Source organism: Eleutherodactylus coqui, chromosome 7, assembly GCF_035609145.1.
Source record: "Eleutherodactylus coqui strain aEleCoq1 chromosome 7, aEleCoq1.hap1, whole genome shotgun sequence".
Taxonomy (NCBI): Eukaryota; Metazoa; Chordata; class Amphibia; order Anura; family Eleutherodactylidae; genus Eleutherodactylus; species Eleutherodactylus coqui.
Genome location: NC_089843.1, coordinates 47,968,829 through 48,104,165, shown reverse-complemented (window position 1 = coordinate 48,104,165; position 135,337 = coordinate 47,968,829). Strand labels below are relative to the sequence as shown.

Genomic DNA, 135,337 nt, shown 5'->3' with positions numbered 1-135,337 from the left:
CAATCTGACGTGTTCGCTCCTCTGACTTTCGGCACACAGAGATTATAGAAGGTTTATATTATAATCTGACCAAATTAAAATAGAACTGCATGCAACTTGTTAAATCAGGAGAGGCGGGTGGAGGTCACAGTCCATTGTAGGATAAGAAGGTTGTTTTATAACATCCTTGAACAGCATTAAATGCGCCATCCATGTCAGAGGATGGGCGAATGAAAGTGCAGACCAGCGGGGGTAATTGGCTGGCCAGGAGTAGGAGGACACACATAGCTGAGTCCAGCTCTGAACAGTGCAGACCAGTGAGGGTAATTGGCTGGCCAGGAGTAGGAGGACACACATAGCTGAGTCTAGCTCTGAACAGTGCAGACCAGCGGGGGTAATTAGCTGTCCAGGAGTAGGAGGACACACATAGCTGAGTCCAGCTCTGAACAGTGCAGACCAGCGGGGGTAATTAGCTGTCCAGGAGTAGGAGGACACACATAGCTGAGTCTAGCTCTGAACAGTGCAGACCAGCGGGGGTAATTAGCTGTCCAGGAGTAGGAGGACACACATAGCTGAGTCTAGCTCTGAACAGTGCAGACCAGCGGGGGTAATTAGCTGGCCAGGAGTAGGAGGACACACATAGCTGAGTGTAGCTCTGAACAGTGCAGACCAGCGGGGGTAATTAGCTGGCCAGGAGTAGGAGGACACACATAGCTGAGTCCAGCTCTGAACAGTGCAGACCAGCGGGGGTAATTAGCTGGCCAGAAGTAGGAGGACACACATAGCTGAGTCCAGCTCTGAACAGTGCAGACCAGCGGGGGTAATTAGCTGGCCAGAAGTAGGAGGACACACATAGCTGAGTCCAGCTCTGAACAGTGCAGACCAGCGGGGGTAATTAGCTGGCCAGGAGTAGGAGGACACACATAGCTGAGTCCAGCTCTGAACTCTGCAGCATTAGTCTCTGCCCTACAGCACCCGTACCCATTGTTTCCTTACCCTGGTGTGCCCATGCATTACCCTTTCCTAGGATGTAGGATAAGAAGATTGTTTTATAATATATAAGGTCTTTACTAACAACTAAACAACGCATATTACACCACTAAGCAATACTACATAAGGGGCACTAAACTTTAAAGGGGTTGTCCTTAAACAGCATTAAATGGCCCCATCTATGTCCTATGATAGGAGAATCAAAGTGCAGTCCTAGGATGGGTTTCCATAGGCTGCATTGATGGCAGACATTTAGTGGTACTCCTTTACAATCCTTTGAAATTGACCCTCCTGTGTTGGCATGGGACAACATTCTGTCCTGTGACTGCAGGGGGAGGCTATATTACCTGCAGCTGTTCTTCTCTGATTGTCCATTGAATCTGGCGGTTTGGTGTCCTATTTTCAGCCATCCATGTTGGCCATTGAAATGTTCCCATTACCTAATGTATGCTGGGCATTACTTTCTGATTGGCTAACACTGATGATATGAGCAGTGTTGGTCAATCAGAAAACAGATATAGTGCATTGGTAGTCTAACATTATCAATGCACCGTATGGATTAGTCAGAAGATTGTGTCGGCCATCTTGCCAGCTGAAAATGGAACACAGCAAAGACTTCCAACAGCAGATAATAAAACTGCCCCCTCCAATCCTGGGACAACATTTTGTCCCAAACCTGTAGGGTCACTTAAAGTCCATTGGCTTCAATGGTAGGGCCTGTTCACATCTCGTTTTACACTACGCTTTGTCGAGGGTTAATTTGTTCAAACAGACTGGTCAGTTATGTTGTCGGTTCCAAATTGACCTAAGCAGGAGGAGCGCTCCTTCGAGAGTCAAAGTACTGACCATACAAACGGTATATGGTGAAGTAATGAACTCTATTTTATTGTCTGTATCTCTTGGCTTTTATAGCCAGCCCCTTCTCGCAGGACGGGACGTGTGGCTAAACAGGGAATAACCTCGTGATTTCCATACATCTTAAACTCATGACTTTTACATCTTACAATAAACTTATGACATAATCATTCAATAAACTTTAGACGTGTGATATATGACTCAGACAAACACATCTTTAAGAAATTGCTGATAATTCTACTATAGTTATGAACATCTGCTCTTGTGACTTAATCCTTGTGATATATGACATTAAGAAATAGCTGATTTCACATGTAAGAGCTAGCAACTTCTTTGCGGTTAGGCTATGTCTTCCGAGACATCTGGCCTTAGAACTTCCTGATTCCACTTAGATCAGACGTTTGGCCTATTACTCAATAGTCATGAGTCCTTCAGAGCAGAATAGAATATTTGCAGTATTCAACCTTCTTGATTCAAATAGATTACTAAGCAAAATATATTAACTCCTTTTTGATTAGCGACATTTATTAATTTCTTTACAGCCCCTATTGGCCCTTATCATTCCCCCATTTTGGACATCAGGAAGTCACACACAGGAATGACAATTATGGGGAATTTTGAGGCTGAGTTGATCCAGAGGAAGGCGAAAACCCTTTTAGGAAAAAGCCAATTATCCTTGTATAAAAAGGGAAAAATTCCTTCCTGACCCCAAATATGGCGATCGGAACAAGTCCCAAGATCACAGCCGACATCTGACTTTTTAAAATGTATTATTGTTTTCATGAATCTAAACAAATCTCTTATCATTTGTGTGAAACATAAAGTGTATGTTTGACCGCATCACAATAGGAACAATATTCATATACATTAAGAAAGGTATTTTCCTGGAAAACATTGCCCTCCTCTACATCACTATCGTTATGCACTATTGAATATATATCGCGAAGTGTCTTTATTGGAGTGGGGATAGACAGTAAGCAAGTCCGTAAAATATCTTCCCCACTCCGCAGGTTGGGCATGCACATGTGGGAAATATTCAGTACGTCTTTTGCAAAGTATTCCCACATGTTGGGGTGTCCTTCCGCCCAAACAGTCCATCTTCTTCTTACATCGACAGTTGATGAGGAATTGTCCCGAAAAGAGAGTAGTCCAAGAAAACAAAGGGTAAATAATACACCTATCCAGACTATAAATGCTGGTGTCCAGGTTGCCATCCTCCTCCCCCACCCTGGGTTGGGCTTACTCTCCACCCCCCTCGTGGTGCTGAGGCGTTGGAACTTTCTTGCAGTGTGAGGCATGGATCCAAGTGGGTTTGCCTTCTAGCTTGACCGAGGTGGGAGTGGTTAACAACACTTGGTATGGTCCGTCAAAGCGAGGTTCCAAAGTCTTTCTGACGTGTCTCTTTACCACCACCCAATCTCCGGGATTCAGAGAGTGGGATCCTTCCAAACTATCAGGGTCTGAAATAGAAGAGAAGACTAGGTCGTGCGTTATTTTTAGCTTTTGGCATAAGTCCTGCACAAAGGAAGTAACTTTATCATGACCCAGGGATAGAGCTTGGGGGTGATACAGTCCTAACCTGGGCACGGAGCCAAAGAGAATCTCATAAGGAGACAGTCCTGTTTTCCTATTTGGTGTGGTTCGTACTGAGTAGAGGGCCAGAGGTAGGCACTCGGGCCAAGGTTTTCCTGTTTCAACCATGGCTTTCTGTATCTTAAGTTTGAGGGTGCCATTGAGCCTTTCTACTTTTCCGGAGCTCTGCGGATGATAGGGGGTGTGAAAGGCCTGTTCTACTCCTAAGGCGGACATGACTTCCTTCATTACCTCACCAGTGAAGTGAGTACCACGGTCGCTCTCAATGGTCTCTGGTACCCCAAATCTGCACACTAACTCTGACACAAGTTTTTTTGCAGTGGCCTGGGCAGTGGCCTTCGTGACCGGGTAGGCCTCAGCCCACCCAGAAAAGAGGTCAATGCATACCAGGACATACTCATACCTTCCTGACCTGGGCAGCTGGATGTAATCTATCTGTAGTCTCTGGAAGGGGTACAAAGGTCGCGGAGTGCACTTCCGAGGGGTCTTTACTACTTGACCGGGGTTGTGTAGTGCACAGATTTCACAAGCCTTGACGTATGCCTTTGCCATCCTGTCAAATCCCGGAGCGTACCACATTTTCTCCACCAGGGCTACCATGGCATTACGAGAAGCGTGCACCTTTCCATGAGCCAAAAGGGCCATACTAGGATAGGCAGCCGCAGGTAAACACATACGGGAACCCATCATCCAACCTTCATTTCCTTTTACTGCCCCTGCACTTGCCCAGCGCTCCTGCTCTTGCCCTGAGGGGAGTAGGTCCACCTCCTTCTGTGGTGGGACAGAGAGGGTCTGGTCCTTGGCAGGGGGATCAGGATCCTCCTCCGCTGGGCAGGACCTGGTCTGAACTCTGCACACGGGTGCCCTCCAGTCCAGCAGGGCTGCAGCCTTAGCTGCTCCGTCTGCCTTCTCGTTGCCTCTGCTTTCCAAGGAGTCCCCTTGGGTGTGTGCCTTTACCTTTATTATGGCTACCTGCTTCGGGAGCATGATAGCTGACATTAAACTACTTACTGCCTCACCATTCTTTATCGGTCTGCCTTGAGCTGTTAGGAAGCTCCGCGCGCGCCAAATCGGCCCATAGTCATGCGCAACGCCAAACGCGTACCTGGAGTCCGTGTAGATATTAGCAGTGACTCCCTGGGCTAACTTGCAGGCCTCGGTCAGAGCGCACAGCTCCGCTTCCTGTGCTGACATATGTGGGGGCCTATCAGTACTTCATTCATTGATACTACAGCAAACCCTGTCACAAATCTGCCCATCTCATTCTGGTATCGTGATCCATCCACAAACATTTCAAGGTGGGGGTTCAGGAGAGGCTTGTCTGTGACATGAGGAAATCCAGCTGTCTCCTGCTCCATCAGAGCAGCACAGTCATGCTGGTGCTCGGTGTCAAAAGCTTCCTCTTCGCCTAGGGAATTGACAAAAAGTTGATCCCCTGTGCTTACTCCCCCTTTTGAATCAGTGTCACCTAATGGCAGTAAGGTGGCCGGATTCAAAGTTGTGCAACGTTGAAATGAGACATTGGATGAAGAGTGTACTGCAAGTTCCATTTTGACCTGTCTAGCAAGAGAAAGATGTCTACGGCTCACCTGTGTCAGAATTCCATGTACGTCATGGGGCGTGAGGACCACAAGAGGGTAGTCTAAGACCACCTCAGAAGCTTTCTCAAGCAGTGCTTGTACAGCCAGAACTGCTCTTACACAGGAGGGTGAACCCCTGGCTACTGCATCAAGATGTGCACTGTAGTATGCTACAGGGCGCTTTTTGTCACCATGCTCTGGTGTGAGGACGGCAGTAGCATGTCCCGCCATCTCAGTCACGAACATCTGGAAGGGTTTATCATAGTCAGGCAGACCCAGTGCTGGAGCACTGGTAATCTGTATTTTCAGCTGATGGAAAGCTGACTCGGCTTCCGGAGACAAAGCAAATGGCTTTGAACTCAGGCAGTCGTACAGAGGCTGCATGGTCATGGAGGCAGAGCGAATCCACGGCCGACAATATGAAACTAACCCCAGAAATGTCCGCAACTGAGCATGGGAGGTAGGGAGTGGCATGTCCTCCACCACCTTGGTACGTTCTGGCGTGAGGTGTTTTGTACCAGGACCTAGGCAGTGACCAAGAAACACAACATGAGATTTGCAAAACTGTAATTTGTCTTTACTGGCTTTACACCCGCTGTCTGCAAGAAAACAAAGGAGGCTGAGTGAGGCCGCAACGCAGGTGGGTCTGTCCGGTGCACAGAGTAGGAGATCATCAACATACTGAAGCAGGGCCACACCTGGTGGGACCGTCCATGCATCAAGTACAAGCCTCATACATCGGGTGAATTGATTTGGGCTGTTTTGTGCCCCTTGTGGTAGGACAGTCCAGCAGTACTGTTTTCCTCGGAACGTGAAGGCGAACAGGTACTGGCAATCGGGGTGGATCGGGACGGACATAAATGCATTGGCGAGATCGATCAAGGTGTACCAACAGGTTCCGGAAGGTATGGTGGACAACAGAGTGTAAGGGTTGGGGACCAAAGGTGTTTCTAGGATGGTCACCTTATTGATTTCTCTTAGATCGTGAACCATCCGGTAGGTATCAGGTTCGCCTTTCTTCCCTTTCTTTTTAACCGGGAAGAGTGGCGTGTTAGCGGGTGAGACGCAAGGTTTTAAAGCATTCAAGGCACATAACTCTGTAATAGTGGAGGCTATTGCGTCTTCCTGTGCCATGGCTAGGGGATATTGGCGGATCATGGGGGCTTTTTCCCCATCTTTGAGATATACCATGACTGGGGGTACGTGGAGATGGCCCAAGTCTGTCTTCCCTTTTGCCCAAAGGGTCTCTGGCACTGCTGAGAGAACCTGTGTATCTTCTGGGGTCAACACATATACAGTACAAGAAGGAGGCGGAGTAACCAAGTCTGCTGCCATGAGACAGAATACTTGGTGGTCGGCCGCAGAGGTACTGACATGAGCCTCACCGGAAGGATGGAGCTGAATACAGCACCCCAGGGGTCCCATCACATCGGTTCCCATGATGCAATCCCCAGCGGGTGACACCAGGAAGCGAGTGAGGACTCGTGACCCTTGAAAAGAGACTTCTATGGGCTCGGTCTCACGCATGGGTGTTGGTTCACCGGACACTCCAACGGCTATGGCTATGGAGTCTGAGAGGGGAATACTAAGGTCATTGACTTGTGAGGTACTGACACATGATTTAGTAGCCCCTGTGTCAATTAAAAAGGGCACCTCCTTCCCCTGGATTTTTAGAGGCTGAAAAATTTGTGGCCCACGTGCGTCAGTAACTATAAGGGACACGGGGGAAGGAGTGCCAGACCTTCATTGGTAATTGGTATACCCGTTATTTCCCTGTGGGCGGGATGATGTGGTATTGGCCGTACTTCCCTGTTGCCCCCTTTCGTCTGACGTGTTCTGTCTAGGGCGTTTAGGGGCTCTACAATTACGGGCCAAGTGTCCAGTCTTCCCGCAGTTATAACACTTACGGGTCTCCCGCCTGGGGTCGTTAAGTCGGACTGTGTCCCCCTCCATGGTGTAATGTTTAATCATAACACACTTTGCGTGGTCTTCTGTGTCCATGACAAATCCTACAGCTTTCTTATATAGATCACGCGGTCTGGCCTGTCGCCAATCGGGAGTACATGCTTTAACGCGTTCAGACAGGCGCTTATCTATTCCTTGCATAAAGGCTTCACAAAAAGCAGCATTACGTATTGCTTTTGGACAGTCATATAAACCCAGATCTCTGCCAACTTCCTCTAAACGGCCAAAGTAACATTCAATAGACTCGCCCTTGTTCTGTCTACACTGGGTTAGGGCTGTACGTCTCTCTTGGGCTTTGTCCTTAAACCAGGTTTTAACCTTGTCCACATATTGAGTACCACTAGGTAATGTCTGGGGGTCATCTGGGCGATCTTCAAGACCACAAAATTGAGCAATACTATTGTAAAGGCCCAGAGGACATTTTACATTCATAAGACATTCCATATCTGTCCAAGTGGCAGAGTAGTTTTTCTGTATGACTTCCAACTTTCTATGGAAAGCTGCTGGCTCTGTCTGGGGATCGGGCAGTTGCTGACACAGTGCCATCTGGTCTGTGGCGCTCCAGGGTCGCCATGTAGTGACTGTAGACCCGGGAGTTGGTCTATGTGCGTCCGTAGGTCTGTCATTAGAAGACGATGGTCTGTCAGTGTCCTCTTGTCTGACCGTGCCCAATGGTGGACTCGGTCTGTTTGGTTCTCTATAATGGGTAGTGGAGGTTGTAACTGGGAATAAGGGAATCGGTTGTCTACACTGATCCCTGGGACGTGGAGTCCCACATACTGTACAGAGTTCTTTAAAACAGGCATTCTGTTGACCACAACGTGGACAATCCCAAGCCGGACCTCTATTTACTTCAGGGCCCGGGGATCCTGATTGAGGGCTGTATGGAGGTGTATCCATCTGGGCAGTAGCCTGTGGATACGTAGGAGGCAAGGGTGGCAAATTGGGATACAGAGAATTAAAGGGATTATTAGGAGACATTGGTGGAACGGCCGGGACGACAGGAGAGACTAATGGAACTGTAGGGGTTTCCATGGGAACGTCTATTGGTGGCCGGGGCATAGGACAATAAACTAAAATGCCCTCGCCTCGGGACTCGGAGTCCCAGTGTTCGTCTTCTGCTGTTTTAGAGCAGTCCAGAATAGCCTTCATGCCTTTTTCCAAACCCTTTTTTCTTATTTCCTTTCTATGCTTATCCTCATATTGTGACCAAAATTCATAATTGAATGTTCCCGCCTTCTTGAGGCCTATACGTTTGTAAACTTTATAGGCTTGTCTGCAAATGTCCTCCCCTTCTCTATCTTTAATTATCTCAATAGGAGTCTGATATATCTTAGATTGTTCAGACCCCATCTTGACCACTTCCGACTATTCTTCACTAAGTATACAGGACATATATTTCGCACAGTAAACTAAGATATTCACTGAGACTATCTGGGAACACACAGTTCCCTGTCCCGGAATAGATTTACAGAACTAAAACGTGGTCAACTTCAAACACTAGGATTCAGGGGAGACCAGACTTCGCCTCTTAGGGAACTTTTAGTAATATTATAACAGATCCAGAGTAACAATATGACTGCCAGAAATGAGACTATAACAATAACAATTATTTCAATCTCCAATACAGACAACATGACTCTTTAAGTCCCAATGAGTGAGTTCTTCCGTCTAGGACAGTTAAATGAACTTATTCACTCTAAAATATGGACGGGGCAGAAAATATAGGAAACAGGCAACAACATACCTCTAGTCCGTTAGAGACACACAGATCAAAAGAATCCAGACTGTATAATAGTAAGATAAGCTCTTACCTGTACACCGGTGTTTTAGTCTGGGGTCTCCGAATCCAGTATCCACGTCAACGGGCCAGGAGTTTGTTTCAGTCTACTGGTTGCGATGTCCCGTAAAGGTAAGCCCCGCCCCACGTTGGGCGCCAAGAACTGTCGAGGGTTAATTTGTTCAAACAGACTGGTCAGTTATGTTGTCGGTTCCAAATTGACCTAAGCAGGAGGAGCGCTCCTTCGAGAGTCAAAGTACTGACCATACAAACGGTATATGGTGAAGTAATGAACTCTATTTTATTGTCTGTATCTCTTGGCTTTTATAGCCAGCCCCTTCTCGCAGGACGGGACGTGTGGCTAAACAGGGAATAACCTCGTGATTTCCATACATCTTAAACTCATGACTTTTACATCTTACAATAAACTTATGACATAATCATTCAATAAACTTTAGACGTGTGATATATGACTCAGACAAACACATCTTTAAGAAATTGCTGATAATTCTACTATAGTTATGAACATCTGCTCTTGTGACTTAATCCTTGTGATATATGACATTAAGAAATAGCTGATTTCACATGTAAGAGCTAGCAACTTCTTTGCGGTTAGGCTATGTCTTCCGAGACATCTGGCCTTAGAACTTCCTGATTCCACTTAGATCAGACGTTTGGCCTATTACTCAATAGTCATGAGTCCTTCAGAGCAGAATAGAATATTTGCAGTATTCAACCTTCTTGATTCAAATAGATTACTAAGCAAAATATATTAACTCCTTTTTGATTAGCGACATTTATTAATTTCTTTACAGCCCCTATTGGCCCTTATCAGCTTCTTGGTTTCCGGCACAGGTAGTCCACTACTATGTTAGCACACATAGTGGAAAGGAACAGAACCCTGCTGAGGTGTAGAACTTTTTGGTCTCCATTTGAGCAGGAGGCGAAAAATGGAAGCCTATGGTTCAGTCCAGTTTCCATGTGGATGCTGTTTTTGGCAATACAGATGGGAACATGTAACAGAACCAAGTGGTGCAGTGTAAAACAAACTGTGAGCAGGCCCTTTACTGTACAAATGTGTATGTAGTGAACAAACCCATGTAAAGATATATATTAATAAATAAATCAGCTAATATTTTAATTAGGTGTATAATATGTCAGTACTACTTATGTGTACTGTATGGCAGTACAATCTAAATATACTGTGAGATAACACTATTTACAATGAGGCCACTAATTGTGTCAGTCAAACTTGTAAATGTATGTTCCCTATATATGCCTAACTATCACCGCTGCCCCCCCCCCCTCCTCGACAAAGTCATACGTACACCCCTGAAGCAATACATCATTCAGTAAATTGGTCCTTTACGACAGCATTAATAATAACAGCTCCAGAATTCAATATTTCTTTATTTTAGTGCCCTAGAACGTCACACATCCTTCTAATAAGCCGTTGTTATTTCTTTCACTTTCTCTTACTGATTCTCTTGTAGACAATGTCATTCAGAGTCAAAACCTGAAAAATATAAAACAGGCCAAGACTGAAGCTCAGGGTGAAATTTCAAGGAAAACGTCACGTTTGAACAACTTTTCACAGTTTAACCCTTTCATGATCATTGATGCTTCTGTTTCCAGGACAAATTCAGCAATTTTTTTTTAATTATTCGGGTGACATATCTACATGAGGGCTTGTTTTTTTGCAGAATGAGTTGTATTTTTCAATGGTGCCAGTTAATGTACCATATAATATATTGGAAGAGTATTAAATATTTCAAAGTGCTGGCAAATGGGAGAAAAAAAAACAAATGCACCATTTGGGGGTCATTGATGCTTCTATTTCCAGGGCAGATTCTGCAGTTCTTTTTTTTTTATTATTAGGGCAACATATCTACATGGGGGCTTGTTTTTGCAAAGCGAGTTGTATTTTTCAACGGTACCATTTATTGTATTGGAAGAGTATTAAATATTTGTAAGTGGTGCCAAGCATGAAAAAAAAAACAAATGCACCATGTGGGGGGGGGGGGGGGGGGGGGGGTCATTTTACAGTGTTCATGATACAATTAAAATGAAATGTTTTTACTGTGAGGGTCAGTAAGATTACAGTCATACCAACGTTATGTATGTTTTATATAGTAATACTTTACAAAACATTAGATACCCATATTGTGACTAGAGTTGAGCGAACGGACCCTGCCGAGCTTGATGCTCGTTCGAGTATTAGCATACTCGATGGTGCTCGCTACTCTAGTGAGCATCACACCATGCTCGACCCCGCCCAGTTTTGGCCCCTCCCCGCCGCTAACGTGTCATATTTCACCCCTCCCCGCTGCGACGTTGCGCACATCAACGGTAGTTTGTGGATGGCTAGTTTGGCGGAGGAGAGAGAACGAACGCAGGAAGAAGAAAAAAAGCCGGGCAACCGGCTAGTCCTATACAAAAAAGCTCGAGTCTCCCATTAAAGTCAATGAGGTTCGTTACTCGAAAAGAGCTCTTGAATTTTACGAAAAGCTCGACTCAAATAACGAGGACCCGAGCATTTTGGTGCTCACTCATCTCTAATTGTGACCCGTTATAACGCTTTTACTTTCCATGGACAGGGCTGTGGGAGTGCTTGTTTTTGCATGGTGACCTCTAGATTGTATTGGTCTCATTTTAGGGAACATACAACTTTTTGATCACTTTTTATTAAATTTTTTATAGAGACAGAGTGACCAACAAAGCACAATTCTGCCATTAAACTTTTTTTCCTTTGACAGGATTAATAATATGATATTATACTAATGTTGACCTCTATGGATAAAGTGATAGCAAGCTTTAGTTTTTTTGTTATTTTTGTGATGCAATGACTGGGAGATGAATTTTTTAAAACTTTCAATATGTTTGATTTTTCTAATAACTAACTTTATTAGTACCTTAATGGGAGCTGAACTTGTGATTGTTTGATCGCTTATACAATATAACGCAGTACTATGGTATTGCATTATGCTGTATTTTAATAGGTTGCCTATTAAAGACATGCCACATTTTAATAGGGAAATGATCATGGCAACCCTGGGGACCTTCGGAAGGCCCCAGGCTACCATGACACCTGGACAGTGGAAGCTCCCACCAATCACTAGAATAAAGCAGCTGAAAGACTAATTCAAGCACTGCCAATGCTCGCTAGCGGAAGACAGACTCAATAGAATGTCTATAGGCGCATTTTCAGCTAGCAAGCAATGATAGCACTCGGGTGAGCACTTCACCTGCTACATTTTAGTAATTGGCGGGGTCTCAGCACTTGGACCACTAGCAATCAGTAGGTGTGACACAGTAAAAAAAACAAAACTCATAATTAGCTGTAGCAGGTACATTTGTGTGAGTCTTCTTCCTTCAGTAGCTTCCTTCCCCCCTCCCTCGTCATAGACTTCTATACTAGGTGCTCTCCCCAAGGTGGATCTTTACTCCTCCTGACCAATGCAGAATTTGTTTGCGCTATTTAGAGATTATTGCTATTATTCTTAACTAGAGATGAGCGAGCACCAAAATGCTCGGGTGCTCGTTACTCGGGACGAACTTTTCGCAATGCTCGAGGGTTCGTTTCGAGTAACGAACCCCATTGAAGTCAATGGGCGACCCGAGCATTTTTGTATTTCGCCGATGCTCGCTAAGGTTTCCTTGTGTGAAAATCTGGGCAATTCAAGAAAGTGATGGGAACGACACAGCAACGGATAGGGCAGGCGAGGGGCTACATGTTGGGCTGCATCTCAAGTTCACAGGTCCCACTATTAAGCCACAATAGCGGCAAGAGTGGGCCCCCCCCCCTCCCAAAAACTTTTACTTCTGAAAAGCCCTCATTAGCATGGCATACCTTTGCTAAGCACCACACTACCTCCAACAAAGCACAATCACTGCCTGCATGACACTCCACTGCCACTTCTCCAGGGTTACAAGCTGCCCAACCGCCCCCCCTCCCCCCCACAGCACACACCAAAGTGTCCCTGCACAGCCTTCAGCTGCCCTCATGCCACACCACCCTCATGTCTATTTAGAAGTGAGTCTGCCATGAGGAGGAACCGCAGGCACACACTGCAGAGGGTTGGCACGGCTAGGCAGCGACCCTCTTTTAAAGGGGCGGGGCGATAGCCCACAATGCTGTACAGAAGCAATGAGAAATAGAATCCTGTGCCACCGCCATCAGGAGCTGCACACGTGGGCATAGCAATGGGGAACCTATGTGCCACACACTATTCATTCTGTCAAGGTGTCTCTGCATGCCCCAGTCAGACCGGGCTTTTTAATTCATAGACACAGGCAGGTACAACTCCCTATTGTGAAGTCCCTGTGGACCGACAGCATGGGTGGCTCCCTGGAACCCACCGGCGATACACAAAAATATCCCATTGCATTGCCCAACACAGCTGAGGTAGTAATGTCGTGCTTAATGCAGGTGGGCTTCGGCCCACACTGCATGCCCCAGTCAGACTGGGGTTCTTTACAAGTGGAAACAGATGCATTTATAATTCCCTGTGGACCCACGGCATGGGTGGCTCCCTGGAACCCACCGGCGATACACAGAAATATCCCATTGCATTGCCCAACACAGCTGATGTAACGTCAGCTGTAATGCAGGTGGGCAAAAAATTAATTGGATTACACTGTAGGCGAGGGCCCACAAAAATTGGTGTACCAACAGTACTAATGTACCTCAGAAAAATTGCCCATGCCCAACCAAGAGGGCAGGTGAAACCTATTAATCGCTTTGGTTAATGTGGCTTAAGTGGTAACTAGGCCTGGAGGCAGCCCAGTTTAACGAAAAATTGGTTCAAGTTAAAGTTTCAACGCTTTTAAGAGCATTGAAACGTATAAAAATTGTTTAGAAAAATTATATGAGTGAGCCTTGTGGCCCTAAGAAAAATTGCCCGTTCGGCGTGATTACGTGAGGTTTCAGGAGGAGGAGCAGGAGGAGGAGGAGGAGGAATATTATACACAGATTGATGAAGCAGAAATGTCCCCGTTTTGGATGGTGAGAGAGAACGATGCTTCCATCTGCGGGTGCATAATACGTATTGCTTACGTATCGCTGCTGTCCGCTGGTGCAGAAGAGAAGTCTGGGGAAATCCAGGCTTTGTTCATCTTGATGAGTGTAAGCCTGTCGGCACTGTCGGTTGACAGGTGGGTACGCTTATCCGTGATGATTCCCCCAGCCACACTAAACACACTCTCTGACAAGACGCTAGCCGCAGGACAAGCAAGCACCTCCAGGGCATACAGCGCGAGTTCAGGCCACGTGTCCAGCTTCGACACCCAGTAGTTGTAGGGGGCAGAGGCGTCACCGAGGACGGTCGTGCGATCGGCTACGTACTCCCTCACCATCCTTTTACAGTGCTCCCGCCGACTCAGCCGTGACTGGGGAGCGGTGACACAGTCTTGCTGGGGAGCCATAAAGCTGGCAAAGGCCTTGGAGAATGTTCCCCTGCCTGCGCTGTACATGCTGCATGATCTCTGCGCCTCCCCTGCTACCTGGCCCTCGGAACTGCGCCTTCTGCCACTAGCGCTGTCGGATGGGAAGTTTACCATCAGTTTGTCCACCAGCGCCCTGTGGTATTGCATCATTCTCGAACCCCTTTCCTCTTCAGGAATGAGAGTGCAAAGGCTCTCCTTATACCGTGGGTCGAGCAGTGTGTACACGTAGTAATCCGTAGTGGCCAGAATGCGTGTAACGCGAGGGTCACGAGAAAGGCATCCTAACATGAAGTCAGCCATGTGTGCCAGGGTACCTGTACGCAACACATGGCTGTCTTCACTAGGAAGATCACTTTCAGGATCCTCCTCCTCCTCCTCTTCCTCCTCCTCAGCGCATACACGCTGAAAGGATGACAGGCAAGCAGCATGGGTACCATCAGCAGTGGGCCAAGCTGTCTCTTCCCCCTCCTCCTCATCCTCCTCATGCTCCTCCTCCTCCTGAACGCGCTGAGATATAGACAGGAGGGTGCTCTGACTATCCAGCGACATACTGTCTTCCCCCGGCTCTGTTTCCGAGCGCAAAGCGTCTGCCTTTATGCTTTGCAGGGAACTTCTCAAGATGCATAGCAGAGGAATGGTGACGCTAATGATTGCAGCATCGCCGCTCACCACCTGGGTAGATTCCTCAAATTTTCCAAGGACCTGGCAGATGGCTGCCAACCAGGGCCACTCTTCTGTAAATAATTGAGGAGGCTGACTCACACTGCGCCGCGCAAGTTGGAGTTGGTATTCCACTATAGCTCTACGCTGCTCATAGAGTCTGGCCAACATGTGGAGCGTAGAGTTCCACTGTGTGGGCACATCGCACAGCAGTCGGTGCACTGGCAGATTAAACCGATGTTGCAGTGTCCGCAGGGTGGCAGCGTGCGTGTGGGATTTGCGGAAATGTGCGCAGAGCTGGCGCACCTTTCCGAGCAGGTATGACAAGTGGGGGTAGCTTTTCAGAAAGCGCTGAACCACCAAATTAAACACATGGGCCAGGCATGGCACGTGCGTGAGGCTGCCGAGCTGCAGAGCCGCCACCAGCTTACGGCCGTTGTCACACACAACCATGCCCGGTTGGAGGCTCAGCGGCGCAAGCCAGCGGTCGGTCTGCTCTGTCAGAGCCTGCAGCAGTTCGTGGGCCGTGTGCCTCTTCTCTCCTAAGCTGAGTAGTTTCAGCACGGCCTGCTGACGCTTGCCCACCGCTGTGCTGCCACGCCGCGTTACACCGACTGCTGGCAACGTGCTGCTGACACATCTTGATTGCGAGACAGAGGTTGCGTTGGAGGAGGAGGAGGAAGGTGCTTTAGTGGAGGAAGCATACACCGCCGCAGATACCACCACCGAGCTGTGGCCTGCAATTCTGGGGGTGGGTAGGACGTGAGCGGTCCCAGGCTCTGACTCTGTCCCAGCCTCCACTAAATTCACCCAATGTGCCGTCAGGGAGATATAGTGGCCCTGCCCGCCTGTGCTTGTCCACGTGTCTGTTGTTAAGTGGACCTTGGCAGTAACCGCGTTGGTGAGGGCGTGTACAATGTTGCGGGAGACGTGGTCGTGCAGGCCTGGGACGGCACATCGGGAAAAGTAGTGGCGACTGGGAACTGAGTAGCGCGGGGCCGCCGCCGCCATCATGCTTTTGAAAGCCTCCGTTTCCACAAGCCTATACGGCAGCATCTCTAGGCTGATCAATTTTGCAATGTGCACGTTTAACGCTTGAGCGTGCGGGTGCGTGGCGTCGTACTTGCGCTTGCGCTCAAACTGTGGCGCTACGCTGAGAGACATTGCTGGATGGGGCCGAGGACAGCGGAGGTGAGGGTGTGGGTGCAGGCCAGGAGACGGTAGTGCCTGTGTCCTCAGAGGGGGGTTGGATCTCAGTGGCAGGTTGGGGCACAGGGGGAGAGGCAGTGGTGCAAACCGGAGGCGGTGAACGGGCATCGTCCCACCTTGTGGGGTGCTTGGCCATCATATGCCTGCGCATGCTGTTGGTGGTGCCTCCCCAGCTGATCTTGGCGCGACAAAGGTTGCACACCACTGTTCGTCGGTCGTCAGGCGTCTCTGTGAAAAACTGCCACACCGTAGAGCACCTTGACCTGTGCAGGGTGGCATGGCGCGAGGGGGCGCTTTGGGAAACAGTTGGTGGATTATTCGGTCTGGCCCTGCCTCTACCCCTGGCCACCACACTGGCTCGGCCTGTGCCCACACCCTGACTTGGGCCTCCGCGTCCTCGCCCGCGTCCACGTCCTATAGGCCTACCCCTACCCCTCAGCATGGTGTATTACCAGTGATTTGATTTCCCAGGCAGGAAAGAAAGTGGCGCAAGCCTGCAGCCAAAATACAATTTTTTCCCTTGTTTTTCAAAAGACAAGCCACACTGCGTGTATTCAATGAATACTACTAAGTTTAATAACTGTGTTGTGGCCCTGCAAATGTGTCAGAGAACTGCAGTGATGCAAAGTTATTGGCTCCAGCAGATCAGGGATTTCCCATCCAGGAAAAAAATTGGCGCAAGCCTGCAGTAAAACGTAGCTAGCTGCGTCTGATTTTTTTTAACGTTCTGCACGCAGCACACACGTACCCAGTGCCCTGAGGACTGTCAGAGGCAGGCGAAATACAATTTTTTCCCTTGTTTTTCAAAGGACAAGCCACACTGCGTCTATTCAATGAATACTACTAAGTTTAATAACTGTGTTGTGGCCCTGCAAATGTGTCAGAGATCTGCAGTGATGCAAAGTTATTGGCTCCAGCAGATCAGGGATTTCCCATGCAGGAAAAAAATTGGCGCAAGCCTGTAGTAAAACGTGGCTGGCTGCGTCTGATTTTTTTTAACGTTCTGCACGCAGCACACACGTACCCAGAGCCCTGAGGACTGTCAGAGGCAGGCGAAATACAATTTTTCCCCTTGTTTTTCAAAGGACAAGCCACACTGCGTCTATTCAATGAATAATGTATGTCTTCTGGCCCTGCCTACACAATTCTATCCCTGTAGTATTAATGCCGGGTGCAATGGTCTGCACAGCCGGTTTTGAGAAAAAAAAAAAAAAATGCAACACTGCTAACAGCAGCCTGGACAGTACTGCACACGGATAGATGTGGCCCTAGAAAGGACCGTTGGGGTTCTTGAAGCCTACACTCACTGCTAACACTCTCCCTGCCTAACCACCACTTCTGTCCCTATTGCAGGGCGCAATGCTCTGCAGATCCAATTTTGAAAAAAAAAAAAAAAATACAGTGCTAACACAGTACTGCACACTATTAGATGTGGCCCTGAGAAGGACCGTTGGGGTTCTTGAAGCCTACACTGACTCCTAACGCTCTCCCTACAGCAGCTCCAGCACGATACCACTGTCCCTCAGCTAACTCACAAGGCATGTGTGGCGAGCCGCGGGAGGGGCCGACTTTTATACTCGGGTGACATCTGATCGCCCCAGCCACTCACAGCAGGGGGGTGGTATAGGGCTTGAACGTCACAGGGGGAAGTTGTAATGCCTTCCCTGTCTTTCAATTGGCCAGAAAAGCGCGCTAACGTTTCAGAGAGGAAACTGAAAGTAACCGGAACACTGCATGGTACTCGTTACGAGTAACGAGCATCCCGAACACCCTAATATTCGCACGAATATCAAGCTCGGACAAGTACGTTCGCTCATCTTTATTCTTAACCCATTACAGTAATCTTACACTGATAAGAAGATCTCCTGAAAGCTCAGTGACAGAAGTGACTTCTTTAAGTTTTACGACTAATTTTCCATCCACCAAATTAACAGTAGCCTAGAAAAAAAAAGACAGTTAAAGTTATATCAGAGAATAATCTGATACATACATTTCTTTATGGATTTCAAATATGTAACAGATGGGCTTGTGATGGTCTGCCAGGTAATATAATTGGTCTACCCTATCAGCTGATGTTACAGCAGGAGATAAGGTACTACCAGAGGGCCTATGTGATTACTGTTCCTATAGAAGGTAGTTATGGTATCATAAATGACAGTTGCTCAATGAGCAGGTATTACCCGGAGAGACAATGGAAAAGAAACAGATAAAGGTAGCACTAAGTAGGATGGGAGAAAGAAGAACATTTTCTGGCATCTAGTTTCTGGAGACCTTCCTTCTGGACAGCCATTCTTCTAAGAACTATGTCAAAAGCAAAGTACAACTGGTTGTCTATAAGCTATCTACCTTCTATGTAATGTGTACAGGCAACAGAAAAGGGACAGAAGAGTAAAGATGATGTGAGATAATATGGATATAATTATCAATAAAAGTATAAACAATCAATGTCATGTTTAGGGTTGAGACATAAGATACAAAGTTGAAGGAACATGGTGTAAGAATTAGCGTCCTTTTACACTGGACAGATTGTCCCATGTTAAAGCACCCTTAGCTGTTTATGTAGACTGTCCATTATCAGGTTGATTAAAAGGATGACAGACTTACCTTAATTTTTTCATTAGTCAAATTTTCAATTTCGGTCTCCTTTCCAATAGTGAACTCATTACTTTGGACCCTAGATCCTGTAGTCACCTTGACCACAAAGTGATTGTCGTTCTGTACAATCTCAGTTACGCTCTTGATATCTTTTCCTTTCTGGATCAAGTCATCAGGAAGACCTAGAAGAAACAGATAGATTGAAAAAACCTTATCTAGATAAGACTGGATGTTCTGCCTACAAAAATTTTAAGTAGGAATGCAGGACTCTTGGAGACATGGATACTAAGTACGATTAATGGACGATTGTTTTTGCAGTTGTGCTGTCCCTTTAGCACCAGCGAGAAAGGACCAAATGGGTCCATAACATTGTAAGTTCTCAACAAAAACTAAAAAGGTTTATAAATAGTAAACCGGGAAACCGATACAATAAATGTTTGGGTGCTCAGAAACGCAATGTCAAGATCAGACATTTTCAAGCTATGGTGGATTATTTGGTTCCCTATGGATGTAAAAGCTAGTGCAAGTATCAATACCTTGGAACTTGTGGTGGTGAAGATTTGATTATGCTGTGAATATTAATAAAAGCGCACCAAATCAAGCAAAACATTGGCCAACTGAAACTGAATTCAGTACATGAAGACTGAAGATATCTGATCTTGGAGATATTATGGATATTGTAAGAAGGTACAGTGATAATAATTCTTGGAACAGTTGATAAAAATGAGGATAAAGTTGCCTATACACATTACATCAAAGTTGACTGAATCCGTTGATTTTGGCAGGACCGGCTGACTATGCAATGTATATGGGAGGGATGTCTCCTGATGGCAAAGGTTGGAGGAAAAAAGGATCAGGCGTGTTGGATTTCAACATGCCCGGATCCTGAGTTCCTAAAGACATGATTGTTCGATCTAGTGGAGCTTGCAAGTTAATGCTGGAGATGGGAAAAATAGTTGTTTTCACTGACAGCTACAGAGTCAAGTCACTTTATTATGACCATCAGCTAATATCCAGAGTAACCTTTGTGTGCCATACGTGCAGTAGCTAGACGGGCTTGGAGTGACTCAATAAGGTGCTGGTAGGTTGTTTCTGGTATCTGGTGCCATTCCGACTGCATCCCACCGTCGGTGGAGGGTGTGTGGGAAGGATACATAAAGCAAACAGGACGATCAAGGTTGTTCCACAGATGCTCAATCGGGTTCAAGTCTGGGGGAATTCAGGGACTTGGAAGTCTTGATCATGCTCTTGCAGCCACTGTCGGACATTTCTAGCCATGTGACATGTCGAATTGTCTTGCTGGAAGATCCCATCTGCCCCAGAGAAGGCAAACAGCATGTATTGGTGTACGTGATCTGCAAGGATGGATTTATAACCAAATTAGTGCAGAGTATCCTCCACATGGATGAGCAGGCCCAGAGAATACCCCAGACCATAACGCAACTGCCACCAGCTTGGGTTCTTCCAGCAATGGCTGCAGAGTATTTGTTCTCTGATGTTTCTCGCCTGACACGCTAATCTCCGTCTATTTAACAAAGCAGAAAACATGACTCATTGGAGAAGACAACCCTTTGCAAGTCAGCAGTGGTCCAATTCTGATACTGCCATGCAAATTCTGCGTAGGTGCAGTGACCATTCATCTACTTTGGAGCCCAATATTCAATAGGGTTTGTTGAACCATTGTTTCAGACATGTCTGGTAGTCCCCCGGTTCTTTTCATGGTAAGCTGCTCCACTGTAGTGCAACGGTCGGCCCTTGTGCACCTTTGTAGCCAATGCTCACCTCTCACATCAACAGCATGTGGTGCTCCACAGTTTCCACGTTAGTTGTTCGCATTGCTGTCGTTTGTCCAGCCACTATAAACTTTCACCATATCGACATGCAAACAGTTCACAAACTGTACTCTTTGAGAAATACTGCCACCCTTTACCCATGACAACAGTGAGAGATATGTGAGATATGTCACATCCTTCATGGGCAATGCACTACAGACATCACAAGTAGAATGTGGTCATAACAAAGTGACTCAGCGGTGTATCCAAACTGTATATGCAGCTTAAGAGCAGCAAAAATGTGGATGATTGCAATCAAAGAAGTTGTGATAATTATAACAAATACATCACTGAGTTTCTTGAAAATCCAAATGCAAGAATTTTCTACAGCAACTCTATTAAGACAGTCACCAGGAGATGTTAAAGGGATATTCTGGAGACTGGGCAAAGTTTTCAAAATTTCCCTAATGTTCCCACTTATTGCTATTAGTCCAAACGTCCATCTAAATCATCAAACTGAATTTTACCAACCTGTGCCACCGCAGCTTTCCAGTTAGCTCCAGGTTTCCAAATTATTTAAAACTACATCTCCCACAATGCCCCATTGCCAGTTACTGATAAGTGCATATTTACAACTGTATAAACTGTGTCATCATTACAGAATGTGAAGGCACTGAGCATGCCCGACCAGTAACATTGGAGCCTACAGATGGAATACAACCAAGGGTCCTAAGGGAACTAAGTGAATATTTATGAATACTATCAAGACCGGGGTTGTATCATTGGATTGGCGCATTGCCAATGTGGTTCCAATATACAAGGGAGTCCAAAAGAGAGCCTGGAAATTACAGGACGGTGGGTCTCACTTCAATAACTGGAAAAATATTCCAGGGGTTTCTGGGAGATACCATCCTAGAATACCTCAAGGAGAACAACGAAATAACTCCTCACCAGCATGGGTTCATGAGGGGTCGATCATGTCAGACCAATCTGATCAGCTTCTACAATGAAGTAAGCTCTAGGCTGGACCTGGGAGAGTCTATTGATCTCGTATATCTGGACTTCTCTTAGACATTTGACGCAGTACCGCATAATAGGTTGATATATACAATGAGACAGCTCGGATTGGGTGAAAATGTGTGTAACTGGGTAAAGAATTGGCTCAGAGATAGAAAGCAGAGGGTGGTAATAAATGGTTCATACTCTGATAGGGCCACCATTGCTAGCGGGGTGCCACAGGGTTCAGTCCTAGGCCCCATTCTGTTCACTATATTTATCAACGACCTGATAGAGGGGCTGCAGAGCAAAATATCAATATTTGCAGATGATACAAAGTTATGCATGATAATTAATGCAATAGAGGACAAGGTACGGCTACAAACGGACCTAGATAAACTGGGGGCTTGGGTAGAAAAATGGCAAATGAAGTTCGATGTTGATAAATGTAAGGTTATGCACATGGGCAGGAGAAACGGATGTCACCAATATACACTAAATGGGGTACAGCGAGGGAAAAGTGAGATGGAAAAAGACCTGGGTGTACTAGTGAATTGTAGATTTAACTGGAGCAACTAATGCCAGTCAGCTGCTGCAAAAGCTAGTAAGGTATTGGGGTGCATTAAAAGAGGTATAGGGGCGAGGGACGAGAACATTATTCTTCCACTATGTAAGGCACTTGTCAGGCCCCACATGGAATACTGTGTACAGTTCTGGACACCCGGTGCTCAGGAAAGATGTTGCAGTGCTTGAGGGGGTTCAAAGAAGGGCAACTAAATTAATAAATGGAATGAAGGGACTGGAATACCCAGAGAGGCTATCCAAACTGGGATTATTCACCCTGGAAAAAAGATCGTTAAGGAGTAGAGATGAGCGAGCATACTTGTCCGAGCTTGATGCTCGTTCGAGTATTAGGGTGCTCGAGATGAACACCATGCGGTACTCGTCTCGATTAAACAAGCACTGACCATTTAATTCAATGGAGCCGGCAATACAGCCGGCTCCATTGAAAGCAATGGCCTGCCGGCGAGCGCGGGATGAATTGTCGGGAAGGGCTTAAATATATAAGCCCTTCCCTGCAATTCATCCAGAAATGTGTAAAAAAAAAATATATATATACTTACCTTGTCCCGGCAGAACGATGTTAGCCCATTGAATTCAATGGAGCCGGCAATACAGCCGGCTCCATTAAAAGCAATGGGCTGCCGGCGATCGCGGGATGAATTGTCGGGAAGGGGTTAAATATATAAGCCCTTCCCTGCAATTCATCCAGAAATGTGTAAAAAAAAAATATATATATATACTCACCTGGTCCCGGCAGATGGAGTTCAGCGCGGCCAGGGGAAGTCCTCCTGAACTGCTCTGAACAGCTGTGAGTAGTATTCAGCAGCCGGGGATTTAAAATCCCCGCCTGCTGAATGAGCTGCCTCTAATTGGTCACAGCCTGACCAATCAGAGGCAGATTCCACTCACACACCCATTTATGAATTTATGAATGTGTGTGTGACTGCTGCCTCTGATTGGCTCAGCGGGACCAATCAGATGAGAGGCAGCAGTCACTCACCCATTCATAAATTCATAAATGGGTGTGTGAGTGGAATCTGCCTCTGATTGGTCAGGCTGTGACCAATTAGAGGCAGCTCATTCAGCAGGCGGGGATTTTAAATCCCCGGCTGCTGAATACTACTCACAGCTGTTCAGAGCAGTTCAGGAGGACTGCCGCTGGCCGCGCTGAACTCCGTCTGCCGGGACCAGGTGAGTATATATATATTTTTTATTTTTACACATTTCTGGATGAATTGCAGGGAAGGGCTTATATATTTAACCCCTTCCCGACAATTCATCCCGCGATCGCCGGCAGCCCATTGCTTTCAATGGAGCCAGCTGTATTGCCGGCTCCATTGAATTCAATGGGCTAACATCATTCTTCTCTGCCACAGCTGTTACAGCTGTGGCAGAGGAGAACGATCTTTATGCTGACAGTGGGGGGGGGGGGGGGGGGGGCTCACTCTTGCCACTATTGTGGCTTAATAGTCGGACCTGTGAACTTGAGATGCAGCCCAACATGTAGCCCCTCGCCTGCCCTATCCGTTTCTGTGTCGTTCCCATCACTTTCTTGAATTTCCCAGATTTTCACAAATGAAAACCTTAGCGAGCATCGGCGATATACAAAAATGCTCGAGTCGCCCATTGACTTCAATGGGGTTCGTTACTCGAAACGAACTCTCGAGCATCACTGAAAGTTCGACTCGAGTAACAAGCACCCGAGCATTTTGGTGCTCGCTCATCTCTATTAAGGAGCGATCAAATAACTATGTATAAACACATTAGGGGACAATACAAGGATCTCTCCCATGATCTGTTTATACCCAGGGCTGCAATGGTAACGAGAGGGCATCCGCTATGTCTAGAAGAAAGCTGGTTTCATCGCCAACATAGGAGAGGGTTCTTTACTGTGAGAGCAGTGAGACTGTGGAACTCTCTGCCTGAGGAAGTGGTGATGGCAAAATCCATGGAGGAGTTTAAGAGGGGACTAGATGTCTTTCTAGAGCGGAAGGATATTACAAGATATAGACATTAAGTGACCAGCGGGTTGTTGATCCGGGTCTTACATTTAGGTAATAATAATAATAATCTTTATTTGTATAGCGCCAACTTATTCCGCAGGTATTATTCCATAGGTAGGAACCATTAGAGCAGTGATAGGCAACCTTTTGAGCTCGGTGTGTCAAAATTCGCAACAAAAACGAGCATAACTCGGGTGGTGTGTCACTTCGAGAAAAAATCCATAAATTCATGATATTTATAGTTAAAATAACAAATATGTATGATTGTAATATATAACTGTATTTAATAAACCCAAAACACCCATAGCACAGGCCCTCACCTCTTCCAGCCTCCCCCTCACTTATCTCAATAATGATGAGCCCCCGGCGGCGTCAGCGCCCCCCCACAGCAGCCCCCAGCAGTGAAAGCGACCCCCACAGTGGCCCCCAGCAGTGACAGCGCCCCCACAGCGGCCCCCCAACAGCGACAGCGCCACCCACAGCGGCCCCCAGCAGTATCTGCCCCCCACAGCAGCCCTTAGCAGTATCTGCCCCCCACAGAGGCCCCCAGCAGTATCTGCTCCCCACAGAGGCCCCCAGTGTTATCTGCCCCCCCACAGAGGCCCCTCAGCATTATCTGCCCCCAACAGAGGCCCCCCAGTGTTATCTGCCCCCTTACAAGGGCCCCCCAGCAGTGACTGCCCCCTTACAGCGGTCCGCCAGCGGTGACTGCCCCCCCACGAGACCCACGTACTTACCTTGTGGAAGCTCCACTCCTCCTGTGCCTGGCGCGCCGCCAGCAGCAATGATCTCCGGCGCACACTGTGACGTCAGTGTGTTGCAGGACGCCTCCTCCCCCGGACGCTCTCGCGGAACCAACAGGTAGGAGATGTCGGGGGACGGGGGTAGGAGGATCCTGGCTGCACACTGACATCACAGTGTGCACCGGGATAAGCGCTGCTAGTAGTGCTGGTTAGTGAATACCAGCAGGGGAGCCCTGGCCCCGGCCGGTATTCATTAACAGGGTGAGCGGCCGCGTGTCAGCGACTATAGCTACGCATATCAGTGCTGACACGTGTGTCATAGGTTCGCCATCACGGCTATAGAGGTTGATCCAGGGATTATTCTGACTGCCATTATGGAGTGGGGAAGGAATTTTTTCCCCAATAGGGCTAATTGGCTTCTGCCTCTTGGAGTCTTTTAGCCTTCCTCTGGATCAACAAGGAGGTTGAAGCAGGCTGAACCAGATGGACATTGTCTTCATCCAGCCTAACCTACCGTGTTACTATGTTACAGGTCGTAACTATTATATTCCAGCTTTGTAAAACATGCTATAACATTATATTGCAAAATTACCCGTTATCGCCTTATGAACATTATAACTTTCACTTCGAATCATTGGCATACCCCTTTAACTCCTTAACCCCACAGGACGTACAATTACGTCATGGGGTTTGGGGCTTTATGGAGCATGCGGGTGCCAGCTGTTAGCCCTTTAACACTTTAAATGTTACTGTCAGTTCTGACAGCAGTATTTAAATGCCCCGATTGGTATTCCATGGTCCTGAACGCTCCCCCCACCTCTGTGTTGAGTTTGCGAGGTGTCGTTCGGTTGCCATGGCAGCCTGGGACTTTCTCCAAGGCCCCGAGGGCTGCCATGGCTTATTGCCTATCAAGCCATGCCTGTGGCGTTGCTTGATAGATTGCCTGTTAGAATGCGGTATAATGCAATACAATGAGAGTTCAAACAATTGCAAGTTGAAAGTCCCCATGGGAACTAAAAAAAAAATGTAAAAATTTGTAAAAAAAAAAAAAAAGGTTTTTATTATTTATTTCGTTTTCCTATATGAATAATTAAAACATCAAAACAAAAACACACGAAACATATTTACTATTGCTGCGTCAGAAAAAGTCCAATCTATCAAAGTAATGCATTATTAACCGAACACGGTGAACATCAGCTTAAAATAAAAAAAAACACAACCTCAGAACTGCGTTATTTTGCTCGCCCCGTCTCCAAGAAATATTGTAATAAAAAATAATCAATAAGTCATATGTAATCCAAAATAGTAGCAATAGAAACCACAGGACATCCTGCAAAAACCCAGCGGCTACACAAATATGCTGATGGAACAATAGAACAGTTATGGCTGTCAGAAGATATCGATTTTTTTCATAGCAGTACAGCAAAAAATTTAAATGGTATAAATTTGGAATTGTTGTAATCCCACTGACCACAGAATAAAGTTATCCTGATAGTTCTGCAGATTGTGTACACTGTAAAAACAACCTCCACATCCCAAAGATGGCGGAACTTCATTTTTTTCCATATCACTCCAATAGCACCATTGAAAAGTACAACTCGTCCCGCAAAAAATAAACCCTCAAACAGCTTTTGTCGAGGGATAAATAAAAGGGCTATGACTTTCTTAAAAGTGGGGAGGAAAAAATGAAAATTGGAAAAAAGGGCCGCGTCATTAAGGGGTTAAAGTAACATTTTTAATACTCTTAATCATTTAGACTACAGATCCCGTTGATCGGATGCCCCTCTATACATTACAGTATTTTACTTACCTATGGCTTTCATGAAAGGTTCAAAGTTTTCCTGGGATTGCAGCTCATAGGTCCCATTGAAAGCCATTATTAGGTTGGATGTTCCTCAACCAGAGGTAATGAGAACGTAGAGGCTCTTCAGCTTGACCAGGGCTATAAGTACCGTTTGTAATCAGCAGTGAGATGGCATACCTTGATTTATAGCTGGTTAAAGATTAACAGTGTGCCTCCTACCGGAGCAGACATGATCCTTGTATTTATCGGATCCTTCCATCCCCCTGACCAGAGCCCTGCAGCGTCCAGTCCACAATGCAGATCCTAGAAGAATCTACCACAATGAGTGGATATTTAAGAGACTTACTCCATCATGATATGTTCTTGGTGCAGGAACCTCAACTTTTACTCAGTGTGTATCTTGAGATAAGGAGGCCCAGAGCCAAGATTAATATTTGGCCTAGTAGATAAGAGTGGTCAACACCAGCACAACCCTAACCGTGTGGGACAAAGGGACGGACTGCTTTTTTTTACCCCCATCTCCTTCTTATTCTCTTTGACTTAATTCCTCCACACTTTATTTCTGTACAGAGAGTTTTAGTGAAAGTTCATAGTGCACTATTATAACATGGATATCCTCTCTGTACGTTGAAGGACAGATTTATTAATGAAAATTTGGGGCATAGCCTTGCAAAAAAGGGGGCATGACCTAAATGCAATATCGTGTCCAAAAATTGCATATATTGGGCCTACTAATAGGTGGTATAGAGTTACACTACACTGTCATACGGCAGATCACTGTGATAACTGGCACATTTTAAAACTGTCTAATCTAAGTTTGTACTATCTAAATACAATCTTTGTAAAAAAAAAAAATCCAGCCCCTAGAAGGAGTTGTCTTTCTGCTGCCGTTACATTTCAGGCAGTTATGCCAATGGTGAGAGTTGTGGCATGATTAGATGGACGGTCTTGCCACCTGAAGCCCTAAAAGTGGTTCCCCCCTTGGCATATTAAAGGCTCTCAGAGGCTCCTTGTATGTAGTGACCTCTTCTTCTGCTTGTGTAGAGCTTGTTGACCACTAGATGCCTGTACAATGCAGAGATTTCACCCCATTACCAGAGTCTGAGAGGGGCGCATTATTGGGATGTGAGAAGCTGGATGGTTGTATAGATGAATTGTCCCCCACCGGCCGTTCTCACCAGATTGTTAGGAGGTGTTGGGACCAGTGAATGCATGATGGCACGCACATAAGACGAACGGGCTCCGGACGCCTTCGACAGACCACCTGTAGAGAGGATCGTCTTATCATGCGACAACCACAAACAACTCCAACTGTTTCATTATCCAGAGACGGGGGCGCCATCGTTACACCCCTGTGTCTGTCGGAAATATTTCCCTGTGCTTGGCTGGAGGACATTTGGTCTCACGGCTCCCATTACATGTACGGCCCTAGACACTCAACCACTGTTGCCTCTGTTTGCAGTGGTGTCATGAATGACAAAACTGGATTGGTATGGAGGGGAACCAGGTTGTCTTCAGTAATGAATTTAGGTTTAGCCCATAGAAATGTATTGAACCAACAAGTCTTCAGTTTCAGTCCGGATCAGTATTTTCTGCCTCCAGTTCATTTGTCACCATGGATCAAAAGCGCTGACTGGGTAGATCCTTTTTAATTGCGTTGTACTTGGAGGCAGATGGAAGTAGAAAGCAATCTGTTTTTTTATTTCCTTGCAATTCTGGGCTCCTAGGATCATCTCTCATCAAGGTAACATCAACCTTAAAAAAACCATACAGATATCACCAATGGTCAGATTTAAACCTGTAACTGCAGCACTACAAGCAGCAGTGTCAACCACTGAGCCACCATGCATGTTTTTTTCTTCTCCTTTCTGCAGAGGAGAAGAAAGAGAAGAATAAACATAATGAGAACATACAACATTCATACAGAAGTTGTCCATAGTCAGACATGAACCTAGAGCTCCAGTGTTACAAGGCAACAGTGCTAGCCACTGAGCCATCAAACTTCTGTCTCTTCCCTCTCTGGAGAAGGAGGAAAGGAAGAGGATGAAGAAGGAGAAGGAGTAGAGCATCATCATCTTCCCCACACTGGGGGGAGGTGGGAGAGGGAGGATAGGGAAGGAAAGAGTGGTGGCTCAGTTGTCAGCACTGCTGCCGTTGTAGATTCAAATCTGATCAAAGGTGATGTCCGTATGGAGTTTTTCAAGGTTGATGATGTCCTATATGGGATTTGAGCCTAGTACCCCAGCACTGCAAGGCAACAGTGCTAACTACCGAGCCACGTCCACACCATCACACCACCTTCACATTCTGAAAAATGGATGTAAGCAGAAAGCTGTATTTCATTTCACTTCTGATTTCAGTTTTTAGTAAAATTGGATCCATCACAACACGCTCGTCGGAATGAAGAATTTGCATCTAGGTAAGAAACAACAAATAAAACTAAGTTTCCAGGTATTTATAGTAAAGTTGCCATTTTTGTATTTCAAAATAGGTAAATTACAAAAACATTACTGTCCTGGCTTAAACAAGTTTGCAAGGATTAATAGCAGTTTTCAGACATTTGAGGTACCACTCACCAGCCACGTACAAAGAATTAAAGCTGTAAAGATAAAAGTGTAATAAGCGGCTGCTCCACCGTCTGACGTGTTCGCTCCTCTGACTTTCGGCACACAGAGATTATAGAAGGTTAATATTATAATCTGATCTAAGTTAAAATAAAACTGCATGCAACTTGTTAAGTCAGGAGAGGCGGGTGGAGGTCACAGTCCATTGTAGGAGAAGAAGGTTGATTTATAACATCCTCGAACAGCATTAACGCCTTCCCGCAACAGGGTGTAAGTTTACGTCCTGGGAGCGGGGTACTTCCCGCAACAGGGTGTAAACTTACACCCTGGGCATAGCCCGAGATCATAAGTGATCTCGCCCTAACCCGCAGCGGGAGCCGGCTGTCAGTCATAGCCGGCCTCCCGCTGTTAACTCGTTCCCTGCTGTGATCTATGTAGATCGCGGCATGGTAAGGGTTCACAGAGGGAGCGCGCTGGTTACTATGGCAACAGGACGCCAGATACCAGCGTCCTGTATTGCCATAGCCTGTGATCGCTGTATAAGCGATAAGGCATGGCAGGGCAACACAACGATCATAAGTGCTTTGCAGTAAGTCCCCCAGAGGGACACAAACAGTGTAAAAAAATTATAAAAATGTACAAAAAAGAAAAATGTAAAAAAAAACAAAAAAACAACAACTTTTTTTGTGCTTTTTGTCATATTAGCATAAAAAAGGTTAAAAAAAATTTAAAATCCCACATATTTAGTATTGTCGCGTCCGTAATGATGCGTGCAATACGTTGCACATGCTTTTGACTCCGCACATAAAAAAAGGCTAAAAAACTGAGGCAAAATGCTAATTTTTAGCGATTTGCCTCGCTAAATACGCAATAAAAGTGATCAAAAAATCTGTATGTACCCCAAAATGGTACCAATAAAAACTACAGCTCGTCTCGCAAAAAATAAGCCCCCACATAGCTCCGTACATAGAACAATAAAAAAGTTACAGAACTTTGAATGCAGCGATTTAGAAAGAAAAAGATTTCCAAAAAATGGAGTTTTATTGCAGAAAAGTGGAAAAACCTAAAAAAATGTAAGAATTTTGGTATCGTTGTAACCGTCCCGCAGAAAAAAACGGATTGTGTCATTTATGCTGCATGATTAACGCTGTAAAAAAAAAAATCTATGGCAGAATTGATGCGTTTTCTCTCCCTGTTATCATAAAAAAGATAATAAAAGTTTTACAATATGGTCTGTGTACCCAAAAGTGGCACCATCAAAAACGACAGTTCGCCACACAAAAAACAAGCCCTTATGCGGCCCCCCACGTTGACGGAAAAATAAAAAAGGTATGACTTTTAAAAAATAGAGATGAAAATCCGCCAAAAATCGTTGCGTCCTCAAGCCCAAAATAGGCCATGTCCTTAAGGGCTTAAATCCATGTCCATGGATAGGAGAATGAAAGTACAGACCCGTGGGGGTAATTGGCTGGCCAGGAGTAGGAGGACACGCATAGCTGAGTCTAGCTCTGAACAGTGTAGCATTAGTCTCTGCCCTATAGCACCCATGCCCATCGTCTCCTTTCCCTAGTGTGCCAATGCATTACCCTGTCCTAGGACAGGTTTCCATAGGCTGCATTAATGACAGACATTTAGTGGCATTCCTGTACAATCCTTGGAAATTGACCCTCCCATGTTGGCATGGGACAAAATTCTGTCCTGTGACTGCAGGTGGGAGGCTATATTACCTGCAGCTGTTCTTCTTTGATGATGTCCATACAATCTGCCAGGTTCGGATCTTGTTTTCAGCCATCCAAGATTGCCACTGTAATTTTCTCACTACCTAATGCACACTGTGCATCACACTCTGATTGGCCAGCACTGGCCATGTAAGCAACGCTGGCCAATCAGAAAGAGGTTTAATAGTCTAACACTATCAATGCGCCGTATAAATTAGGTAGTCAGAAGATTGTGTCGGCCATGTTGACAGCTGAAAACAGAGCCTGAAACTGATGTATAAGAGAGGCATCAGGAAAGACCTCCAACAGCAGGTAATATGACGGCCTCTCTGGTCCTGGGACAACATTTGGTCCCAAATCTGGAGGGTCACTTGTAAATCCATTGGTTTCAATGCCAGGGCCTGTTCACATTACGTTTCACACTGCTGAATTCCGGCACAGGTAGTCCTCCACTCTTTCTGGCATACATACTGGAAAGGACCAGAATCCTGCTAAGATGGAGAATGTTTTGGTTTCCATTTGAGCAGGAGACCAAAAATAGAAGGCTATGGTTCTGTCCAGTTTCCATGTAGATGCTATTTCTTGCAATACAGATGGGAACATGTAACAGAACCAAGTGGCATAGTGTAAAACTCCCCCTGGTGGTAGCTTCAGGTAACCAGACTTTTATTCTGTTACTCATCATTGGCTATCACTCGTTGCCGAGCTTGATTGTCTTCCAAGTATGGGAACTTTGCAATGGGTTTTTAGATGACTATAGAGACCTATTCTTCATCCGCAGGTTCTTTTTCATTGGGGATATTGGTTTCCAAGTAGAAGATGGTCCCGACAAGGGTTGGCTTGACGTGCTTTTCTCTTAATACATTTCTCCCTTTCACCCTCCCTTTGTGCCTCTTTGAAATTTACAGTGCTGTTGGTAATGGCTGACCCCCGAATTGAGTGCCCGAGGGCCAGGGCTTCTCAATACTCAATATTGTTGTCTAAAGAGAGTTGGGGTATTTAGAGAAAGCAAACTCATGTTCAGATACAGTATATTACAGTAACGATCTGGAGCGGGTTTGAAGCCTCCCTTTGTAACCCAGGCAGTCAGCATGGTCAAGAAAAGCCAGGGGTCGGTAACTGTGGATATCAGTGCAGTAGCAGGCAGGTAATGCAGTCAGGAGATAAGCAGAGTTTGGTAACGGTAGCAGCAATTGTAAGAGCAGGTAGAAGCAGAGCTTGATTACAGGCAGAGCACAATAATCTTGCACTGAAGCAGAGACAGGGCCAGGCTTTTATAGTTTGCTTAATCAAGAGCCAAGGGCAGAGCCAAGACAGGAAACTGCATCAGGGATACCGGAACTAGGCTAAGGTCCAGCAATGGATAGCTCAGCAGGGAGAGCTGTTTATGAGGGTTAAAATTCTAAGTGCAACACCAATCGGCCCCACCCCACTTGCCCCGTTGCCGGCCGTAAGAAGAGACACCACACACAGGAGTCTGGTATAGTTTCTCACACGGGAGAAAAAACTGCGCACTTTATTACAGATTACATGAGATCTTATACATTCTGCCCCCCTCACCACTAGGGGGTGATGGGCTCATAACCATATATGGGCAGTCCGGATTTGCGGACTGAGACAGTGAAAATCATATAACAGTCATGTACATTTGAACATCTTGATATGGGCTTCTGGGAAAACAGCCAAGTACATGCGTCCTTGCGTCTGGTTCGGTGGTTTTCTCTGAATTTCTAGGACATCTCTTGCAAAGCCTTGGCATATCTGATGTAAGGCGAAGTATTAAAGTTTTTTCTCATTTGGAATTGAATAAGACTTGCATATAGGTATAAAAGCATAAAAAACACATATGGCAATATATATATATATACCCTCACATGTTGGCTGGAGTACAGGAGGTCAGGGGTTCCATCCCTGACAGTAGCCCCTTCCTTTTAGGATGGCCAGCCGTGAGTCTTGGAGTATGCACATTCTAGTCCAGCTCTAAAGAATTTTCTTCTGGCCCGTACCCCTTCCATTGTATGAGATATTGCAGTCTACCTCTATGCATTCTTGAATCCAAACTCTTCTTCCCCTTGTACCCTCACCGGTGGTGGCTGATTTCTTCCTGAGAAGTTGTGATCAACGAATGGTTTCAGCAGCTCCACGTGAAACACAGGATGTATCTTCAGCCTGCTAGGGAGTTTCAAGTGGAAGGGAACCTGACCAACTTTTGCAGCAACCCAAAAAGGCCTGATAAACTTTTGGCCCAATTTGGGAGAGGGCAAATGCATTCTCAGGTTTCTGGTGGGTAGCCAAACCCGATAACCGACCTGCAATGAAGGGAAAGCTTTCTATCTACTGCCCTCTTATAATGTTCCTGGGCTTCATGTATTATCTTCCTTAGATTCTCCTGAGTTTCCAGTAACAGCAACAGCCTGTGCTCAACTGTAGGAGTAGTAGTATTTACCGGAAGGTCGGGAGTGAAGACCGGATGTAGACCAAAGTTGGCAAAAATGGGACTCTGAGATGTGGAACTATGCTTAGAGTTATTATAGGCACATTCTGCTGTTGCCAAGCAGTCCACCTAATCATTCTGGAGGTAGGAAATGGAGGTATTGTTCAAGAGCCTGGTTGGTCCTTTGAGTCTGGTCATTGGACTGGGGATGAAAGGCGGAAGACAAATTTCTCATAATCCCTAAGGCCGGCTTCACACGAGCGTGACGGGCTCCGCCGCGGAATATTCCGCGGCGAAGCCCGTCATGGAGCCCCCCAGAGACCCCATACTTACCAGCGGAAGATAGCGTGAAGACGCTTCCCCGCCCACGGCCGCCGCGTCATATGACACGCCCACCGCGTCACATGACGCGGCCGGCCGTGTCACGTGACGCGCCGGCCGCGTCATATGACAGCGGGAGATAGCGTGAACAGCGGGAGTGTTACAGCGGGAGATAGCGTGAACGGACGGCTTCCATTGACTGCAATGGAAGCCGTCAGCGCGTATACCCACGGCAAATAGAGCATGCCGCGGGTGAGGACGGGAGATTTCACGGTGCGGAATTCCGCGGTGGAATTACGCATCGTGAGCATTGTGCTATTAGGTTCAATAGAACCTAATAGCAGGGGGCAACGCAGCAGATTTTCGCCGCGAATTACGCGGCGTAAATCCGTTCGTGGGAAGGAGGCCTAAAACTGTACAGAAGCTCTTCCAGAATTTTGAAGTAAACTGTACTCCTCTTTAAAAACTACATTATCCAGAATGCCATGTAGTCTAAATATCTTCTTTATCATCAACTCTGCAGTTTGCTTAACAGTAGGACTCTCTTTGATGGGAATAAAATGAGCCATTTTTGTGAGTCGGTCCACCACAATAAGGATGGTAGTCATTTCTTTTGAAGGGGAAAGCAGTGTTTGTCAGCAGCACTACCAATAAACCCAATAAGGGGAGGTACGTAGTCTTGCATGCTCAGCAATGAATTGAACTCCACAAAGGCTCCACTATTTCTTTTGAAGGGGGAGGCCCACAATAAAATCCATAGACATTGATTCCCAAAATTTGGATGGGACTGGAAGAGGTTGAAGAAGTCTTAATGGAGGAGATCGCGGTGTCGTGCACACGTTACACAGGAGACAACACATCTTTTCACATCGTTCTTACAATTAGGCCACCAGAAAGAATGAAGAATGAATAGTTCCAGAGTCTTTGTGACTCTAAGATGACCTGCAAGTTTAGAGTCACGGACAAGTTTAAGAACTTTAAGTCGACTAGAATCTGGGACATACAGTTTGGCTCCCTGCATCCAAAACCCCTTCTTAAAAGAAAGATTCACGGCCTTAAAAGGATGTTAGAGAAAAGTGTATTTTTGGTATCCTTCTTTAAATCTTGAAAAAAATTCTTTTGAGTCAAGCATTCCCAGAAAAATTTTAAGGGGTGGGGGTGGAGGGCAAGATGATACAGTTAGTATTAGACCCTTCCTCTGGCTCAGCCAAGATCCTGGAGATGGTAAAATTAAATCTGAATAAGAATAAGGCCCAATGCGTTTGTCTTGCTGACAGTCTCTTAGCTGCACAAATAAATTCTAGATTATTGTGGTCAGTGTGAATGATTACAGGGTGATTGGACCCTTCCAAAAGATGTCTCCATTCAGAGAGGACAACTTTAATGGCCAACAGTTCTTTGTTCCCAATGTCATAGTTTCTTTCAGCTGGTGACAAGATATGTGACAAAAATACACATGGGTGCAGTTGCATCTTGTCACCGACTCATTGAGACAGGACGGCTCCCACAGCAGAATCGGAGGCATCCTGTTCCACAACAAAGGGTAATTCTGAATTTGGATGAATCAGTACTGGGCACAGAAGTGAAGAGAGCTTTAAGGTTTTTCAAAAGCATGCTGTGCCTCTGAAGACCATGAATATGTTTTGGATTTCTTTGTGAGTGAAGTGATTGGTAAGATGATTTTTGAGAAGTCTTTAATGAATCTCCGGTAGAAATTTGAAAATCCTATAAAGCATTGCATGTCTTTTTGGCTTTTTGGAGTGGGCGAATCAACCACGGCTTTAATTTTGCTAGGGTCCATACTCAGACCATCTAGGGAGATGACATATCCAAGGAATTGGATCCTGGTTTGTTCAAACAAACTGGATTCACACGAACGTATATCAGCTCGGTTTTCACGCCGAGCCGATATACGTCATCCTCATCTGCAGGGGGCAGAGGATGGAAGAGCCAGGAGCAGGAGCTGAGCTCCCGCCCCCTCTCTGCCTCCTCTCCACCCCCTAGCCACCCCTCTGCACGATTTGCAATGAAAGGAGGTGGGGCAGGGGCGGGCTAAGTTCCGAGAATTAGCCCCACCCACGTCCCGCCTCTCCCCATTGCAAATAGTGCAGAGGGGGGGAGAGGAGGCAGAGAGGGGGCGGGAGCTCAGCTGCTGCTCCTGGCTCTTCCATCCCCCCCCTGCAGATGAGGACGACGTATATCGGCCTGGCATGAAAACCGAGCCGATATACGTTCGTGTGAATACACCCTAATATAAAGATGATTCTTTTGGAGACTTTCCAGGACTAACCAGATATGCTTGTTATATTCATCCAGGCTGTCAGATAATATAAGAATGTTGTTGAGGAAAACAACAACAAATTGATCCCCAAAAAATCTTAAAATACATCATTAATAAAATGCTGAAAGGTGGCAGGAACATTGCAAAGGCCAAAATACATAACCAGGTATTCAAAATGTCCATATCTCGTCCTAAAGGTGGTCTTCTACTCATCCCCTGGGCATATCCGTATGAGGTTAATGCCCAATCTCAGATCAAGTTTGGTAAAGATCTTAGCAGAACGGAGTCTCTGCAGCAATTTTGGAATTAAGGAGGGAGGATAACGATTCTTAACAGTAACTTTATTTAGTTCCCTATAATCAATGCATGGCTGCAAAGTTGAGTCTTTCTTTTAAAAAAAAACCCAAAAAACAAAGGTGCCCCTGCTGGGAATGAGGAAGGTCAAATGAAACTCTTCTTTAAATTTTCGTCCAGCTATTTTCCAAGTACTTTTAATTCTGGTTCAGAAAGATTGTAAATCTGCCTGAAAGGAATGTTTGCCTTGCTTTCAGGCCGGACCAGGTTTTAGCAGTATCTCTGCCTTTCCTGGGGCCGAGGGATGTAGTGTGGGGTGAGTGATGTCAGTTCTCACCTGTTTCTAGTTGCCCTGGCCTATGTAGTCTAACTTAGACTTGACTTCAGTGCTGGCCAATTCGGTATCCTCCCTGCACTGCTGAGGTGCACAGCCTGTTCCTAGAAGCTCCTGATCTTTCCTGCTGTCTGCTACTAAGCTAAGTACCACTGTTGTACTGTTATTATTTCTTTTTGTTTTTCGTGTTTTGTTCAGGGTTCCCTGGTAGAGATTTCTTAGTGGCCGAGGTTCATGTACAGGTCTGTTCTTTATCAGAGCAATCGGCCTGCTGATCAGGTAGTGTTCCCTCTTGGTTAAGGGGTTCATAGGGTCGGATCTTCCCCTTAGTTTGGTTTCCTGTTTGCTTCTGTTTTTTTTTGCACCTTGCTTTGCTTATAGTGGAGCTAATATTTAGTTTTATGTTTGTTTTGCACAGTTGTGCTTTGGTTGTGTTTTGTTAGTTGTACTCTGTTGTGCTTCTTTGCATTTTATTTACCCTTCATGTCCAGTCAGGACAGAACAGTTTGCAAGCGCCTCGTCAGTGAGAGAGTTGACGATAAAGAAGACCTTTTTCCTGTCACTAGTAATCGAAGTGGGTTACATCTGGAAGACTATTTGGCACTGATTTAGGAATCCCTGATACTGGGCGATCTCCACCAAATTTTACTGGTAGTGGCATGTGGATATCGGAAGCCAAATTACGCACCTCCAGGAGTTGCCTCTGTAACGCATCTATTTCTCTTCACATTCCTGCAACCCTTTCCTGGCAGGAGGCACAAAACTCTTGGAGCTCAGTAACCTGTTTCCTCAGGGTGGCCACAACGGACTCCATTTTGGCCAAGATTATTTTGTAATGACCTGGAGCAGGTTCGGAGCTTCATGTTGTAACCCAAGCACACAGATAGTGTGGTCAGGAAAAGCCAGGGGTCAGTAACAGTGGATATCAGTGCAATAAAAGAGCAGGCAGGTAACATAATCAGGAGGTAGCCAGACTTTGGTAACGGTAGCAGCAATCGTAAAAGCAGGAAAAAGCAGATCTTGATTACAGGCAGAGCACAATAATCTCGCACTGGAGCAGAGACAGAGCCAGCCTTTTATAGTTTGCTTAAGCGGGAGCAGGGCGGAGCCAAGACAGGGAACTGCATCAGGGATCTGGGAACCAGGTTAAGGTCCAGCAAAGGAGCTGTCCAGAAGGTTGGATAGCTCAACAGGGAGATCTCCTAACTGGAGTTCAGAAGGATCTGGGTTCAATCCCTGACAATTACTTAATAAATCAACACAGATTCTGAGAACGTGTCAGTGCTATTTTTGTGTACAACATAATCTACATATACTGTGAGACAACACTATCTACAATGAGGCCAATAATTGAGTCAAACTTGTAAATGTATGTTCTCTCCATATGCATTACTATCACCAAATACCCACACCCTTCAACAAAGTCATACGTACACTCCGAAGCAATACATAATTTACTAGATTTGTCCTTCATGACAAAATTAATAATAACAGGTCCATGTTTCAATATTTCTTTATTTTAATGCCATAAACTATTTCTCTTTAACGTCACACATCCTTCTAATAAGCCGTTGTTATTTCTTTCACTTTCTCTTACTGATTCTCTTGTAGACAATGTCATTCAGAGTCAAAACCTGAAAAATATAAAACAGGCCATGACTGAAGCTCAGTGTGAACTTTCAAGAAAAATGCCACAGTTGAACAACTTTTCACAGTTTAACCCTTTCATGATCATTGATGCTTCTATTTCCAGGACAAATTCTGCAAATTTTTTTTAAATTATTTGGGTGACATATCTACACGAGGGCTTGTTTTTTTGCAGAACGAGTTGTATTTTTCAATGGTGCCAGTTAATGTACCGTATAACGTATTGGAAGAGTATTAAATATTTCAAAGTGCTGGCAAATGGGAGAAAAAAAAAACGAATGCACCATTTAGGGGGGGGGGGGGGGGTAATACTTTACAAAACATTAAATACCTTTTGAAAAAAATAGAATTGCTTTCTGCCGCTAAATTTTGGTCCATTATAACTTTTTTACTTTTCATTGATAGGGCTGCATGAGGGCTTGTTTTTTGCATGTACAACCTGTAGATTGTATCGGTACCATTTTAGGGAACACAAGACTTTTTGATCACTTTTTATTTAATTTTTCATAGAGACGGAGTGGCCAACAAACACACAATTCTGCCATGAGATATTTGTTTTTGACCGAGCCAGCTATGCAGGATTAATAATATGATATTATACTGAGTTGGACCTTATTTTTATAATAAGTAAAAAATCTTCATTTTACTTATTTTTACTTCTTTATCAGTCCCTATAGGGACTTAAACTTGGGATTGTTTTATCGCTTATACAATTTAATGCAATACTATGGTATTGCTTTATGCTGTATTTTAACAGCTTGCCTATTAAAGTTATGCCATAGGCATATGCAGAATTTGTTATTGTTGTTGTTCTAAACCCATTGCAGTAATCTTACATCAATAAGAAGATCTCCTGAAAGCTCAGTGACAGTAGTGACTTCTTTCAGTTTTACAAATAATTTTCCATCCACCATATTAACAGTAGCCTAGAAAAGACAGAGACAATTAAAATGATATCAGAGAATAATCTGATACACACATTTCTTTACAGATTTCAAATATATAACCAATGGACTTGTGATGGACTGCCAGGTAATATAATTAGTCTATAAGCTGCAAAGTTAAGCTGGTCATTCACATTAGATCAAAGTTGGTCGTGATTGTCTGACAATCCCAGCAGATGTAGCTATGGTATCATAATTGACAGTTATTCAATTAGCAGGTGTTAGACGGAGAGACAATGGAAAAGAAACAGATACAGGTAGCACTAAGTAGGATGGGAGAAAGAAGAACATTTCCTGACATCTAGTTTCTGGAGACCATCCTTCTGGACAGCCATTCTTCTAAGAACTATGTCAAAAGCAAAGTACAACTGGTTGTCTATAAGCCATCAACCTTCTATCTAATGTGTACAGGAAACGGAAAAGTGCCAGAAGAGTAAACATGAAATGAGACAATCAGGATAGAATTATCAGGAAAATTATAAACACTCAAGGTCATGTTTATGGTTGAGACACAAGATACAAGGCTGAAGAAACATGGTGTAAGAATTGTGCCATGTAAAAGCACACTTAGCTGTTTGTGTAGACTGTCTATTATCAGGTTGATTAAAAGGATGACAGACTTACCTTAATTTTTTCATTTGTCAAAGTTTCAAATTCGGCCTCCTTTCCAATAGTGAACTCATTACGTTGAACCCTAGATCCTGTAGTCACCTTGAACACAAAGTGATTGTCGTTCTGTACAATCTCAGTTACACTCTTGATATCTTTTCCTTTCTGGATCAAGTCATCAGGAAGACCTAGGAGCAACAGATAGATAAGACTGGGTGTTATGCCCACAAAAATTTTAGGTGGGAATACTGGACTCTTGGAAACATGGATACTAAGTACGATTAATGGACTATTATTTTTGCAGTTGTTCTGCAGACCAAATCAAGAAAAACATTGGCCAAATGAAACTAAATCCTATACATGATGACTGAACATATCTGATCTTAGACATGTTATGGATATTGTAAGAGGGTTCAGCAATAATAATACTTGAAACAATTGATGAAAAATTAAGATAAACCTGCCTGTACACATTAGATACAAGTTGACCAAATCTGTTGACTTTGGCAGAATTGGTTGACTTTCAATATGCATTGGAGTGTATCTCCTGTCGGCAAAGGTTGGAGGAAAGAAGTATTGGGCATGTTGGATTTCAGCATTTTTGATCCTTAATTCCTATGTGTAATAAGCTTCTGTCAAAGTGGTCTGACCATGGCTTATTCCACTTGAAAAGACATGATTGTTGACCTAGCGGAGCATGCATGTTAATGGTGGAGATGGGAAGAATAGCTGTTTTCACTGATAGCTACAGAGTTGAGTCTAGATCACGTGAGGTAATTATCCCCCTCTACTCTTTCTTAGTCAGACTTAATATGTAATATTGTATCCAGTTGTGGGCACCCAACTTTAAAAAAGACATAGACAAACTGCAGCAAGTTCAGAGAAGAGTTACCAAGATGGTGAGCGGTCTGTAAATCATGTCCTATGAGGAACAGTTAAAGGATCTGAGAATGTTTAGCTTGCAAAAAAGAAGGCTGAGAGGAGACTTAATAGCTGTCTACAAATATCTGATGGGCTGTCACAGTGCAGAGGGATCAGCCCTATTCTCATCTGCACAAGGAAAGACCAGAAGCAATGGGATGAAGCTCACACAGATTAGATATTAGAAAAAAACTTTCTGAGAGTGTGATCAATGTGTGGAACAGCTTACCACAGGAGGCGGTGAGTTCCCCTTCAATGGAAGTGTTCGAACAAAGGCTGGACACATATCTGTCTGGGATGATTTAGTGAATCCTGCACTGAGCAGTGGGTTGGACCAGATGATCCTGAAGGTCACTTCCAACTCTATGATATGTTTCTATGAGTCAGATTATTATGACCACCAGCTAATATCCAAAGTACTCTTCATCGGCCTGGGAGTGACTTAATAGGGTACTGGCTGCAGTGTTTCTCACAGTTAATGCAGGGTACATGGGGGAGGATATATAGAGCAAAGAAGATGATCGCATGGTCCCACAGATGCTGAGTTGGATTCAAGTCTGGGGAATTAGGGGGCCGGGGAATTAGGAGGCCAGGGAAGTAGTTGAAGGTCTTGGTCATGCTCTTCCAGCCACTTTCAGACATTTCTAGCCGTGTGTCATGTCGCATTGTCTTGCTGGAAGATCACATCTGCCCCCGAGAAGACAAACAGCATGTATGGGTATAAGTGATCTGCAAGGATGAATTCATAACTACATTGATTCAGAGTGTTCTCCACATGGATGGCTGAGCCCAGAGTCTCAGGGTGTGCTGCTGGGATCTGTTGTACTACTGAGTTCCAGGAGCACACCTTCTCAGGTTGGGGTTAATTGAGCTGGCTGGGTGTGGTATTCTCCAGCAGCTAATCTCCTTTGGTCTGCAGCACATCTAAATCTACCTCCTGTCAGTGTTTATCTGGTGTTCAGGTTGAGCAGTCAAGTTACTTTAGCTTGCAGCTTGCTGTGTGACTCGTGTCCTGTTGTTTGTCCTGTACAGCTTGCTGTGTGACTTGCGTCCTGTTGTCTGTCCTGTACAGCTTGCTGTGTGACTTGCGTCCTGTTGTCTGTCCTGTACAGCTTGCTGTGTGACTTGTGTCCTGTTGTCTGTGCTGTTGCAGCTTCCTGTGTGAACTGTGTCCAGTGCCGCTGGTCTCCTGGTTAGTGTAGGGGCTAGCGAAATAGCCAGGAGTCTTGAAGTGGCTTGCTAGCTTCCATGTTTTGATCAAAATGTCAACTAATACCTGGCATTTATATTCAGCTTTTCTATCTGCTATTAGTGTTTGCATTTTGGTGTTTGTTTGCTGTGTTTTCCGGCTCTGTGTATCTTTTTGTTCTGTCCACTTGTTCCTGTCATGTGACATGTTTATGTGTCCTGTTCTGGTGGCGTGGTTCCTAGGAGCAGCTATGGCCCAGATCCGAGGACCGCTGGGCCACCCTTTATAGGGGCGATGTCCCCGCTTAGGTAGGGCCATGCCATCCTCCGTGTAGTTCAGGGCCAGTTGTCTGAAACCCGTGTGTATTCTTTGGTCATGATCGTGTGGGCCCCATGCTTAGTTGCCCACATGATCGTAACACAGAGAATGCCATGAAAGAATTCCCCCGACCATAATGCTGTCGCCACCGTCTTGTGTTCTTCCAGTAATGGTTGCAGAGTGGTTGCTCTCTGATGTTTCTCACCTAACAGGACAATCTCCATCTATTTGACAAAGCAGAACACATGACTCATCAGAGAAGATAACCCTATGCCAATTAGTGGTGGTGCAATTCCGATACTGACGCTTTTTCTTCTGATGTATCTTTCTTAGCATAGGTGCAGTGATCATTGGTCTGCTTTGGAGCACCACACGCAGTAGGGTTCATTGAACTGTTGCTTTAGATAAACGTCTGGTAGTCTTCTGGTTAATTTTCAAGGTGAGGTGCTCCAGTGTAATACATCAGGCGGCCCTCGTGCACCTTTGTAGCCGACGTTCACCTCTCACATCAATGGTACGTGGTGCTCCACCGTTTCCATGTTGGTTTTTCCCAATGGTACCATTTGTCCAGCCACGATACACTTCCACCACAGTAGCACAAGAGCAGTTCACAAACAGTGCTGTTTAAAATATTGCCACCATTGGCCCAAAAGCCAATAATCATCCCTTTTTGCAACTCTGATAAATTGCACCTTTTACCACTAAGGGCGAGCACCCACTGGCGTTTGCGTTTTCCACGGGAAAAAAACGCAGCGTTTTCGCCGCGTTTCCCGCGATTTTTCCGCGCGTTTTTCGCGGCGTTTTCGCGGCTTTTTCATGGGTGCATTAGGAGAAAAATAGGACACATATGCAACTGACAGTTCCTATGTTAAAAACGCAAACGCAACGCAAAAAAAACGCCAGTGGACAGGAACACATGTTATCTCTATGCCTGTGCAGGAAAAACGCAAAACGCAAAACGCAGGTAAAAAAACGCCAGTGGGTGCTCGCCCTAACAATGAGCTATATGTGAGCAGACAGCCTATTACACACCTTATATACCCAACCACGCCAGCCCACAACATGTCACATCCTTCATGGGCTTTGCGCTGCAGATGTCGAAATTAGAATGCAGTCATAATAAAGTGACTCAGCGGTGTATCTAAACTGTATATGCAGCTTAAGAGCAGCAAAAATGTGGATGAATACAATCAAAGAAGTTGTGATCATTACAGTAAATACATCACTGAGTTTCTTGAACTTCCAAATACAAGCATTTTCTACAGGAACTCTATTGCGACAATCACCAGGAGATGTTAAAGGGGTATTCCGGTGACTGTGTGACAGTTTTAAAACTTCCCTAATGTTTTCACTTGTTATTATTGCAAATGTCCATCTTAGGGTGGACACCCACTGGCGTTTTTTTCTCCACTGCGCTGCGAGAGTAAAGGTAAAGTCTCACAGAGCAGTGCGAGAAAAAAAACGGCATCACGCCAGGATATCGCTAGTCTTATCAATGGGGCCAGCGGCAGCAGCGCTAGCCCCATTGAAAAGAGATTGAGAATGCCGCGGACTTGTGTGACAGCTGTGACAGTTGTGGCAGGAGATTCCTTCAGCTAAGATATTGCTATTCATAAATGAATAGCTAAGGGCTATCTGTCGTTGGCTGAGCCCTCAGCCAATCAGCACAGCCCTTTCAGGGTGCGGGGATTTTTAAATCCCCGCCTGCTGAGAGAGCTTAACAGCAGTGCAGGGGAGCCAGCAGGAGGACGTGTCTGAGCGCTGGAGAGGTGAGTTTTTTCTTATTTTTTTAAACACTTACTGCTGATTATTGGAGAAGGGCTTATATTTCAAGCCCTTCCCTGATAATCATACTGTGGGGCTTGGCAGAAAGGATTGCTTTCAATGGGATCGGCAGCAGTGCCGATCCCATTGAAAGCAATGGGATAGAATGCCGTGGACGTCTGCCACAGCTGTGGCAGAGGATTCCTTCATCCCCGCGGTCCCTGTGGCAGAAGTCCGCGGTATCCTCCCTATGTTTTCAATGGGGCTAGCGCTGCTGCCGCTGGTCCCATTGAAAGCACTAGTGATATGCCGGTTCTATACCGACGTCTTTCTTGCACTTCGAGAGTTTTCTCGTGCTCCCGCAGCACAAGAAAGAAAATATCGCTAGTGAGTGTCCACCCCAAGTCTTCAGACCAAACTTTTGTACCTTTTTTACTAACATGCGCTATCGCTGCTTTCCATACAGCTTCATATTTCCAGATTGCTATTTAAAATGGCTCCCGGGCGTTCAAAAACTACATCTCCCACAATGCCTCATTGCCAGTTACTGATGAGTGCGTAATCACAACTGTATAAACTGTGTCATCATTACAGCATGTGAAGGCCTTGTAAAACACTGGAGCATACAGGTCATAACCACTGGGCGAGACCAATATCTCTGTAGCTTTGTAAGACAAGTTATTATATTGCAGAATTACATTTTATTGTCTTTGAACCACCAGAATACCCCTATGTGGTGCAGAGTGTTAAGGCAGCAGAATGCAGTCCTAAGCTCTTGCTCATGACATGACGGTTGCAAGTTCAATCCCTGCATGGTTCAGGTAGCCAGCTCAAGGTTGGCTAAGCCTTCCATTCTCTGAGGTCAGTAAAATGAATATACAAAGCTTGCTGGGGGGTAAACCATCCCACAAAAACGGTCTGCCAAGAAAACATCACAATGTGACATAACCCTAGGAGTCAGTCACAACTTGGTGCTTAAAGGGGTTGTCCCGCGCCGAAACGGGTTTTTTTTTTTTTCAACCCCCCCCCCGTTCGGCGCGAGACAACCCCGATGCAGGGACGTACAGACAGCTTACCGGAGCGCTTACCTTGATCCCCGCGCTCCGGTGACTTCTATACTTACCTGTGAAGATGGCCGCCGGGAACCTCTTGCTCCGTGGACCGCAGCTCTTCTGTGCGGTCCACTGCCGATTCCAGCCTCCTGATTGGCTGGAATCGGCACGTGACGGGGCGGAGCTACACGGAGCCGCTCTCTGGCACGAGCGGCTCCATAGAAGACAGCAAGAAGACCCGGACTGCGCAAGCGCGGCTAATTTGGCCATCGGAGGCCAAAAATTAGTCGGCACCATGGAGACGAGGACGCTAACAACGGAGCAGGTAAGTAAAAAACTTTTTATAACTTCTGTATGGCTCATAATTAATGCACAATGTATATTACAAAGTGCATTATTATGGCCATACAGAAGTGTATAGACCCACTTGCTGCCTCGGGACAACCCCTTTAATGTGATTGTTCTCAGCAAGAGAAACGACGTAATCTTGTAGATATGATACCTTTTAATGGCTAACAAAAATACATGATGTAATAATAGCGAGCTTTCGTACCAACGCAGGGTACTTCTTCCGGCTTAAATGGATTGGATCTGAAGAGGCATGCATATTTATACACACTTATAACATACATACCCTGCGTTGGTACGAAAGCTCGCTATTATTACATCATGTATTTTTGTTAGCCATTAAAAGGTATCATATCTACAAGATTACGTCGTTTCTCTTGCTGAGAACAATCACATTTTGCTCTACTGGCTAACACGGTACCAGATCTTTGTTTTCATTATAACTTGGTGCTTGTAGCAGGGGACTTTACTTTTTTTTTACCATGGGGGTCTAAAAAATATATAAGAATGAGTAACAAATGTTTTATTTATGAATTATTAGAAAAAAATGAAAGGTATTCAAAGTTAAAAAAAAACACATTTTCCCCATACAATCTAACCTCTAGTTTCATTGTCTTCTAGTTTAGTCGGTTTCTAGTTTCATTGATTTTTCAAGTCAGAATTTCACCTCTAGTTTCACTGGCTGCTTCTAGCTTTATTGGTGGCCGCCGGCCCACGTGGCTTGCTGCTGCCGTGGCCAATGTGGCCTCCTGCTCTGCGTCTCCTGATGCTGAAACGCTCCCCACCCTTCTCCAGCGTCGCTATGGGCGCTAGTAAAACAGTACTGTAGTGTAATGTAAGTGGCCATGTTTACCCAGATAACACAGTGATAACTTAGGACAGATAACACAGTGATGTCACCTGCAGTCCTATGTAACAGCACAGAGAACACAGTGATAACGCTAAGGATAGATGATGTAGTAGATGTGACCTGCAGTCCTATGTAACAGCACAGATAAAACACAGTAACATGTTTATTAACATGGTAAATGTTCGTTTATTCTTCAGTCGTATTTTATATTTATTTATTATTGTTTTTGGTATTAAAAACCATATTTATTCCCTATTAAATGTGGTTTGGTGTGTTTTTTTGAATGTCTAGAAAAAATGAATTGGATTTACATTGATTCCTATGGAAATAATTGCCTCGAGTTTCATTGGTTTCAAGTTTAGCTGATTGTTATCGGACGGATTACCAACAAAACTAGAGGTTTGACTGTATTTATAATTTAAAAACAAAAACAAAAAAACTCAAAAGCATATTTGGTATCGCCATGTCCATAAAAGTCCAATCAAGCAAATAATGCATTATTTCTTGCACAATAAATGTCATCAGAAGAAAAATGTGATTGTTCTCAATAAGGCCCCCTGCACACGGGCGGAAATTCTGCGGCGGGATTTCCCGCAGAATTTCCGCACGTGGAATCTGCCATAGGATTGCATTGAAAAACGCAATCCTAGGCAGACTGCTGCAATTTGTCCACGTGAAATGACACGCGGAAAACAAATCGCAACATGTTCTTTATCTGTGCGGGTCTTGCAAAGGCCCGCAAGGAAATGCCACTCCCGGGCCGCCGGCTGTGCTCTGCACATGTGCCGGTTGGCTGGCAGCCGGCACATCAGAGAGCTGGAGCTGCGGGAGAAGGTGAGACCTGCACTGGTCCCTGCAGGGGCACGGGTCGGGTCCCGCTGCGAGAATTCTCGCAGCAGGATCTGACCCTGCCGTCTGCAGGCGGCATAAGAGAAACTTAATAATCTTGTAGATATGATACCTTTTAATGGCTAACAAAAATACATGATGTTAATGAGAGCTTTAAAGCCTACTTAGGGTTTTTCCTCAGGCATAATAAAATAGATCTGAAGAGGCATGCATATATATATACACACATATATATGGCAAGGCACAGACATGATGTGATTAATTTGTACTTAAAAAATATAATTTTTTTACAAGAACTCAGATGCCTGAAGAGGGCGGGTTACCCCGCTGAAACGCGTAGCAACTGAAGCAATAAATAATTTAAATTTATCCCGTGGACTGTGTGTCCCTCAATGTTCCTGGACCCCACGAGCGCTAGGGTAATTTTTCTTGGAGTACGAAGGTGATATGTGCATAGCCCGTTCACGGCTGTAATCCCATTGACGCTCTCCAGAGATTGGATCCGGGACTCCAGGAACGTTATAAGCCTGCTTGGATACAGAGTGCCGGTGGACCTTCTAGGTAGGAGGTCCGGCCGAGCACCAGTTGAGTGCTAAAAGTATCTCACATTTTTGAAATTTGTTTTGAGTGAACAGGCGCTGATTTCTGTTTTTCTATTTTTTTACAAGAACGGGATGATTAGAGAAATAAAAAAAATACTTAATTAATCCACTGATAAAGATGTGAAAGTTTTATGGTCTCTGAATTAGTATTATGGTGCCTACCCACTACCGTTACATTTTCAATGAGAAATTTGCAGCGTTTTTTTTCTCCAGATGTCTATGGGACTTGTTAATGTTAAAATCACAATGCAGCAAAATCGCAATTTACCGCGAAATTGTGATTTTGCCGCATCACGATTTTAACATTAAAAGTCCCATAGACATCTGGAGAAAAAAAAACACTGCAAATTTTGCAGTGAAAAAGAACTGTAGTGGGTAGTCACCCTTAGGGGGTCACCAGGCCAGAGTGTTATCTGTGCTATAGATTTCTCATACTACTCAGTCACGCACGAATCCTCTTGAAGAATTTAGGCCTGCGTTGAAAGTGTCAAAAGTTCTAATAAGTTTTTACTCCCAAATTCTTTTATGGCTTTGTGACTTTAAATTGCCTTTTAATTTAGTGACTTTCTGTTTTTCTTTCTTTAATTGTGTGGTGGTGCAAGCTCATCCACCCTTTCAGTTTTTGTACTGTTTCCCCACTATATGGACCCCCAACAGGACATTAACTGCACAGAATCAAGTACACAACATCAGACGTGGAATATGGGAATATCCCTAAGATCTTATAGTCCTGCTGTGTGTTGGGGATTTGTATCCTGTCCATTGTCAGTACGTGTGAGCAGGTCTTACAGCTCCTTACATTACAGGGATAAGTTCCTTTTTGTGTGTCAGATGGTAATGCACTCCTGATTATAAAGTTCTTCAAATTTTGAGGTTGCCTGTAACATAGGAGGGGAGGGTCTGGGAATATGGTTTTCAGATGGTCATCCTTGTGTAGGGTATGGTGGAGGTTCTTTGCGGTTTTCCTTAGTACCTTTAGCTGTGAATTGTAGGTCACTACTAGAGGTAGACGATCGTTTTCTTCCTCCTTTGGCCTCCTGCTCCAGCAAACCATTGGCCTACGTCTGCTACATTGATGACATCATAATCATCTAGACCAACACCGAACAAGAACTAATAAAATTCCATGAGAGATTGAATGCATTTCCCCCAACCATAAACCTGACATTAAGCTACTCATATACTGAAATCAACTTTTTGGACACCACCATAAAAATTTCAAACAACTCATTACAGACATCCCTATACCGAAAACCGATTGATCGGCCCACATACCTTAGATGGGACAGTTTCCATCCTAAACACATCAAAATGTCTACAGCCAGGCCATCAGATACAACTGGATCTGCACTAACCCAACAGACCTATTTGTTGAACATCTATACCATCTTAAAAGGACATTTTTAAATCAGGGCTACCCCCGCATCTCAGTTGATGACCAAATTACCAGAGTCACCAGTATACCCAGAAATCAACTACTCCGATACACAAAGAAGGAAGGAAACACATGAAAGTCACTATATTAAAAGGCAATTTCAAGTCAGAAAGCCATGGAAGAATTCAGAAGTAAAAAGGTATAACAACCTTTGACACTTTCAACACAGGCCTAAATTCTTATTTGTCCCCCTTCCTGTGACAAATAAGATTGACATCTAGGTGTTTATCCTGCTACTGTGAAACCCTTAAATTCTTCAAGAGGATTCATGCGTGACTGGGTAGTATGAGAAATCTATAGCAGTTAACACTCTGGCCTAGTGATCCCCTAACACTAATTCAGAGACCATAAAACTTTCACATCGTCATCAGTGAATTATTTAAGTATTTTTTTTTTCTCCACTTACCGTGTTTTGGTAAAAAAAAAAAAAAATCTAAGTGCTAATTAATCACCTCCTGTTCCTGTCTTGTCATATGTATGTGTGTATATATATATGCATGCCTTTCGGATCTATTTCATTATGCCTGAGGAAGAACCCTTCGTTGGTTCGGAAGCTCGCTATAACATTGTGTATTTTTGTTTGCCATTAAAACATCATATCTACAAGATTATTTGGTTTCTCTCACTGAGAACAATCACATTTTGCTCTACTGGCTAACATGGTACCAAACGTCTTTCAGAAAAAAAAATGCACAACGTCAAAAAAAATGTATTAGAAAGTGATCAAAAAGTCATATGTACTCTGAAATAGTATGAAGAGAAACTACCGGACATCCCGCAAAAAAAAGATTTTATGCAACTATGCCAATGGAAAAATAAAAAAGTTATGGCGGCAGAAAGATATTTAATTTTTTTCATAGCAGTACAGCAACTATACAAATTTGGTAACATCATAATCCCACTGACCTTCAGAACAAAGTTATCATGTGATTTTTGCACAATGTGTACACCGTAAAAACAAGACCCCCTAAAGATGGTGGAATTTAATTTTTTTTCCATTTCACTCCACTTAGAAATGTTCTTAGTACTTTATCTGATACATTAAATAGCACCAGTGAAAAGTACAACCCGTCCCGCAAAAAATAAACCCTCAAACAGCTTTTGTCGAGGGATAAATAAAAGGGCTATGACTTTTTTAAAAGTGGGGAGGAAAAAGTGAAAATAAAAAAAGAGCTGCGTCATTAAGGGGTTAAAGTAACATTTTTAATACTCTTAATCATTTAGACTACAGATCCCATTGATCGGATGCCCCTTTATACATTACAGTATTTTACTTACCTATGGCTTTCATGAAAGGTTCAAAGTTTTCCTGGGATTGCAGCTCATAGGTCCCATTGAAAGCCATTATTAGGTTGGATGTTCCTCAACCAGAGGTAATGAGAATGTAGAGGCTCTTCAGCTTGACCAGGGCTATAAGTACCGTTTGTAATCAGCAGTGAGATGCCATACCTTGATTTATAAGTGGTTAAAGATTAACAGGATGCCTCCTACCAGTAAGAGGTATTCTCAAGCCTGCTGGTACTATGTTGGAGACTGGTCTACAACCACATAAGCTTGTTGAGTCATGTAGACCATTAACTTCCATTAGAGTTTTGTAATATTTGTTATATTATTATTTTTGCATTAACAAGCAAGTAAGAGTATTATATTGACTAGCTCAAGTCTGATCAATGGCCACCCTAGAAAAAAAAATCCCTAGAGCATTTACGAGTAGTCTCTCACATTTATTGTGTACAGTCTGTAAAGTCCAGAGACACTCACCAAAGTTAATTCTTTACCTGGGTACTCAAACAAACTTTACATGTCTGCATAAAAGTCACTTGATCATAAGTCATGTGTAATAAGCCTATTCAAGCCAAGCAAGACAGACTTGTATATCACATCATCACCATCCGAGAATTTTTCATGATCATTGAGAAGGACGGAGATACTATTAGATCGATGGGAAGGGATGATGATGGTGGGGAAATTCAAAGATTTTCCAGGCAACTTTTGATATCTCATGTTTCTGTAGTGTCGGAGTTACTGTGGCTTCACACCGGACAACTATTGCCCCAAAAATTGCTCAAATGAGTTATTTTCAGCGATAGTTGCCCCATCTAAACACGGGACCTGATGGGACTGAGAGAGAAATCGCTTATTAGTCGTCGTTAGTCATTTCATTTCAGCTCACTGAAAACGAAGCGAGTAATGAGCAACTCTGGCTCAGTGTAAACAGGCAGTCGCTCATCTTTGAACGACTGTCTGATCACAGTAAATGGAGGCGGCAGCTGGAAGACATCTTAAGCGTGCCCTGCCTCCACTTACTGAATGACTGTTGCTCTTGCGTGAAAGCAAGGAGCGATAAGTTGTTGGGACGACTGTCTGGGACTCCTGCACCCATGAAAAGTAACCCCTTACGAGAGTCACCAAGAGACTTTACTTGAGGCTTCTGGGCCACAATGCAAAATTAGGACTCTTCACCTGTTTCCCATTTATAAAACTGGTGTCTTATGTGTCAGAGGAGCCTTTGGACCTCTACTGCTATCAGTACACCCCTATAGGCAGCTATACCAAACATCGCTGGTTCTGCAGAGAATGCTTTCCATGGAACATTTTTCAGCTTCAATCCAACTTGTGTATAGAGTTTCAACTCATGACCTATAACTTTCATCCTCCCTTACAACGTGTTCTCCTTTCTGTCTATCGGACTCCTCCCGTGCTACACCTACTCAACGGACCTTGTTGCACCAGACCATAAGACTTGTTTCTTCTATCCCTTTTTGCATAACTTATTAGTATATGGCCTATAACTAAACTAAGTTCTATGTTTGAAACATGTAAGTGAGGCCTTGAACATGGGAAAAAAAAGCCCCAAAAATTGGACAAATTTTGCCTTCTCTGTTTTGGCCCACGCACAACCCGATCTGGTAAGGTACCTTTGCATAACTCTGCTGTGTCATTAAGTTGCTTTGCTGATTTCACTCTGCTTTTCATATTTGCTGTTTCTCAAACTCCTATAGATTGTAATGAAGGCAGCTAGCCATAGGACATTTATAAAGCAAGTAAAAGAAAAAAGTTTGTTTGGCTCTCCTTCTCAAGCGGGACCTCCAGCTGCCTGATACGGAGCTCAGACTTAAGCCACCAGCTTCAATAGGGCAAGCAGTATGCAAAAAAATCTGTAGCAAGAGTCGGCTCCATGTGAAGTATTCCTCTTTATTGACGTTTCTTTAATCCCTTCCCGCTCCAGGGTGTACATTTACGTCATGGGGCGTTGGGGTATGTATGAAGAGAGATCACCGTGTCCGTAAAAGTCAGATCTTTTAAAGTAGCGCATTATTTACCCTGCATAGTGACCGTTGTCCGAAATTTAAAAAAAAACGCCAGAAATGCACTTTTTTGGTCTCCCAGAAAATATGCAATAAAAAGCGATCAAAAATTCATATGTATTCTAAAATGGTACCAGCCTCAACTACAGGACGTGTCGCAAAACATGAGCCCTCGCACAACTAGGACGGTGGAAAATTAAAGACGTTATTGTGCGCGGAAGATGGCGGAAAATAATTTTTAAAAATGAAATGTCTTTGAAAAAAAAAATACAAGCATTACAGCAAAATAAAAACTATACAAGACTGGTATCGTAGTAATTGTACCGACCCATAGAATAAAGTTATCATGTAAATTTTATTGCAGTTTGTGCGCCGTAGAAACAAGACGCACTGAAAGATGGCGGAATGTAGTCTTTACTTTATTTTACTCCACTTAGAATTTAAAAAAAATTTTCAGTACATTATATGGTATGTTAAATAGCACCATTGAAAATTACAACTCGTCCTGCAAAAAACAAGCCCTTATACAGCGACATCGATGGATAAATAAAGAAGTTACGATTTTTTAAAAGTGGGGAGGGAAAAACGAAAATGGGGAAAAAAAGGGGCCGCGCCATTAAGCGGGTAATACAGAGACATCACAGCCGAAACTTGTCTGGCACTTTGGAGTTTGTCATGTCTCTGTTTTAAAAAAATGTCTATAAAGAGGATTACTTCACGTGGAGACGACTCCTGCTTAAGATTTTGTTTTTTAGAAGACCTTTATGACTGTTAACGTTTACGGTTAGGATACCACCCTGATGGTGCTCTCTGTAAAGGGGGTCCAGTGAAATTTAGAATTCTTGCTATGTTATGCAATTTTTTGTTTTTTACATTTATATGCAATGAAAAGCCAGAATCTAAGTTATCCTTTCATTACATCGGAGGCCCAGCATGCATTAGGGCGGTAAGCAGGAGGTCACGCAGGGAGTTAGCAACATGGGTATAAAAAGGTATAATGTGACTGGAGAAGGCATCTATGTTGCAGTTGCCATGCATTGCCAGAAGCTGGTATCCTCACTGGTGCACAGAGGAACAGAAGAGTAAAGATATTACCTGGTTCCGACATTGCATACCTCTCCATCTCATTTGCACATTGAAGTGTACCAGAATTTTTAGCAGGTTTTCTAAAATACACCAAGTTCTCTTACCCTTTCATTTGTTGCTGTTGCACCCAGTGTCATGCTTTTAAGTTCTGATTTTCAAGTGGTCTTTGCCATTTTTCTGTTGTTCTGCTATTTGCAGTGCACTTTTGTGGAGGGGGTGTATAGTTAGCTTAGCACTCTGCCAGTAGTTCACTGTCCTGAAGTCCTTGCCCTTAGATTCCATCACACTGTCTCTGGTCCAATAAGCAGGAAGGTAGGGTCTGAATTCCCACCCCTTTGCTTTCCCAGGACGATTCAGGCATTCAAAAACATTCTGTCCAAATGCTTAGTAAACCAATAATACACACAGACTCACAACCACATGCTGTATTAGCAGAAGAGGCAGTGGTTGTGGATTATCATGGTGTCTATAGATCTGTCAGCCTGCTGCCAGTGAAGATATATATCCCCTCCCCCTATTTCTATGGAAATGTCCATGTATCTGGTTACTACAGAAGCTTTGTACCTAAAAGGCCTCATGTCTACGGGGAAAATCAGGCCCGCTACGGATTCTCCATGTAGACTCGGTACAGGGACTCGGTACAGGGATGAGAACTGACCTGACTCTGAACTAGGAAGGTATCCATTTTGGGGTATAAATCCTTATTTTCATGTGCACTTTAGAAAAAAACCCTGTCTTTAACATGACGCATTTTGCAATTGAAAATGTGAAAAAATATATTTTTTCAAAAATTTACCAATTTTGGCGCTTTTAATAAATATGCATAAATTCTATTGGTCTGTTTTTTACCACCTAACTGAAGTACAATATGTGGCAAAAAAATGTCAGAATCCCTTGGATATGCAAGTTATTCTATGTCAAAGTGACATGTCAGATTTCCAAAATTTGGCTCCGTCACTAAGGCGCAAACAGGCTTCGTCACTAAGGGGGTTAAATAGGAGGATGATTGCAAATTACCTCCAGCTGGATGTAGAAGCCAGACACAATAACCCTGCAAATGCTGGAACAAAGTTAAGCAGACTCAGGAAGCAGGGCGACACCCATGTCTGCAAGACCTGAGAGGGTGATTTGTAGAGAAGCTGGAAGACTCCTAGCGGCAGCCACATCAAAGGTGATTTACAGTGGTAAAGCAGCAACAATTTGAATGCAAAGATATTGCAGAAATGATGAGACAAACACAAGCTTGTAGATGAGCAGAAGTAGTTTGAAAAGTTAGTGCCCCTATAACTTTCCCAGAGAAGCATGCATGGCCTTATAATTCTCTTCACACCTACTATGTGTTCTCCATATAAAGAAACTATACCCTATCCAGTCCTAATTTTTACCATTTATATACCATTGCAGCATTAGCCAGTGTGCATCTGCACTGATAATCATGCCACTGAACGGTAGCTGCACGCCCCGAATTCCGTAGCAATCTCCGTCCATAGACTTGCTAGGTTAAAAGATTTGCCTCTGCCCACAAGCAGAAATCAACTGCGTTTTTTTCGCCCGCGGGGGAGAATCACTGCATGTTTTATTCTATGTGGAAAATTGCACGGACCGCTTCCATTGCAGTCAATGGAAGTCCTCCGTTCCCAGTGAGCTCTGCCGAAGTATCGCGCGGAATTGCATCACAGTGTAGTACTCGCGGTGGATCAAGACAGGTGAGTATAGGGTCTCTGCGGGGCATCGGGTCTGATTCTGCTGCGATATTTCACAGTCGGAATCTGACCCAGCTGTGGGCATGAGGCCTAAAAGAGTGGTCATGTGTAAGCCCTGATGGAAGTTCGGAGTTCAGACCCAAGAGTCCAGAGTTCGGAGTTAGTGAGAGGAGTGAGACATGGAGGAGGCTGAAAGGTAGTCCGCTGTTCCTGCTTGGGCCTAGCCATTTGAGAGATACCACAGCCACTATCCGCAAGGGGTGTATGAGCCCGGACAAGGGAAAAGCCGTGCAAGAACCACATGCGCCCGTAGAGAGAAAGAAAACTGCCAGAGTGCGAGAAAAGCGTAAGTGACTGACAGTTGAGAGAGTGATACCGAGAGAGAGATCCAACAGGTAACTTGGACTGCGGATGTGCAATGCCCTGAGAATCCTGACTGATACAGCACTATTCTAATTGTGTTTTGCATCAAAGACTCTTATATTATTACTAGAGATGAGCGAGCACCAAAATGCTCGGGTGCTCGTTGCTCGAGTCGAACTTCCCGCAATGCTCGAGGGTTCGTTTCGAGTAACGAACCCCATTGAAGTCAATGGGTGACTTGAGCATTTTTGTATATCGCCGATGCTCGCTAAGGTTTTCATTTGTGAAAATCTGGGAAATTCAAGAAAGTGATGGGAACAACACAGAAACGGATAGGGCAGGCGAGGGGCTACATGTTGGGCTGCATCTCAAGTTCCCAGGTCCCACTATTAAGCCACAATAGCGGCAAGAGTGGGCCCCCCCCCCAACAATTTTTACTTCTGAAAAACCCTCATTAGCAATGCATACCTTAGCTAAGCACCACACTAACTCCAACAAAGCACAATCACTGCCTGCATGACACTCCGCTGCCACTTCTCCTGGGTAACATGCTGCCCAACCCCCCCGCACGACCCAGTGTCCACAGCGCACACCAAAGTGTCCCTGCGCAGCCTTCAGCTGTCCTCATGCCACACGCTGGCCTCATAGCCACACCACCCTCATGTCTATTTATAAGTGCGTCTGCCATGAGGAACCGGAGGCACACACTGCAGATGGTTGGCAGGGCCAGGCAGCAACCCTCTTTAAAAGGGGCGGGGCGATAGCCCACAATGCTGTACAGAAGCAATGAGAACTCCAATCCTGTGCCACCTCCATCAGGAGCTGCAAACGTGGGCATAGCAATGGGGAATCCACGTGCCACACAGTATTCATTCTGTAAAGGTGTTGCATAGCTCAATCCACACTGCAAGGGGAAAGCCGTCAGCGCTCTGCCCTCTACCCAAGTCTGTCAGTGCCTTTGTGCCAGACAGGTCAAACACCGCGATGGGAACTAAGTTTGCACCAACAGCATTGGTGGGTCCTAGGAAGCCCAAGACATGAACAAAAAATTGATCTGAGCAGCCAAACATGGCAGACTTGCACCGCACCCACGACATAGGCCTCGGCCCACAGCTTCAGCAATCCTAGGCAGGAAGCGGACTTTCACTGCACCCAGGACATAAGCCTCTGCACAAACCCTCAGCAATCGCGTGCCTACAGCGGACTCCAATGCTAGCGTAGCTGTGCACGTCTCATTAGCGCTGTATTGCTCCTGTAGTTTGTCCAAATGCAGTGCCCCGGATAGTAGAGCTAACATCAGATTAAATACAGGTGGGCTTCGGCCCACACTGCATGCCCCAGTCTGACCGGGGTTTTTAATACATAGACACAGGCAGGTACAAATCCCTAATGTGAAGTCCGTGTGGACCCAAAGCATGGGTGGCTCCCTGGAACCCACCGGCGGTACATAAACAAATCCCATTGCAGTGCCCTGGACAGCAGAGCTAACGTCAGATTAAATACAGGTGGGCTTTGGCCCACACTGCATGCCCCAGTCAGACTGCGGTTCTTTATAAGTAGACACAGGCAGGTACAACTCCGTGTGGACCGACAGCATGGGTGGGTCCCAGGAAGCCACCGGCGTTACATAAATAAATCCCATTGCATTGCCCAGCACAGCTGAGGTAACGTCAGATTAAATGCAGGTGGGCTTCGGCCCACACTGCATGCCCCAGTCTGACCGGGGTTTTCAATACATAGACACTGGCAGGTACAAATCCGTAATGTGAAGTCCCTGTGGACCCATAGCATGGGTGGCTCCCTGGAACCCATCGGCGGTACATAAATGTATCCCATTGCAGTGCCCTGCACTAACGTCAGATACAATACAGGCGGGCTTCGACCCACAGTGCATGCCCCAGTCAGACTAGTAATATGTACCTTCAATACAAAAGAATAAAGTGGCGAGCAGCGCCAGAGATGGTTGCTTGTTATTTAAAATGCATCAATGCTTCTTTATTGCATTAAAAAATTCCAGTAGCGCACAACGTTTCAACCCAGCAAGGGTCTTTCTCAAGTGCATAAAAGTTTTATGCACTTGAGAAAGACCCTTGCTGGGTTGAAACGTTGTGCGCTACTGGAATTTTTTAATGCAATAAAGAAGCATTGATGCATTTTAAATAACAAGCAACCATCTCTGGCGCTGCTCGCCACTTTATTCTTTTGTATTGATGGTCTTTGAGGGCCCAAGGGAGTCGGGTCCTCCTACGTGAGCTTTTTGCGCAATTTTCTTTGCTACCTCCCGCTTTTGCGGTTGAATCCAGCGGAGTGCTGCCGCGACTTTGATGATTGGATGACTAGTAATATGTACCTTAACAGTAACCGCGTTGGTGGGAATGTGGTGGCGACTGCGGACCTAGTAGCGCGGTTTTATTTAGTTGGTTTTCGGAATGTGGCCAGGATTAAGTGGGCCGTGGCGGGGGGATGGTGGGGGGGCTCTCTTGTTGTGTCGTTAAAGGTGAAATTCTTGGACTGCCGCCACCAGACGGACCGATGCAAAGGTATTTGCCAAGAATGTTTTCATTGTTGGAGGAGGAGGGGGATGTTTTTGAGGCACTACGTGTCCTCTCCACGTGTCCGTGGTTATATGCACCTTAACAGTAACCGCGTTGGTGGCAAATGGCCTCGCCGCCATCATGTCTTTGGGAAGCCTCTGTTTCCACACTCCAGTGACATAGCATTAGCAGCGGTATGGGCAGAGCCCAGAATTAGTAACATTTCAGCGGTAGCATTAGGGACAGGCCCCAGTAACATATCACTAGCAGCATTATAGGGGGAGCACAGTATTAGTTCCATTTCAGTAGTAGTAGCACTCAAGACAGGCCCCAGTAACAATTCCAAAGCAGCAGTATAGGGGGAGCACAGTCTTAGTTCCATTTCAGTAGTAGTAGCAGTCAAGATAGGCCACAGTAACATTCCCGTTGCAGTAGTTTAGGGAGATAACAGTCTCTGGCACATTTCAGTAGTTGCAGTATAGATAAGGCCCCAGTTACATTTATGTAGCAAAAGTGTAGGCCAAGCCCACACACCTTGCTGTACCATGAGTGCAGGCGAAGCCCTTAAAAATTACTAGGATTACACTGTAGGCGAGGGCCCCAAAAAATTGGTGTACCAACAGTACTAATGTACCTCAGAAAAATTGCCCATGCCCAACCAACAGGGCAGGTGAAACCCATTAATCGCTTTGGTTACTGTGGCTTAATTTGTAACTAGGCCTGGAGGCAGCCCAGTTAAAATAAAAATTGGTTCAGGTGCAAGTTTCAACGCTTTAATGAGAATTGAAACGTATAAACATTGTTTACAAAAGTAATATGACTGAGCCTTGTGGGCCTAAGAACAATTGCCCGTTCGGCGTGATTACGTGAGGTTTCAGGAGGAGGAGCAGGAGGAGGAGGATGAAAATAATACACAGATTGATGAAGCTAAAAGGTCCCCGTTTTTGATGGTGATAGAGAACGATGCTTACATCCGCGGGTGCAGCCTACGTATTGCTTAGGTATTGCTGCTGTCCGCTGGTGGAGAAGAGAAGTCTGGGGAAATCCAGACTTTGTTCATCTTGATGAGTGTAAGCCTGTCGGCACTATCGGTTGACAGGCGGCTATGCTTATCCGTGATGATTCCCCCAGCCGCACTAAACACCCTCTGTGACAAGACGCTAGCCGCAGGACAAGCAAGCACCTCCAGGGCATACAGCACGAGTTCAGGCCACGTGTCCAGTTTCGACACCCAGTAGTTGTAGGGAGCAGAGGCGTCACAGAGGACGGTCGTGCGATCGGCTATGTACTCCCTCACCATCCTTTTACAGTGCTCCCGCCGACTCAGCCTTGACTGGGGAGCAGTGACACAGTCTTGCTGGGGAGCCATAAAGCTGTCAAAGGCCTTGGAGAGTGTTCCCCTGCCTGTGCTGTACATGCTGCCTGATCTCCGCGCCTCCCTGCTACCTGGCCCTCGGAACTGTGCCTTCTGCCACTAGCGCTGTCGGATAGGAATTTTACCATCAGTTTTTCCGCCAGGGTCCTGTGGTATAGCATCACTCTCGAACCCCTTTCCTCTTCGGGTATGAGAGCGGAAAGGTTCTCCTTATACCGTGGGTCGAGCAGTGTGTACACCCAGTAATCCGTAGTGGCCAGAATGCGTGTAATGCGAGGGTCACGAGAAAGGCATCCTAACATGAAGTCAGCCATGTGTGCCAGGGTACCTGTATGCAGCACATGGCTGTCCTCACTAGGAAGATCACTTTCAGGATCCTCCTCCTCTTCCTCCTCCTCCTCAGGCCATACATGCTGACAGGATGACAGGCAAGCAGCATGGGTACCCTCAGCAGTGGGCCAAGCCGTCTCTTCCCCCTCCTCCTCATGCTCCTCCCCCTTCTCCTCCTCCTCCTCCTCCTCAACGCGCTGAGATATAGACATGAGGGTGCTCTGACTATCCAGCGACATACTGTCTTCCCCCGCCTCCGTTTCCGAGTGCAAAGCATCTGCCTTTATGCTTTGCAGGGAACTTCTCAAGAGGCATAGCAGAGGAATGGTGACGCTAATGATTGCAGCATCGCCGCTCACCATCTGGGTAGACTCCTCAAAGTTTCCTAGGACCTGGCAGATGTCTGCCAACCAGGCCCACTCTTCTGTAAAGAATTGAGGAGGCTGACTCCCACTACGCCGCCCATGTTGGAGTTGGTATTCCACTATAGCTCTACGCTGCTTATAGAGCCTGGCCAACATGTGGAGCATAGAGTTCCACCGTGTGGGCACGTCGCACAGCAGTCGGTGCACTGGCAGATTAAACCGATGTTGCAGGGTCCGCAGGGTGGCAGCATCCGTGTTGGACTTGCGGAAATGTGCGCAGAGCCGGCGTACCTTTCCGAGCAGGTCTGACAAGCGTGGGTAGCTTTTCAGAAACCGCTGAACCACCAAATTAAAGACATGGGCCAGGCATGGCACGTGCGTGAGGCTGCCGAGCTGCAGAGCCTCCACCAGATTATGGCCGTTGTCACACACGACCATGCCTGGTTGGAGGCTCAGCAGCGAAAGCCAGCTGTCGGTCTACTCTGTCAGACCCTGCAGCAGTTCATGGGCCGTGTGCCTCTTCTCTCCTAAGCTGAGTAGTTTCAGCACGGCCTGCTGACACTTGCCCACCGCTGTGCTGCCACGCCGCGCGACACCGACTGCTGGCGACGTGCTGCTACTGACACATCTTGATTGCGAGACAGAGGTTGCGTAGGAGGAGGGTGGTTTAGTGGAGGAAGCATACACCGCCGCAGATACCAGCACCGAGCTGGGGCCCGCAATTCTGGGGATGGGTAGGACGTCAGCGGTCCCAGGCTCTGACTCGGTCCCAGCCTCCACTAAATTCACCCAATGTGCCGTCAGGGAGATATAGTGGTCCTGCCCGCCTGTGCGTGTCCACGTGTCCATTGTTAAGTGGACCTTGGCAGTAACCGCGTTGGTGAGGGTGCGTACAATGTTGCGGAAGACGTGGTCGTGCAGGGCTGGGATGGCACATCGGGAAAAATAGTGGCGACTGGGAACCGAGTAGCGCGGGGCCGCCGCCGCCATCATGTTTTTGAAAGCCTCCGTTTCCACAAGCCTATACGGCAGCATCTCCAGGCTGATCAATTTGGCTATGTGCACGTTTAACGCTTGAGCATGCGGGTGCGTGGCCGTGTACTTGCGCTTGCGCTCAAAGAGTTGCGCTAGCGACGGCTGGACGCTGCGCTGAGAGACATTGCTGGATGGGGCCGAGGACAGCGGAGGTGAGCGTGTGGCTGCAGGCTGGGAGACGGTCGTGCCTGTGTCCTGAGAGGGGGGTTGGATCTCAGTGGCAGGTTGGGGCACAGGGGGAGAGGCAGTGGTACAAACCGGAGGCGGTGAACGGCCTTCGTCCCACCTTCTGGGGTGCTTGGCCATCATATGCCTGTGCATGCTGGTGGTGCTGAGGCTGGTGGTGGTGGCTCCCCAGCTGATCTTGGCGCGACAAACCTTGCACACCACAGTTCGTTGGTCGTCTGCACTCTCAGTGAAAAACTGCCAGACCTTTGAGCACCTCGGCCTCTGCATGGTGGCATGGCATGAGGGGGCGCTTTGGGAAACAGCTGGTGGATTATTCGTTCTGGCCCTGCCTCTACCCCTGGCCACCGCACTGCCTCTTCCAACCTGCCCTGCTGTTGCACTTGCCTCCCCCTCTGAAGACCTGTCCTCAGTAGGCTTAGCAAACCAGGTGGGGTCAGTCACCTCATCGTCCAGCTGCTCTTCCTCCGAATCCTCTGTGAGCTCCTCCCTCGGACTTACTGAAATTACTACTAACTCACTGATAGACAACTGTGTCTCATCGTCATCGTCCTCCTCACCCACTGAAAGCTCTTGAGACAGTTGCCGGAAGTCCCCAGCCTCATCCCCCGGACCCCGGGAACTTTCCAAAGGTTGGGCATCGGTCACGACAAACTCCTCCGGTGGGAGAGGAACCATTGCTGCCCAATCTGGGAAGGGGTCTGAGAACAGTTCCTGGGAGTCTGCCTGCTCCTCAGAATGTGTCATTTTCATGGAGTGAGGAGGCTGGGAGGAAGGAGGAGCAGCAGCCAGAGGATTCAGAGTTGCAGCTGTGGACGGCGTAGAAGACTAGGTGGTCGATAGATTGCTGGATGCACTTTCTGCCATCCACGACAGGACCTGCTCACACTGCTCAGTTTCTAATAAAGGTCTACCACGTGGACCCATTAATTGTGAGATGAATCTGGGGACCCCAGAAACTTGCCTCTCTCCTAATCCCGCAGCAGTCGGCTGCGATACACCTGGACCAGGAGCTCGGCCTGTGCCCACACCCTGACTTGGGCTTCCACGTCCTTGCCCCCGTCCACGTCCTCTAGGCCTACCCCTGCCCCTCAGCATGGTGTATTACGAGTAGAGCAGAAACAGAACGCTGTAATTAAATGTGCCGCTTATTGGCCTGTGGTTGGAGGCTGACTTTGCTTACGGAACGCACAGCAGAGCCAGGATCAATTATGCGCAAGCCTGTAGTGAGACCTAGGTGCGTATGACTGAGCTACTGGAATTCACAGCGCAGAACCAGTCAAGTGGCCAAAGGCCAGTGGTAGGCCTTAAGTATTTTGCTTCTATTTTTTTAAATGGTGAGGTGAAAAACCAGACAGACACTGTATGCAGCGTATATTATGTATACGGTTTCCCTCTGGCGGGATGCCGGCGGTCATGTAACGGACACAGCAGAGCCAGGAAACAATTATGCGCAAGCCTGCTGTAATGCTTAGCTGGGTATTAATTAGCGACTACTACCCCCAGCAGACACGCAGTAAACTGAAGACGGTCACAGGCAGCCCAAATATAGTATTTTTCCCCAATTTTTTTGAAAAAGCCCACTGCCTATATAGCCTGTATACCTCTTTCCCTGCACCACTGTCCTTGCCTCACCAGTACTGCCCCTATACTTTGTAAAATGACTGCAGACTGAGGACGCTATGGTCAAAATATACAAAATATACAAAAAAAAAAAATTGTGCAACACTGCTAAAAGCAGCCTCAACAGTACTGCACATGGTCAGATGTGGCCCTAAGAAGGACCGTTGGGGTTCTTGAAGACGAATATAACACCTAACACTCTCCCTATAGCAGCTGCAGCAAGACAGCACTTTCCCTGATCTCTGTCAGTGTGCATCTGTGGTGAGCCGCGGGCGGGGCAGATTTAAATACTCCGGTGTCATCTGATCTCCCCAGCCACTCACTGCAGGAGGGTGGGATAGGGCTGGAATGTCACAGGAGGAAGTTGTAATGCCTTCCCTGTGCTTCTATTGGCCAGAAAAGCGCGCACATTTCTCAGGGAAGGAAGTGTAATGGAGTCGAGCACCGCGTGGTGCTTGTCTCGAGTAACGAGCATCTCGAACACCCTAATACTCGAACGAGCATCAAGCTCGGATGAGTATGCTCGCTCATCTCTAATTATTACCTAAAAAGAGTTAAGTAAGGCCTAATGCCCACGGCCATGATGGACTCTGCCATCGGAAAACCGCAACAGATTCTGTCACGGCGCCCCCCCAAAGACCCCATACTTACCTCCCGGATCCACTGTGTGAGTCCCGCATGATGTGTCGGCATGCATGCGCAGTACAGCACATGACGCGCCAGTAGTGTCATATGACGCGGCCAGTGGGGAAGCGTGTTCAAGCTATACTTCGACTGTGCTACAGCGGCAGTATAGCGTGATTGCCGGCTTCCATTAACTACAATGGAAACCGGACGCACGTATTTCCCCGGCAAATGGGAAATGCTGCAGGTTATTTCATGCTGTGGAATCCAGCGGTGGAATTCCGCAGAATGATCATTGCACTATTAGGTTCAAACGGGCAGACCCAACGTTCCTGGTTCTTGTCCAGAAAAGACACTTTATATGTGTGGACAACTTTATTCTATGGGATTACATCCGAGAGATCCACCACAGAGGATGGAACGTTGGCATCACGAGTGACTAACAGGATTTCAGGTAACCACAGTTACTATTTGGGATCTCCCCCTGTTGGTAATGAGGTCAGGTCCTCAGCTAGCCTTAGGGAGAAGACTGTAGAGCCCCATGAAAAGGTTTTCCCTCTACCCCGCTGTCTCCTCGGCTGAGGGCCTGCTGCTCGGATGCTGCACTAACTTGGCCTGTCCTTTACTTTACCATCTCCACTGTCACCACCGACATGACCCTTACCCCTTGATTTCTTCATGTGTCCCTTTTTATGTCCCTTTTTTTGTTTCAATTTTTAGGGTAGTTTTATGTAACTTATCAGCTAACTTTTTTAGTTCTCAGAAAACCACTGCTAGCTGCGTAAGGCTTGAAAATAACTTTGCAGTGGCTGGACTGGTGACTTTGAACGACGTCTGACGCTGCTAACACGCACTGTATGTATTTGCTGTTTCCCTGTTTGGTTTTCTTTTTGTTTTAACAAAAGAAAGAACCAACAGAATAAGCTGCAATCCCTGGGAGGCATGATATGTAAGAACTCAAGGCCACTGGGTTTAGTTTGTATCCTTGAGAGCTGTCCCTGTTTGGCACAGCACAATTGAATTCCCCAAGCGCCACTGCTAGCTGTGTAAGGTAGTTGCACCTGTAAAATGACCGCTGGTTACACAGCTCCCATGTTATATATGGCTAGGTCATGTGATGCAGGTGTCCAATGAAAGTAAGCTTGGTTCTGGTGCTGTATTTATACAGTGAACTGTTCTGGTGTTAATGATAACAATATTATATATTGGAGTATTGTAATTGTTTCAGTGGATTATTAGTTTAGGGATACTTTGCTGTGGCGTGCTACATTGCAGGCATTTCGTGTTTACTACTTAGTTTCTCCTGCAGTGGAATTGAACACTTTCTGCCAGGTTCCTACACAGATAACTGAGGTTTTTTTTTAGGTTTTTCCACAATAAAAGAAAAGTTTGGAAGTTCATTTTTATCACAATGTTGCATTCCAAACCCCATGCACGGAGCTCTGAGAGGGTTTGTTTGTGTGTGACGAGCTGTGGTTTTTATTGATACCATTTCAGGTTACACACAGCTTTTTTGATCAGTTTTATTCTCAAAAAAGGCAAAATAAACATTTTTTACACACACTGGATCAAGAGCACAGGCTGCTGCGTTTGTGCTTCCAGTTTTAGAAACTCAATATAAATGGATTTTTCGTTAATGCATTGTACTTAGTGGCAGATGGGTGGAACTAGAAGACACTTATTTTTGGTGGACCAATGGCTCAGTGGTAAGCACTGTTGTCTTACAATTCTGGGGTCAAATCTTATTAAGGACAGCATCAAGTTTGAAAAACTCAATACAGACATTACCTTTGGTCAGATTTGAACCTACACCTCCAGCCCTGTAAGGCAGCAGTACTAATGACTGAGCCACCATGCTTGAGAAGAAAACCAATGAGAACATACAACCTTCCTGCTGATATGGTCCATAATGAGATGTGAACCAACGTTACAAGGTGTGGTGCCTCAGTTGTTAGCACTGCCGAAACTGTAGGATCAGATCTGACCAAGGGTGATCGTTGTAGCGAGGCTTTCAAAATTGATAAGGTTGTCCTTGGGGAGATTTGAACCCAGGACTTGAGCATTGTAAGACAATAGTGCTAACTACTGAGCCACATTCGTTGAAGAGGAACCACTGAAAAGCAGGAGTCCAGTTCAGCCACCTACCAGTAAGTACAATGCAACAAGACCAAAAAAAATTATTGAGTTTGAAACTGAAAATGAAAGCGGAGTAGTCTGGACTATTGATCCAGCAAAAAAAAAAACAGAATGAAGACAGAAAAACACAGAAACAGATTGAAGTGGAAGGTTTTCTGCTTCAACACATTTCTACGGGCTTGAAAATGGAAACTGCTTTGCTGTTCTCACGACGGATCAGCAAATACAAGTGTGAAAAGGCCTTTATTTCTCGGTTCTAAAATAAATCCAGTCCATTTTGGTTACTCCGTCTGCTGCATCATATCCTGCATTGATATCTGACCACCCATAACATATGATGAGGATATTATCTATTAAACACAAGCCCAGTTTTTCCTTTTTTGCATTAGTTTATTTTACACAAGAAGAGTAATACAGACGTCTTATCTATTCCGCCTTCTCAGCTCATTCTCTTGCTCACACTTATGTAGATGATGTTTCCCTTAGTGATAGTCTAAGGGATAAAAACACAATCAGGGAAGTTATTACATATGTAGCCATGTTATAATATGTGATTGCCTATAGTCGCTCATAAAGTATTATGGAGCAGAGCTGGATTGGTTACACAGCTGCTACTTTTGTACATGGTTTCTGTAAATTATCCAAGAGCTTTGAAAAGGTCCCTGTGACCCAGGACAACTGTTGGCGCATGAGCACCCGGCAGCCGCCCCACCGACTATCACTCCTTTGCTTTTACACAGGAGTTATAGTCATTCCATGAATGGAGGGCAAGCGCGCCGGTGGTCTCTTCTGGCCGCCTGCCTCCATTCACTGCAGTCGCTCCTAGATGAGCTGCCTGTTCACACGGGCCGACAGTTAGCTTTGTATTCAAAAACAAAGCAACTGACAGTTGAGCGATTTGTCACTCGGTGCCCTGTGACAGTCGCTTGTACACGGGACGACTGTCGACCGAATTCGCCATTTCCAGTAATAATTCAGGCAACAATCAGGTTACATTCACATGGGCAATGCGCTATTGGGGTGTTTTTCATGCATTTTACATACAGATATGAGGAGTTTGATTCAAAAACGCATTGCTTCTGTAAAATTGTGATTCTCCGATGTGAGTTTCAAACACACTAACAGATCACAAGCGTTTCTCATTGATTTCAGTGGGAAACATTGCATCGCATTCGTATGCACATTGCACAGCATGAGAATGTCATGCAAGGTCTTTAAGGTCCTATGTAGAGATGAGCGAACGTACTCGTCCGAGCTTGATACTCGTTCGAGTATTAGCGTGTTCGAGATGCTCGTTACTCGTGACGAGTACCACGCGATGTTCGGGTTACTTTCACTTTCATCTCTTGTCAGGGTAATATTCTAAGTACAGCACCAATCAGGCCCACCCCACTTGCCCCGCTGCCGGCCGCAAAGAAAGAAACACCACACAGAGGTCTGGTATCATTCCTCACACGGGACATGACTGCGCTTCGCCGTGCTTTATTACAGATTACATGAGATCTTATACTCTTTGTCTCATCACCAGGAATGGGTGATGGGCTTATAACCATATATGGGAAGTCCGGATTTCCGGCCTGAGACAGTGAAAACAGTCGTTATCTTGCTACGGCGCCTCTGGCTTATGTACAGAAAATCACGTATTCAATTAACTCCAGTGCAAAGAATCACCCACTTAATTCTAAGAAAACGGCCAAGCATGCATTCTCCATATATGGGAAGTCCGGATTTCCGGCCTGAGACACTGAAAATCATATAAAGGTCATTATCTTGATACTGGCGCCTCCGGGAAAACAGCCAAGTACACTCGCCCTTCGTGTCTGGTTCGGTATCATCTCTGAATTTCTAGAAACATCTCTCTCAGCCTTGCAAAGCCTTGGAATATCTGGTATAAGGCGACGTATTAAGTTTTTTCATAGAGTTAGTACAAATGAGAATAAAGTTAGTATACATAAAAAGAAAGGCACATAACTATATCTATGTAAATGTATATATTCCAGTGTTTTCTTTTCTACCTACAAGGGTATATATATATATATATATATATATATATATATATATATATATATATATATATATATATATACATATATATCCTTCTCAAACCCCCCTAAAAAACTTAATATGGAGATCAAGTACCAGGCCTCGCACTCTTCCTCGGTCGTCTCTCCCTTGCGTCAGGGTTTCTCCACTGCCCGTAAGTCCCTACTCCTAAAAGGCAGGGATCCCTACCTCACCTCAGAAGGAGGCCATGGATTCCCTGGGCTTATTTCCGGGCATCCATACCCTCTATCTGTACGAGTTAACACCCCACAGGGTGACCTCGCCGGAACCTAAGGTCTTCTGCACTTTCCCTAGGCAAATGGGAAGTCCACTGACAGTCCATCTTATGAGACTGAGGCGGCACAGTACTAGTACATTTCTCCATTCTTCTGGTAACGTATCTGGTTGGCATTATCGGAACTGGCTCTTCATTTTTTTTCAAACAAGGGAAACGTTGGTCACATTATCCAGTCCCTTACTCATACTCTTTTTGATCAAAGGGATAATACACATACAGGAAATTACATACCCCCACCTCTTTCTGCTAAAATCATATCCAGGGCCACTCTATTTTGGAACGCGATGGATGCAGTGGGCCCTAACTGGTCAGCTAACCCTTTCAAAGCATCTCTGGTGTAGTTTACAAACCTCTGCTGATTGTAATAGATATAATTCATCCAATCTACATTATTATTAACAGTGACAAAAGCAAATAAGGACTCAAAACCTGCTTTAACCTGATCTCTAGAATTAAATTAATCTGGCACCCCCCTTGGCACTCCCCTTGGCACTCCTATTGCATCTATGTATACATGTGGATCAAAGTTACCACCTGGAGCGTCAACTTCTCTCTTAGCACGATGCGGTGTTGGATTGTCACCCTCAGTGTAGTCTCCATATTGCACATTTGATTGTATTAATTTGTTCTGAAACAGGGGGCTAGTGTACAGTAGTCAAAGGTGTGTGTTAGAGGAATTGTACCACATTATAGCATGTAAAGGATATGCAGGATCATTAGTTTTTGCAGTGCGAAGTGTGGATCCAAGTGGGCTTTCCTTCGAGCTTGTCTGCAGTTGGGGTGGTGAACAACATCTGGTAAGGACCTTTAAACCGGGTCTCTCTCTCAAACTCTTTCACATAGACCCTGTCACCTGGTTTCAGATAGTGACACTCACCTGTAGGACCTGGGAGAAAAGCAGAGACTGCAGAATGCATTACTAACAATTCCTTGGAGAGACCTATGACAAAATTAACAAGAAAATCATTCCCCAAACTCAGCTACTGTGGCATGTATCCTCCGGAGAAAAAGAAAAACTAATAGAAGACACTCAATTCAAAATTTACCCATTTTCTTCATTGCCTTTTGTATCTACTTTCCCACTACTCCGCGGATGGTAGGGTGTGTGAAAAGCCTGGAATATACCCAAAGCAGACATGATGTGTTGCATTATTTCACCTGTGAAGTGTATACCTTTGTTTGACTCAATCACTTCCGGTACCCCATATCTGCAGATTACCTCATTCATGAGCTTCCGTGCAGTTACCTGCTTATTTACTTTGGTAACAGAGTAGGTCTCCAACCTGAAAAACATCAACAACAACAACAAGCACATATTCATGCTTCCCAACAAGTGGGAGCTGAGTGTAGCCAATTTGCAATCCCTGAAATGGGTAGAGTGGTCTAGGCAAGCGTTATGTGGCAAATTTACTTCTGCCCTGTTGCTTTACGGCAAAGATCATGCAAAATTGGACAAATGATGCAGCAGCTACAGAAAACCCAGGAGCCACCCGTCCTCGTTCAAGCGTCGACATCATTGCTGCTTTGAGAGGTGCGTCTTTCTGTGCATCAGCTGGGCCATCATTGAGCACAGGGACCGTCGTGGGCAAGTGCTGTTGACTGTTCACCATATGCCGTCCCTTTTTAGTCCATTTTTCCTTTTCTTCCTTGCTGGCTTGTAACTGTAAAGTCTTTAGCATATCAAAGTCCAAAGTTTAGTCAAAGTCCAAGTTTTTATCAAAGTCCAAGTTTTTATCAAAGTCCAAGTTTTTATCAAAGTCCAAGTTTTTATCAAAGTCCAAGTTCATATCAAAGTCCAAGGTTTAGTCAAAGTCCAAAGTTATTGTCAAATTCTTCTTCTCTTCTTTTCTTCCATGGCTTCAGGGCCGCTGCTTTTGCTGTGTGGCCTGTGATGGCATTGCCTCTTGTTTCTCCGGTGTAGGAATTGGTGTGAGCTTTCCACCTTGTCAGGTAGAAGTAGGGCCCCCATGAGAATCTGCACCGTTGCATCATTCTTAATTGGCTGTCCTGCTGAGGTAAAAAACTGTCTGGCCCTCCATGTTGGGCCGTAATCATGAGCTATGCCAAATGCATACCGGGAGTCAGTGTAAATGTTTGCCGTCTTACCTTCCTCCACTCTACACGCCTCCGTGAGTGCTTTTAATTCCGCTTCTTGTACTGCGACATGCGGAGACATTCTGCTTTTAGGACATCTTGTTGTGTGACCACTGCATATCCAGTGTGGAGTCGTCAATCACCCTGGAACCATCTATAAAAAAACAACTCAAAATATGCATTGTTAACAAGGGCTTTCAGTAACTTTTTTTTTTAAACTTAAATTTTCTTGTTGCATCAATGATAGACAATCAGGCTGGTATTATATTTCAAAAAGATCAGAACCTTGTTGCAAAAAATTTAAAAATGGCTTGCAAAAAAATTTTAAAAATGGCTGACTTGCAATACCTAAATCACCTGTGCCTTCTCCTCCCCCCCTTTGAACCCGGGTACGCAATTGGAAGAATAGTAGCCGGGTTCAAGGTAGTACAACATTGTAAAAAGATTTGATGGATGCAGATAAGGCCTGTAAGATGTTAGCACCTATAACAGAAACATGAGTTACACCGGGGCAGAATAATCTACAAACACCTATTAATATTTGAAATGTGATATTCCTTTAAGTGAATTCATTATTAGTCTGTTCCTGCCTGCAATGTCTTATCAAATTTGAGACAGGAGAAAAAAAAAACAAAAAAAACTTTTACTAGCTGCTCAAGCACCTCACCCCTCCCTTGTGGACAAGAGGGATGAAACATTACGTACTATTACATCTTCTAGCTCCACCCCTTCGATATTGGCTCCGTGCGTCTTTCTTCCAGCTCATTTCAGCTTAACAGTCTACACGTCCACATCTCAACCAAGCAAAGTCCCATGCATGGGGAGGACTTTTATCCCCAGTCAATACCTGCATCACACACTCACCACAGCCCGAACACGGGTCACTAACTCATCCATCCATGCTCTCAAGTCTGCTCCGTCACCCCCCATTGAAGGTGTACCAGTACATGCAGATGCACAGACAAAAAAAAAGTTTGACAAACATACATACATCAGTTGAAAAACATTGGAGGTGAGTGCTATTTTTGACAAATTATGGGAAAAAGTTTGCTGAGACATTCTATATTTCTTATTTACTGAAGCTATTATATGCTGTATTAAACGCTGAAGTATTTTAGAATACGTGGATATTTTTCAGCCCCCCTTGTCTTTCTTTCTCTGTATTTGACCCTGAACAAAAAGTGAAGTCTGAAAGCCCCCACCTTTTCAAAACATGTCTTATCTCTCTACGAATATGAAACACAGACTGAATTGTTATAGCTTAACTATTCCCTGCATTTGAACTCATAAATACAGCGCAACATGTTCTTCATTTTCAACCCCTGTATAAGTAAGAATATACCTTAGAAATTGCTATATTTCCTGCCTACTAAGACAGTATAATTAATTAAATTCATTTCAAGCCTTCATTCCTTTACAGCAAGCAAAGATATTATCCAGCGTTATTATTGCATTTTCTCTGCTTTCGTTATCTCTTGACCTTGAAGACTGCAGCTACATGTCAACAAGCCTTCTCATCTAAAAGTAAGCTCAGTTAACTATTTGCACATACAGTATATATATATATATATATATATATACACACATATATATCCATATCTATTATCTATCTTGTATTATACACATTTTCTTCTCTCTGCCAACAAATCACATGCATTGTAACTTTCTTCTCGACTTGCTTGTTCCTCATACTTCTCTCCCCTACCTAACTGCCAATATAACCTTCAATAGACACTCTCCTGACGCCCTCTTGATCACTTACTGTACTTTTCAACATTTCACTTACGGATACTTTCTTAAACAAATAATGTGTACATACTTAACTTTCTCTGACTGTCTCTCTCTCTCCTCCTCCTCCAGCACTTTCTAGCAAACCTTGATCTTCCAAGGCACCTCTCGGTCCTAAAAACCTCCTCCCAGACACCATTTTCTTCTATGGAACCAGTCCCAAAGAGTGCATCCCTCTCCTCAGCTAAACCATCAACAACTAAACTAAACTAAAACGGAGGGTTCCTTCGTCTATGGGACCTGTCTCACAGAGTGCATCCCTCTCAGCTAAACCATTAACGACTAAATAAACTCAAACGGAGGGTTCCTTCGTCTGTGAGACCAAATGAAAAGTAAGAGAAGAGAAAAAAAATTCTGCAGATACAACAAACAACCTTCACTATTGCTAAAACACTACGGACTTCAAAGTACAAATAAACTACAGACTAGTTTCTGGGTGACTGATTGGTGCGCATATCACGGTCAGTGGTCCATGACGGCAAACCCGGAGCCCACACGAGTTACCGTGTAGAACTCTTAACCCAACCCGTCCGGTCACAAACCACAGATAGTCAGTCCTGCTGCAAGACTCTCAGCGTAAAACACAACATAAATATATGCTGGTCTTACCTGGAGTTCTAAGTGAGTTGACCAGGCTCGGTTTGCAGCAGGACGGCTTCTCCGCGGCGCGGATCCGGGTGGAATGCATTGTAAGCTCCGGTTTTGTCGAGCCCCACGTTGGGCGCCATTTGTCAGGGTAATATTCTAAGTACAGCACCAATCAGGCCCACCCCACTTGCCCCGCTGCCGGCCGTAAAGAAAGAAACACCACACAGAGGTCTGGTATCATTCCTCACACGGGACATGACTGCGCTTCGCCGTGCTTTATTACAGATTACATGAGATCTTATACCCTTTGTCTCATCACCAGGAATGGGTGATGGGCTTATAACCATATATGGGAAGTCCGGATTTCCGGCCTGAGACAGTGAAAACAGTCGTTATCTTGCTACGGCGCCTCTGGCTTATGTACAGAAAATCACGTATTCAATTAACTCCAGTGCAAAGAATCACCCACTTAATTCTAAGAAAACGGCCAAGCATGCATTCTCCATATATGGGAAGTCCGGATTTCCGGCCTGAGACACTGAAAATCATATAAAGGTCATTATCTTGATACTGGCGCCTCCGGGAAAACAGCCAAGTACACGCGGCCTTCGTGTCTGGTTCGGTATCATCTCTGAATTTCTAGAAACATCTCTCTCAGCCTTGCAAAGCCTTGGAATATCTGGTATAAGGCGACGTATTAAGTTTTTTCATAGAGTTAGTACAAATGAGAATAAAGTTAGTATACATAAAAAGAAAGGCACATAACTATATCTATGTAAATGTATATATTCCAGTGTTTTCTTTTCTACCTACAAGGGTATATGTATATATATATATATATATATATATATACATATATATCCTTCTCACTCTGAGACGTTAGTGCGCTTTTCTGGCCAATAGAAAGACAGGGAAGGCATTACAACTTCCCCCTGCGACGTTCAAGCCCTATATCACCCCCCTGCAGTGAGTGGCTGGCGAGATCAGGTGTCACCCGAGTATAAAAATCGGCCCCTCCCGCGGCTTGCCACAGATGCATTCTGACAGAGATCAGGGACAGTGCTGCTGGTGCCGGAGCTGCTATAGGGAGAGTGTTAGGAGTATTTTAGGCTTCAAGAACCCCAACGGTCCTTCTTAGGGCCACATCTAACCGTGTGCAGTACTGTGGAGGCTGCTTTTTGCAGTGTTGCACATTTTTTTTTTTTTTGTATATCGGCCGTGCAGAGCATTGCGCCCTGCAGTAATACTCCAAGGCCAGAAGTGGTGGTTAGGCAGGGACAGAAGACATATATTGTGAGGCAGGGACAGAAGACATATTTATTGAATATAGGCAGTGGGCCTTAGCAAAAACATTTGGGGAAAAAAATCTATTTGGGCTGCCTGTGACTGTCCTCAGTGTACTGGGTCTGTGCTGGGTGTAGTTGTCCTCCTAATTCATACGCAGCCAGCTAAGTGTTACAGCAGGCTTGCGCAAAATTATTTCCTGGCTCTGTGTTGGCTGTTACATCACCGCTGTATTCCAGTCCACAGTGCAACAGTCTGCAGTTATTTGACATACTCCAGGGCCAGTAGTGGTGACGCAGAGAGAGAAGACATATACAGTGTATATAGGCAGTGGGCCTTTCCAAAAACATTTGGGGAAAAAAATCTATTTGGGCTGCCTGTGACTGTCCTCAGTGTACTGGGTCTGTGCTGGGTGTAGTTGTCCTCCTAATTCATACGCAGCCAGCTAAGTGTTACAGCAGGCTTGCGCAAAATTATTTCCTGGCGTTCCGTAAGCGAAGTCAGCCTCCAACCACAGGCCAATAAGCGGCACATTTAATTACAGCATTCTGTTTCTGCACTACTGGTAATACACCATGCTGAGGGGTAGGGGTAGGCCTATAGGACGTGGACGCGGGCGAGGACGCGGAGGCCCAAGTCAGGGTGTGGGCACAGGCCGAGCCAGTGCGGTACCGACGAACAGTGGTGTGCAACCTTTGTCGCGCCAAGATCAGCCGGGGAGCCACCACCAACAGCCTCACCACCACCAGCATGCGCAGGCATATGAAGGCCAAGCACCCCACAAGGTGGGACGAAGGCCGTTCACCGCCTCCGGTTTGCACCACTGCCTCTCCCCCTGTGCCCCAACCTGCCACTGAGATCCAACCCCCCTCTGAGGACACAGGCACTACCGTCTCCTGGCCTGCACCCACACCCTCACCTCCACTGTCCTCGGCCCCATCCAGCAATGTCTCTCAGCGCAGCGTCCAGACGTCGCTAGCTCCACTGTTTGAGCGTAAGCGCAAGTATGCCGCCACGCACCCGCACGCTCAAGCGTTAAATGTGCACATTGCCAAATTGATCAGCCTGGAGATGCTGCCGTATAGGCTTGTGGAAACGGAGGCTTTCAAAAGCATGATGGCGGCCCCGCGCTACTCGGTTCCCAGTTGCCACTACTTTTCTCGATGTGCCGTCCCAGCCCTGCACGACCACGTCTCCCGCAACATTGTACGCGCCCTCACCAACGCGGTTACTGCCAAGGTCCACTTAACAACAGACACGTGGACAAGCACAGGCGGGCAGGGCCACTATATCTCCCTGACGGCACATTGGGTGAATTTAGTGGAGGCTGGGACAGAGTCAGAGCCTGGAACCGCTCACGTCCTACCCACCCCCAGAATTGCGGGCCCCAGCTCGGTGGTGCTATCTGCGGCGGTGTATGCTTCCTCCACTAAACCACCCTCCTCCTCCTCCTCCTACGCAACCTCTGTCTCGCAATCAAGATGTGTCAGCAGCAGCACGTCGCCAGCAGTCGGTGTCGCGCGGCATGGCAGCACAGCGGTGGGCAAGCGTCAGCAGGCCGTGCTGAAACTAGTCAGCTTAGGAGAGAAGACGCACACGGCCCACGAACTGCTGCAGGGTCTGACAGAGCAGACCGACCGCTGGCTTGCGCCACTGAGCCTCCAACCGGGCATGGTCGTGTGTGACAACGGCCGTAATCTGGTGGAGGCTCTGCAGCTCGGCAGCCTCACGCACGTGCCATGCCTGGCCCATGTCTTTAATTTGGTGGGTCAGCGCTTTCTGAAAAGCTACCCACACTTGTCATACCTGCTCGGAAAGGTGCGCCGGGTCAGCGCACATTTCCGCAACTCCAAGACGGATGCTGCCACCCTGCGGACCCTGTAACATCGGTTTAATCTGCCAGTGCACCGATTGCTGTGCGACGTGCCCACACGGTGGAACTCTACGCTCCACATGTTGGCCAGGCTCTATGAGCAGCGTAGAGCTATTGTGGAATACCAACTCCAACATGGGCGGCGTAGTGGGAGTCAGCCTCCTCAATTCTTTACAGAAGAGTGGGCCTGGTTGGCAGACATCTGCCAGGTCCTTGGAAACTTTGAGGAGTCTACCCAGATGCTGAGTGGGGATGCTGCAATCATTAGCGTCACCATTCCTCTGCTATGCCTCTTGAGAAGTTCCCTGCAAAGCATAAAGGCAGACGCTTTGCACTCGGAAACGGAGGCGGGGGAAGACAGTATGTCGCTGGATAGTCAGAGCACCCTCATGTCTATATCTCAGCGCGTTGAGGAGGAGGAGGAGGAGGTGGAGGGGGAGGAGCATGAGGAGGAGGGGGAAGAGACAGCTTGGCCCACTGCTGAGGGTACACATGCTGCTTGCCTCTCATCCTTTCAGCGTGTATGGCCAGAGGAGGAGGAGGAGGAACCTGAAAGTGATCTTCCTAGTGAGGACAGCCATGTGTTGCGTACAGGTACCCTGGCACACATGGCTGACTTCATGTTAGGATGCCTTTCTCGTGACCCTCGCGTTACACGCATTCTGGCCACTACGGATTACTGGGTGTACACACTGCTCGACTCACGGTATAAGGAGAACCTTTCCACTCTCATTCCCGAAGAGGAAAGGGGTTCCAGAATGATGCTATACCACAGGGCGCTGGTGGACAAACTGATGGTAAACTTCCTATCCGACAGCGCTAGTGGCCGAAGGCGCAGTTCCAAGGGCCAGGTAGAAGGGGAGGCGCAGAGATCAGGCAGCATGTACAGCGCAGGCAGGGGACCATTATCCAAGGCCTTTGCCTGCTTTCTGGCTCCCCAGCAAGACTGTGTCACCGCTCCCCAGTCAAGGCTGAGTTGGCGGGAGCACTGTAAAAGGATGGTGAGGGAGTACGTAGCCGATCGCACGACCGTCCTCGGTGACGCCTCTGCCCCCTACAACTACTGGGTGTCGAAGCTGGACACGTGGCCTGAACTCGCGCTGTATGCCCTGGAGGTGCTTGCTTGTCCTGCGGCTAGCGTCTTGTCAGAGAGGGTGTTTAGTGTGGCTGGGGGAATCATCACAGATAAGCGTACCCGCCTGTCAACCGACAGTGCCGACAGGCTTACACTCATCAAGATGAACAAAGCCTGGATTTCCCCAGACTTCTCTTCTTCACCAGCGGACAGCAGCGATACCTAAGCAATACGTAGGCTGCACCCGCGGATGGAAGCATCGTTCTCTATCACCATCAAAAACGGGGACCTTTTTGCTTCATCAATCTGTGTATAATATTCCTTCTCCTGCTCCTCCTCCTGAAACCTCACATAATCACGCCGAACGGGCAATTTTTCTTAGGCCCACAAGGCTCAGTCATATAATTTTTGTAAACAATTTTTATACGTTTCAATGCTCATTAAAGCGTTGAAACTTTCACCTCAACCAATTTTTATTTTAACTGGGCTGCCTCCAGGCCTAGTTACCAATTAAGCCACATTAACCAAAGCGATTAATGGGTTTCACCTGCCCTCTTGGTTGGGCATGGGCAATTTTTCTGAGGTACATTAGTACTGTTGGTACACCAATTTTTGGGGGCCCTCGCCTACAGTGTAATCCAATTAATTTTTAGCCCACCTGCATTACAGCTGACGTTACATCAGCTGTGTTGGGCACTGCAATGGGATATATTTATGTACCACCGGTGGGTTCCAGGGAGCCACCCATGCCGTGGGTCCACACGGAGTTGTAACTGCATGTGTCCACTTCTAAAGAACCCCAGTCTGACTGGGGCATGCAGTGTGGGCCGAAGCCCACCTGCATTAAGCACGACGTTACCTCAGCTGTGATGGGCAATGCAATGGGATATATTTATGTACCGCCGGTGGCTTCCTGGCACCCACCCATGCTGTCGGTCCACACGGAGTTGTAACTGCATGTGTCCACTTCTAAAGAACCCCAGTCTGACTGGGGCATGCAGTGTGGGCCGAAGCCCACCTGCATTAAGCACGACGTTACCTCAGCTGTGTTGGGCAATGCAATGGGATACATTAATGTACAGCCGGTGGGTTCCAGGGAGCCACCCATGCTGTGGGTGCACACGGAATTCCCATTGTGGAGTTGTACCTGCCTGTGACTATTTATAAAAAACCGCGGTCTGACTGGGGCATGCAGACACCTTGACAGAATGAATAGTGTGTGGCACATAGGTTCCCCATTGCTATGCCCACGTGTGCAGCTCCAGATGGAGGTGGCACAGGATTGGATTTCTCATTGCTTCTGTACAGCATTGTGGGCTATCGCCCCGCCCCTTTTAAAGAGGGTCGCTGCCTAGCCATGCCAACCCTCTGCAGTGTGTGCCTGTGGTTCCTCCTCATGGCAGACGCACTTATAAATAGACATGAGGGTGGTGTGGCATGAGGGCAGCTGAAGGCTGCGCAGGGACAGTTTGGTGTGCGCTGTGGACACTGGGTCGTGCGGGGGGGGGGCAGCATGTAACCCAGGAGAAGTGGCAGCGGAGTGTCATGCAGGCAGTGATTGTGCTTTGTTGGAGGTAGTGTGGTGCTTAGCTAAGGTATGCATTGCTAATGAGGGCTTTTCAGAAGTAAAAGTTGTTGGGAGGGGGGGGGGGGGGCACTCTTGCCGGTATTGTGGCTTAATAGTGGGCCCTGGGAACTTGAGATGTAGCCCCTCGCCTGCCCTATCCGTTGCTGTGTCGTTCCCATCACTTTCTTGAATTGCCCCGATTTTCACAAATGAAAACCATAGCGAGCATCGGCGATATACAAAAATGCTCGGCTCGCCCATTGACTTCAATGGGGTTCGTTACTCGAAACGAACCCTCGGGCATCGCGATAATTTCGTCCCGAGTAATGAGCACCCGAGCATTTTGGTGCTCGCTTATCTCTAGTCCTACGCGATTAATGTGTGCCCATTGCCCCATGTGTTGTTCTGTAACGCTGTGGGGTTCCAGAGTAAGAACTATATAGTGACTTGGAGCTTCACGTCAAAGAGGTGGACGGCACCGGCCTCTCCCCACCTGCGGCATGAAGACCAACCGTTCTCTCGTGTCTAGGAAGACCGCCGTCAGTCAGCATGCTGTGGGCAGGGAGAGGCCAGCGCCGCTGACTCAGATCTGTTCCAAGTCAAACTGCAAAAAGTGTTTTTAGTTTGAAACATTGCAGCATTTCAGGACACATACATGGGGCAGTAGGCATGAACCTGGTGACCAGTTCCTCTAGAGGGGTGTTCCAGTCAGTGGGTAAAATGACAGTTTTCACCCATCCAATGGAAGAGTAAAAAAAACCAAACTGATTGATCGTGGGGGTCTGATCATGAATCTCAGAATGGGAGACCTGTCTCCCCCCATTTCAAGTTCACAATCCCTTTTTCCATTTCTGTAGTGTAGAGTGGGCTGCTGGACGCACATGTGCAGCCCTGACTTCATTCATTATAATGGAGCTGATGTAAATAGTTACTGGATGGGTGAAAACTTTACCCAATGACTGGAATATGTCTTTAAGCTTGAAGGAAGGAGTGAGAACACAAACAAACACCAAACAACTCACAATTATGTGTTCATCTCCAGGACATTCGATGATAAGGTGTATGTCTTCGCTTGCTAGTGTTATCTTATTGCCATCATGTTTAGGTGTAGTCTTGAAGAAACAAAAGAAGTGCTAACCAGTGGTTGCCTCATCAGGTTAGTGTTCATAGATGCAGAACCTGACCAAAGTATAAAACGTTTCTACAGAGCAGTGTCTTCAAATTCAGTTTCTTTAAAGGGGTTGTTGTACAGTTCTAAATTACTAATGGTTCTTCCTCAGGATAGCAGAAATGCTGCAAGAGAATGGTTTAGGCTGGTGCTCCCCTTTGAATTGATTGGGTAAGCCCAAAGGGCTAATGGAAAGAGTTATGGAAGCATTTACAGAAGTGTTGTCAATCCAGAATTACTCTATATCTATGGAAGGTGGGTGTGATTGTAAGGGGCTCATCCCAGGGGGTCAACGTGCTATGGAACTGGACTGTGCAGATGGAAAAGGATGCTGACCGACCGTTCACCACCTGAAAGTTTAATAAATGAGAGTTATAACTTAATTTTCCCAATTCCTTGGACTCTTCTCAAGGGGATCACTACACCACACTAGGGAATAGCAAACTTCATTTTTTCACCATTATGTACCCAGGTGGGAGTTGGAACTCAACAGCCACCTTGATCCTAACTTCCTACTCTGGGACATTACGCATCAGGCCATCCAGGGTTAATTTCTAATAGAATTTTAGATAAAATACAATCTCTAAGGGCTCATGTCCACGGGCAAAATATGATTTAAGATCCGCAGCGGATCTCCCGCATGCGGATCCGCATCCCATAGGGATGCATTGACCACCCGCGGGTAGATAAATACCCGCGGATCGTCAATAAAAGGGATTTAAAAAAAAATGGAGCATGGAAAAATCTGGACCATGCTCCATTTTCGTGCGGGTCTCCCGCGGGGACGGCTCCCGCGGGCTTCTATTGAAGCCTATGGAAGCCGTCCGGATCCGCGGGAGACCTAAAATAGGAATTTAAAGTATTTACCATCCGGCGCGGGCGGGGAAGGTCAGCTGTTCCTCACGGCCGCATCTTCCTTGCTTCGGCTCGGCGGATGTGCCCGGCGCATGCGCGCGGCACGTCGGCGACGTGCCGGCGACGTGCCGCCGGCGTCAGGAATTCATCCGCCGGCCGAAAATGAAGATCCGGCCGTGAGGAACAGCTGATCTTCTCCGCCCGCGCCGGATAGGTAAATGCTTTTAAATTCTTATTTTCGGCGCTCATGTCCGCGGGGCAGGAGGGACCCGCTGCAGATTCTCCATGTAGAATCTGCAGCGGATCTGATTTTCCCCGTGGACATGAGGCCTAAAGGTCTTTAATGCCAGCGTCACGTGAATGTACATTTCCATTCATTGGTTTTGCCCTCTACCAAGTAAAAATAGAAGAGGTTACCGATAAATGCAGAATACATACGGTTGCATCTGTATTTTAGACTATAATGGCTGTATTGTTCGTGTAATATAGGCAAAGTAATTGCATCCGCCAAAGTTTGCGCCAAATTCTGATGCAGCATAATTGAGCATGCTCCATGGGTGCTTGTTGATTGGCCAAAACACTGACATAGAAAGCGTCAATTTTACTGCAGAACAGGAAAGCACAGGGCCATGTGTGAGAAGCTGCTGTCTGCGGACGGAAGACAGCATCAGAAAGAATGAGCAGAGTGTTAGACCTGTGAAGCTGCGTGATATCTGGCCGAGGTTCATGGCCCGATATTACACTCGCCTGTGTGAACTTAGCCTAAGACAATTATATCCATACTTTGACTTTCTCTCCTGTAGGAATTTCAATTTTTGACTCTTTTCCAATAATGAATGTATTCACTATTTTCTTCTCGCCTCTTGTTACTGTCATCTCATATGTATCTCCGTCCTGCTTGATCTCTGTTGTGCTCTTCAGATCTTTTCCCTTCCTAATCATTTCCTTGGAGAGACCTAAATCCAAGAACATTGAAAATCAACCCATAGGTTCAACAAGGTCCTGGGAAGCCTTCAAGATAATGTTAGACTTTTCAAAGCCAAGGTCTGACAATGCCTTGCTCATGTTCTTGATCTAGAAGAGTCAGAGTTATAAAAGACCAATCCCTGTTGCCAAATACCACAAGTATATAGAAATCGATGGAAGCAAGAGCATAACTATAGAGGGTGCAGGGGATGTGGTTGCACCCCGGCCCAGGAGCCTTAGGGAGCCCATAAGGCCTCTCTTCTCCATATAGGGAGCCCAGTACTATAAATAAAGCATTATAGTTGGGACCCTGTTACAGGTTTTGCATTGGGCCCCAGAAGCTTTAAGTTATGTCTCTGTGCAGCATGGTTTAGGTATGGGTACCGATACAGGTAGAGGGGGGGCAGCTCACGTTTTGCACCAGGGCCCCTGAGTCTTTAGTTACGCCCCTGGATGGAAGCATTTAGGTTAGATCTAAACGGCAACATTGACCACAACAGGTCATGCAACCAAAGATCGCAGTATAGCCCTGTGATCTTCTAATCTCATAGAACTCAATGCAGTCACAGTGTGATTTAGAAGTTGCCGCAACCATGAGCGGCAGAACACAAATTTAGTGAGGTTACATTTTCCTCTACGATCTGCAGGTCACAAGAACTTTCAAGTTGCAATACAACCCACATTGACTTCTCTTTGCCTAGAGGATCACAGAGTTACACTCTGACCTGCATCATGGCAAAAGTTGCTGTGTAGCCCTAGTCTGATGAAAATTCCAACCAATTAATCAAAATAGGAAAGGTTTTGGTGGGCATTGTATATAAGAGTCAGGTCTACAAAACATCAGAGTCTCATTATAGAAAAAAACTATTAAATTGGTTTTGCATCTGTACCTTCTTGGGCATCAACCAGTTAAGCTAGGCCTATGCTAGCTGATGTTTTCCTACCATACATCATGGCAGAGTACAAGGGAGCTCTATAGAGGCTTGTCACCATATACGATGTCCCAAAATGGTCACTACATAAACTGTGATGGTTTTAATCTCCTTGTGTTATGTATGTGTAGGAGGGTGGGACTGGGATGGGACTGGGACCCCTCCCCAGCAAAAATTTATGAGCTTACATTAACCACTGTTCATTTCATATGCTAGCCTGTATGAATGTAGTACAAGGTTTTCTTTGATGTTTGCTGCCACCTAGTGGATTGTATAAGTTATTTTATTTTCCTCTCACCCTGAGGGGATGGTGTGGCTAGACTGACACCGGAAGTCGCCAGGGTAACCCAGAAACTGTTCAGTACAGCAGAGATCTGCACTTGGTAGATGCATGCCACAGGCCTCCAGCCATGGGAGATTCTTCGGGAGCATATGCCCCAACGGCATCCATGGGATATGCAGCTCTGCCTCAATGTGGGCAGACGACCAACATCAGGATAGTAGGTATAGCCATCAACCAAAAGGACATAGTTACTTCTGCCTACATAGCATTAAAGTTCCTGTTTCTCAGCATACAAAGATGTCTGGTTTCATGCAATGGCTCCCAGTGTGCCTGAGTGCCTAATGAGAAGTAAGATGGCAGGGACTTATAGCATCATGCCCACTTCAGTGTTTTAGCCCACAGTCTGCTGCCAGATCCCAGGCATCTTCAAACCAACCTGAGTCCCCTGCTGCGTTAGGGACTGATTTATATATGTTCATGCCCAGGTCTTAAATTGGTGGTTCAAAGACTATAAAGTTTAGTAGGGGGTAAAACGGCCCAATGACTCAGCTCAATCCCCTAGCCAATCTGCATGGGGAATGAGCTGAGCCTTGCTGAGGGGAGGAGCTAAAGTTGTATAATTTGTTGTAGTGTACCGGAAACTTCAGAAGAGACAGCAGGTGTAGTGACAATTGAACAAACAGCTGGCTGAAAGTATCCTGGGGCCCCGGTGAGAAATCCAGATAAGCAGTACAGGAGCAGGCAGAAAGGCAGCAGCACTTTTTGTTTCAAATGCTGAAAATCGGGAAAGAGAAGAAAGGTGTATACTAGAGATGAGCGAGCACGCTCGGATAAGTCAGTTACTCAAGTGAGCCTCGCTCTTCTCGAGTAACTGCATTCTTTTCCGAGCATGCTTGGGGGGGCAGCACGAGGGAGCGGGGGGGGGGGGGAGAGTGCTGTTACTCAAGACGCTTGGACAAGAATGCAGTTACTTGAGAAGAGCGAGGCTCGCTCGAGTAGCTGACTTATCCGAGCGTGCTCGCTCATCTCTAGTGTATACATTTCCGTTTCACATCATTCAGTTTAGCTTGATTGTCACTTACCAATGGCCTCCATGAAACAATTAAAGTTTTCCTGGCTCTCCAGTTCATATGTTCCACTGGAAATCATTGTGGAGAGAGTTCTTCAGCTACAAGAAAAGCGATGGAATGAATCATCATGGAATGAATCATCAGCTAGAACTGAAAGGGCTTGTCGGGCCACGCTGGGTGACTTTTTTTTATAATAGTAATGCTTTCTTTTCACTAAGCATTGTAAAGCACAGCATTCATGGTCTCAAAACGGCAGGAATATCAGCTGTAATGTCTGTTTTTTACATTGTAATCTGATGTTGAAAGGAGCTTTCAAAGATGGTGCCGTTGTGCTGCCTTCCCACAATGCCCTGTGCTCTCCCCCCTTTGTGTGCACGCTCCCGATGACGGCAAGATGCGTTGAACAAAAAAAGCAGTCTCTCCTGACCCCGTCCACCTCCATTGACTCCTCTACATTCTCTCCGGGCCCCGCCCATCTCCTTTGAACTACTAGGCCAGTAATTCCCAATCGGGGTGCCGCGGCTCTCTGACTGGAAATCACGTCGGTATTGTTGTACCTTGATGCAGTGGCATAGCAAGGTGAGTGCAGAAGGAGCACTGTCCCCTAGCGCCAGTTAATATTTCTGCCGCAGTTCTGTCATGAGGGGACACGCAGACCAGCAGAGGCGGCAGCTTCCAGGACCTCCGATGATGTCATGTCATGTGATACCCTGTGTGGGAGGAGTCCACGGGGAGCTCAGTAAATGTAGGACTCTGCTGTGCTCTGTGTGTGTTTTTGGAGCTGTAGGGGTCAGGATGAATAGATGGATGGATTGAGTGAGTGGAGCTGTGGGGGTCAGGATGGATGTAGCAGAGCTGTGTGTGATGTCTGGGGATCAGGATGGATGTAGCAGAGCTGTGTGTGTGATGTCTGGGGATCAGGATGCATGTAGTAGAGCTGTGTGTGTGATGTGTGGGGGTGTAGTGCAGCTGTGTTCGTGATGTGTGGGGGTCAGGATGGATGTAGCAGAGCTGTGTGTGTGATGTATGGGGGTCAGGATGGATATAGCAGAGCTGTGTGTGATATCTGGGGATCAGAGTGGATGTAGTAGAGCTGTGTGCGTGATGTGTGGGGGTCAGCGTGGATGTAGTAGAGCTGTGTGCGTGATGTGTGGGGGTCAGGATGGATGTAGCAGAGCTGTGTGTGTAATGTGTGTGGGAGTCAGGATGGATGTAGTAGAGCTGTGTGTGTGATGTGTGGGGGTCAGGATGGATCTAGCAGAGCTGTGTGTGTGATGTGTGGGGGTCAGGATGGATCTAGCAGAGCTGTGTGTGATGTGTGGGGGTCAGGATGGATGTAGCAGAGCTGTGTGTGTGATGTGTGGGGGTCAGGATGGATGTAGCAGAGCTGTGTGTGTGATGTATGGGGGTCAGGATGGATATAGCAGAGCTGTGTGTGATGTCTGGGGATCAGAGTGGATGTAGTAGAGCTGTGTGCGTGATGTGTGGGGGTCAGCGTGGATGTAGTAGAGCTGTGTGCGTGATGTGTGGGGGTCAGGATGGATGTAGCAGAGCTGTGTGTGTAATGTGTGTGGGAGTCAGGATGGATGTAGTAGAGCAGTGTGTGTGATGTGTGGGGGTCAGGATGGATCTACAGAGCTGTGTGTGTGATGTGTGGGGGTCAGGATGGATCTAGCAGAGCTGTGTGTGTGATGTGTGGGGGTCAGGATGGATGTAGCAGAGCTGTGTGTGTGATGTGTGGGGGTCAGGATGGATGTAGCAGAGCTGTGTGTGTGATGTGTGGGGGTCAGGATGGATCTAGCAGAGCTGTGTGTGTGACGTGTGGGGGTCAGGATGGATGTAGCAGAGCTGTGTGTGTGATGTGTGGGGGTCAGGATGGATGTAGCAGAGCTGTGTGTGTGATGTGTGGGGGTCAGGATGGATGTAGCAGAGCTGTGTGTGTGATGTGTGGGGGTCAGGATGGATGTAGCGGAGCTGTGTGTGTGACGTGTGGGGGTCAGGATGGATGTAGCGGAGCTGTGTGTGTGATGTCTGGGGGTCAGGATGGATGTAGCAGAGCTGTGTGTGTGATGTCTGGGAATCAGAATGGATGTAGCAGAGCTGTGTGTGTGATGTCTGGGAATCAGAATGGATGTAGTAGAGCTGTGTGTCTGATATCTGGGGATCATGATGGATGTATACAGCTGTGTGCTTCATGCAGAGTATGCAGAACACAGCTGGAGCATTGCGTTCTTCATACCCTGGCTGTGTTCACTGAGCATGATAACAGCTGAAACAATAATATCCTGCTGTGAATTCCTGATAAGGCTGATTCTTCTTTTTCAGCATGCTGAAAGACAACGATCAGTGCCTGGTTAACGAAAACTGCACGATGTCAGTGCAGTTAGAACCAACGATTCTCGCTCAAAAGACGGCTTTGAGTGATTTTTGAGCGAGAATCGTTGAGTCTAAATGGGCCTTAAGTGGTTTGATTTATGGGGCTGATCAGCGGCGAGGTGATGTCATCTCTGTCTTTACAGCTTGGCTCAACATCAATATTTGTCCTGCAGATCAATGGTCATGGTGACCACAATCTTTTAGTTCCCAGTGATAACGAGCTAATGTGAGTAGATGAAAAGACTAATAGGCAGAAAGGCCAGAGTCTTAAAAGACCTCCAACTTCAGGTGACTTGTGCAATTCTCAAAGATGCAAATAAAATGTACATCAAACTGTAGAAAAAGACATTGACTGAACAGACATTATACATTGATACAAGGTGATTCAGTGAAAACGTAGAAAAACCCTCCGATCCTGGACAAACAAAGATGGCTGCACCACATCTATGACTACCTGATGTACACTGTGCATTAGTACACATTGGAAATCTAAGACACTACATGGTGCTCTGACTGGCCGGTACTGCTGAGAGGTGTAGCGTCTTAGACTAATGATGCATCTTAATGCACAGCGTACATCAGGTAGTTAGAGAAGGGGCGTGGCCATCTTTGTCCAGGCCCTGAGGGTTGCTTTAAGGCCCCCATACACAATGTTTAGTCATCCAAATCAACTGATAATGACAGGGGTCTGACAGCTCTAGAGTTTAAAGGGTGGCTCAACTTTCCCACCTCCTCAACAGTTAATGTCCTCAGTAGATAAGACACCCCCAAGAGTTGTCTGGCTACAACTTTAGGGCTTATTTACATGAGAATATATCGGCTGCGTTTTCATGGCTGGCCGATATACACGACCATCTGATGCCTTGGATTCCAATGCATCAGTTCAGATGGTCGATTTTCTGGTGCATAAAAACATCCAGCCGGAAAAGAAAGCGCATATGGTGCGAATTCCGGACGCCTTTTTTAACGCTGGCCAGATAACGGCGGCGGGTCCTATAGACTCATATCGGAGCCTATGAGAACTGCCAGAAAAGGGAGGTGGAAGGGAGTTTAGCGGAGGCTCTACTAAACTTCTTCCTCCTTCCCACCTCTTCTCTACCCCCTGCCGGCTGCCAACAAGGAGAGGGGGTGGAAGTGTAACATACTAGCTCCCGCCCCTCCCCAATAGCCTGCAAGGGGTGGAGAGGGATAGGCAGTTTAGCAAAGTTAAACTCTCTTTTCCCGCCTGACGGTATTCCAGGCTGTCTGAACCGATGCATAAATGGAACATGCAGCTGTGGCTTGGTCACGGCTGCCTCTCGTTCATATGATTTTCGGCAGGGCCCATGTGAAGGAGCTTTTAAGAAGTATATTCCAGGCATTTACCTCCTTTTAGTTCTGATGACCAATCCTGAGAATAGGTCATTAGTAGTTGATTGGCGGGGGTCCGCCACTCAGGCCCCCCCCAGCAATCACCTGATCTCAGGCCCCGCACTCACTGCAGCGGGCCAGATCTTGACTGCTCCGTGTGCATTGTGGTTGGAACCAGAAGTGTAAGGCTATGTCCACACAGGATGGATTTGTTGCAAAATATTTGCATCCTATGCTATAATTGACATACTATGGGTTCAAAATCTGCTCTGCAGGCAATTTTCTGCAATAGGATTCATCCACTTTGCTGCTACTATAAACACTGTGGATCTTCCATGTGGAGGGTTTGCACTGCAAATCCACCATGTGTGAACATAGCTTAATAGAATACTTCACTCCAACTGAATTCAATGGGAGGCATACCTTCTATAGCACTTCCAGCTCCAATCCCAATGTAGATGTCCGCCCCAGCTTTATTAAGTGCTGTGCAGAGAGCAGGTGATTGCAGGGGTTCTGAGCAGCAGACTGCCACCAATCCGCTACTGATGACCCATCCTAAGATGCTGAGATTAGCAGCCGTGCTGTGAAGAACAGGAAGAGGTAAGTATATGGGTCTAAGGGGACACAATTACTACTGTGGGAGCCACTATTACTACTAGGACTACTGTGGGGTTACTAATTGCTGGGGCTACTGTGGGGGCTCACTATTATTGCTGGGGTTAATATGGGGGTCACTATTATTTCTGGGGCTACTGTGGGGGCTCACTATTATTGATTGGGCTACTGTGGGAGGTCACTATTGCTGTGGCTACTTTGGGGGCTCACTATTATTGCTGTGGTTACTGTGGGGGGTCACTATTATTGCTGGCAATACTGCGGGGGATTACTATTATTGCTGAGGATACTGTGGAAGCTCACTACTACTGCTGGGGCTACTGTGGAGGAGTCACTATTAATGCTGGGGCCACTGTGGGGGGTCACTATTACTGCTAGGGCTACTGGGGGGCAGTCACTATTACTGCTGGGATTTCTGTAGAGGTGTCACTATTATTGCTGGGGCTGGTATAGGGGAGCGATAATACTACTAGGGCTACTGTGGGGTCACTATTACTCCTGGGGCCGATATAGGGGTCACTATTAGTACGGAGGCCACTCTGCACATGAATAAAGCAAGTGAAAAATAGAGGGTCTGCTCAACGTATGCTGGTGAAAAAATCTAGTTCATGTTTAATTAAAAAAGCTTAAAACATTGCATGTTGAAATCAATGGCTTCTAGTCACTGCGTACTGCATGCGCAAAATTTGTGCACACAGCACGCTGTGGAAATCTGACCATATGAGTCCAACCTAAGAGTATATTTATACAAACGATTTTTCCTTCTGATTGTCTATCTGTAAAAATCGACCCAGAATTGGTTGTAATTAAAGCATATTATTTAAAATGCAACCTACTAATCGTACAAACAGCCTGAGCAAAAAAAATATCACAGCATATCCTATTTTGCTGTGCTTTTCAGATGAAAGTCATCCATTCAAATCCAAGATGGCACCAATCATAGCCATGAATTGACTGGCTCAGCAAATCAGAGCTCGCCAGCTCTGATTGGCTGAGACAGTGAATAAATGGCTGTGATTGGTTCTCGGCGCTGACTCAATGCCCAATCACAGCAATCTATTGCTGGAGGCGGGGTTCTCAAACCTCGCTTACAGCAATAGATAATCTGTCAGTGCAGGACACACCTGGAGCAGCACCAGAGACCAGCGGCCTGGGACCCAGACGGCAGCTGCTAGGTGAGGAGAAATCGCTGGCATAAGGCATGCTGAAGCCGGGCTGAATCTGCAGTAAACGCAGCGTTTTTCAACTGCAAATGTCTGTGTACTGTCACAGAAAAGACGAACGTAAAAGAGATAAATTTTATTGAAGTTTCATTAAAAACTACACTTAGGGCACAACGTATAACACACACAAATGGTGTCGCCAAGACAAGAGGAAGTGGCGCACCTACTACACTTGGACAAACATTCACACATACGGTCTGAGCCCCACCGGCTAGGGTTATTAATAATGTGTCAGATGAACTGAGGGTCCAACAGTAGGCTGCGGAGAGGCCTAGTGGTGAATTAGAAGAAATGCCAATACGGGCTTAACAACTCGTTTCTGGCCTCCACGCTTAAAGTCACTCAGACTAAAGACCCTTTGTGAAATTCATTCAATAGAAATTGATAGGGTCTTGTTTATAGAGAGTGCCTGGGCTGGTGGGGCCTCGGATAGAAGTGTTTTAATTTCTAAAAAGACTGAATCTACGGTCTTATTTTCAAATAGAATGCTACAGAGAGTGTGTCTCCAAGTACCCCAATGGTATGTAAAGGTAAGTATGTTATTCCTGAGTAATGAATTTCAATGGAGAATGTCTCTGTAGGTGACCAGCTCATTAAAAACTTCGTACAGATTGTGTATGCTGTGTGGTTAAGCTCTTTAGTATATAATTCTGCTCGTTTACTTCAACTATAAACGGTTTCGACTCTACGCGTTTCGCCACTCCATGTGTGTGGCTCTTCAGGAGGATTCGTATTTTAGATATACAGAGCAGCTAAAGAAGAGTTTTAATCTAATAGAGCTTAGAACAAGGTAGAATCAAAATCAAAGCGATGTTAGTCCAATGTTGAACATCTACTATCAAGATTCTCTCAAAGCTATAAGGGGATGAACTTAGATACTAGCTGGGGTGCGGATCATGTCCTAACCCTGTCTGGTTCACTGATGGGTTCTAGCTAATACAGAAGCCCATCTGGTCTCCAAACCCAATATGCAATCTCTAAAAAGATTCAGAGAATATAGAGAAAAGACGAGAATAGCTCAATTGTTAGAGCTGTCCTCAGAGCTAGACTGAGTTCTTTTAGTGTTGAAGCTTGTCAGTATATAAAGCTGAGTAAAAAAGGACTGTTAGGGGTATGAGACAAAATTAGTACTCATGGCCTAAAGTCTTACACATGGATACCGCAGCTTTTAGATTTCTGACAATAATCAGATAGTCAGGCTGTGTGTAGGTAGCGTGGACCTGAAGGAGAGGATTCTCCTCCTATCCAAAAACCCTTTCAATAAAGAGTACAGCCGCTGTCTGAATAGCTCAGTGCTAGGTCAAAAAATCTAGACCATCGAAGCTAGAAAAAATATCCCCATTACATATAAGTAGCTTAAAGAGAGAGAGTAAAATAAAAAATGGTAGCTCCCACAGCCTTGATGGTAGGCCAGGGAAATCGCTGGCATAAGGCATGCTGAAGCCGGGCTGAATTTGCAGTAAAGGCAGCGTTTTTCAACTGCAAATGTCTGTGTAAGGGAGGCCTGAGGGTGCATTTAAGAATTCTTTTAGTGCGTAGCTAAATTATTTGGGGACAAAATAATTTAGATGCCCCTCAAGATCAATCTCACCATCCCTACTTGCAGCCTTAGGCCTCGTTCACTTGGGCAACACGGCATTACTGCAAGAAAATCGCAGCGATATACATCACCTAGACGCGCTCCCCGGGTCCACTGCACTGGTTGTCTTCATCTCTTCAGGCCGGGATTGAAAACTCCCCGCCTCCTGGAAGCACTGGCTGTGATTGGCTGTTGCTTAGCCAATCAGAGCCAGCACTTGATGAGTGTCTGTGATTAGTTCATCAAGCGTTGGCTGTGATTGGCTAAGCGTCAACCAATCAGAGACAGCGCTTCCACGAGACGGGTATTTTTCAGTCCCTGGCCAGAAGAGAAGAAGACAAGTGCTGGGGACGCAGAGAGAAGACGAGGCCGGGCGGACAGTGCTTGTTAGGTGATGTATATGTATTTTTTTTATTTTTTCCTATAGCTGGGGCTTAGTTTAGGATTTGACAATAGGATTTCCTACTGTCAAAATTGCATCGCACCGCACGAAAACTGTGTTTTGTGCAATGCGATGCAACACAGAGGAAGGCTCCATAGTGGAACATGGGCTACAAAACCTCATGAGTTGCGTGCATATCGTGGGACCAGCAAGGTTTTTGTGTCAGGTTATCTCATGCTACAAAATATAGCATGTGTGAAGTAACCCATAGGAAAGCATGGGCTTCACATACATGCGATTTGTAGCATTGCAGCAACGCGATAAAATCACGCGACTGTCGCCCGTGTGAACGAGGCCTTAACAATATATACAATACGTCTCTCTCTCTACTGACTGCCACCTGGAAGACACCTATTTCCCTTCAGCAAATCCAAATTCTGTCCTATAACAACTCTTGTAGTGGTTGAATCACCAACAGGAACATGGTCATTCTTCTTGGTAATTCCATCAACTACATGGGTGCTCAGTGACACCTGATATTTCATGCAGAACAACTTCTCAGTTGCTAATCACTTTATCCGGCACAATAGGAACCCAATTTGTATCAGTAACCACAGCACCATCTAGTTCAGATAGAACACCATAGGAATTATATACAGATAGTCTGAAATTAGCATGTTTATCTTCCACAGCTCCCAATCTCCCAGAACCAACCATTACCCATTACTATTCTCCTCTAGGGTCTTTGATGGAAAGGTGGCTGATGGGATAGGCTTATAACATCAGACTGAACAGTACGAACTAAAGACTGCAGTTTAGAAATCACCATATAGCCCAGAGAACCACATACATATCGGACAGCATCCCTAATCCAAAAGGGTACTATGGGAGATAAGCAAGCAAAGTCACTTCTGCAGATCTTGAAGTACCGCTTCTGTCTGGATACAAAATGTGATTGTTCCCAGCAAGAGAAACCACGTAATCTTGTAGATATGATACCTTTTAATGGCTAACAAAAATACATGATGTAATAATAGCGAGCTTCCGAACCAACGCAGGGTTCTTCTTCAGGCTTATGGATTGGATCTGAAGAGGCATGGATATTTATACACACATAACATACATACTTATGACAAGGCACAGATATGGATGTGATTGGTTCGCACTTAAAAGGAATTCTGCAACAGAAAACAAACTTTTTTTTGTCTAGGCACTGATAGCGGAGTGAAAGTTTTATGGTCCCTAAATCACTGTTGAAGGGGGGGAAAGGTCGGCAGGCTAGAATTGCTACAAGAGGTACACTGACATTTTTAGCTAAACACTGATAAGGGAGTGAAAGTTTATGGTCCCTGAATTACTGTTGATGGGGGTCTTATCTGAGCAATAAATGTCTCACACCTCCCATTTAGGCATAAATCCTGGGGAATAATTTAACCCAGTATTCAGCGTGTCAAAGGTTGTTATCAATTTATATTCCCAAATTCTTCAGTGGTTTTGTGACTTGAAACCATCCTTCAATATCAAAACTCTCATATCTCCTATGTCATGTCCATGGTTAGAAGAGTGCTCAGCCACAGGTAATTCTCTCTTTCTGTGTTTAATCGTGTGGCGATGAGATCTCATCCTGGCTTTCAGTTTCTGTCCTATTTCTCCAACATGAAGACCCCCAACAGGACATTTACTGCACAGGACCAGGTACACAACATTGGACGAGGAACATGTGAATGTCCCTGGGATCTTATAGTCCTGCTGTGTGTTGGGGATCCGTATCCTGTCCGCAGTCAGTACATGTGAGCAGGTCTTACAGCTCCTTACATTACAGGGATAAGTTCCTTTTTGTGTGTCAGAGGGTAATGCACTCCTGATTATAAGTGTGTATAAATATCCATGCCTCTTCAGATCCAATCCATAAGCCTGAAGAAGAACCCTGCGTTGGTTCGGAAGCTTGCTTTAACATCATATATTTTTGTTAGCCATTAAAAGGTATCATATCTACAAGATTGCTTGGTTTCTCTTGCTGGAAACAATCACATTTTGCTCTATTGGCTAACACGGTACCAGATCTTTGTTTTCATATTGTCTGGATACATGCACAAGACATAAACTCACAGAGCTGCTACCTTCCTTAAGTACAGTTGCAGCTTAATTAGGTAAATAAATTACTGCTAGCTCTTCTCCTATGATAATTAAAGCCCATCCAAATGGATTTTCAGGTGATTAGGAAATTCACATCTCCGCCCTGCCTAAACACCAAGCATTCACAGAAAAGCAAGCTATATGTAAACACTATGGCTTAAACAGTTACACCCCATCCAACCAGCACTTAAGTATTTTGAAAAAGTTATCATGCTCACCACATAGCTTCCTGTGTTACTGGCTCCATGTGTGGCAAGATCTTTAACCAGAGACATCTCCACCGCCCAGTCCTTGGCAGTAATTCACTGAAAAGAAATCCAACAGGAAAAGCAGCTTGCGTGGAAGATCATCTGCCTTTATTAAATTACTGCCTGTTCACCAGAGTCAAACTGAAGACGCGTTTCAGCGTCCAAAGTCCAGATCGGACCGAAACGCGTCTTCAGTTTGACTCTGATGAACAGGCACTAATTTAATAAAGGCAGATGATCTTCCATGCAAGCTGCTTTTCCTGTTGGATTTATTTTTCTATTTTGAAATCACCCTTAACAGCTGCGTTATAGAATCTATGACCAATAGCCAACAATATACAACACGGCAATAAAATCTATATCAGACTATATAATATAATGTTAATACCTACCCCCAGCTGTGCTGAACACCTGGCAGCGGGGCAGGCAAGCACCTCTAAAGCATGTTGTGCAAGCTATGGCCATTCGTCCTGCTTAGTCACCAAGAATCAAATGGGCCAACGCCGTGTCTTGAGTACATCTGTGCAGGAGCTCACATACTCTAGGACCATCATTAGAGGCATAACTAGAAGCTCTTGGACCCTGATGCAAAATCTGTAACAGGCCACCTACCTATTATATTCTGTTTATAATACTTGTGTCTTCTTATGTGATGGAGGGGCCTTTTGGCCCACTAAGGCTCCAGAGCCCAGTAGTGACTGCTACTCCTGCACCCCCTGTAGGTACGCCCCTGACCATCAAGGGTAAGTGCTGCCTGTGACGGTCAGCCCTACTCTTTGCTGTTGCTGCCGGCTGCAACAGGCTGAAAAAAACTACGTAACACCTCTGTTAGACTCCCCTGCCACCAGTATTAGGCTGGGTTCACACAGGGCGGATTTGCCGCGGTTTTGCCGCGACAGATCCGCCCGCGGCAAATCCGCCCGCTAATCTCAGGATTAGCCAGCCATGTGGACGAGATTTCTCAGAAACGTCGTCCACACGGGACGGCTAATCCGCTGTGGTAAGTCCGGCTGAAACCGCGGCTGCGGCCGCTGCAGCCGTGGTTTCAGAATATGCAGCATGCTCATTCTTTTTTTCATTCCGCTGCAGCCGTGCTCTCCTCTATGGGAGCGCCGGCCGTAGCGGAAGAGCGAGCGGCCGGGCCGCATCAAAGCCGCCGCGGCTTAAACCGCGGCGGTTCTACCAGCGGGAATCTCGCGGTTTTTCCTGCGGCCAAACTGCGAGATTTCCGATGGCAATCCGCCCTGTGTGAACCCAGCCTTAGTGATGCTGTGATTGTTTCTTGCTCGTCCACCATGAGTCACAGAGCTGCAATCCATTAGAGATGCATCCCCACAGTCATGGGGAAATGCTCTGTTCAAAATGCTTAACTGTCTGTCCTTATAGTGCTGCATTTTGCGGACCCTCTCCACTGCCGGAATTAGATTTATCATTTTGAACTTGTAGTGTGGATCAAGTAGCCACCCAGTAATGAACTGATGTTTGATGTGGGCAATGTGACAGACCTTCTGCAACCACTGTAGCATCAAGAAGAGCTCCTATGCCTCAAAGTGCCTAACGGTAATGGCCCATATTCCTTGGGGTCAGGCCTAATACTGTCCTCTGGCTGGTTTCATCATCCAAGTAGAATAGCTAGGGTTATTGATGGATGGAAGGAATATTACATAGTCCCTCCCCTGCCTCTCGAACCATATTATCACCCTTCACTTCCTCTATACTTCTCACATGGGAGGAGAAACGTTTAGAAAATGATGCTCCCCTCTCTTGCCCAAAGCCACCCTCCCAGTGGTGTTGAGTAATGGTGGACTGGTCAGACAGTGAGGAGGTTGGTACCCCTTCCTCCTCTTCCTGTAAAAACAACACATCGTTGTCCCTGAGGCTCTGGAGCATCTGTTCCAGCAGGCAGATGAGGATGGTCATACTGCTGAGTGCATCATCACGACTGTCTGTTTTGGTCTCTTCCAACTCTTCAATTCTATGATTTTATGATACATGTGTCAGATAGCCAAGGTGAAATGCTACTAGCAGGTTGGCTGCGTTGTCACACATGATCTTGTCTGGCTTCAGATTGTGTGGGGTCGGCCACATGTCAGCCGGGGCCTGCAGAGCCATTTACAGCACTTCAGCTGTGCGGCTGCACTCCCCTAGTAGGGGGATGAGGAGGGGACAGACAAGAATGAATGTCCCACTCTTAGGGAAACCATGGACCACCAGTATTGGCCTCATCTGCAGCACATTGACCCACTGTGCTGTTAACAGTATATAACACCCCTGGCCAAGCTTGCTGGACCATGTGTCCTTGGCACTGCACCCTGCCATTGACAGTGTTTTATAACACCAGGGACACGGTATCACTCACATGGCGGTGGAGCAGGGACAGCCTTTGGGGCAAAGAAATGATGATGGCTGGGCATCTGGTACAGTGGATTAGCTTGGAGTATGATGCTGTGGAAGGTGTCTGTGTCCACTAGCCTGAAGGGCAGCATTTCCATTGCAAGCAGCTGTTTTGGGGCTCAGGCTCTGTGCTCGTGGATGGTCGGGGTGGTATTTTTTTTTTACGTTCCCATAACTGGGGGATGGAGGGCTGGCTGCTGAACATGGACACGCCGGAATATGGGGTAGATGTCAATGTCAGTGAAGTTCAACTTCTGCTAACAGTTTCCCACTCCTAGCTAGCTGCATAACGTCGCTGTAACTCTCCCAGGCGAAAAGGTGGCTAGGTGGAAATGCGAAAGTGTGAGCATTGTTTCCTGGCCTTTTTTAGAACAGGATATAAACCTGAGTAATTGAAAGCGTAATTTGTCTGTTTTTGCTGTATATACGTTGACAGCAGCAGAAATATCCCTTCTCCCAATGTACTGACCATGTGTTATATAGGCATATAAACATGATGCAGCTTCTTTCTCTGCTCCCTCCTATATAACCCCGGTATACAAGCTTTCACACCAGCAGTAATATATCCTCTGCAGAATATTTGTCCCTATTAACAGGCCACATGTTATACAGGCATATAAATGTGCTGCAGCTTCTGTGTCCTCTGTTCAACTGTAAAATGACCGCTGGTTACACTGCGCCCATGTTTTATATAGCTAGGTCATGTGATGCAGGTGTCCAACGAAGCTAAGCTTGGTTCTGGTGCTGTATTTATCAAGTGAACTGCTCTAGTGTATGTTGAAAGCCATAGGTAGTGCCACTGATACTTTGGGCTCAGTTGGCCCTTTTCTAATTGTTGCAGAGTAGTGGTTGCTGCTAGTATGGAAAGAGGCACATATATTGCTCTGGTAGTGGAGAAGCTGGCACAGGTAGCTATATGCGCTTATTTCCATACTAGCCACAGCTACTACTCTGCAAATAAGAAAAAAAAGTCAACTGAGATCAAAATGTTAATTAACCCCTTTAGGATCTGACATATTTTGGCCATAAACACAATATTTTTTTTGGGGGGTGGGGGGGTGGGGGGAATTTTCATCTTCACTTTTCAAAAGCCAGAATTTTTTACCAATTTTTGTTGACATGGCCGCATGAGGGCTTGTTTTATGTGTGGCAATCTAGTTATTGGTACCATTTTTAATAACTTTTATTTTCCCATGCACGGAGCTGTGTGAGAGTTTGTGTGTGACGAGCTGTAGTTTTTATTGGTACATTTCAGGTTACACGCAGCTTTTTTTGATCAGTTTTATTGTTCAGGTTTCCTTCCCTAAAAAAGCAAAATAAGCATTTTGCCGTAGTTTTTACACACACTGGATCAAGGGCACAGGCTACTGCGATTTTGTTTCTAGTTTTGGAACTCCAATATAAAAGGACTTTAATTCATTGTACTTCGTGAGGTGAGTGGAACAGAAAGACACTTTTTTTTTTTATGGTACCTCTTCAATGAATGTGGCTCAGTGATTAGCACTGTTGTCTTACCGTTCTGGGGTTCTAGGCTCTAATCTCATCAAGGACATCAACTTTTAAAAACTCAATACAGACATCACCCTTGGTCAGATTTGAACCTACACCTCCAGCCCTGTAAGGCAGCAGTTCTAATGACTGGGCCACCATGCTCGAGAAGCAAACCCATGAGAACATACAACCTTCCTGCTGATATGGTCCATAATAAGATGTGAACCAACGTTACAAGGTGTGGTGGCTCAGTTGTCCAAATCTAACCAAGGGTGAATGGAGGTTTTCAAAGTTGATGATGTCCTTGATGAGATTTGAACCTAGGACCCCAGCGCCGTCAGGCCTCTATCACACGGGTGCTGCGATTTTTCGGCTACATGAACGAGAAGCAGTCACAACCAATTGGTGGCTGCATCTCCTGTTTTAATGTCCATTCAGACGGCCCGGATGCAGCGTGTGTACGCTGCAGCCCAGAATACCGTAGGGAGGGGGGAGAGTTCAGCTCTGCTAAACTCCCTCCCCCTCTCCGCCCCTTACCGACTGCCGGCACGGGGTGGGAGGTTAGTGGAGCTAGTGTGCTAATCTCCCGCCCCATCTCAGTAGCCGGCAAGGTGCAGAGAGGGGGAGGTACTTTAGCAGAGCCGCTGCTAAACTCCCTCCCACCTCCTTTTTCCAGCAGCTCCCATAGGCTCCCATACGAGTCTATGGGACCAGTCGGCGTATTCTGGCCAAAAACCGGGTCAGACCTATATTTTCCGGTCAGCGTAAAAGCGGCTGACTGGAATGCGCAATCTTTTCTGGCTGGCCGATTTTTACGCACCAGAAAATCGCGACCATCGGATTGGATTTCAATGCACTTGTTCAGATGGATGATTTTTTGGGTTCTAAAATAAATCCTGTATACTTTGGTTACTCCGTCTGCTGCATCATATCCTGCATTGATATCTGACCACCCGAAACATATTAGGAGGATATTATCTAGTGAACACAAGACCAGTTTTTCCTTTCTTGCATTAGTTTATTTTACATAAGAGTAATACAGACGTCTTATCTATTCCGCCTTCTCGGTTTCTTTCTCAGCCACTCTTGCGCAGTCTATCACGCAGACTTTGCCATCCTTCTCCACAGTCTAAGAGATAAAAACACAATCATGGAAGTTATTACATATGTAGCCATGTTATAATATATGATTGTCTATAGTCACTCTTAAAGTGAAGATGAACTTGTATTATGTAGCAGAGCTGGATTGGTTACACAGCTGCTACTGTTGCACATGGATAACTTACAGAGTTCAGAATATAAGAGTTTAACCCCTTAATGATGCTGCCCTTTTTTTCCCCTATTTTTGTTTTTTCCTCACCCTTTTAAAAAAAAACTTAACTTTTTTATCAATCAATGTCACAGTATGAGGGCTTGTTTTTTGCAGGACGAGTTGTATTTTTCACTGCAATTATTTAAAGTACTATATAAAGGACTGAAAAACTTTTAAAAAAGTGTTGTACTACTTGTATTTTGTTTCAAAGACATTTAATTTTTCAAAATTATTTTCTGCCGTCATCTTCTGCGCAATAACTTTTTTATTTTTCCATTCATATAGTTGTAAGAGGGCTAATTTTGTGCGGTACGTCCTGTGCTTTACATTGGTACCATTTGGGAATACATAGGACTTTTTGATCGCTTCATATTGCATTTTTTTCTGTGAGACAGGGTGACTGAAAGTGCATGTTTGGCGTTCTTTATATATTTTTTCGGACAACATTCACCGTGCGGGGTAAATAATGCACTACTTTGATAGATCGGATTTTTACGCACGCGGCGATACCAAATATGTATTTTTGTTTATTATAGATATGGCAAAAGGAGTTGATTTAAACTTTTTTACAACTTTTTTTTTTTTAAACAATTAGTAAAACTTTATTGATCTAATTTTTAGTTGTTTTTTTTTTAGCCCACCCTAGGGGACCACAACATTTAAAGGGTTAATAGCCGAGATCAGCTGCGTGGCTGATTGCGGCTATTGCCCATGAGTGTCAGCTGTAATAAACAGCTGATGCCAGCGCTGTATGAAGAGAGGTCGCGCCGCGATCTCTCTCTATACATCCCCCGACGCTGCAAGATGTAAATGTACGTCCTGGAGCTGGAAGGGGTTAAGGTCAGGACAACTGTTAGCGCATAAGCACCAGGCAGCCGTCCCACCGACTGTCACACTTCTGCTTTTACACAGGAGTCATAGTCATTCTGTGAATGGTGGCGGACCGCGCCAGAGATCTCTTCTGGCCGCTGCCGCCATTCACTGCAGTCGCTTCGAGATGAGCTGCCGACAGCTGAGCTAAAAACAAAGCAACTGACAGTTGATTGATTTGTCGATCTGTGCCCTCCGGCAGCCGCCTGTACACGGGACGACCATCGGCCAAAATCGCCGTTTCCAGTGATTCAGGCAAGGCAGGTTACATTCACACAGGCGAGCGCACGCCGATGTGCGTTTTACACAGCTGATGCCAGAATTCAAAAGCACCTCGCTTCGCTTCTGTGAAACTGCGATCCTCCGGTTAGAGGATCGCAAGTGTTTCCTACTGACTTCAATGGGAAGCATCGCAGGCACATTGCACGGCATGCGAATGCCATGAGATGTCTTTAAGGTCCCATTGAAAACAATAAGCGATGCGCTCCGAGAAACCCAAAAAAACGCAGCAATTTTTTACCTCGCTACATCGCTGTGAAGAAGGAGGGGGGGGGGGGGAGGACACAAACAAACATAAAACAACTTACAATTTTCATGCCCTCTTCAGTTTGTTTCAGGGTTATCTTAAAGCTTTCGTTCACTGTCACTACTATCTGATCGCACTCAGGTGTAACTGTAGCTGTAGCCTAGAAGAGACCAAAAAGTGTTAACCAGCGGTCGCCGTCATCATATTAGTGTTCATAGATGCAGAAACTGACAAGTAGGGGAAAGGTACTATAGAGCAGCGTCTTCAAATTTAGTTTCTTTAACCCCTTAAGAATGTGGCCCTTACCCACCCCTCCACCCCCATCACCACCACATTTTTCAAGCCACAGGCATGGCTTGCTGCGCAATCTGCCCCCAGCTGCTATGGCAACTGTACAACATCCCCCCATCTCATCACAGGGGCACTGCGGGACCCCTGAACATCGATCGGGGCATTTAAATGCTGCTGTCAAAATTGCCAGCAGCATTTAAAAAAGGTAACCTCTCCGATGAGCGGCACTGATCGATGAGCGGCACTGATCGATGAGCGGCACTGATCGATGAGCGGCACTGATCGATGAGCGGCACTGATCGATGAGCGGCACTGATCGATGAGCGGCACTGATCGATGAGCGGCACTGATCGATGAGCGGCACTGATCGATTGGCGGCACTGATCGCTGAGCGGCGGGTGATGTCCTGTAAACCTATCTGGTGACATCAGCTGCTATGGGGCCAGACCACCTAAGCAGCAGTCCAGTGCCACGATGAGTGTATATCTTTTACATAGTTTGGGGTACTACAGGGAAAACCCTTTTAATTCAATAAAAGTAGTAACGTTTACTCTTCCGGTTCTTAAAGTTTCTTGCAACCAGAAAGTTGCGTCAGTTACAAGTGTTTTACTCCAACCACCTAGATCCTCAGGATAATAAAGTAATCAGTAATAAAGTCAGCAGAGTCTGCTGCCAGGGAACCTGCAATACCAAGCCTCGCCACTGCAGTGGGAATGGAACTGTCTGCTTCCTGCAGAAATCAGCTCAGTGTATGAGTGCACTGCCCAGAGAACTGATGATCAGGGAGTTCCTGGTACTGTTGTACCCTGACCCCACCAGAAGCTAGGGGTTTGACAGGAAGAACGCCCCTGTCATGCCCCTAGCTCCCAATTGGCTGACTAGCTGAAGGTCCTTGCAGCGTCAGCATTGTTTTTGCCTGGCCGTTAGGGTTAGTTTGTGTTAGGCTTACATTATTAGCTGTACATGCTTCTATGTTACACCTGTAACATGGCAGCATTTACAGCTAATAATGTAAGCCTAACACGAATACTAACCCTAAGCCTAAAGGCCAGGCAAAAAGCAATGCTGACGATGGAGCTATCACTCTCCCCGGCCCTCACACACATGCCGATTGAATTGGTGCCGTCCCTAAACATGCTGCCGTTAGTGAGGATGCTCGGCCACCAGCTCTTGCGTGACCCTTTTTACCCCCGGTCCGCCGAACCAACATAGACGTTGACAGCGTTCCCCTCTGTAGCTGAGGCCAGGTATGAGTGAGGCGCCAGAGCAGGCATGACACAATGACAGCGGGGACGGTTGCAGCGGCCGCAGGGGGAATGGCGACAGCGGCAGGGATGCTAGTTATAGCTTCACCCATGGCACAGCACTGCAGCAGAGCCACTGATGGCCAGCCAATCGGAAGCCAGGGGTTGGATAGCGGGCGTTCACTGACACACAGCCAGGTCAGACCCTAGCTTCCGGTGGCGTCAAGATACAATAGTACCGGAGCTCCTGGTGATGAACCTCTGACAATCTACTATTAAAAAGACAATCTGGGCCTGGACAAAAAGATGGCTGCACCGCTTCTCTGGCTACCTGATGCACTCTATGTATAGCATGCATTGGCAGTCTAAGACACTACATGCTGCTCATATGCAACACTGGTTAAAGGGGCTGTCTGGTTATAAACTCTAGATGTCCTATTCACATGATAAATCATCAATAGTAGAATGGTGTGGGGTTCTTGCCTGGGCTCCCTGCTGTTCACTGGGCCAGTGCACTCCTTTACTGATCTGAATTCTGTAGGAAGCAAACAGCTCTGTTATTACTGTAGTGGCCAGGCTTGGTATCACAGGCCAAGTACCCTCTGAAATGAATGTAAACTTTGCCTTCAATACCAAACTTGGTCAATACAGTGAGAATGAGCCGTCTGCTTCCTGCAGAAGTCAGCTCAGTGCACAAGTATGTTGGCCTGGCAGCTGATCCTAGCCAATCTACTATTGATAACGTATCCTGGGAATAAGCCATCTATAGTTTACAATCCTTTGTCTTAAAGCAGGTGTAATGTCTTAGACTAATCATGCATACTAATGCACATGGGCATCAGGTAGTTAGATAAACTGGTAGTCATTTCTCTTGTTTGTCCAGGCCTGGAGGGTCACTTTAATTGCCATCAATAGTTTACAACCCCTTTAAATGTCCCTTTAAGACAATTATATCCATACCTGGACTTTCTCTCCTGAAGGCAGTTCAACTTCTCCCTTTTTATCAAAGGTGATTTTATTAGTTGTTGCAACAGCATCCCCAATTCTTTCTGTGATACAACAGCCGTTGTCTGTCTTCTCGATCTGTATTGTGCACTTGTGACCTTTTGCCTTCTCCATCTTTTCTTCAGGTACGTCTGAAACCAAGAACATTGAAAATCAACCAATAGGCTCAACAAGGTCCTAGGAAGCCTTCAAGATGATGTTAGACCTTTCAAAGTCAAGGTCTGGCAATGTCTTGTCCATGTTCTTGATCTAGAAGAGTGAGGAATAAAAGGCCAACCCCAGTTGCCAAATACCACAAGTATATACAATTCAATAGGGAAATTTAGCTTAGGTCTAAATGGCATCATTGACCACAACAAGTCATGCAACCAAAAAGTGCAGTGTAGCCCTGCGATCTTCTAAGCTAATAGAATTCAATGCAGTCACACTGTGACTTGCAAGTTGCTACAACCATTACGATCTGCAGGAACTTTCAATTTGAAATGCAACCCACAATGACTTCTATGTCACTATAGTATCACAGAGTTACACTCTGACCTGCGTCATGGCAAGGGTTACTGTGTAGCCCTAGTCTGATGAAAATTACAACCAACTGACCAAAATAGAAAAGGTTTCAGTGGGCATTATATCTATTGCACCCAGGCCCCTGAACCTTTAGCTACGCCCCTGTATGACCATATAACATCTGTAATATGGATGTGTTACACATGATATTGCAGATGTAGGTTTATATATTTGATCTGTATTTGCAGTCATTGGTTTTGCCCTCTACCATGTAAAAATAGAAGATGTTACCAATGAATGCAGATTACATACGGTTGCATCTGTACTTTACTCACTTTCCATAAACCATAATGGCTGTATTTTTCATGCAATATAGATACTGTGTTTTTAACACACGGCTCTGATATTACACCAATGAAAATAGACACCTAGACTTACATTAGCTCTGCGTTATGGCGAAGTCAGACAAGCGTTTCTCGCTCATCTCTAAAGACCACCCTTGGTCTAGTCTAGTACTAGTGACATGACTGGTAATGGTGCAGTGGCATCACAGAATGTGTACTCCTATTGAGGATGTTGCTTCCCATCCCCTCAGATGCTACCTCATAGAAAAGCCTTTGTCTGCCGTTTCACATCATTCAGTTTAACTTGCTTGTCATTGACACTTACTAAGTAACTTCATGCAACACAGAAAGCCTTCATTCTGCTTCTTCTCATATGTTCCAACGAGTCCAGGCATTTTGGAGAGAGTTCTTCAGCTACAAAAAGAGTGAGATGAAATGAATGAGAACATCGTTTTTTCTACCCAGTACCAGTCTCCCATCAAGACTGACTACTGACTATTATCAGTCCACCATCAGGACTGGCTACTGACTATTATCTTTATCATTTACTGTTTATCTATTTTTTGGACTCTGAAGCATAACCAAAAAGACAGTCATGATACAAAACAAAGATTTTTACTCCTGATAATTTAGTGTTCAACAAGACTAAAAGAAACCCGTTGAGTTTTCTGACTTGTTTTCCTAGTGTTATGCTGGGATACAAGTCTGCCATGTTTTTGCACCTTTGAGCCTAAGTGGACCTCCTGTTTTTTGGGGGAATTCTATATCGGGACCACGGTTTCCAGATTGTTTAGCAATAATTTTGTGTATTTAATATATGTCTTGTGAGGAACCAGTCAGTCTTTGATATAACAGTCTGATGACAGCTGCTATGATTAGCTAGCTTTGTTCACAGAGCTTGTAATTAGTACTAACCTGTTTCTCTTAAAGCTATCTTACAAGTAATGTTATGGTGAACTATCTAAAGGGGAATTTGTCTATATTTACTATTGTATCATCTTATGGATGCTTTCTAATTATTTGGGCTTCAACATTCTTTGATTATCACCTTTTTCCACACTATATGAATTTTCTACCCTTATAAAGAAGCTACCGTCTTGGCTTTGAAACTCTGGGGCCCTGAGTTTGAATCCTGTTATTGACCCTAATAACGGTTTGGTTGGATAGCTGCAGTCTCTTCTATCGGAACGTAAAAAGTTTTTTTCATGTTTGACTAGTTGCATAACTTTGTCCCTTTTTTAAATGAATTAGATTAAAAGTTATATTTTAGGGTTTTATTCTGTGAATGAGAACATCAGCTGGAGCTTAAGTGGTTTGATTTATGGGGCTGATCAGCGGCGAGGTGATGTCATCTCTGGCTTTACAGCTTGGCTCAACATCAATGTTTGTCTTGCAGATCAATGGTCATGGTGACCACAATCTTTTAGTTCCCAGTGATACCGAGCTAATGTGAGTAGATAAAAAGACTTAGGCAGAAAGGCCAGAGTCTTAAAAGACCTCCAACTTCAGGTGACTTGTGCAATTCTTAAAGATGCAAATATAATGTACATCAAACTGTAGAAAAAGACATTGACTGAACAGACATTATAGATTGATACAAGGAGATTCAGTGAAAACGTAGAAAAACTCTCCAGTCCTGGACAAACGAAGATGGCTGCACCACATCTATGACTGCCTGATGTACACTGTGCATTAGTACACATTGGAAATCTAAGACACTACATGGTGCTCTGACTGGCCGGTACTGCTGACAGGTGTAGCGTCTTAGACTAATGATGCATCTTAATGCACAGCGTACATCAGGTAGTTAGAGAAGTGGTGTAGCCATCTTTGTCCAGGCCCTGAGGGTTGCTTTAAGGCCCCCATACACCTGATCTCAGCCCTCGCACTCACTGCAGCGGGCCAGATGTTGACTGTTCTGTGTCCATTGTGGTTGGAGGCAGAAGTGTAAGGCTATGTCCGCACAGGATGGATTTGTTGCAAAATGTTTCTCCTAAACCTGCACCATTTGTGCGGTTTTCACCCCCGTCATTTGAAGAGGTGGAATCTGATCTCGAAAATCCACTGCTATACTTAACATACTGAGGGTTCAAAATCTGCTCTGCAGGTAATTTTCTGCAATTGGATTCATCCACTTTGCTGCTACTGTAAACACTGCGGATCTTCTATGTGGAGGGTCTGCACTGCAAATCCGCCATGTGTGAACATAGCTGAATAGAACACTTCGCTCCAATTGAATTCAATGGGAGCCATACCTTCTATAGCACCTCCAGCTCCAGCATTTCTGACACCGAGCTTAGTATATTTTCACCTAATGTATGGTGCGCCGAGCACATGAAGAGGCACGCGCAGCTCCATGCACCTTCTTATCAGTGTACACCAAGTCCAGCCTACCATACATTTCTGGTATAGTTTACCCTAATTTCTGGCATACATTTATACATAAATCTGTCAGTCTGGGGCAGCCCCACCACCCCCATTAAGCCCCACCCACTTTGAAGAGAAGTTGCATGGCCAGCAAAACATTTGCAACAATTTTTTTCAAAGCGACACCAGAAACTACATCATAAGCATCATAAGTTTCGCCCATGGACCACACATTATACATTAATGCGCTGCCACCAAAGTTCCTAAACAGGAAGTTTTTAGTTACATATTGATTACATTGCATAAACCAACTTCAAGACGGTCTCTACATTCTCTGGGTGCAGCATTGGATGCCAACAGGAAGCCCAATAACACCAATTACCAGGCTACCCTGCATCATGTGACCCGATTCCAAACACTCACCTTTCCTAGCAGACTGAGAACAAAGCGGGTAATTACCTTTATGTAGTAAAATAAGACACAGAATGTGCAGATATGCCAAACTAGAAGAAACACACGAGGAGGGGAATTTATTAAACTTTCTGTGTAGGACTTCTAGGTTAAAAAGTTTCAACTTTGGAGCAAGCAACATTTTGTCCCAAAAATTGTGAATTTTTGATACTATTCCTGCATTGTGTTCCCCGGTCGTTGGCGCGCGCACAGCGTGACTCTTCAGACGGTTGTGTGTGCATGCTCTGTCATAGAGATGAATAGAGCGCACATGCACAGAGCTGGCTGAAATGACTGCGCCAACTTTGCAAAGTAATGCAAATACAGGGTGCATGGTGAGTATCTAACATCACTCCCTGGGCTCCCAGTTCCCTCACCTTTAAGCTCCATAATGTACTTTATGGGACTCAAAGGTGATGATAGGTTCTTTTTGAAGAGTGTAACTTGTCGAGAGACAGCATTGCCAAGTATTGAAACTGTGTTTTAACCTTCTGAAACTGTATGCCAAGTTACCCCCTTGAGGACCAAGTACAATAAATTTATGGCGCTTGGTTCTGGGCTTTAATTCTACGGTAGCTGACAGTAAAATACGGTGCAGGATTAAAGATCCTGCTGCTGCAATCTAACAGGAGCAGGTCGGGTCCTTGGCTGTTAGTCATAGCTGAGAACCTTGAGAAGAAGGCAAAAGCAGTTTCTAACCACTTCCCTCTTGCAGGCAACATAGCGCTCAGTGAGCGCTATGTAGTAAAGAGAGAAAGAAGAACTGTTACACCCATTATTCAAACCAGCGGTCACATGACCGCCAGGTGCCCCCTGTAGAGTGACTACAGGGGGATGTTTTCCCTGTAACTGAGGCTCCCATGGATGCACCAGTTACAGTGGAATATAGTTAATCTACAAAATGTCTTAATATAATAAAGTCTGAAGAAGAGGATGTATAAGGTTGAAACACACTCAGCAGAGCTAGGGGTTACAATACTTTACAGTACCGTCCCGGCACACCCAGCTCCATAAATAGCTAAATCTTGAATAGCTGAATTCCTCACCCAGCTTATCTTTACCTTCATATGAATGATGTAAACCATCGCTCTTGAAGAACTTAAACTTCATCTACCAACATCATGGCTAACATGTCCAAAACTTTCAGTTTTACAACATTGTCTTAGTAACTCATTAAAGGGAAGCTGTCACCTGCCTAAAGCACCATAAACTAACTAATGGCGCTGTTATGGCAGGTGACAGGGCGAGGTATTTTTGATACTTCCTGCGGTGCCCACCTGCGAAGTCCATGCAACGGAAAAAAAATCTGACTCTTTTCAGAGTCCTGTGCACGCTCTCCAGAGTCTAGTATAGGAGAGTGCGTGCATGGGGCTCTAAAAAGAGTCAGATTTTCATCCAGAATGTGAACTTTACAGGTGGGAACAAAGGAAGCAGGTGCATATGAAACATACCTCCTCCGGCAACTTGTCACTTGCCCTAATAGCACCATAAATTAGTTTATGGTGCCTTGGGCAGGTTCAATTTAAATTCTGAGATACAATGTGCCTTGTTCATCTTATTACAGACCAGGAACACCTTTGAAAATGTAGTTGAACCTGTTATCTTACAAATTTCTTGGTTAAAATTTTGGAATTCTTTGTGTACGAAAGCTAAATGATTAAATTATTATTACACCTGATGCCTCATGCAGAACAACTTCTCCCTTACTAGTCACATTACTCGGCACATAAGGAACCCAATTTGTATCAGTAACCACAGCACCATCTAGTTCAGATAGAACACCATAGGAATTATATACAGATAGTCCGAAATTAGCACATTTATCTTCCACAGCTCCCAATCTCCCAGAACCAACCATTACCCATTCCTATTCTCCTCTGGGGTCTTTGATGGAGAGGGGGCTGATTACAGGGCTGCTGGGATAGCCTTATAACATCAGACTGAGCAGTACGAACTAAAGACTGCAACCTAGACATCACCATATAGCCCAGAGAACCACATACATATCGGACAGCAAAGGTTACTATGGAATATAAGCAGATTAATAAATATCACATGGCAGCATAAGACAGAAAAGAATCAGTAAAAAACAAATACTCACCAAGGCAAACTGCAGCAGCTTCTGAAATGACAGTTCTGTCGGGATGCACTGACAAGAAGTAAATTCCCAGAGCCGCTGCCTCCCTTAAGTACAGTTGCAGCTTTATTAGGTAAATAAATTATTGCTAGTTCTTTTCCTATAATTAAAACACACACAATTCGATTTTCTCCTGCTCCACCCTGCCCAAACAGCAAGCATTCACAAAAAGGTAAGCTATATTTAAAAACGATGGCTTACACAGTTACACCCCATCCAACCAGCACTTAAATATTTTGAAATCAACCCCATCATCTGCTGTACATAATAAAACCTATGACCAATAGACAACAATATAAAACATGGCAATAAAATCTATATCAAACTATACAATATAAAAACACACACTATAACTTTAATACCTACATAGAGTCCAAACGGCTACTACCGTATTCAGAAAATAACAACTTAAACAAAAAACATTACAACCTGAGCAGTAATTACTCCTTAAAGACACGACCTTTATTTTTTGGTTTCTCCTTTTTTGGGATAGATGACACAATTTTTTTTAATAGATCAGACTTTTTATGGACACAGCGACACCAAATGTTTTTTTTTCATTCTTTTTGTTCTAAATATGGAAATAGTTGTGTTTTAAACTTTCTATATGCTGTGCTTTATAAAAAAATGTCCCTTTTTTTAAGTACCCTAGAGGATTTGATCTTGTGATTGCTCATGCAGTTTAATGCAGTACTATGCTGTATTCTGACAGGCAGTCTATCAGACAGACAATCATGCATGACAAACCTGGGGGCCTTTAGAAGGACTTGGGCTACCCTGATACCTGAATGGCACCTTGCAATGTCATTGTGAAAGGGCTGTTCGGGACCCCCAAACTGGTATTGTGACATGTAAATGTTGCCAACGTTGTCAAAATTAGGCTAATTTTACACGAGCAAGAATCTCACGTGGGTTTTGTGCGCTGAGAGACGCACAAAACTCACGCAAATATGAACTCCATTCTTTTGAATCGAGTGATTCGCATGAACGATCTCTTCCCTCTTCCCCTCCCGTAGCCATGCTGTGAGGTTAAAAATCGCCACTTGTCCTATTTTAAAGATAGGCCTTTAAAGATATGGCATGGCCATGTCATACCAGGATTGGATCACCGTTACTAGTGGGGTACCACAGGGGGCGGTTTTGGGCCCCATTCTTTTCAATATGTTGACCTAGTTGAAGGATTGCACAGTAAAATATTAATATTTGCAGATGACACAAAACTATGTAAAGTAATTAACACAAAAGAGGACAGAATGTAGTTGCAAGAGGATCTGGATAAGTTGGGGGCAGAAAAATGGCAAATTAGATTTAACGTTCTGCACATGGGCAGAGAAATACATGTCACCATTACACAGTGGGAAACCACTGGGTGACACTGACATCAAAAAGGACTTGGGGGTTTTAGCTAACTGTAAGCTTAACTGGAGCAACCAGTGTCAGGCAGCTGCTGCCAAGGCAAATAGGATCATGGGGTGCATCAAAAGAGGTCTAGGAGCACATGATGAGAACATTGTTTTTCCTCTTTACAAGTCACTGGTCAGACCACAAATGGAATATTGTGGACAGTTTTGGGCACCGGTACTCAAAAAGAAGTATCAGAGCTTGAGCGGGTACATAGGGAGACAACTTAATAATACAGGAAATGGGCAGACTGCAATACCCAGAGAGCTGATCAAAATTGGCGTTATTTAGTTTAGAGAAAAGACAGCTGTGGAGTGACCTAATAACTATGTATAAATATATCAGGGGACAATACAAAGATCTCTCCCATCACCTATTTATACCCAGGATTGTAACAAGGGGGCGCTCTCTACATCTAGAGTACAGAAGGTTTCTACACCGACATAGAAGAGGGTCTTTACTGTAAGAGCAGTAAGACTGTGGAACTCTCTCCCTGAGGACGTGGTGATGGCAAAAGGGGCGTCTTTCTTGAGCGATACAATATTATATGTTATAATTAGAGATGAGCGAACGTACTCGTCCGAGCTTGATACTCGTTCGAGTATTAGCGTGTTCGAGATGCTCGTTACTCGTAACGAGTACCACGCGATGTTCGGGTTACTTTCACTTTCATCTCTGAGACGTTAGCGCGCTTTTCTGGCCAATTGAAAGACAGGGAAGGCATTACAACTTCCCCCTGCGACGTTCAAGCCCTATACCACCCCTCTGCAGTGAGTGGCTGGCGAGATCAGGTGTCACCCGAGTATAAAAATCGGCCCCTCCCGCGGCTCGCCTCAGATGCATTCTGACATAGATCAGGGACAGTGCTGCTGGTGCCGGAGCTGCTATAGGGAGAGCGTTAGGAGTATTTTAGGCTTCAAGAACCCCAACGGTCCTTCCTAGGGCCACATCTAACTGTGTGCAGTACTGTGGAGTCTGTTTTTTGCAGTGTTGCACATTTTTTTTTTTTTTGGTATATCTGCCGTGCAGAGCATTCCGTCCTGCAGTAATACTCCAGGGCCAGAAGTGCGTAGGCAGGGACAGAAGACATATTATTGATTGAATATAGGCAGTGGGCCTTTGCAAAAAAATTTGTGGGAAAAAAATCTATTTGGCCTGCCTGTGACTGTGCTCAGTGTTCTGGGTCTGTCTGTGCTGGGTGTAGTAGTTCTACAAAATCATACGCAGCCAGCTAAGTGTTACAGCAGGCTTGCGCCAAATTATTTCCTGGCTCTGTCTGGGCTCTGAAATCACCGCTGTGTTGCAGTTCACAGTGCAACACTCTGCAGTTCTGTGACATACTCCAGGGACAGAAGTGCTTAGGCAGGGACAGAAGACATATTATTGATTGAATATAGGCAGTGGGCCTTTGCTAAAAAATTTGGGGCAAAAAATCTATTTGGCCTGCCTGTCACTGTGCTCAGTGTTCTGGGTCTGTCTGTGCTGGGTGTAGTAGTTCTACAAAATCATACGCAGCCAGCTAAGTCTTACAGCAGGCTTGCGCCAAATTATTTCCTGGCGTTCTGTAAGCAAAGTCAGCCTCCAACCACAGGCCATTAAGCGGCACATTTAATTACAGCGTTCTGTTTCTGCACTACTGGTAATACAGCATGCTGAGGGGTAGGGGTAGGCCTAGAGGACGTGGACGCGGCCGAGGACGCGGAGGCCCAAGTCAGGGTGTGGGCACAGGCCGAGCTCCTGATCCAGGTGTATCGCAGCCGACTGCTGCAGGATTAGGAGAGAGGCACGTTTCTGGCGTCCCCACATTCATCGCACAATTAATGGGTCCACGCGGTAGACCTTTATTAGAAAATGAGCAGTGTGAGCAGGTCCTGTCGTGGATGGCAGAAAGTGCTTCCAGCAATCTATCGTCCACCCACAATTCTGCGCCGTCCACTGCTGCAACTCAGAATCCTCTGGCTGCTGCCCCTCCTTCCTCCCAGCCTCCTCACTCCATTACAATGAGACATTCTGAGGAGCGGGCAGACTCCCAGGAACTGTTCTCGGGCCCCTGCTCAGATTGGGCAGCAGTGGTTCCTCTCCCACCAGAGGAGTTTATCGTGACTGATGCCCAACCATTGGAAAGTTCCCGGAGTCCGGGGGATGAGGCTGGGGACTTCCGGCAACTGTCTCAAGACCTTTCAGTGGGTGAGGAGGCCGATGACGATGAGACACAGTTGTCTATCAGTGAGGTAGTAGTAAGGGCATTAAGTCCGAGGGAGGAGCGCACAGAGGATATAGAGGAAGAGCAGCAGGACAATGAGGTGACTGACCCCACCTGGTTTGCTACGCCTACTGAGGACAGGTCTTCAGAGGGGGAGGCAAGGGCAGCAGCAGGGGAGGTTGCAAGAGGCAGTGCGGTGTCCAGGGGTAGAGACAGGGCCAGACCGAATAATCCACCAACTGTTTCCCAAAGCGCCCCCTCGCGCCATGCCACCCTGCAGAGGCCGAGGTGCTCAAAGGTCTGGCAGTTTTTCACTGAGAGTGCAGACGACCGACGAACAGTGGTGTGCAACCTTTGTCGCGCCAAGATCAGCCGGGGAGCCACCACCACCAGCCTCACCACCACCAGCATGCGCAGACATATGATGGCCAAGCACCCCACAAGGTGGGACGAAGGCCGTTCACCGCCTCCGGTTTGCACCGCTGCCTCTCCCCCTGTGCCCCAACCTGCCACTGAGATCCAACCCCGCTCTGAGGACACAGGCACTACCGTCTCCTGGCCTGCACCCACACCCTCACCTCCGCTGTCCTCGGCCCCATCCAGCAATGTCTGTCAGCGCAGCGTCCAGCCGTCGCTAGCGCAAGTGTTTGAGCGCAAGCGCAAGTACGCCGCCACGCACCCGCACGCTCAAGCGTTAAACGTGCACATAGCCAAATTTATCAGCCTGGAGATGCTGCCATATAGGGTTGTGGAAACTGAGTCCTTCAAAAGTATGATGGCGGCGGTGGCCCCGCGCTACTCAGTTCCCAGTCGCCACTACTTTTCCCGATGTGCTGTCCCAGCCCTGCACGACCACGTCTCCCGCAACATTGTACGTGCCCTCACCAACGCGGTTACTGCCAAGGTCCACTTAACAACGGACACGTGGACAAGCACAGGCGGGCAGGGCCACTATATCTCCCTGACGGCACATTCGGTGAATTTAGTGGAGGCTGGGACAGAGTCAGAGCCTGGGACCGCTCGCGTCCTACCCACCCCCAGAATTGCGGGCCCCAGCTCGGTGGTGGTATCTGCGGCGGTGTATGCTTCCTCCACTAAAGCACCCTCCTCCTCCTCCTCCTCCTCCAACGCAACCTCTGTCTCGCAATCAAGATGTGTCAGCAGCAGCAGCACGTCGCCAGCAGTCGGTGTCGCGCGGCGTGGCAGCACAGCGGTGGGCAAGCGGCAGCAGGCCGTGCTGAAACTACTCAGCTTAGGAGATAAGAGGCACACGGCCCACGAACTGCTGCAGGGTCTGACAGAGCAGACCGACCGCTGGCTTGCGCCACTGAGCCTCCAACCGGGCATGGTCGTGTGTGACAACGGCCGTAACCTGGTGGCGGCTCTGCAGCTCGGCAGCCTCACGCACGTGCCATGCCTGGCCCACGTCTTTAATTTGGTGGTTCAGCGCTTTCTGAAAAGCGCACATTTCCGCAAGTCCCACACGGACACTGCCACCCTGCGCACCCTGCAACATCGGTTTAATCTGCCAGTGCACCGACTGCTGTGCGACGTGCCCATACGGTGGAAATCTACGCTGCATATGTTGGCCAGGCTCTATGAGCAGCGTAGAGCTATAGTGGAATACCAACTCCAACATGGGCGGCGCAGTGGGAGTCAGCCTCCTCAATTCTTTTCAGAAGAGTGGGCCTGGTTGGCAGACATCTGCCAGGTCCTTGGAAAGTTTGAGGAGTCTACCCAGGTGGTGAGCGGCGATGCTGCAATCATTAGCATCACCATTCCTCTGCTATGCATCTTGAGAAGTTCCCTGCAAAGCATGAAGGCAGACGCTTTGTGCTCGGAAACAGACTCGGGGGAAGACAGTATGTCACTGGATAGTCAGAGCACCCTCCTGTCTATATCTCAGCGCGGTGAGGAGGAGGAAGAAGATGAGGAGGAGGGGGAAGAGACAGCTTGGCCCACTGCTGAGGGTACACATGCTGCTTGCCTGTCATCCTTTCAGCGTGTATGGCCTGAGGAGGAGGAGGAGGAGGATCCTGAAAGTGATCTTCCTAGTGAGGACAGCCATGTGTTGCGTACAGGTACCCTGGCACACATGGCTGACTTCATGTTAGGATGCCTTTCTCGTGACCCTCGCGTTACACGCATTCTGGCCACTACGGATTACTGGGTGTACACACTGCTCGACCCACGGTATAAGGAGAACCTTTCCACTCTAATACCCGAAGAGGAAAGGGGTTCGAGAGTGTTGCTATACCACAGGACCCTGGCGGACAAACTGATGGTAAAATTCCCATACGACAGCGCTAGTGGCCGAAGGCGCAGTTCCGAGGGTCAGGTAGCAGGGGAGGCGCAGAGATCAGGCAGCATGTACAGCACAGGCAGGGCAACACTCTCTAAGGCCCTTGACAGCTTTATGGCTCCCCAGCAAGACTGTGTCACCGCTCCTCAGTCACGGCTGAGTCGGGGGGAGCACTGTAAGAGGATGGTGAGGGAGTACGTAGCAGATCGCACGACCATCCTCCGTGACGCCTCTGCCCCCTACAACTACTGGGTGTCGAAGCTGGACACATGGCCTGAACTCGCGCTGTATGCCCTGGAGGTGCTTGCTTGTCCTGCGGCTAGCGTCTTGTCAGAGAGGGTGTTTAGTGCGGCTGGGGGAATCATCACAGATAAGCGTACCCGCCTGTCAACCGACAGTGCCGACAGGCTAACACTCATCAAGATGAACAAAGCCTGGATTTCCCCAGACTTCTCTACTCCACCAGCGGACAGCAGCGATACCTAAGCAATACGTAGGCTGCACCCGCGGATGGAAGCATCGTTCTCTATCACCATCCAAAACGGGGACCTTTTTGCTTCATCAATCTGTGTATAATATTCCTCCTCCTCCTCCTGCTCCTCCTCCTGAAAGCTCACATAATCACGCCGAACGGGCAATTTTTCTTAGGCCCACAAGGCTCAGTCATATAATTTTTCTAAACAATTTTAATACGTTTCAATGCTCATTAAAGCGTTGAAACTTTCACCTCAACCAATTTTTATTTTAACTGGGCTGCCTCCAGGCCTAGTTACCAATTAAGCCACATTAACCAAAGCGATTAATGGGTTTCACCTGCCCTCTTGGTTGGGCATGGGCAATTTTTCTCAGGTACATTAGTACTGTTGGTACACCAATTTTTGGGGGCCTTCGCCTACAGTGTAATCAAATTAATTTTTAGCCCACCTGCATTACAGCTGACGTTACATCAGCTGTGTTGGGCACTGCAATGGGATGTATTTATGTACCGCCGGTGGGTTCCAGGGATGCCACAGGGAGTTGTAACTGCATCTGTCCACTTCTAAAGAACCCCAGTCTGACTGGGGCATGCAGTGTAGGCCGAAGCCCACCTGCATTAAACATGAATTTATTACCTCAGCTGTGATGGGCAATGCAATGGGATATATTTATGTACCGCCAGTGGGTTCCAGGGAGCCACCCATGCTGTGGGTCCACAGGGAGTTGTAACTGCATCTGTCCACTTCTAAAGAACCCCAGTCTGACTGGGGCATGCAGTGTGGGCCGAAGCCCACCTGCATTAAACATGACATTACCTCAGCTGTGATGGGCACTGCAATGGGATATATTTATGTACCGCCGGTGGCTTCCTGGCACCCACCCATGCTGTCGGTCCACAGGGACTTCACAATAGGGAGTTGTACCTGCCTGTGTCTATGAATTAAAAACCCTGGTCCGGTTGGGGCATGCAGTGTGGGCCGAAGCCCACCTGCATTTAATCTGACGTTAGCTCTGCTGTCCAGGGCACTGCAATGGGATACATTTACGTACAGCCGGTGGGTTCCAGGGAGCCACCCATGCTGTGGGTGCACACGGAATTCCCATTGCGGAGTTGTACCTGCCTGTGACTATTTATAAAAAAACGCGGTCTGACTGGGGCATGCAGACACCTTGACAGAATGAATAGTGTGTGGCACATAGGTTCCCCATTGCTATGCCAACGTGTTCAGCTCCAGATGGAGGTGGCACAGGATTGGATTTCTCATTGCTTCTGTACAGCATTGTGGACTATCGCCCCGCTCCTTTTAAAGAGGGTCGCTGCCTAGCCGTGCCAACCCTCTGCAGTGTGTGCCTGCGGTTCCTCCTGATGGCAGACGCACTTATAAATAGACATGAGGGCAGCTGAAGGCTGGGCAGGGACAGTTTGGTGTGCGCTGTGGACACTGGGTCGTGCGGGGGGGGGGGGGGGTTGGGCACCATGTAACCCAGGAGAAGTGGCAGCGGAGTGTCATGCAGGCAGTGATTGTGCTTTGTTGGAGATAGTGTGGTGCTTAGCAAAGGTATGCTTTGCTAATGAGGGCTTTTCAGAAGTAAAAGTTGTTGGGAGGGGGGGGGCCCACTCTTGCCGCTATTGTGGCTTAATAGTGGGACCTGGGAACTTGAGATGCAGCCCAACATGTGGCCCCTCGCCTGCCCTATCCGTTGCTGTGTCGTTCCCATCACTTTCTTGAATTGCCCAGATTTTCACAAACGAAAACCTTAGCGAGCATCGGCGAAATACAAAAATGCTCGGGTCGCCCATTGACTTCAATGGGGTTCGTTACTCGAAACGAACCCTCGAGCATCGCAAAAAGTTCGTCTCGAGTAACGAGCACCCGAGCATTTTGGTGCTCGCTCATCTCTAGTTATAATCATTAATTACTTCAGAAGGGTCGGTAATCCTGGGATTATTCTGATTGCCAGATTGGAGTTGTCGCATAGGCAAGGGGAGGCTTAGATTGTGGAGTGATTGGCACCCAACTTTCCGAGACTCTGCATGTCAACCAGACAAGCAACCATCACCTCTGGCCACAATTCTACAGCAATCCACCTAGCCCTGTGCCCAATATCGCTGCTACCACCAATGTTCACAGGCGCTGGATCTGAATGCTAATAACCCACAATTTTGTCTTTAGAGATTTAGTTTAGTGTTAACACGGACGAGGTTCATTTTTTAATTGAAAGTTTAATTCTAAAAACATAGCAGTGCTTATTTACAAAAAAAAAAAGATATTACAAGGTAATAGGCAAGAGACATCCATAAAATATTTGTAGACAATATTAAAAGTATGAAAATAAAGAGTGTTACCAATCTTTGTATGGAGTTACTGCACACACAGTGGAATTTAACGGGCTGACACTGAATATGAGTCCATGTGCAATTTTTAAACCCTAGGCGAGGTAACTCCCATTCAGTTCCTTCCAGTCCCCATGGGGTTTTGCTTACACCAGGCAGCTAAGTTTCCTGTCATGATTTTACTTGTGGTTTGAGCCCACACATGGATGTGTTCAGATACATATTTTCATAGATATGCGATTCTGGGGTCTCTGGGCATCTCACAATGATGGGAGTTCCTGCATCTGGTTCGTAGTGATGTGACGTTTCGCAAAATATCCTTGCCGAAAAGCTGCAACGTATAGATCAGTCATAATTTCTAAATTACATTTTCCTCCTTGTTTGAGAGAAGTTCCTTTGTTAAAATTGGCTCCACAAAGATAGCAGGTCTGGCTGTGGCCAGTTCCAAAGTAGGGAGGAGAAGGTCTATTCCTGTCCTTATCTCGTACTGTAAATATTTCCTGCTCTGGTTTAGCAAGGCTGTTGTACATTACAGGCCCCCTGTGAAGTTGTGACAGTCTTTTTGAAGTCTACTTGTCCAGCTGCTTCAAAGCTCCCTTCAGCACTCAGCTTTCCTGGATCAAGGAGCACGTTGAAAACAAATTGTAAGTGAGACCAGCCTCAGTAAAACCACAAGATGTGTGCACTGCTACAATCTATATGTTAGCAGGCCTGACACAGGAAGGGCTAGGTTTGCTGACACCGAAATTATGTAAAATCCATCTTATGGACTATGATATTTAGAAAACTTGAAACTGGATTACGGACTGTATTATTCGAAGAGACATTGTACTTGGACATGGGAACTGGCATTTCTAAAAGGCCTGTGTTGGGGTGCTTAGCACTGAAGTGAAGTTGTGCATTGTATTTGGCCATAGGACAGTTAATTATCAATATTTTCCACAAAGTGTTGCTGTTATTTTGTGCTTAATACAAAGCATTATTGCTTCATATTGACAATAGAGTATTAATAATCCTAGGATTGTGTTAGCCGTAGCTAGGTGGTTTCTGACTTGAGTGCATTGGGTGGTACACACTTCACACTTCTGCACCTAACTACACAATTATACAACTCTGAATGGTGCCAAACTGCAGACATTTAAAGGGCCTTAGTAACTCCACCAAGTGATGCTATGGTGCATGCTCTAAATGCCACAAAGCTATGGGACCATCTCAGGACTTCCCAGGTCAATGGGCCTCACTAATTGACATTCTCTTTCAGAGGAATGCTGTTCCTGTTACCAACACTCTATACAAAGGTGGCAACACTGCTGGCCTAGCAGTGCACCAGAGCATGTACATGTGCTACAGAGCAATACAATGTACTGTAGTTAAACCCAGTATAGTGTATGGTGAAAACATCAATACAGTACTCGTATAACTTAACAGCGTGTAATGTGTGGCCATATCTACAGCTAATTACTGTCTATAGTGAACCTTGGATATATTTATGCAACTCCTGAGTTAATGGGGGGTGACTTTGATCTTTTTGCTGTGTGGGCAGGTAAGATCTATATTGCTTTTTATCAGCTTTACAGCCTGATTGGAAAGGGGCTATGCTTTTGATTATTGGACCTACATTATATGCTGCAGACATTTTCTTATCACAGTTTAGCAAGTTCTTATATCAAGGTGCAAGGGTGACATAATGTAATCAAGGGCTCCCTACTGAAGGTTTTACTAAACCAATATAAATAAAGTTCATAAAAATATTAATATTTGTCTCCTGTGTTGCCTTATATTGACTGTTCCTCGTGCCTCTCCCCTCTTTAAAGTAACCCCTTGCAGATCTAATAAAAACTAAAAATTCGGTCTGAACTACTTTAAAACAAACAAAGTTCACCAAAACCACTGTATAACAATCTTTAAGAGTAGAGATGAGCGAGTGTACTCGTCCGAGCTTGATGCTCGTTCGAGTATTAGGGTGTTCGAGATGCTCGTTACTGGAGACGAGCACCACGTGGTGCTCAACTCCATTACATTTCCTTCCCTGAGAAATTTGCGCGCTTTTCTGGCCAATAGAAGCACAGGGAAGGCATTACAACTTCCTCCTGTGACATTCCAGCCCTATCCCACACCCCTGCAGTGAGTGGCTGGGGAGATCAGATGACACCCGAGTATTAAAATCGGCCCCGCCCGCGGCTCCCCACAGATGCAGGCTGACAGAGATCAGGGAAAGTGCTGTCTTGCTGTAGCTGCTATACGGAGAGCGTTAGGAGTTATTTTAGTCTTCAAGAACCCCAACGGTCCTTCTTAGGGCCACATCTGACCGTGTGCAGTACTGTGCAGGCTGCTTTTAGCAGTGTTACACAATTTTTTTTTTTTTTGTATATCGGGCGTGCAGAGCATTGCGTCCTCAGTCTGCAATCATTTTACAGAGTATAGGGGCAGTACTGGTGAGGCAGAATCAGTGGTACAGGGAAAGAGGTATACTGGCTATATAGGCAGTGGGCTTTTTCAAAAAAATTGGAATAAAAAATCTTTGGGCTGCCTGTGACAGTGTTCAGTTTAATGCGTGTCTGCTGGGGGTAGTAGTCGCTAATTAATACCCAGCTAAGCGTTACAGCAGGCTTGTGCATAATTGTTTCCTGGCTCTGCCGTGTCTGTTACATGATCGCCGTCATCCCGCCACAGGGAAACAGTATACATAATATACGCTGCATACGGTGTCTGTCTGGTTTTTCACCTCACCATTTTAAAAAATTGAAGCAAAATACTTAAAGGGGTTGTCCCGCGCCGAAACGGGGTTTTTTTTTTTTTAACCCCCCCCCCCCCCGTTCGGCGCGAGACAACCCCGATGCAGGGGTTAAAAAAACAAACCGGAGAGTGCTTACCTGAATCCCGGCGGTCCGGCGTCTTCATACTCACCTGCTGAAGATGGCCGCCGGGGTCTGCTCCCTCCGTGGACCGCAGCTCTTCTGTGCGGTCCATTGCCGATTCCAGCCTCCTGATTGGCTGGAATCGGCACGTGACGGGGCGGAGCTACACGGAGTCGGCATTCTGCACGAGCGGCCCCATTGAAGACAGCAGAAGACCCGGACTGCGCAAGCGCGGCTAATTTGGCCATCGGAGGCTGAAAATTAGTCGGCACCATGGAGACGAGGACGCCAGCAACGGAGCAGGTGAGTATAAAACTTTTGATAACTTCTGTATGGCTCATAATTAATGCACAATGTACATTACAAAGTGCATTAATATGGCCATACAGAAGTGTATAGACCCACTTGCTGCCGCGGGACAACCCCTTTAAGGCCTACCACTGCCCTTTGGCCACTTGACTGGTTCTGCGCTGTGAATTCCAGTAGTTCAGTCATACGCACCTAGGTCTCACTACAGGCTTGTGCATAATTGTTTCCTGGCTCTGCTGTGTCCGTTACATGATCGCCGTCATCCCGCCACAGGGAAACAGTATACATATATACACTGCATACGGTGTCTGTCTGGATTTTCACCTCACCATTTTTAAAAATTGAAGCAAAATACTTAAGGCCTTTGGCTACTTTGGCTACATGGCCTTTGGCTACTTGACTGGTTCTGCGCTATGAATTCCAGTAGCTCAGTCATATGCACCTAGGTCTCGCTACAGGCTTGCGCATAATTGTTTCCTGGCTCTGCTGTGTCCGTTACATGAACGCCGTCATCCCGCCACAGGGAAACAGTATACATATATACGCTGCATACGGTGTCTGTCTGGATTTTCACCTCACCATTTTAAAAAATTGAAGCAAAATACTTAAGGCCTACCACTGGCCTTTGGCTACTTGACTGGTTCTGCGCTGTGAATTCCAGTAGCTCAGTCATACGCATCTAGGTCTCGTTACAGGCTTGCGCATAATTGTTTCCTGGCTCTGCTGTGCACTCTGTAAGCGAAGTCAGCCTCCAACCACAGGCCAATAAGCGGCACATTTAATTACAGCGTTCTGTTTCTGCTCAACTCGTAATACACCATGCTGAGGGGTAGGGGTAGGCCTAGAGGACGTGGACGCGGGCGATGACACGGAGGCCCAAGTCAGGGTGTGGGCACAGGCCGAGCTCCTGGTCCAGGTGTATCGCAGCCGACTGCTGTGGGATTAGGAGAGAGGCAAGTTTCTAGGGTCCCCAGATTCATATCACAATGAATGGGTCCACGTGGTAGACCTTTATTAGAAACTGAGCAGTGTGAGCAGGTCCTGTCGTGGATGGCAGAAAGTGCATCCAGCAATCTATCGACCACCTAGTCTTCTACGCCGTCCACAGCTGCAACTCTGAATCCTCTGCCTGCTGCTCCTCCTTCCTCCCAGCCTCCTCACTCCATGAAAATGACACATTCTGAGGAGCGGGCAGACTCCCAGGAACTATTCTCGGGCCCCTGCCCAGATTGGGCAGCAATGGTTCCTCTCCCACCGGAGGAGTTTGTCGTGACCGATGCCCAACCTTTGGAAAGTTCCCGGGGTCCGGGGGATGAGGCTGGGGACTTCCGGCAACTGTCTCAAGAGCTTTCAGTGGGTGAGGGAGGAGCGCACAGAGGATTCAGAGGAAGAGCCGCTGGACGATGAGGTGACTGACCCCACCTGGTTTGAAAAGCCAACGGAGGACAGGTCTTCAGAGGGGGAGGCAAGTGCAGCAGCAGGACAGGTTGAAAGAGGCAGTGCGGTGGCCAGGGGTAGAGGCAGGGCCAGAACGAATAATCCACCAACTGTTTCCCAAAGCGCCCCCTCGCACCAAGCCACCGTGCAGAGGCCAAGGTGCTCAAAGGTGTGGCAGTTTTTCACTGAGAGCGCAGACGACCGACGAACAGTGGTGTGCAACCTTTGTCGCGCCAGGATCAGCCAGGGAGCCACCATTACCAGCCTCACCAACATCAGCATGCGCAGGCATATGATGGCCAAGCTCCCCACAAGGTGGGATGAAGGCCGTTCACCGCCTCCGGGTTGCACCACTGCCTCTCCCCCCTGTGCCCCAACCTGCCACTGAGATCCAACCCCCCTCTCAGGACACAGGCACGAGCGTCTCCCGGCCTGCACCCACACTCTCACCTCCGCTGTCCTCGGCCCCATCCAGCAATGTCTCTCAGCGCAGCGTCCAGCTGTCGCTAGCGCAAGCGCAAATACGCCACCACGCACCCGCACGCTCAAGCTCTAAACGTGCACATTGCCAAATTGATCAGCCTGGAGATGCTGCCGTACAGGCTTGTGGAAACGGAGGCTTTCAAAAACATGATGGCGGCGGCGGCCCCGCGCTACTCGGTCCTCAGTCACCACTATTTTTCACGGTGTCCCAGCCCTGCACGACCACGTCTCTCGCAACATTGCACGTGCCCTCACCAACATGGTTCCAGGGAAGGTCCACTTAACAACGGACACGTGGGCAAGCACAGGCGGGCAGGGCCACTATATCTCCCTGACGGCACGTTGGGTGAATTTAGTGGAGGCTGGGACTGAGTCAGAGCCTGGGACCGCTCACGTCCTACCCACACCCAGAATAGCGGGCCCCAGCTCGGTGCTGGTATCTGCAGCGATGTATGCCACCTCCACTAAACCTTCCCCCTCCTCCTCCCCCTACGCAACCTCTGTCTCGCAATTAAGATGTGTCAGCAGCACGTCGCCAGCAGTCGGTGTCGCGCGGCAGCACAGCGGTGGGCAAGCGTCAGCAGGCCGTGCTGAAACTAATCAGCTTAGGAGAGATGAGGCACACGGCCCCCGAACTGTTGCATGGTCTGACAGAGCAGACCGACCTCTGGCTTTCACCGCTGAGCCTCCAACAGGGCATGGTCGTGTGTGACAATGGCCGTAACCTGGTGGTGGCTCTGCAGCTCGGCAGCCTCACACACATTCCATGCCTGGCCCACATTTTTAATTTGGTGGTTCAGCGGTTTCTGAAAAACTACCTAAACTTGTTAGACCTCCTCGGCAAGGTGCGCCGGGTCAGCGCACATTTCTGCAAGTCCAACACGGACGCTGCCACCCTGAGGACCCTGCAACATCGGTTTAATCTGCCAGTGCACCGACTGCTGTGCGACGTGCCCACACAGTGGAACTCTACGCTGCACATGTTGGCCAGGCTCTATGAGCAGCGTAGAGCTATAGTGAAATACCAACTCCAACATGGGTGGCGTAGTGGGAGTCAGCCTCCTCAATTCTTTACAGAGGAGGGAGCATGGATGGCAGATATCTGCCAGGTCCTTGGAAACTTTGAGGAGTCTACCCAGATGGTGAGCGGCAATGCTGCAATCATTAGCTTGCCTGCTATGCCTGTTGAGAAGTTCCCTGCAAAGCATGAAGGCTGACACTTTGCGGTCGGAAGAGGAGACTGGGGAAGACAGTATGTCGCTGGATAGTCAGAGCACCCTCATGTCTATATCTCAGCACGTTTTGGGGGAGGAGGAGGGGGAGGAGCCTGAGGAGGAGGGGGAAGAGACAGCTGAACTCACTGCAGAGGGTACCCATGCTGCTTGCCTCTCATCTGTTCAGCGTGTATGGCCTGTGGAAGAGAGGAGGATCCTGAAAGTGATCTTCCTAGTGAGGATAGCGATGTTTTGCGTACAGGTACCCGGGCACACATGGCTGACTTCATGTTAGGATGCCTTTCTCGTGACCCTCGCGTTACACGCATTCTGGCCACTACGGATTACTGGGTGTACACACTGCTCGACCCACGGTATAAGGAGAACCTTTCCACTCTCATTCCCGAAGAGGAAAGGGGTTCGAGAGTGATGCAATACCACAGGGCCCTGGTGGACAAACTGATGGTAAACTGCCAACTGGTCTGACAGCGCTAGTGGCAGAAGGCGCAGTTCCGAGGGCCAAGTAGCAGGGGAGGTGCAGAGATCAGGCAGCATGTTCAGCGCAGGCAGGGCAACACTCTCCAAGGCCTTTGCCAGCTTTATGGCTCCCCAGCAAGACTGTGTCACCACTCCCCAGTCGAGGCTGAGTCGGAGGGAGCACTGTAAAAAAGATGGTGAGGGAGTACGTAGCCGATCGTACCACCGTCCTCCGTGACGCCTCTGCTTCGTACAACTACTGGGTGTCAAAGCTGGACACGTGGCATGAACTGGCGCTGTATGCCGTGGAGGTGCTTGCTTGCCCTGCTGCTAGCGTCTTGTCGAAGAGGGTATTTAGTGCAGCTTGGGGAATCATCACAGATAAGCGTACCCGCCTGTTAACTGCCAGTGCCGACATGCTTACACTCATAAAGATGAACAAAGCCTGGATTTCCCCAGACTTCTCTTCTCCAGCAGTGGAGAGCAGCGAAACTTAAAGATTCTTTTTGCTGCAACTGTGGATACAAGCATTCTTCGCTATCACCTGGCAAAAAAGAGACATTTACCTTTGTCAATCTGTCTATGATATTAGTCCTCCTCCTCCTCCTCCTCCTCCTCCTCCTGAAACATCATGTCATCACGCTGAACTGCCAATTTTTCTGCGGCCCAAAAGACTCATAACTTTTTTCAAGCAATATTTCTACGTTTCTAACTAAAGCATTGAAATTTCAACATGAACCAATTTTTTTTAAAAAGGGCTTGCCTCAAGGCTCTGTTACAAATTAAGCCACAGTAAGCTAAAATATTACTGGCTTTCACCTGCCCTCTGGGTTGAGTAATTTTTCTGGGGTACATTTGTACTGTTGGTACACAAATTTTTGGGGCCCTCACCTACACTGTAATCCAAGTAATTTTTCTGGCCTTCGCCTACACTCGTGGTACACCAATGTGTCAGGGGTTGGCCTACACTCTTGCTACAGAAATGTAACTCGGGTCTGCCTGCCTATACTTCTGCCACAGTAATGCTACAGGGGTCTGCCTATACTTCTGCAACAGAAATGTTACTTCGGACTGCCTATACTTCTGCTCCTGAAATGTTACTGTGGTCTCCCACCTGAGGAGTTTGTCATGACCGATGCCCAACCTTTGGAAAGTTCCTGGGGTCCGGATGATGAGGCTGGGGACTTCCGGCCAAGTACTAAAATATGTGGGTATCCAAACAGTTCTCTCCAGTTAGTTGTTGATCTAAGGACTGATTGTGTATTCAGGGATTTACAAGGACAATCAGTCTAACATGATTTTGTACTCAAAATTATCCATTATAACAATAGTTCCAGTTTTATCAGAGAGTTTAATGACTACTGATTTATCCTCTACATTGAATTATACCTACTGTATGTTATGGCGACTCTAGTTCCCGAGTTACAACCTTAGTAATAATATCACCCATCAAGGCTATTCTGATTAGAAGGCACACTCAGCTGTCCTCGGCTCCATCCATCTCTCAGCGCAGCGTCCAGCTGTCGCTAGCGCGAATACGCCACCACGCACCCGCACGCTCAAGCTTTAAACGTGCATATTGCCAAATTGATCAGCCTGGAGATTCTGCCGTGCAGGCTTGTGGAAACGGAGGCTTTCCAAAAAGATGAGGATGGCGGTCCCACGCTACTCGGTCCCAAGTCGCCACTATTTTTCCCGGTGTGCCATCCCAGCCATACAGCAGCACGTCTCCCGCAACATAAATCGTGCCCTCACCAAGGCGGTTACTGGGAAGGTCCACTTAACCACGGACACATGGACAAGTACTGGCGGGCAGGGCCACTATATCTTTCTAACGGCACATTGGGTAAATTTGGTGGAGGCTGAGACCGAGTCAGAGCCTTGGACCGCACACGTCCTACCCACACCCAGAATTGCGGGTCCTTCCTCGGTTCTGGTATCTGCGGCAGTCTATGCCACCTCCTCAAAACCTTCCCCCTCCTCCTCCTCCAACAATGAAAACATTCTTGGCAAATGCCTTTGCAGTGGTCCATCTTTCACCTCTACCGGCACAATAGGATTGCCCCCCAGCCCTCTTAATCCTGGCCACAGTTCCGAAAACCTACTAAATACAACCGGGGTTGTATTCGATTATCCTTAGCTGAAGCTTTCAGCCAACTGGTACAGCAATAGCGGCTTCTGATTCCATCTTGTTGATACTGATAATTACATACTTCAGTGTACAGCTGAGTTGGGAATAGAGCCGACTATAGAACACAGCATCCCTGCAGGGCTGGGGACAGAGTAGCAGCAGGCACATATCCTTTGTGGAAGCAGGCCAGCTGAGATGCACATACTACCGGACTGATTTTGGACTGATGAAGCCTTTACTTTTTATCAGCTTTGGTAATTCCTGATAAAGATGAGTGGTATAGTCAGAAACTTGCATTGCAAACACTTTGAAATGCTTAATAAAAAACATATGAATGAAGCCTTTCCATATTTCAGATTGAGATGAGGAGGAGTTCAGACTTTTAGTACCTAGAATATCCATTTCATTGCTATCAAATGCTCCTGTCTCAGAAAATAGTAGCTTTTCCACATAGCTGTTGTCGCTTCCACTTTTGTACTGTGGCTTTACCTTTGTCCATTGGCTCTTATTCATATCTGAAGGTTTGATTTTGCCCATGGAGGCACGGAACCGAGCCTGACAGTGGGCCCGCTAACGTGCTTCCCACACAGACTATAGCGGGTCCTGGTCATGCTGTCTTGGCCTTGTAATGCCACCTCCTCCTTCCGCTTGGTGTCAGGGGATCAGCAATGCGCATCATGTATTTTCTCTCGTGTTACCACAGTTATCGGAGAAACTTGTTTGGGCCAAAGGAGAGGAGCATAACTGCATTAACGTTACAGGGCTCTGCCTATACTTCAGCTGCAGAAATGTTACAGGGTCTGCCAATACATAAATGTTTCTGGGGTCTGCGTATACTTCTGCAACTAAAATGTTACTGGGGTCTGCCTATACCGCTGCTACAGAACTGATACTGGGGTTTGCCTATACTGCTGCAACATAACTGTTACTCGGGTCTGCCTATACTTCTGCTACATAAATGCTACAGGGGTCTGCCTACACTGCTGCCACAAGGATGTTACTGGGGTGTGCCTATACTTCTGCTTCATAAATGTTACAGGGGTCTGCCTATAGGGCTGCTACAGAACTAATACTGGGGTCTGCCTATACTGCTGCTACAGAACTGATACTGGGGTCTGCCTATACTGCTGCTACAGAACTGATACTGGGGTCTGCCTATACTTCTGCCTCGTAAATGTTACAGGGGGTCTGCGTATACTTCTGCTACCAAAATGGTACTGGTGTCTGCCTATGCTTCTGCTAATGAAATGTTACAGGGGTCTGTCTATACTGTTACTACAGAAGTTACTGGGGTCTCCCTAGACTTCTGCAACATAACTGTTACTGGGGTCAGCTTATACCTTTGCAACAGGAATATTACAGGGGTTTGTGTATACTATGGGCACACTAAGTCTTCCCATCGTGGTGTTCTACCTATCTGGGCCAAAGAAAAACCACAACTGACTAGGGCATGGAGTGTGGGCCGCGGCCCACATCTATTTCCTCTCATGTCACCTCAGCTATCCGGGGCACTGCAATGGGATTTCTTTCTGTACCGTCTGTGGGTTCCTGCTAGCCACCCATGCTGCGGGTGCCCACGGACTTGCCATAACGCAGTTATAACTGCCAGGCACTTTTAAAAATAACTAATGTCTGGGACATGGAGTGTTGGCCGCGGCCCACATCTATTTCCTCTCATGTCACCTCAGCTATCCGGGGCACTGTAATGGGATTTCTTTCTGTACCGTCTGTGGGTTCCTGCTAGCCACCCATGCTGCGGGTGCCCACGGACTTGCCATAGCGCAGTTACAACTGCCAGGCACTTGTAAAAAAAAAAGAGAATGTCTGGGGCATGTTGTGTGGGCCGCGGCCAACATGTATTTCCTCTCACGTCACCTCAGCTATCCGGGGCACTGCAATGGGATTTATTTTCTGTACCGTCGACACCTAGAGAGAATGAATACTGTGTGGGCACATGTATTCCCCATAGTTATGTAACTCATGCCCACGTTTGCAGCTCCTGCCGGAGGTAGAACAGGATTGGAATGAAGATCGAATGTCAATTTGTCATCGATTCTCTACAGTATTGCGGGCGGCTATCACCCCTCCCCTTTTAAAGAGGGTCGCTGCCTGGTCATGCCAACCCTCTGCAGTGTGTGCCTCCGGTTCCTCCTCATGGCAGACGCACTTATAAATAGACATGAGGGTGGTTGGCTATGAAGCCAGTGTGTGGCATGAGGGCAGCTGAAGGCTGCGCATCTACACTTTTGTGTGCGCTGTGGACGCAGGGTCGTGCGGGGGGTTGGGCAGCATGTAACCCAGGAGAAGAGGCAGCGGTGTGTCCCGCAGGCAGTGCTTGTGCTTAGTTGGAGGTAGTGTGGTGGTTTGCTAAGGTGTGCCTTGCTAATGAGGGTTTGTCCGAAGTAAAAATTGTTAGGGGGGGGGGGGCACTATTGCCGCTATTATGGCTTAATAGTGAGACCTGGGAACCTGAGATGCAGCCCTGCATGTTGCCCCTCACCTGCCCTATCCATATCTGTGTCGTTTCCATCACTTTCGTAGGTTTTGAAGATTTGCACAAATCAAAACCTTAGCGAGCATCAGTCATATACAAAAATGCTGGAGTCGCCCATTGACTTATTTGGTGCTCGCTCATCTCTAATAAAGAGTAATCTCTCTCTCTCTCACAAAGAAAGACAGAAATAGGACATGCCGCTATTTGTTTACCGTGCAAGTTTTCACAAGGTCAAATCGCGGCTGTCTGCATAGGATTGCATTATCCAATGCAATCCTATGGCAGCGGGCCTGGGCGGAAATTCTGCGTGAAACCCCGACGCGGAATTTCCGCCTGTGTGCAAGAGGCCTTACAGTTGAATGATGAGGGTGGCTTACAGATTGGAACACTATTTCTCAAAATTGGGACCGTCACTGATGGAGAAAACTCGAATGCTGTCCTTAGAATCCGGAAAGAGAGTTGGCCTGTAATAAGTGCAGAAATTTGCTCGATAACCTATAATTGGGAGTTCTGGAGACAGATGAACGTTCATAGAGACCTGATGGATAGCAGTCAGTGTTTCTATAAAGCTGGTTGGCCATCACACTGGGACATGTATTGGCAGACTTTGCAGCAGATATAACTAAAGATATCTTCACACTAGGTGATTATCACCCAAATTATCATTGAAAACAGCCTACTTGGGTGATAATGGTCCCATGTACACGCAGCTGCTGACAGGGCGCTGAACGAGAAATCGCTCACCCGTTGAAGTAGCTTGGTCTTTAGCAGAAATAAAACCCAAGTGATGGCCGGGATGTGTAAGGCCCCCTGTCCACGGCTGAGGCGGAATATCACTAGCGACGGAACAATTCATATGAATGAAAAGCAGAGGCAGGATAGTCCGGCAGTCGTCTCATGCAAAGGCACCTTTAGAATCAGCTTATCTGCAGAAAAGAGACTCAAGAATTCAGTGTATTCTCACTCTAAAGGGGTTCTGACATCTTTACCCTACATAGATAAGCCTGGTTATTGCTGGCTGAGCTTTTACTAGATCAGGAGGTCATAGGCATCTAGTGATAAGATATTATCATGTTTCACACTGATCTCACCAGATTATTTCCAGAACTGCCATATAATGTACAGGAGGTGAGTTTAAAGGGAAGGTGTCATCATAAAATGACCTTTTACATAAGTCACATTTTTGTGTTTTTTTAAAGAATCTTTGTAGATTTTTTTTCTTGGATTTATGGGCACTATCTATCTATCTATCTCATATCTATCTATCTCATATCTATCTATCTATCTATCTATCTATCTCCTATCTATCTATCTATCTATCTATCTCATATCTATCTCATATCTATCTCATATCTATCTATCTCATATCTATCTATCTCATATCTATCTATCTCATATCTATCTATCTATCTATCTCATATCTATCTATCTATCTATCTATCTATCTATCTATCTATCTATCTCATATCTATCTATCTATCTATCTATCTCATATCTATCTATCTATCTATCTATCTATCTATCTATCTATCTATCTATCTATCTATCTATCTCATATCTCCTATCTATCTATCTATCTATCTATCTATCTATCTCATATCTATCTATCTATCTATCTATCTATCTATCTCATATCTATCTATCTATCTATCTATCTATCTATCTATCTATCTATCTATCTATCTATCTCATATCTATCTATCTCATATCTATCTATCTATCTATCTATCTATCTCATATCTATCTATCTATCTATCTCATATCTATCTATCTATCTCATATCTATCTATCTATCTCATATCTATCTCATATCTATCTATCTCATATCTATCTATCTATCTATCTCATATCTATCTATCTCATATCTATCTATCTCATATCTATCTATCTCATATCTATCTATCTATCTATCTATCTCATATCTATCTATCTATCTATCTATCTATCTATCTCATATCTATCTATCTATCTATCTATCTATCTCATATCTATCTATCTATCTATCTATCTATCTATCTATCTATCTATCTATCTCATATCTCCTATCTATCTATCTATCTAATATCTATCTATCTCATATCTATCTATCTATCTATCTATCTATCTCATATCTATCTATCTATCTCATATCTATCTCATATCTATCTATCTCATATCTATCTATCTCATATCTATCTATCTATCTATCTCATATCTATCTAGCTATCTCATATCTATCTATCTCATATCTATCTAGCTATCTCATATCTATCTATCTCATATCTATCTATCTATCTCATATCTATCTATCTATCTCATATCTATCTATCTATCTCATATCTATCTATCTCATATCTATCTATCTATCTCATATCTATCTATCTATCTCATATCTATCTATCTCATATCTATCTATCTATCTCATATCTATCTATCTCATATCTATCTATCTATCTATCTCATATCTATCTATCTATCTATCTATCTATCATCTATCTATCTATCTATCTATCTATCTATCTCATATCTATCTCATATCTATCTATCTATCTCCTATCTATCTATCTATCTATCTATCTATCTATCTATCTATCTATCTCATATCTCATATCTATCTATCTCATATCTATCTCATATCTATCTATCTATCTCATATCTATCTCATATCTATCTATCTATCTCATATCTATCTCATATCTATCTATCTATCTCATATCTATCTATCTATCTCATATCTATCTATCTATCTATCTCATATCTATCTATCTATCTATCTCATATCTATCTCATATCTATCTCATATCTATCTCATATCTATCTCATATCTATCTCATATCTATCTATCTCATATCTATCTATCTATCTCATATCTATCTCATATCTATCTATCTATCTCATATCTATCTCATATCTATCTATCTATCTCATATCTATCTATCTATCTCATATCTATCTATCTATCTATCTCATATCTATCTATCTCATATCTATCTATCTCATATCTATCTATCTCATATCTATCTATCTCATATCTATCTCATATCTATCTATCTATCTCATATCTATCTATCTCATATCTATCTATCTATCTCATATCTATCTATCTCATATCTATCTATCTATCTCATATCTATCTATCTCATATCTATCTATCTATCTCATATCTATCTATCTCATATCTATCTATCTATCTCATATCTATCTATCTCATATCTATCTATCTATCTCATATCTATCTATCTATCTCATATCTATCTATCTATCTCATATCTATCTATCTCATATCTATCTATCTCATATCTATCTCATATCTATCTATCTATCTATCTATCTCATATCTATCTATCTATCTATCTATCTCATATCTATCTATCTATCTATCTATCTATCTATCTATCTCATATCTATCTATCTATCTATCTGAGATAGATAGATAGATAGATATGAGATAGATAGATAGATAGATATGAGATAGATAGATATGAGATAGATAGATAGATAGATAGATAGATATGAGATAGATAGATAGATAGATAGATATGAGATAGATATGAGATAGATAGATAGATAGATATGAGATAGATAGATAGATAGATATGAGATAGATAGATATGAGATAGATAGATAGATAGATATGAGATAGATAGATAGATAGATAGATAGATATGAGATAGATATGAGATAGATAGATAGATAGATATGAGATAGATAGATAGATAGATATGAGATATGAGATAGATAGATAGATAGATATGAGATATGAGATAGATAGATAGATATGAGATAGATAGATAGATATGAGATAGATAGATATGAGATAGATAGATAGATATGAGATAGATAGATAGATAGATAGATAGATAGATATGAGATAGATAGATAGATATGAGATAGATAGATAGATATGAGATAGATATGAGATAGATATGAGATAGATATGAGATAGATATGAGATAGATATGAGATAGATATGAGATAGATATGAGATAGATATGAGATAGATAGATAGATATGAGATAGATATGAGATAGATATGAGATAGATAGATAGATATGAGATAGATAGATAGATATGAGATAGATATGAGATAGATATGAGATAGATATGAGATAGATAGATAGATATGAGATAGATATGAGATAGATAGATATGAGATAGATATGAGATAGATAGATAGATATGAGATAGATATGAGATAGATATGAGATAGATAGATAGATATGAGATAGATAGATAGATAGATAGATATATCTCATATCTATCTATCTATCTCATATCTATCTATCTATCTATCTCATATCTATCTATCTATCTATCTGAGATAGATAGATAGATAGATATGAGATAGATAGATAGATAGATAGATATGAGATAGATAGATATGAGATAGATAGATAGATAGATAGATATGAGATAGATAGATAGATATGAGATAGATATGAGATAGATATGAGATAGATAGATAGATAGATATGAGATAGATAGATAGATAGATAGATATGAGATATGAGATAGATAGATAGATAGATATGAGATATGAGATAGATAGATAGATATGAGATAGATAGATAGATATGAGATAGATAGATATGAGATAGATAGATAGATATGAGATAGATAGATATGAGATAGATAGATAGATATGAGATAGATAGATAGATATGAGATAGATAGATAGATAGATAGATATGAGATGGATAGATAGATATGAGATAGATAGATAGATATGAGATAGATAGATAGATATGAGATAGATAGATAGATATGAGATAGATAGATAGATATGAGATAGAGAGATAGATAGATAGATATGAGATAGATATGAGATAGATATGAGATAGATATGAGATAGATATGAGATAGATATGAGATAGATAGATAGATATGAGATAGATATGAGATAGATATGAGATAGATAGATAGATATGAGATAGATATGAGATAGATAGATAGATATGAGATAGATATGAGATAGATAGATAGATATGAGATAGATATGAGATAGATAGATAGATATGAGATAGATATGAGATAGATAGATAGATATGAGATAGATATGAGATAGATAGATATATCTCATATCTATCTATCTATCTCATATCTATCTATCTATCTCATATCTATCTATCTATCTATCTATCTATCTCTCATATCTATCTATCTATCTATCTCTCATATCTATCTATCTATCTATCTATCTATCTCATATCTATCTATCTATCTATCTATCTCATATCTATCTATCTATCTCATATCTATCTCATATCTATCTATCTCTCATATCTATCTCATATCTATCTATCTATCTCATATCTATCTCATATCTATCTATCTATCTCATATCTATCTATCTATCTCATATCTATCTATCTATCTCATATCTATCTATCTCATATCTATCTATCTCATATCTATCTATCTATCTCATATCTCATATCTATCTATCTATCTATCTATCTATCTATCTATCTCATATCTATCTATCTATCTATCTAATATCTATCTATCTATCTATCTATCTATCTATCTATCTATCTATCTCATATCTATCTATCTATCTATCTATCTATCTATCTATCTATCTCATATCTATCTATCTATCTCATATCTATCTATCTATCTCATATCTATCTATCTATCTATCTCATATCTATCTATCTATCTCATATCTATCTATCTATCTCATATCTATCTATCTATCTCATATCTATCTATCTATCTATCTCATATCTATCTATCTATCTCATATCTATCTCATATCTATCTATCTATCTCATATCTATCTCATATCTATCTATCTATCTCATATCTATCTCATATCTATCTATCTCATATCTATCTCATATCTATCTATCTATCTCATATCTATCTATCTATCTCATATCTATCTCATATCTATCTATCTATCTATCTATCTCATATCTATCTATCTATCTATCTATCTATCTATCTATCTATCTATCTGTCTGTCTATCTATCTATCTCATATCTATCTATCTCATATCTATCTATCTATCTATCTATCTATCTATCTATCTCATATCTATCTATCTATCTATCTATCTATCTCAGATAGATAGATAGATAGATAGATAGATAGATAGATAGATAGATAGATAGATAGATATGAGATAGATAGATAGATAGATATGAGATAGATAGATAGATATGAGATAGATAGATAGATAGATATGAGATAGATAGATAGATATGAGATAGATAGATAGATATGAGATATGAGATAGATAGATAGATAGATATGAGATAGATATGAGATAGATAGATAGATATGAGATAGATAGATATGAGATAGATAGATAGATATGAGATAGATAGATAGATATGAGATAGATAGATAGATATGAGATAGATAGATATGAGATAGATAGATATGAGATAGATAGATAGATAGATAGATAGATAGATAGATAGATAGATATGAGATAGATAGATATGAGATAGATATGAGATAGATAGATATGAGATAGATAGATATGAGATAGATATGAGATAGATAGATATGAGATAGATAGATATGAGATAGATAGATAGATATGAGATAGATAGATATGAGATAGATAGATAGATATGAGATAGATAGATATGAGATAGATAGATATGAGATAGATAGATATGAGATAGATAGATATGAGATAGATAGATATGAGATAGATAGATATGAGATAGATAGATATGAGATAGATAGATATAAGATAGATAGATAGATATGAGATAGATAGATAGATATGAGATAGATAGATAGATAGATATGAGATAGATAGATAGATAGATATGAGATAGATAGATAGATAGATATGAGATAGATAGATAGAT

General features: G+C 45.5%; 3 protein-coding genes across 3 annotated transcripts; all 3 read right to left on the bottom strand.

Annotated features, from left to right (window-relative positions):
• Positions 1-10,136: 10,136 nt before the first annotated feature.
• On the bottom strand, positions 10,137-26,606 carry LOC136573316 (fatty acid-binding protein, liver-like). The gene is made up of 4 exons (XM_066574609.1): positions 26,540-26,606; positions 18,661-18,833; positions 17,905-17,994; positions 10,137-10,258 (listed from the first exon to the last, which is right to left on the bottom strand). Exons 1-4 carry the CDS (start codon positions 26,604-26,606, stop codon positions 10,208-10,210), a joined length of 381 nt encoding a protein of 126 aa, XP_066430706.1. The 3' UTR covers positions 10,137-10,207.
• Positions 26,607-37,976: 11,370 nt separating this feature from the next.
• Positions 37,977-92,004, bottom strand: LOC136573315 (fatty acid-binding protein, liver-like). Its single transcript, XM_066574608.1, has 5 exons — positions 91,994-92,004; positions 50,286-50,456; positions 39,695-39,867; positions 38,963-39,052; positions 37,977-38,113 (listed from the first exon to the last, which is right to left on the bottom strand). The coding sequence occupies exons 2-5, from the start codon at positions 50,350-50,352 to the stop codon at positions 38,063-38,065; spliced, it is 381 nt and encodes a 126-aa protein (XP_066430705.1). The 5' UTR covers positions 50,353-50,456; positions 91,994-92,004; the 3' UTR covers positions 37,977-38,062.
• Positions 92,005-98,350: 6,346 nt separating this feature from the next.
• On the bottom strand, positions 98,351-108,516 carry LOC136572422 (fatty acid binding protein 1-B.1-like). Its single transcript, XM_066572963.1, has 5 exons — positions 108,368-108,516; positions 103,775-103,863; positions 102,557-102,732; positions 100,123-100,221; positions 98,351-98,482 (listed from the first exon to the last, which is right to left on the bottom strand). The coding sequence occupies exons 2-5, from the start codon at positions 103,842-103,844 to the stop codon at positions 98,405-98,407; spliced, it is 423 nt and encodes a 140-aa protein (XP_066429060.1). The 5' UTR covers positions 103,845-103,863; positions 108,368-108,516; the 3' UTR covers positions 98,351-98,404.
• Positions 108,517-135,337: the final 26,821 nt, after the last annotated feature.

What these genes read in the sequence shown, in the direction of transcription:
- LOC136573316 (XM_066574609.1), bottom strand. Translation starts at nt 26,606, where the DNA reads ATGGCTTTCAATGGGACCTATGAGCTGCAATCCCAGGAAAACTTTGAA. An exon ending in TGACTAATGAAAAAATTAAG is followed by an intron (nt 17,995 to 18,660) that starts GTAAGTCTGTCA and finishes TTTTTTTTCTAG; the next exon opens with GCTACTGTTAATTTGGTGGA. An exon ending in CAGGAGATCTTCTTATCAGT is followed by an intron (nt 10,259 to 17,904) that starts GTAAGATTACTG and finishes TATATTTTTCAG; the next exon opens with GTTTTGACTCTGAATGACAT.
- LOC136573315 (XM_066574608.1), bottom strand. Translation starts at nt 50,352, where the DNA reads ATGGCTTTCAATGGGACCTATGAGCTGCAATCCCAGGAAAACTTTGAA. An exon ending in ACCTTTCATGAAAGCCATAG is followed by an intron (nt 39,868 to 50,285) that starts GTAAGTAAAATA and finishes TGTTGCTCCTAG; the next exon opens with GTCTTCCTGATGACTTGATC. An exon ending in TGACAAATGAAAAAATTAAG is followed by an intron (nt 39,053 to 39,694) that starts GTAAGTCTGTCA and finishes TGTCTTTTCTAG; the next exon opens with GCTACTGTTAATATGGTGGA.
- LOC136572422 (XM_066572963.1), bottom strand. Translation starts at nt 103,844, where the DNA reads ATGCCTGGACTCGTTGGAACATATGAGAAGAAGCAGAATGAAGGCTTT. An exon ending in GTGTTGCATGAAGTTACTTA is followed by an intron (nt 102,733 to 103,774) that starts GTAAGTGTCAAT and finishes TCTTGGTTTCAG; the next exon opens with ACGTACCTGAAGAAAAGATG. An exon ending in CTTCAGGAGAGAAAGTCCAG is followed by an intron (nt 100,222 to 102,556) that starts GTATGGATATAA and finishes GGTCTCTTCTAG; the next exon opens with GCTACAGCTACAGTTACACC.